This window comes from Hoplias malabaricus, chromosome 3, assembly GCF_029633855.1.
Source record: "Hoplias malabaricus isolate fHopMal1 chromosome 3, fHopMal1.hap1, whole genome shotgun sequence".
Classification (NCBI taxonomy): Eukaryota; Metazoa; Chordata; class Actinopteri; order Characiformes; family Erythrinidae; genus Hoplias; species Hoplias malabaricus.
Genome location: NC_089802.1, coordinates 10,759,233 through 10,903,411, shown reverse-complemented (window position 1 = coordinate 10,903,411; position 144,179 = coordinate 10,759,233). Strand labels below are relative to the sequence as shown.

At 38.1% G+C, this 144,179-nt stretch overlaps 1 protein-coding gene and 1 long non-coding RNA gene across 4 annotated transcripts; one reads left to right on the top strand and one right to left on the bottom strand.

Moving 5' to 3' along the window:
* Positions 1-29,215: 29,215 nt before the first annotated feature.
* On the bottom strand, positions 29,216-140,954 carry cdh12b (cadherin 12b). The gene is made up of 11 exons (XM_066662952.1): positions 140,697-140,954; positions 117,770-118,064; positions 110,998-111,117; positions 108,760-108,927; positions 104,665-104,852; positions 72,102-72,355; positions 66,413-66,549; positions 57,747-57,868; positions 37,994-38,111; positions 35,724-35,975; positions 29,216-30,602 (listed from the first exon to the last, which is right to left on the bottom strand). Exons 1-11 carry the CDS (start codon positions 140,952-140,954, stop codon positions 30,067-30,069), a joined length of 2,448 nt encoding a protein of 815 aa, XP_066519049.1. The 3' UTR covers positions 29,216-30,066.
* LOC136690894 (uncharacterized) lies at positions 40,391-102,922 on the top strand. 3 transcript variants are annotated; one of them, XR_010801803.1, is made up of 3 exons: positions 40,391-40,582; positions 55,915-56,057; positions 102,816-102,922. It is a non-coding gene; the product is annotated as an uncharacterized lncRNA (long non-coding RNA). The 3 variants fall into 3 exon arrangements; XR_010801804.1 differs by lacking the exon at positions 102,816-102,922 and adding an exon at positions 72,086-72,216; XR_010801805.1 differs by having other exon boundaries at positions 40,392-40,523.
* Positions 140,955-144,179: the final 3,225 nt, after the last annotated feature.

Sequence of the window (144,179 nt, the reverse complement as noted above, 5' to 3'; positions counted from 1 at the left end):
ATCATAAATATGAAGTGTGATTTAGTATTTCATTTAATTTCATTTCAAGGATTGTGCAGCTCTGTCTGAATATTATATACTGGGGACTATAAATATCAGTGGAAATGCAGTGAAGCAAAAAATGGATATTTGTAAACAAAAAGTCTTGCTTACTTGTTACAGCAGATATTCATATATCTCAGCAGAGTGAGTTCACATGTCAGATATAAATGTTTCCACTAAGAACAAATACAATGTCACAAATGAGTAGAAAATCTTCATGTTCCTGTGAACTTGGTTCCCATTGGTCTTGTTTCTAATACACAGGAGCGCTGGACACTAAGTTTTTTCATTTTTGAAGTATGTTAAACAAGAGCATTGGGTTGTAAGCCAGCATTTAACAAATGATAAAAACACAGTGGAGTAAAGTTGGGTGTTACTGCAGGGGTCTTTTTGCTAAACAGCTTTAATGTAGCCTACAGTGCAGCGTACATATACTTAATGTTTCATATACAGTATGTGACACGCCTGTGTAACTGTACACTAAGATGTATTATACTACTGCAAGATACAACACATTGGATTTCAGGCTTTGAGTATAAATCTTAAATTTGATAATAGTAAATGCTTCTTTTGAAGGACTCTTACCCCTGTCAAGGCTGAATATAAAGGTACTTAGCAGCTTCTCTAAATGAATGATATCACTTGCAGAAATGGATCATGTAAATTTAAACAGAGGGAAATATTAAGGAGACAGCAGTAGGATATGTCTACTCTTGGAACTGGTATAACTGCCTGTAACTGCAATCCAATAGTGTGCATGTATGATGTATAATTTGCTTGCTTTGTAAGACTGAATACATTTAAGTTTGAATATTGTTAACTTTGTAAGACTGAAAATATTTAAGTTTGAATATAATACATAATTTAATGTTAAACTTCTAATCACTATTATTTTGAAGTTGCGTGCAAACTCACGTTTTTTGCGTGAACTTGTATCGCCCACTTGCAAGCTAAAAGTGAGTATGGGTTTTCACATTAGCTCCAGTTAAAGTGTCAAGAAAGACACTAATTTGATTTCTTCATATGGAAAGAGTGTTGAGGACTAATATCAAATCCCTTCTTCATAGCATGCAGCCAACGAGGTGTTTGTTTGTTTGTTTTACTTGGGTAAATGTATTATTTAACATGCTACGCATGCTGTTGTTTTATGCTGACATTGCATATGTTGTCAGTACAGTTTTAACTTTCACTGTGGATTTGGAGAAGAAAAGCTTCAAATAAACCAGTAACAAGGAAGCCAGTAGTTTCTGCCTGTGTTTTGCAGGAATTATAAACTGTAGAATACAGTTTGTAACACTTTCTATGTATGCCTTGACTTCATATCTTAATAAACACATTTATAACATGCTTATTATTAATTATTGTTAGCAAAAATGATTTTACATAAGAGTCATACCATGACATCTCACAAATGAATAAGTTCTATTTAAACTGAAGGTGTTTTTTTATCATTTAAAATGAGTCTCAGTAGAGTGCTGTTGTGGGATACTTCTGAAATTGTTTCTTATGATTTGTTAACATGTCACAGTAATTATAAACATGGCTTTAAATTGTAATATACAATCAATATTTTAATTCCCTTTAAATGATTTGTAAAATGTTCTGAATGTGTTTTTTTATATAATCCAGCAGATCTGTATTTTTGTGTAATCAGTGCTGTTCATCAATGACATGTTGAGGAGTGCTTTGTGACATCCCCATCTCCTCTGATGATCTGGGCCTCTGCACACTCCCAGTTATAATTACTGATTTAGAAGCCATTATTCCCAGACTGATTAAGCAGAATTGTGCAGAGGCAAGAGGCATTTATTACTGGACAGCCACTCGATCCCAAAGCCCAGCCTTCATCATCAAGGCTCCACAATTACAGCTGAGATTGAGCTTCTCCACAAACAGGGTTTTGGCTCCCATGATTGCCGCTTTCTGTTTAGGGTTGTTTACAACACACTACCTAAATATTACTGTTGAGCTGATGTTATTATAATGTGTAATTAAATGTTCCAATGTGAACAGAATCCTGTTGTGGGAGGATGGCAAAAGAAAATTTTGCTGCATTTATTACTGTAATGTTAGGTTAAGTTAAGGCTGTCATAAATTAATCCACACACCCATGAAGTTTAAAATATACTGTGTATACATTTTACAAATTCTGAAAAGGATCTTGTAGTGAAATATGTAGGATTTCACACTGAAACCAGGCTGTTCTTCCACACAATAATGATGCTGCTGAAATAAGTCTCTAAAGTCGATTTATTTGAAATTTATAATTTTCATATTTTAGTGTGGATGGGCAAAATTCAGCTTGTTTAAAATTGTACTTCCATAAACGTACATCTGCATTTTATTTTCTAGCAAACAATTTGACTTTGAATACGTGTGAATTATTGAAGGCCTGCTTGTCTGTGTTAAGTTGAACAAGCTTATAATGTTTGTATCACATTGCCATCACTTTTTAAGAAGGCTCCTGTTTTTCACTTTTTTATTTTGCACTGTATGCATGTTCTCAATGTTTTCCTTGAAGATTTTAACATTAGTTTTTAATGCGCTCCACCTGCAGATCTGCAACAATAGTGGAGCTTGATTTTTCTCTTATCTCTTAAAGATGAAAGTTTGAAGTACTCTTTATCTGATGGTGACAGTGTTTGTGCTGTATCAGGCCTTGCATGGTTTCACATCTCCTGAATGGTGTTTTTGACTTGGAATTAAATAAATTAAAGAGAGTGGAGTAGTCTCAGAGTTGCAACTTTATTTTGATTTGGTTGCAGTTAAATTAGACAAAACCCCCAGTTATTAAAATAATGATACATGAAGCAGATTAGCTGTATAATGCACCAGTCTCTGGATCCTGCTGCATTGCACTTTATGATGTATTGTGTGACCTTGTGAGGCATAGAGCCAAGTATACAAGTTCTCTCCAATATTTCATCACCAAACTGACGAAATAATAGAAACAGTCTGCAGCTATATATAACAAGCAGCGGGTCTGCTCTCAGAGAAATTGTCCTATCTGGAATGTCATTCTTTGGAAATCATTCTTTAGTAAAAGTGGGTGTTCTGTGTTGTTGAACAGCTGGGAGAGCTGGTATTTTGGGGTATGTTTTTTTTTTTTTTTTGGTTTCTCAAAAGGGTTTTAAAACTACTTTGAAAATAGGTTCCTGTTTTATTGTTATTTTTTTCTTATTAGGGTATCCATTAGTGCTTAGAGTTATTTAGGCTGTGTATACTCTGTTATTTCTCATGTTGATGGATAATTAAGGATGCTTGAATGTTTGGTCTCCACGTCCTCTTATATTTATAATCTTACATGATCATAAGAGTTCCCACAAGGCCTTGATGTGTTCAAAAATGTAAAAATAAATAATAAGAAAACATGGGCAGCTTACACTACATTGCCAATAATTGAGCACTTGAAATGTTTTGGGTTGTTTTTTTTGTTTTTTTTTTGGGAGGGGGCTATAAATCCCTCTTACGCCTGAATTAACACTGTTTGATGCCTTGTGTTTGAAATAAAGCAATCACTAAAGCATTTTGTCTTTTAGACTGTATTTTTCCAATTAAACATAAGCTCACAAAGACAAACTGTTTATCTTCAATGCTAAGACTGTACACTGGTACAAAAATGCAAATGGCGAGTATGTGGATGTTCTTTGCAAGTGTTCAATTCTTCAGAAAACAGAAGTTTTTTTTTTTTTTTTGGTATTTGTCTCAATTTTCTGTGAGAATAGTTATATAGTTATAATTCTGAAAGGATTGAGCTCCTTCACTCCAGAGAACACAATTCCACTGCTCCACTACCCAATCCACCAATGAGATTTACAACCCTCTAGCCCATGCTTTGCATTAAGAATGGCTAGGCTTCAGATTGCTAAAGAGTGTGAATTTCCTTTTTGGAATTTTTGTGGAGTGTGCATCATTGAGTTCACAGTGGAGACCATTTATTTATTTATTTTTGGTATTTTGTGTTTCCAAAAAAAAAAAAAGTTCAAATGTTTATTAGAATGTGCTCTTTCTCACTGACGATTTTCCCAAAATGGGAATTCATTCATTCTCTGTAACCAATTCAGGGTCACGGTGGGTCCAGAGCCTACCTGGAAACATTGGGTGCAAGGCAGGGAATACACCCTGGAGGGGGCGCCACACACACACTTTTTGGAGTCACCAACCCACCTACCAAAGTGTGTTTTTGGACCGTGGGTGGAAACCGGAGCACCCGGAGGAAACCCATGCGGACACGGAGAGAACACACCAACTCCTCACAGACAGTCACCCGGAGCGGGAATCGAACCCACAACCTCCAGGTCCCTGGAGCTGTGTGACTGCGACACTACCTGCTGCGCCACCGTGCCCCCCCAAAATGGTCATGTTTAACTATGTTTCTGATGGTAATCAGACCTATTCTAGTAAACAGTAAATAATGAAAACCAGTCACTAAGAGCTTGGATCGTTTTATTGTGTTTCTAACACAACACATTGCTAATGAGGTTTTGGTAATGGGCTGTTCTTTCCCACAGGTGTTTTAATGGTTGTTGCTTTGGACAAATTAATGACGTAGCCTTAGGCCTCTCACTATTAATGGGCTTTTATTCGTTTTAAAAGAGCTGAACAGTTGCATTTGGAGCATTATGTTTAGGTGTGTTGTGTACTATTTAGAGCTGGCTCTGCATAATAAAACCTTCAGTGGCTGCAAAGGTGTTGGATAACAAGGGCAGAACTATATCTGATTCTATTTCACTATCTTAGGATCACTGTCACTATCATAATTCATAGGAATTTAGTCAAGTAAGGACTCTTTTTATTATTATTGATGGATAGGTGGATGCAGAAGAAAAGCTTGTCAGAAAAGCTATAGTTGCACAAAACTGCCCAATGTGCCAACTGTAACCATTCGCAACTTTTCGGTTCAGTTGGCTTGTGTGAACTCCTGCAAATGTGCAATGAATTTGTGTAATTGTGTGACAGGTAACAGAGATTGTGAAAAGCTATTTCTAAAGAGCATTCAGTCAGAACATAGCCAAAAAAATAAAAATAAAAATAAACAGTAGTAAAGCAGAAAATTGCTTTGAAACATTCACTGTTGGATGTTTATTTATTGATGACAAATGCCACTCCAACTCATCCATAGGTTTACTGGATGGCACATCATCACTTCACAAAATTAGGTTCCACTGCTCTTCAGTCCAGTGATGGGTGGCAATATACTGCCCACTCTGGGTATGGTGAACTCAGACTTGTGTGAATACTGTACATCACATTTTACTCTATGCTTTACCATGGAGATTATAGGCAAGTCAAGGCAAGTTTATTTATAGAGCAGCTTTCATACCAGGGCAATTCAAAGTGCTTTACAGAGTCAAAAGAAACAGCAAGAAACTGTTAAAACAGGTGTTTCAGAATAAAACCGTTACAGAATAAAAAGTGAAGAGTTCTTTAAACTGAGCTATAAGTCTGCTAAAACAAGAATGTTTTCAGTCTTGATTTGAAAGTGTCTAAATTTGGGGCTCTTCTAATGTTTTAAGTCAGCTGGTTCCATTTAAGAGCAACACAGTAGCTAAACGCTGCTTCTCCATGTTTAGTTTTCACCGGAGGCAGGACTAATTGACAAGTTCCTAAAGATCTGAGAGCTCTGCTTGGCTCATATCTCTTAGATCGAAACTTAGCTCAGACCTCTAGTCTCGTCAATTATGGTGAGTTAAAAAAAAAAAGAAAAAAAAAAAACACAGCAGGATCACATGATCTATTCTGACACCTGATATCTAACCTCCACTCTGGTGACCACTGGGGGTTCCTTGACCTGGTGGAAATTTTTGGAATTTTTGAAAAAATTGGAATGGATAAAATGTCTAGAAACAAGTTCTTAAATTGAAACTTAGCTCAGACCTCTAGTCTCCTCATTCATGGTGAGGAAAGAAAAAAAAAAAAGAAAAAACCTCAGCAGGATCACATGACCCATTCAGACACAACCAAACATCTACAATCCACTCTGGTGGCCACTAGGGTCCCCCGACCTAGTCTGATTTATTAGACAGGGCCTAATAAATCTGAATATCATCTGCATAGCTATGGGACAGTCCATAGTCTTGTAGAATCTGGCTAAAAGGAAGCACGTATAAATTAAATAGAAGTGGACTAAGAATATGGGAAATGGGACAACACATACACTGGCACATTCTCAGAAATATTATTTTCTATTTCTTCAAAGTAGTTTCTGTCTTCCAGGTATGAAACGAAACACTTTAGAACGGGTCCTGAGAGTCCAACCCAGTTTGCGGGTCTATCTATAAGAATTTTATGGCCAATGGTATTTTAGTGTTAAAAAAGATTGCAAAATTATTTCATCTCTCAGTTGTGTGGGTGAGTTTGTAAGTCTGTTGACCACGGCAAAGAGAATTTTGCTCTTGTTAACATTATTGTTGATGATGCTAGAGAAATAGGATTCTTGTGTTTTGCATATTATTGTGTTGTATTCATGTAGCCTATTTTTGAAGATTTCTTTGTGAATAAAAAAGGCTGTTTTTACGCCATCTGCATTCTGCCTTGCAACATTCCCTCTTTTGGATTTGAACAACAGAAGCATTTCTCCATGGTGATTTCTTTTTGCAAGACATAGCCTTCACTTTAACTGGCACAATGTCGTCCATAACACTGATGATTTCTGAGTTAAAACTATCTAGAGCATCAAGTCGGATTGTTCACATGGTTCAGTGCATATTTTGCTCATGAAAAGTGTAGCGGTGCAGTCTTTTAGAATCCTTTTCTTGACACAAACCCATCTGCCCTGATGTCTAATGAGGCCCACATATCAAAGCAGTGTTGCCAACTTGACAACTTTTCAGACCCCTTAAGTGAGTTCTTTTAAAAACAGCGACAAATCTAGCGACTTTTTTTACAAACCCTAACTACTCTGTCCAAGTCCAAGATAATCACAAAATCTGCCTGTGAGAGAGACTCAGTTCTCACACTCCCTCACCATCTCCTAAATTTCCACTGTGCAGTGCACACAGCAGCTCACATGAGAATGAGCTGTGCATGTGTAGACTGTTACCAGCAAACAGTCACTGATCTGCTGAATCTTTTTCCCATTTAGTTTGTTCCCATTTCTAAACTTCAGAACTGAGATCAGACGATTTATGAACACAAGTCTGTACGCTGTACTTCATTTAAACACATAACACACTCAACCTTAAAATTAAGATGTTTAATGGAGTCCCTGAAATTTTTCATTGCAAATTAATCAAATTACCATGTTTGACTCAAACCATAAATAAACTCTTTCAAATGGCCTAGTGGTGTATTAGCTGTTTTATTAAATAAGGTACATTTTGTTTATGCTGAAATGCCTTAAATCTCATAAAGTCTCATCTCTCTGTCTTTCTCACACACATACTTGCTCCTGCTTCTCTCCAGTATAAATTCAGTGTGTTTTTGCTCCTCTTCTCACTTCTATTTCTTAGATGTTTAAAGAAGGTATTCTTTGAAAATATGTACATAATTTGTATGAGTTATCCTGTACAGCTGGGGTGCCCTATCATATAAGTAATGTGCTGTTGTAGCTGCTCATTTCTCTAACTAATCAAGCTAGAACACACCTGATTTCACTCATTTAATCTGTTGGTTTCAGCTAATGACTGCAGGGAAAAAATTCTATACTCTTAGGTTTCAGCAAATTGTCAAACAAGTGATCTGATATGTTATGACGCTTTGAGATAACTATATCCAGAGGGTGACCATGAGAGTGTGCACTCCTTGTAACATGCTGTAAAAAGACCAAAAGAGTCCAATATGGCATGTAGTTTCTTGGCAAGACTGTCCTTGGGATTGTCAGTATGTTAAAGTCACCAGCAAAAACTAAATGGTCAATATCAGTAGAAATGAATGACAGCATCTCTGTAAACTGATAAATAAAATCAACGTTGTACTTCAGAGGCCTGTAGACAGTTACTTGTAATATCAGTGGTGTCCCTTTCAGAACTGCACAGAGATAATGTGAAGTCATCAAATGGTAAGTGCTTGCAGTGAAAAGAACCACAGCAATAGCAGCTAGACCTAAACCTTTTCTACTGGCATGAGATATATTTAAAAAAAATATTAAAGTTTGGAAGCACCGACTCCATTAAGACAGTTGCAGCACTATATGCATTTAGCCAAGTTTCAGTTAAAAGTATAAAATCCAGCCCTTGTGCTGTAATAAAATCATTATATGAATGGGATTTGTTTGTGAGAGATCTGATATTGAGAAGAGCTAACTTAGTAACTTGTGCACTTTGCCACTGAATCTCTGTCTTGCATTTTATATGATGTAGATTGGCTACATTCACAGTATCTGACTTGAACTCCCTGTTCTTTCCCTTTCTGACAAGTACTGGAATGGGAGAGATTACAGGCACCCAGGGTCTGAGCTTGTTTTGAAAACATGTACTGCTGTCATCAGCACTGCAGCAGCCAGGACTCGAAAAACCTCTACCTTATCAGCTGATGGAGCTGTGTGGCGCTCCTGCTGGCGATGGGGTCGTGAGCGAAGCTGCCTGTCCGGTGGTCAAGTAGCTTGACTCTTTCTTTGAGAAGGTCTAGGTTGTGATGGAGTGTGATTTTTCTTTTTTAAATCTGTTTGAGCTGAAGTCCGTAAGACCGATATTCTGGTCTGGTTCTGTGCTGTGGTCCCTGAGCAGCAGTTAAGTTTAGCAGTTAAATTACCTGGACCGGCTGTGGTATCAGGAGCAGAATACACGACTATAGAGCTATACACAGCATAGCATTTGCGTCTAGCTTATCTAGCTGTACTCACGGCAGTGTTGTCATCCATACAATCTTTTGGTCTGGTTCTGTGTGTCTCCACTGTCCTCTGCTTTGTTAAGTCTTCCGCCCACTGTCTGCTGCCTATACTCCCACACACACTGATACTCCCCACACAGTGCCTTGCACAGCACCGAAATGCCAGTCCTTAAACTCTGATCGCAGTCTCCAAAAATCCCTTTCCAAAGCTGTCATTTCCTGTAGATGTCCGTAACAATTCTGACAGCACATGTTTTGAAAAAGAATTGGGCATTTTAAAAGATTCTTCTGCTATAGTCTGTTGGAACTGTTACCTAGTATCACACTACTTTAAAGTAAAAAATGTTCAGTCGTGGCTTCGTAGTGACTTTTGTAAGACTGCCTACCGGGCTGGCCTAGTAGAGGCATTTTCACTTACTGACTGACTGACAGACTGATTGACTGACTCCTAATGCTGAAACACACATGTGATTAGGAACTGTTATTTCAGCCGTATTTCACACAGAGAACTTAAGGTGGAGCTGCAACATTGTCTGTTGTTAGTTCAGCCATATTTCACATTCCAGTTCGTGAACTAAATTTGGAACCGTTTGGTTTGTTTCTACTGATATAAACTGGCTCGTAAACCAGAAAAATTTGTTCCCAGCTGGAACCAAAAGCAGTAGGTTCTTGAGCGTGAACTGTGGCTGAATAGGGACAGGAAATAAGACAGGAACATGCTCTGTTTCTGTGTGTTCCTGGGGCTGTGTTTGGAGCGACACCATGCGTGCTTGCCAGAGCCTCGGCTCAGCATTGGTTGGGTACGTTTCTCCACTGTTCACAATCTCAGCAGGACAGCTCAGAACTCGGCAACTTTACACACATATTATATCTCACAGAGAGGAGGACTGTTGAATTTGAATTATTTCATGTGTGTGTGTCTTTGCCTGAAATATTGTAAAGGGAGGTGGAGTTAGTGTGTTTATAAAACTCCATATAGCTGCACACAGTCTCCTTAAACTTCACGTGCTTTAACCTGTTACACTGAATAAATAAGTAATTGCCATTCTTAAAATCAACAAAAAATGGTTGGCCTTCTTTGTTCTTTGGTGGTAGATCATCTAGTATTTATTTTTAAATAAAATAAACAAGAAAATCACTGATGCCAGTGTTATATATTATGAACAAAACATTGTTCTCCCTTTTTCATTTCTGCATTTATTACCTGACCTCCATATTTTCTGTACAACACAATCACATAATAAAATCCACATATAAACTAAGACATTGATATGAAGCACCAAAGCTTCTCCAGACCTTCCAATGACAAGTTTTTTCTGTTTTAGAAATGCTAGAAACACCTCTGTGACAATGGCTATATGGCTAATTGCTGTCCGGCAAAACTTGGCTTGCCTAGTTTCTCTTTGCATTTGTGTATATATAAAAAGCTCATATACTCTGTCAAAACCAGAAGCTTTTGAAAATAAAGTAAATAAAAAAAGCTAGCAGCAAAGCGCTTGAACAGCAAGGAAGCAAGAGGCAAGGGGATACAAACCTGTTTAATTTTCCTTCCATTGTACACATATATATATATATATATATATATATCAATGCATTCATATAATTTAATAATATATAATATAACAATTATATAAAAAAATAAAATCATTTTTATTCATTTTAATCTGCAGATATTTGAGGAGTCCTTTGTTTATGCTGTGTTTTGTCTCTGGGAAATTGTGCAGACAAAGTTTGCTTTGTTTATGTATATATGTGGTCTTATTTCTTGAAGTGAGCAATATTAATGATGCACATCTGCAGTGATGTAACTAGGCTGTTGCACTGGAGCTTTATGTCCCTTTTGAAAAGACAGACACAGAGAGAGAGACAATCACCTCTCCCTGCTGTTTCTCCTTGTCTCTGAGATTCAAATTTGAGTTAAAAATTCACCTGAGTTACTTTGAACACTTTGACACTGTTCCAGGGGGATTCTTGTGGGATCACAAATGTAACTGTGGCATGATCTCAAAGGCATCTGTACTAGAGAGGATGAATTTGACTGCTGTTTAATGTCTACCCCTGTGGAGCTGCACAAGTGCTATTTTCAGCTGCCATTGGATCTGTTCCAACATGAGGAATAGAGAAGGGAAGTACTTTTCATTTTTTTTCTGAAATTTAAGTTTTACCTGTTCTAGATGTGCTCAATAGATGTGTACATTGGAAATCCTTCAAGTTTAATCTGGAACATTTACCGTAGTTACTGCTTCTTATCAATATAATGTATCTCGGTAGAGCATTTTGCAATTCTGGTTTTCAGTGCATATTTAAAAGGTGCTACTTAAAATAAAGCACCTGCATGAATTTCCCAACACTTATTCTGAAGTGAGTGTTATTAATAGATCATTTGAATAATTTTGCTGCAGTGTGTGATCTTCTGGGTAGGCTTTAGACTAAACGTTATAACAACTGATGTTGGATGAATAGTGTTGGATCACAGACATCACTCTGACTCATCTCAGATGTTCTGGATGGTGCTCTGCCCCTTTAGAGAATGGTGTTAAATGGCTCCATGATCCAGTACTGGGGAGCAATGGAGAATGTTCATTGTTTGAGCATGGTGAACATCTTTGAGCATGGTGAACTTACACTCATGTGCAGTTGCTCCGTCTCATGTTATTTTATGTTCTCCTATAAAAAGTATAAAAGCTGTTTGCGATTTTTCTCCACAAAGGGTGCAACTTAAATAAGCAAAATTCAATAACAAATGGAGTGTCTACAAACATTTAAACATGTATGATAAATACAAAAATTACAGAATGTGAAAGCACCTGTCATTTCCTTGCCTTTGGCTTGTGGTAACAGACAGCACCGTTTCTGACACAATTAATAGAGTCAATAGTGCTCTGAGCTGGATCAGAGATTCAACCTCCACCACCACACACACATGAGCACAGGAGCACCCAGTGCTCCTAAAATAAATAAATAAATAAATAAATAAAATTAAGCAATGGGCAGCACGGTGGCGCCGCAGGTAGTGTCGCAATCACACAGCTCCAGGGACTTCGATTCCTGCTCCGGGTGACTGTGAGGAGTGTGGTGTGTTCTCCCCGTGTCCGCGTGGGTTTCCTCCGGGTGTTCCGGTTTCCTCCCACAGTCCAAAAACACACGTTGGTAGGTGGATTGGCGACTCACAAAGTGTCCGTGTGTGTGAGTGAATTTGTGTGTGTGTCTGTGTTGCCCTGTGAAGGACTGGCGCCTCCTCCAGGGTGTATTCCCGCCTTGCGCCCAATGATTCCAGGTAGGCTCTGGACCCCCGCGACCCTGAATTGGATAAGGGTTACAGATAATGAATGAATGAATAAAATTAAGCAATTACTAGATATTCAACTACAGCTATGAATGGAAAAAAAATTGAAATTGTTTTCCTGATGTGACTTTCCCTGACAGAGGAAGAGGTATCCTGAGCACACACATCAAGCAGTGAACAGTTCAGTGCTGCTTTTTCTCTGCAATAAAGTTTTAAAAAGTTATAAAGCTTAATTTAGCCTCAGTGACTCAAGAACCTCTTCTCAGTAAAGGACAGGTGGAAGAGTGGAGCACTGAAGGAATACACAGACACTGAATTTCCGTATGGTATGATATGGTGGTCTTTCATGTTTTTATGTGAGTTGATGAAAGACATAGTCCAGTAATAATGTATGCTGCTGTTGCCTTGTACAAGCTCAGCTCATGCACAGAATGTACATAATCTTTCCGATCGGATAACTGTGTGTGTATTGGGATACAGGTCTTTACATGGCTGTTATATTTATATTTAAGGGATTATTTAAAGGATTACCCACCCTGTTCCACTGGATAGAAAATGTAATCGGAATGCTACAGATGGGACATAATGCGTGCTCATCTGCTCATGCTTCAGATCTCTGACGTGCTTCAAGTATTTGTTCATCGGTATATGATGACTAAAACTATGTTCAGGAGGATGTCTAGGGAGCTGATGTTGATTTAAGTTTAAAAGAACATGTGCTGTAAAGGCAGTTATAAATATGGGCAGTTATAGATTATGAACACTGATGTTATTGTTATAATTTGTGACATATACATAGAATTAAAGACAAGTTTCTAAACATATTCACACCTAATCTGTTTAACCTAATTTAGCTGTGACTATTTTCTTGCTGGGCCAGATGTGGAGCTGCAGATGTGGAGCCATAGAGCAGAGGGAAGGGAGTAGACAGACTGTATGAGTGAAAGCCTGGTTTGGGAAGGTGTGTATGTATGCATATGTGTGTGTGTGTGTGTCTGTTTGTGTGTGTATCTGTGTGTGGTTGTCCCTTTGTGTGTGTGTTGGTAGGTTTGGTCACGGCTGAGCTCGCTGATCTCCATATCTGCCCTGCGCAGCCCAGCCTCAGGAGTCACCTTTCCCTCTCTGCCGCTGCCCTCTGCCGCATCTAGGACTTTATCCGATATTGTCCATTCATTCCAGCACTGCCAACAACACCAGTTTACTGACAAAAGCTGTAGATGTACATTTATGTTGAATGGACTTATTTTATATAATAAATTAAGCACATTTTTTAGCTCCTTGCAGAATTGTGCAAGTCTTCCTCCTGCAAGACCCTGTGCGATTATATTTACAGCAATGGACAGTTGATGTGATCCAAATTCAGTATAATTTTACAGATGTAAAATGCAATGAACCCTAGTCTGTATGGAAAGCAGTGCTGTTATTGGCTATGCTATGCTAATTCTGTCAATGAAATAATAAAAGCACAGGGTAATGGGCTGTTTAATGGAATGATTCACAGACAGAATGGCTACACACACACACGAACACACACACACACACTTTGTTGACTTTTTCCAGCATATACTCCAGAGTATAGTATAAATATAAAAAAATGAAAAATAAGAAAAGAAAGAACACTATATTTTGATAATTGTTGTGTCAGGCATAATATCACCTGATTCCTCCTGGCTCTTCTTGTATGGAACCAGAGAAATACATGCACCTGAGAGGATGGCACTCTAAAATAAAACTTCTTTAATATGAATCTCTTTACCCTGAGTTGGAACATTTGAATTATGCATGAGATCTATTGACTGCACCTTAAGGGGAGGAGGGGAGAAAAAAAACTGCAGAGACAAGCCACATTTGAATTGAAACACCAAGAGGAGCCAAACCATTATTGAAGCTTTAGATAAGAGGTGGCGCAAGGCCCTTAAGCCAATTTGGAAGCACTGACAGAATGCCCCCTGTTGAAAAAGGCTTCCTTGCATGAGTTAGCAGGTGTTTGACAACAGAGTGTTGCTTTATTGCCCCCCCCCCTCACTCTCTCTCGCTCTGTGTGTGGTCGGTGTTCATGTGTTTGCAATGTGGATTCCATTCTTAAAAGATGACTTTGCTGCTGTTTGGTCTGACTTTAAAAATGTCTCCACAAACCAGAGCATGAGTTTTCCAAAGCTGTGCTTTTATGGATCTCTGTATACCATGATGGGGCTGTGTTTAATGGCATACGGGGGCAGGGCTCTACAGCTCACTGAACTGCCAAACGAACAAGGTGAAACAGATTCAGGTTAAGAAAGCAGAACACTGTTTCCTGTAGACTTCTATTTCCATGACCCACTGGGTGTCAAATGTACTAGCAGTAGAAACTAAGGGTGTCCCACGTACAAGTACACAGTTCCAGGGGGCACAGATAATGGGCAGAGTCTTGATAGGTAGTCTAGTGATTTGTTTCAGAAGTTGTACTTTAAAAGTGTGTTAAAAAATAATAAAATAAAGCAGTACCAAATACACAGTCATGTCAGAAAATTATGATCTACTCCTTTGTAGTTCTGCAATTGTTTGTTCCCTTTCTCCCTGTTTTGAATGGTCAGACCTCCACAGAGCAGGTATGATTGGTATGGTGGTGTGGTGGCACGGTGGTGCAGCAGGTAGTGTCGCAGTCACACAGCTCCAGGGACTTGGAGGTTGTGGGGTTAATTCCTGCTTTGGGTGACTGTCTGTGAGGAGTGGATGTGTTCTCCCTGTGTCTGCTTGGGTTTTCTCCAGGTGCTCTGGTTTCCTCCCAAAGTCCAAAAACACACGTTGGGTGTGTAGGTACATTGGCGACTCAAAAGTGTGTGTGTTTGTGGCCCTGTGAAGGACTGGCGCCCCCTCCAGTGTGTATTCCCGCCTTGCGCCCAATGACTCCAGGTAGGTTCTGGACCCACCACGACCCTGAACTGGATAAGCGGTTACAGAGAATGAATGAATGGTGGTGTGTTGTGTTGGAACGAGTGGATCAAACACAGCAGTGCTGCTGGATTTTTTTCACACCCTTTTGGGTCACTGCTGCACTGCTAATATTCCATCAGCCAAACATATCTAGCCAACAGTGTCCCATTGGCAGTGTCCTGTGTCCACTGACGAAGGACTAGAGCACAACTAGCACAAAATGTGCAGCAACAGAAGAGCTACTGTCCATGATTTTCCATCTACAATATGGACCAATGGTGTAGGTGTGTCTAACAATGTGGGCAGATGGAGTGTTTAAAAACTTGTGAACCACTCTTACCAGTAAAACACAAGCTAACACACCAACGCAAAGTCATAGCCATTGTAGGAAAATAATTATGCTCCACGTTGCCGCGGCATAAATACTACATAGCGGAGTCAATGATAATTAATTATTTTTTTTATTAATAATTAATTATTCAATTCATTTTGTTAAGCTCCATGTTTGGGAACCATTAAATAATATGTAGTATCTTTACCTGTCCAATTTTAGCTTTCATGTTAGATGACTTTACATATTATATAGCAGAATTAGCTAAAATAGCTAGAAATAGCTAGAATTAATTATTATTAATGATTTATGCTCTTCTTGGCTCCGAAATTGAATCTGAACTAAAAGTAATAATTCCATACAAGAAAGGTGCACACACAAACAAATAACAAGAACTGGTTTTATCACACAACTGGTTTATTAATAATAATATCAAATAATGAATATTGATTATACATTCATATAATGAAATTGATTACAGCAGTACATGAGGGAGCAGGGAGATTAATATATGAGGGAATTTCTCTATGATAATTACCCTAACGTCTAAAAAGCTATAGCTTATTCCAGCAAAAGTTCAGCACCAACCACCTGAGTTATGAAAGAAATGAAACCATGTGGCCTTATGTATCCCTGGAGATGCACTGGAGATAGTTGGGAGTATGTCACTGACACGCAGTGCTTTCTGGCACAAGGCTTTTAGGTGTGGGGCTTTCTGGAGCACTGCAGATGCAGGCCCGTAGCACTGCAGCCACTGGTGTATAGTCCTTTTAACTATAGTCGGAGCAGGTGGCATTCTGAAGGTCTCTGTGGTAATTCTCCATCATCGCTGATCTGCCTCCTGGTGAGAGACACGTCCATGCCGGTCTCTCCTGGGACTTTGCTCAGAAGGTCATTCTGAGGGTGCATGTGGCCTCCTCCGTCGCTGATCATGAAGCTCTTGTCATCACTTTGAGGGTCAGAGGTCTCCTTCATCCTCTGGGTGGCATGGAATTTTGCTGGAATAAACTACAGTCCTTTTAACTATAGATTTTTACTAGAGATAAAACTAAAATAAAACTTCTGGTTGGCAGTTCTGGGTTTGTTCTATCTGGACCCTGCTTGAGGAGCCCAAGACTGTTTAAGAGATAGCCATAAGAGAGTCTGACGCCTGAGAGATGCCTGAAGAGAGCTGGAAAACTCTAGAGACAGCCAGGGCTCTCCATTAACTGACTACCCTAGCTGAGAGGCATTGTCCGCTGGAAGCAGGAGAGAGAAGTTCTTCCTACATTTTCTTTCTGTTCTTCTCCTGTTCTGTCCTGAGAGTGTGAGTTAGAGTGCATTAGAGAGCGTTCTCCCTTGTTCTTCTAAAAAACCAGAGTCATTTCGCGCCACAGTTTTTTTAACCAGAATTTAGAAAACCTGCCTTGAATACCTGATTGGTCCTCAGGGACTGAGGATTGGAGCATCTCTTGCTCCTGATTGGCTGTTTCCTGTACCTTGGTAGTGACATCACATAAAATTTATGACACTTAACAAGACAAAGACTTGAAGATGGTCCCTGTTGAATGAATATCCCAGAATTCTGAATCGTACTTTTACAATATAAAAGATTATATTTTAACACAAAGTAAAATCATTCAGACAAACCATGTTTTACATAATTCTTAACCAAATAACAAACAGAGAATATGGCTACCTTGGTTCCTATGTATGTTCATATAAAAAGGTGATTAAAAACATATGTAAATTAATTCCACCCATTTTGATTGTCCAGATGCAATTAATTTCACACAGTTGTACCCGTATACAACTTGTTCACCAGATAAACTAAGGAATTAAGGAATGTGTGTTTCTTTGGTTTTAACAGTCTTTCAAATGTGTAAGAAGACATGGAATAAAGGTGGGTCTGTGTGTCTCTCTGTATTCTGCATTTGTGGAGAGTTGTAAGACCCTCCAAGACCCAGTGTCATAAACTGTCCTGGAAAGGGCCTGTAGTGTCAGTTTTATGACCCTCTGACACAGACCTTCAGGTACCAATTTGGGGCCAGTGCTTGCTGGAAGGGTTATCTCAAATTCCCATCTAGGCTGGCAAGGAGATGTCTCTGGTCAACTGAAAGTCAGAGTATTAAAGCCAAATCCCAAAAAGTCAAATTTCTTATTAGAAATTAATAAAACAATCATCTCCACTACACCATTGCAGCGCTGAGAATGATCCACCACCCAAGTCATACCTTCTCTATGCTCCACACCAGTGGAGAATGGGCTGAAAGAGGGCAAAGTATACACAGCAACAGATGGACTAACTAATGTAATAGTAGAACTACAAGGCTCTCCTATATGTTCAGTGGAGCAGAGGGAATGGACCTTCACCTTTACCTTCACCTTTTCTCTCTTCCTCTCTCCTGCCCCTCCCTTCCTTTTCCTCACTTTGTTCCTTTCCCATCTCCCTTCCATCTTTCCTTCCATCAGTATTTCTCCCTCTCTCTATCTTCCTCCACAGCTTTTATTTAAAAAGAAAAAAATAAATAAAACTGTGGGGTTATGCATGGAGACTGTCAGCAAATTATCATCTCTCTTTCTGTCTTCCAGTTAATAAGTGTTTCACCCAATCTTCACATGGCATTCCTGGCATCAGACTCGCATGTGCATGCCAGCCAGGCACTTGTAGTTGAAGAAAAGTGTTAATGCTGTCTTATATATAAGTAAGTGATCTGGATTTGAATGTGATCCAAAAATGTCCTGAAAACTTGAGCATGGTTTTCTCAAAAACAAGGATTGATGACAGCTGACATTAAACCTGTTTACAGAACTGTTCTCAGTGAGGCTGAAGGGAACCAGATGTCAGTAGCATTTAATATTTGTCAAAGCATCCTCACAGAAAGGTATTAGATGAAATCCACTCCCCGGTGATAGAGACGTTCTTTCATGAAAGCTTTGTCATAAAGGTTTTAGCCCTACATATCTTGTACAATATACATGTATTATAAACCCTGAAACTAAAATGGCCACACTGGGACAATTGCATATCTCTGCAGTCTCTAGGATCAATACCAAGCATGAAGACCCCCAGTATAACGGCCCCAGCATTGAGATATAAAGAAGTGCTGTGTTTTCTGAAGTGGTTGAGATTCATCATGTACTTTTGGATGAGTTACTGTGTTTGTTTGTGTGTGTGTCTGTATTTGTTTATTATTGATTTCATTCATTCATTCATTCATTCATTCATTCATTCAGGAATACACCCTGGAGAGCGCACAAGTCCTTCACAGGGCAACACACACACATTCACTCACACACTCACACCTACGGACACTTTTGAGTCACCAATCCACCTACTAACGTGTGTTTTTGGACTGTGGGAGGAAACCAGAGCACCCGGAGGAAACCCTGCTGCGCCACTGTGCCGCCCTATTTAATGATTTATGTATTTTTATACTTAATTTGCTGGAAATTTTTTAATGATGGATTTATTCTAAATTATGAAGACACATTGAAGTAAGAATTTAATTAATAAAATAACTTTATTTTATTTTTTATTTTTTTATTTATTCATCTTGAATAATTCCACTACACATAGATTTTTTGAAGTGCACACTGGATAGTGACAGCAAATGTTTGCAGTTGTAGTGGACCTTGATGCAGCATTTCTGAAAACACTGACAATGACGCACACCAGACGAGTCAAAATAAAGAGGAGTACAGATGAGAGTGCGGCGAAATGGTGTTATGGAAACTGTGTGCCTAAGTTGATGTAGAAGCAGTTTCCACATTCAAACCACTGGACTGTCTGTAGTTTATCTTTAGTTTGTGATCTTTCATGACCTCTAATGCTGAACTTTCATATTCTGGGGCTTTAGGAGTTTTAAATGTGGGAAATTTGTCGGCACGGCATTAGGTTTTAGCCTATACTTAAAACCAACAGCATCAATCCAGTCTGTCAGCAGTTGTGGTCTACTGAAATAATTAAATGAAGTGACAAATGCAAAGCCGCAAGGATTTTAGCAGCTGTGTTCTCCCACATGTGAATTCTCAAAATGTTCACTTGTTCAATGTAGCCTTTCCTGTGCCCTTCCACTGGAAATGACTTACAAATGCAACACAATTTCTTCTTTCACACATGAACTCCATATTTGCTTTGAGAACTCATATCAATTGTATGTATTATGCCACTCCCACGTATTTGAAATTTCATCGAATGTAATTGTTGGCAAAATAATTGGACAGCTCGAGCAGTCCACTTACAGTAGGTCAACTGTAGAACGCTTCTTTTCTGACAGAAAATGTTACACCTAAAATGTTCCCAGATTGTATTTTTATATAGAATCTGACAGACATGAGGTAGGGTGTTGGACTTAGAGGTGGTCAGACCTGTTGCACTGGGAGAAACTGAGGATTTAAAGACTAGGATGATATTCATAGTCAAAGGTGACATGATGCGACAAGCAGTAAATTTGATCAACTGTGTAGGGTTCCAGAGAGAGACTAAAAACTGAGAAATGGTGGCAGTCTTTGAGGTCTTCCTTCATCTCCCCCTCCTTCCTGATTCACGAACTGTGACTCAATTGATGACATTTAAACACGCCCCTATCCACAATGTCATGCTGTCAGCACTGCAAATCAATGCTGCCACTTCCTATAGAATCAAACCATTTCCTCTAGCGCTGGTGATGCATGCTAATGCTCACTCTCAACACAGTCTTGGCACTGTCAAGATGAATACAGGCCTGCCATCTCTAAAAGACAGAGCAAGTGAGGAGAAGAATGGAACAGAATCAAGAAGATGGAGTGAAGAGACCAAGTTAGGGGAAGGAATAACTGGGGCAACTTGAACAACTGTTTGGAGAAAATTGAGATTTCCTACCACTGTTTTATTCAAAATACTGGAGTGGACTGTAAGCTATCATAGGCCTGGGGCTATGGAGAGCTATATGAGAGGGGATGGGAGTGTGGGAGATGTGGCTTTTAAACAGAGTGGAATAGTGCACTGTTGCCAGGGTAGAAGTTCAGATAAAGAGCAGGAGATTGCCATCATTCTGAAACTCACCGGGCCATTCCTCAGTCCTAAGTTTTGTTCAAGACGCAACCAATTGCCAACTGCATTCTTCAGTGATAAAACACCTCCATGCATTTTTAGATTAAAATATTGTTGGGAGGAATCAAAGGCCTTTAGTTTATAAGAATCCAGATACTGATGGTTGCATTTTTAAATGTTTTGATGCGTGAATCTTCATTCTGGCCTGGCTTGTTTGTCTAAAGTCTATAATTTTTCCACATTCTTTTTTAACTTTGCTTTGAATACCATCAATATCCAGAATGAATTCTCTCTGTATCTTTCAGGGTTTTCTTTATCAACAGCTGTTCTGTCCTAAGCTTGGATTCCTCAACCCAGATTTCTTGATGACTTTACAAGATAGTGGAAATATGTTTCCCTTTGGGGTTGTAAACAGATCAACTGATACATGGGGGCTGGGGCATTAGCAGTAGGAATTTTGGACCCCTTTGACATCGGACTCATGGACGACTTTCCCTTAGCTGAACCTGGCTGAAAACTTTTTTGAAAGGGTTGATCTGAAAGCTGGACAAATTCATTGCTAATAGACTCCCCAGAGAAGATGGTAAAATTATGTACATGTTTAAGCTCATCTTTTTCCTTTTTACTATCCAGTTGTTATTATGAATTGTAACATTAATTCAAACATTACCATAAGCTAGTTCTTGTGTTTAATTCAGCCTCTGTTTGTTTATATAAGGTTATATAAATGATGATATTTTTCATTATTTTGAGTCAGTAATTATAAGTCGTGGCGTTGAAGTGTCAGTGCAAAATGTAATAGAGAATATACTGTTAATGTGACTGAAAGTAAGATGGCAAACAAACCATGAATCTGTTTGTAGTTAAACTCATTTCACAACCTGCATTTAATTTAATCCAAAACACACGTTGGTAGGTGGATTGGCTATTCTAAGGTGTCCATATGTGTGAGTGTGTATTGCCCTGTAAAGGACTGACGCCCCCTCCAGGGTGTGTTCCTTCCTTGTGCCCAGTGATTCTGGGTAGGCATCTGACCCACCGCCACCCTGAATTGGATAAGCAGTTATAGACAATGAATGAATGAATGAATGACCTTAAACACTTAATCACTATCAGTGGTGTTGCGGTCTGGATCTGGGGTTGTCACTCAATTGTTCTTCAGCAGTTTTTAATAATAGATGCATTCTATGTCTGTTTATTTGTCTCACTAATGTCTAAGTGAGGGCTTTAAACATTTTGATCCCTTATGTGTTTTCCTTTGACTCTTCCCTTATTATGTTACATGTAATATACTTACAAATATCTCTTGAGCAGGTTTTTCACTGTAAATTACATAAAAGAGTAGTGGTCTTTGATTTTTCACTGCACTGTGTTTTGCCTGAATGTTACATTCACTTGTTGACTGAGTGTGGGTCCTTGTTCATGGCTGAATAAGGCCCAGCTCCAATGTGAAAGCTGCCTCAGAAAGATCCAAGACGACAATCACAATGTCCAGGAAGCAGCTGCAGACAGTAATTACTATCATCAAACTGTCATGCTGTCATCCTTTTCAATTTACTGTAAGAGTCACATAAGAGACTGTCAGTGTGTAATGAGAGTGGAGGGCTGGGACAGTGCTGCCCGTTGAGGTGTACTGCAGGGGTTCTGTTTACAGTGTATGAGGAGTATAACTTATAGAAAGAATCAGGATGAGCTATAGAGGCTTATATTTAGCAGAGCAGACAGGAAATTACAAATGATAAAACATGTCACCATTAACTGCAGTGTACACACTATTGCTGGTTTAACCCTTCACAATTATCCTGATTGGTGTTGTTTGTAAACCAAAGGCGTTGTTCTATATAAGGCTTCATTCTGTGGACTAATTAGTGTCTAACAGTGATGTGAGGAAAAGAAAATTACTAATGATCATGAGCTGGAGTGTGTGAGCGTACAATTAAGTGCCATCACAGTGCAGTTTGGTACTAACCTGTGTTATTATGAGAAACACAATGCTAAGCTGGAGGGTCTGCTCTTTGTCCCGTCATCACTGTAATTATAATCAAAGAGTTATTGTATGACATGATTGGAAAATCACCGGTTAGAGCAGATTTTCCTAATGATTTAAGCCAGTGCAGGTGTCCTCTTTATCCTAGTGCATTACATAGTCAGAGTGAAAGCACTTCTAACTTTTTCTTTCTTCATCACTGCATGTTGTTTAGGGGCTTGCTGTTATAGTCTTTTGTACAGACTGCTTTGCTGACTCTGCTTTTCAGGCCTTCCAGCTGATCGATAGCATGCACCCATTTTCTGGAGGGGAAAAAAATGTGTTACAAATTATTTTGTTCAAATGAATTATCTGTAAACAGTATATTCAATGATTAACCAGAGCCAAAATATATCATATTGTAGTCTTCTGAAAATGTAAAATGGGGTTTTCTCAAGAACCTGTACTACACACACCTTGGGAAAATGGGGACTGGGGCAGACAGGGGGTTTGGGAATGTGTGGATGTGACATGTCAACTGTATGGAACAATGGCATTGCAGCCTGAATAGCTGTGAACAACATTTATGTGAATAATTCTTTCCATATCCTTAAAAGCTGCATGTGAAAGGCACACATTAATAAAGGGAGTACAAACGACTACCCAAGCAATAAAGTCAATATGAAGAAATGCTCCGCAGCATTGTAAGCATATTAATGTCTGCCGTGGTTATTCACTGTTCCCACAGGTGCAAAACGTTCAACCGTGAATCATTTATTTGCGCTGCGCTTTAGATTGAAAGACCACGTGGTTGTAAGTGGAAATAAATTTCCCTTGGTTACCTTTTAGTATTAACATGCCCTACTCCCTCTCAGGTATTTTTTTCCCTCCTTGCCTCTTCACGAGATTAAATAGAAGAGGAACATTTTGTTGAAATATAACTTGAATGCAAAGTAATTGAGTGGAAGCTAATAAAAGACTGGTTTCTTTCATAAGAAAAAAATAAATAAATAAAAATCATCAAATTCTTGAGAAAATGATTATCCATGGCAAGTTTGATTGTGTTAAACTCATCATTACAGACATTGACAAGTAAATTTGGAGTAATACCTTTTTTCACCTTTTTCAATTCAGAGCATATTAATTGACTGTTAAGATGTGACAGTCATTAAGCTGCTACAGAGCGTGATTATGCAGACTTGCCAGCAAACACTGACTGTTATTTGAAATATGATGTGAAATTATGCCCTGTTGAGTAATCTCCTTCTGGAATGCAGTGCCTACATAATATTACTTATGCATGCCTAATCAAGCTTTAATGTAGGCTATGCTTATTTAAACCTGTATGAGCTATTTAACATAGTGACGCTTTCACACCAAAGTCAATGTTTTTTGGAACAGGAAGAGGAAGGTGAATTGCACCTTCCTCTTCCTGTTTGTAAATAGAGCCCCTTGGTAATTAAAAGTGAATGAGTGATTCTGTGAGTCATACATAAGCGATCACTGGATTAGGAACACCTACCTTGCATCCACACTCTGTACATTTTTACAGCTCCACTGACCATACAGGAGCATGTTTTAGTTCTACAATTACAGACTGCAGTCCCTCTGTTTCTCTGCATACTTTCTTATCCTCATTTTACCCTGCTCTTCAATGGTCAGGATCCCCACAGGACCACCACAGAGCAGGTAAGGTTTGGGTGCTGGATCATTCTCAGTGCTGCAGTAACACTGATGTTGGTGTGTTAGTGTGTGGTGTGATGATACACATGGATCAGAAAAAGTAGTGCAAATGGCGTTGTTTAACTCCTCTGTCATTGTTTGACCCTGTCCTGTGAGCAGCATTCAGTGACCACTGATGAAGGACAACTGGTTGACAAACACAAAATGCACACTAACAGAGGAGCTACTGTCTGAATTTACATCTACAAGATGGACGAACAAGGTAGATGTGCCAGCAGCCAAAGCACCTGAACACCAGAATATGCAAATGCACTGAAGAGAAGCAGGCTTGGGCCTGGCCAGTACATGGATTGGAGACCATTAAGGACAGCTTGGGGGCTGCTGGAAGCAGTGTTGGTGGGGCCAAACCGGGGAACTGTCCCTGTGGTCTGTGTGGATCCCAATGCCTGAGAGCAGTGATGGGGATGCTGTACTGAACAAATGGAGGTCATAAAAGATCACTGGGCATTTCCTCAATAAGAGTAGGGTTTTACCTCAATATTTAAGCTAAATCCACCACTGTAGTGGCTTAATCAGTCCTCCTCATCTCCTCTCTACCTAGGAGCTGATATGTGGTGACAAAACTGGTGTGGATTGGCTTACGTCGCATTATTCTGGTGGATCCTGCACATTGGTGGATGTTGAGGTGACTTCTTAATACATCAAAAAAAAAGGTGATGTATAGATGTATCTATAGGCATTCAAATATAAAATGAGCATATGTCATCTGCGCTTTGTGCCAATATAGAGATGCAGCTGCCATCCAAACCCCAACCCCTTGACATGCACTTGTTCTTTTGATTATTCTTCTGAAGACAGACAAATCTGGAGAGGATCTTGGATGATATTTTAGAGTACTGGTTATTTCCAGTGTGGAGAGAGGTTCTGAGCTGGACAGCCAGAACGGAACCTGGATTCACAAATAACCTTGTTTTCAATCCTTGGGTCAATTTGATTTTTTTTTTTGATCATGTGTCATCAAGCCTCTGCCATAGACATACTTGTCATGTAATTTGTGTTTTCATGTTCTTACTTGGTGTTCCAGTCAGGATGACATACCCCAACCCAATCCAATGTATCTCAATTTTTTGTTGATTTTTTAGTTGACTGCATTTGAATACAGCATCTGTCCTGCACGCTATGTTAAATTTCATGATGAAAGGACCATTAGAAATGTTCTATTAATTGGAATAAAATCTTTTTCTTTTTACACTGACGTCCACTGAAAGTTTAGAAGGTTTTTTTTATTTTCATTTTTTCCTTCTCCTGTAAAGTTACTAGAGAATTTCTGGAGATAAAAGAAGAAGAAACAATTTTATTGTTTAGGATTTTGTTAAGGATTCCCTTTGGGAAATTGCTCCTCTGCATTTGACCCATCCATGGCAGTGAACACACTAACACTAGTGAGCAATTCCTCACACACACTAGGGGCAGTGAAGACACAACCACCTCGGCCCCCCAGGGAGCAGTTTGTAGGTTAGGTGCCTTGCTAAAAAGCACTACATATTGCTTTTGGGTTGCTGGTCCTGGGAATTAAACCAGGGACCCTTCGGCCTCAAGAGCGCTTCTTTACAGGGGCTCTAACCTTAGGCTGCCCCCTAAGGCATAGATATACGATTACAGATTGTGTGCCAACAACAGGCCCAAACATGCATAGAATGAATGGAAAGAAGATACTGTCTGTTATGATGAGAAAAACAAAATGCTTCAAGGATTTTTATATGACAGGTACTTTCATGTGGGTAAATAAGGTCAGTAATGTAGTCGCATGTAATATCTCTCTGAGAGGAATCATGGTAGTCATTTATATAAGCAGTGTAAATAAATTTTCTTAGACTGAGCAGTAGAATTGAATTTGAACAGTTCGCATGCATTATGAGAGGATGAGAAGTGGGCTATCGAGTGGGCTAGTGACAAGGGCATAACCCCTTTTGTAGATGTCACTGCTGGTCAAATACATGAATAGTAATTGATGCATTATGTGACATGGGGTGACTGAAAAATACACTCAAGCACTGGCCTCTTTTGGCATTCGCAAAGCAAAAGAAAATATAATGGCATGTAATGGCATTTTGTTTTGATGATTTAGTGCATGTGAAGTGTGGAATGGTAGAGTGAATAAGGATGGCATAATTGAGTGACATTTAATAGAAGGAGCATTACTGGGAATGTGGATTTCAAGCAAAGAATCTGTCAGAACCTATACTGTTTAATGCTAGTTGAAAAAGAAAGTTGAGCATATTCATTGTTAATAAAAAAGAAAGCATTCTGTGTGTTTCTTTCAGTCACCGTGTAGATGTTTGAAGGGTAATCAATTGAAGTGGACTGAGACTATTGAAAAGGAAGATTCACAAACAAACAAACAGCCACTTAATCAGTGATATGAATTTTTATGTCTTTCTCTCTGGAGGATTGCTGATTTGTTTGGAAAAATAGTAGATTGTCAGATACACTGTGGTTCTCTTTTATGAGAATCAGTTCTCAATCAACACACCATTGCAGTATTATTACATACACTACATCTACTTTAAAATAAATTCCCCACACCCAGAGACTTAATAGGGTAGACTGTACCTTGGTAAAGTCCAGCTTGGAGGTGGGAAAAAGTCCAGGATGCCACTAATTAACATTTGTAGACATACGTTTGTCTCACATTTCATAAGTACAAGGTTCAATTTTCTTATTTTATGGTTTCCCAATGTTCTACTCCAGAAAGCTTTTCTGCAGAAAAGAGAAAATGAAAATATATAAATTACGAAATAAGAAATATTACTGCATCAAGATGAATTGATAAATGAATTGGGAAATGCCTAGAGAGACCTACCACTAATTGCTGATTAGCCTGCATTGTAAAACTGTAATTGTAAATGTTCCATTTACTCATTCATTCATTCCTATAGTGTGTAACAGAATGTGGAACGCAGTGACATGAACAAATGTACACAAATACATACATCAATATTTTTTGTTTACTTTTCAGCCAGCCTCCCACTTAAAGCTTCAAAAACATTTATTGGTTTTTGATGAGATGCGACAGATGCGAAAGGAAGGATTATGAAGCATGACGAGGAATGGGAGGAGGTGGAGAGTTGGATAAATCAGCACATTTGAGTTGAAAGAGAATAATTGGCAGTAAATGTACCTTAGATGTGATGAAATGAAAAACAAATTCTTATTTTAATTCTGAGTTGAGTCCATGAAGCGAATACACACACACAGACACACACACAGCAAGTCAGTCACTGTAAAGGCGTGATAGGCCTGCTGCATGACCCAGATACACAAGGACCCAAATCCCCTGGAGTATGGCAGAGAAAGTGGGAGAGAGGAGAAAGGAGGTGAGCGAATGAATAGTGGTGATAGACTGCAGAGGACAGAGAGCAAGAATGAGCTTGAGACACTGAGGTATGTGCTAGAAGGGAAAATAAATAAGTGAGAAATGGAGACAGATAGGGAGAACACTGTAAGGGCTTCCTCCTAATAGAGATACTGGTTATAAAGTCTCTGGACTGAAAGTTTCCTTTCATCACAGCTTTGAAAATATAGATCTAAATTGACATTTGACCCAAACCCAAAACACACACACACATCCTATAGTGCTCACAAATACACATGGCCGTAGTTTATAGAGAAATATTTGTAGTAAAGTAACTATTTAAATAATTAGCAAAACAAGTCCTTAGACATTACTCCGATAAATTTTCCTTTTCTGCTCTGTTGTTGATACAATCTGTGGATTGTTACATTAGCATCCAAAAAAAACTTAGTTTTGATTCATTCCACAGAGCTTGCTGTGGAATAATGACTGCCTGAGCTTAAGATTTGCAGCGTGCTGTCATCCCCACAGAGAGAACCATTGAACACATTAGTAATGACAGCCTCATTTTCACATTCATGAAATGCCCCAGATTTTGCTTGAGGAGACAGTGTAATAACAAATCAACAGGTCTATGACTATGGGGTCTTTACACCTTAATGCTAATGCTGGATATAAGCTCAGAGAGTTCTAACAATAACCAAGAACTGGTTGTTTCATTGATAAATATTGTAATAAAAAGTTTCTTTCATATTGTTGAATACTGTTTACTATCACTAATTAAACTCATTAGGTTTAATAGTCTGTATAATGCTAAAAGTACATGCTTAGAGGTTTTGTCAAGGGCTCTTCCAGGTTTCAATGTTCTATATCACCACTTACGACCCATTTTTATTTAAGGCTCCAATGGTCTTTGGGGAATATGGCCAATAATATTTTATAGGCCTAGTTGATTGTCAGTTTTCAACTGTGAATTATTAAAAATATCTTTAAGTATTTCTAAACAACAGGAACCCAGAGTTTTAAATACTAATTAGATTGTTTATAATACTGAATATTATTGACAGTTTGGCTCCTATACAATTTTTAAAGCTTTTTAAAGTCACAAATCCTTATTATCACTATATAGAGAACACCTAAAAGGCTAACATGAACCCATTCTCTGTTACAATTCTTCAGTGTCACTAATTTCATAGTGGAATTAAAGCTTAAAATGGTGGCACTTCTGGATCCTATGGCTGGATCATAGCTAGAAATCCTGCACTGGTACTTTTCTGTGTTATTTAATACACTTCAAGTAAATCACTGACTCGTGCTTGAAACCCTTTCCAAAAATGAGCGCTAAAGCAGTAAAGAGTGCTAGCATTCTTTTGTTGAGGCTGTGGGATTACAGTGAACACACACAAGCTCTCATTCTCTTCAGTACCAACCAACATCAAACGATTTACTTGAAAATTGCAGGCAAGCTCAGTTGCACTGAGCCTTTTCAGGTGAAACCCAAACCTCAGATTAGCAAACAAAGGTCAAAGTGCAGTGCAGAACCACAGCCAGGCTTCGCAGCAGGATTTGGATATCAAGACCAGTCCTGGCACCTGAAAGCTGAGGTTAAAACTCAAAAAAGACCTTATCCTATTACAGCTTTACCCTTATGGAAGCCTAAGTCCTTAGAATTCTTAGTAGAGGCTTGGTAGATATGCGAGTTCATTCAGCAAAGTAAAGGAGTGGCTCCCTCTGTGAGCTAGTTTAACCTGAAGGTATAGGAAGTTCATGAAATTTTAATTTTAGATCCAACTTAATGAAATATGCTGTTTTTTTTTTCTTCCCAAGCGGTGTTTATTTAAGAAAACTGTGTGTATTACATGACTCAACTGTAGTAGCTTGTGTTCAGCCCTAAACAGATGTTTTACAAGATTCTTTTTTACAGTTTGTACAATTTCCTCACAACACATTAGTGTCCATGACAGTGTGAGGAGTGATTAATTACAAAAACCCCCAAGTGTCTTTAAAAAATAAAAAAATCCGTATTTACTTTAAGTTTGAGATAAATAGATAAATACATCAACAAATCCTAAAAACTGGCCTGCTAGCCTCACAAATAAATAAATAGAATCATAAATAACATTCAAAATATCTTTGGCCAAACTTGGGCCATGTGTATATCTTTCCCCCATGGGCCCCTTGATGAAGCTGGTCATCCCCCCAGCCCCCAGCAAAGTCACAGATGCGTCTCCATGTCATTAGTTCACCACTTACTTTGTGTGTGGGGGGATGGGGGGAGGTGGGGGTTGGGTGGTTGAGAGTAGGAAAAAAAAAACAGTAAAATAATAATAAACAAACCCAAATTCCATTGAGGCACTTTTTTAAGGATGTCAAATAAAAAGCTTGCATTTCCCTAATTTCTATTCAGCTTTGTCTTTTCTCAAGTAATGAAAAGAAAAGCAGAATAAATAAGAAAAAAATAGACAGCTGAAAGGTCTTTTTTTTTTTTTTTTTTTTTGCCAACAAACTTCCGAGGTCCTTGTGGACAGGCAATGGAGGCAAACAATAGCACACGGAACCAATCTGAGAGTAACAAAATCCTTAAATAGCTAAAAAGAACAACAGCAATTTTTAAAAAAAGAGAGAATCTGCTAAGAAAGTGAAGTAAACAAATAAACATATTCTAAGTCCACATTAGTTTTCAAGCTTGCGGACGAGGCTGAAAACATCAATGTTTGTTCTCTGTGGTGGTGGCGGTGCTCGTTGTGGAGGTGATATCAGTCTGGCTTTCAGAACGCTCCCCAAATATCCCCGCCAGGGTTTTGAAACGGGGTCCCCACTCATTTAGGTAGTCGTAATCCTCTTCCGTTTCTCCTTTGAGAGATTCTATGGAGCTGAGGCTCTCGGCCACAGAGCCCTCTCCTTCGTAAGCGTAAGTGGCCAGAGAGTCGTAGGGAGGGGCTGAGGTGTCTCCATCATGTTCATGCAGCCTCTGGCTGATGAAGTTCTGGATGTCTGAATTGTCCTGTGAGGCTGTGGGGGGCCGAGGGGCTCGTCCAGCCTCGGGCTTAACGTCACGTCTCAGCAGGTTCTCCTTGATGACTTTAGGGTTTCTCAGAGTGCCCATGTCGAAGGCATGCGTGTCCTCCTCGCCACCGCCTTCATCGTCATAGTGAATAACATTGTCCCGTATGTCCTCCTTAGATGTCATCAGCGTCTCCTTCTTCTTCTGCCTCCTCACGCCCACATACAGCACCACGATCACTGCAGGGAGACAGAAACATGAGGAAAAAAAACAAGATACATCAAAGCCCTGTTAGATGGAAGCTGGAAAATTTTAGGAACAAGGACGCCATCAATCAATGGCCTGGAAAATATGACAGAAAATACAGCCCTTTATTCATATTCTGCTGATTCTCTAAGTGAAAATAAGACTTTCTCTGCAGGGAAGAAAACTACAGCATCTTTCAACACATTTCACGCCACATCCACCCACTAGCTAAGTTTCCCACAGTCACAATTTCAGGAAGATTAGCTTCCTCCAAGACATGTGAAGCCAGCCACCTCTACTTTTTGAATCGCCACTAACAGTGCCATTGAACAGCTCAACATTTTGGGCTCCTGGAGGTTCCATTCAGTGACCAAGCAGCAACTGTGCATTAATGTGTCAGATTTGTTTCCTTTAGAGGATGTATGCTTATTTTCACTTAAAATCAGTAAACCATCTGATCACAAAAAAAATCTAAATAGCATCTCATTTGAGATGCACATCCATACTTCTGTCTCTGAAGTTAAGGAAAGTCCCGCTTTGTTCTTCTGTGTTTTCAGTCATTTTCAAACAATTTCAAGCTGCATATTTGGCAGCAGCTGCAATCACAAGGAGGCTGCTCAAGATGTGGAGTCTTCAGCCCTGATGACAGACTGCTTCAGAGCAGGGCAGCTCCGTTTCTTTTTTAGACTGATTTTTTGACTGGCCTACCAGGAAAGACACGGTGCCCTGTGGCTACAGTCCAGCAAATATAGATGAGAGTTTTGTGTAGGCTGGGCACTACTCAGTACGTGGGCAGCCAGCCGCTTTCCTCCAACATGAGGGAGAACAGAGACTCTAGAGGTGCAGTGCGTCTGTTTGGGACGAAGGGAAATGTTCATAATTACGTAAGTCAAGACTGGTAGGGTATGACACTTAGAGGAGAGTGCAGGAGACAAAAGAAGGCAGTGGGAAAAGATAAATAAAGAACCAGGGTCCTGCATTGAAGCCTGTGGAGCACAGCTGTGAAACAAGAGTGCCCTCAAGTGTTGGACATGTATATTGCAATAAGTGAACATATAAGAATTTGGGGCTGGGGGGGGGGGATTGCCTCTATGTAGTGTGTGTGGCCCATGGCATGCAACTGATGATGCATTTTCCTTGGTCAGGCTGAGCTTTCACCATGCCTGTCATGGCTGCTTCTGCTGGAACTAGGTCAGCCTGACAAAAAGAGCACCTATAATGGATGAATGCCCCACCCCCCTCTTTCTGTCTCTCCACGTTCCTGCTCCATTCCTCCATATCCATGTAACCATGCAGTCAGTGATTCTGACTGGCACCTCTCGCAAGGACATGGTTCGACAGGAAGAGTCTAAAGTGCCAGTTTTTCTCGCAGGCACAGAAACAGTGAGAGATGCCAGCCTTTAAACATCTGTGGTGGCAGGTTCTTAGGCACAGACCTGTCATGGGTGTAGAAGCTGAGAATGATAGCGATTTGCACTCTAATCTATTTGAATTTTGATTTAGTGCAAGGGCCCCATGCACATTCATATCAGTATTTTTGTTACACTCATACACTCCTACGTCAATGTGAATCAGAAATCTTATTACATGCCTTTTGTAACATGACGTGGAACATGGTATCTGGGAGGGCGTCTGAGCTAGCCAAGTGTTTGGCGCACAGTGATGTAGCCAAAAGTCAGACATTTTGAATGCTGGTAAAAGTCCGTTTCGAAGGAAAAAATGTAAAAGGAATATTTCTGTCCTGTAAATGAAATGACCTATAGCAAACATTTATATATTTCACTGATTCAATATCTCCCCATAAACAACATGCATCACATTATGCAGTTATGAGGAGTGACGAGCTACGAAAAATAAAAAAGACTGATGTTGTATGTAAACATTATTACGTTTTATGAATTTCAAAGCACACTATTCACTCACCAATCCAAGGCAAATAAGCTGCAAAACCAACCCAATTTGAATTTCATGTCTTGATGTCTGTCTTGAAAAATCATCTACACACATCAACCTATTAATCTGGCAGCAGTTTCATCCATATTCACACAGCTGTTATAAGATATTTCCACCAGGACTTAATTCTCAGTAAGGCACAGAGCATCTAATAGAAAAGAGGTCATTTACATACATGAGTTTAAGCTGGAAACATCAGGAATAATTATTCTCTCTAATGAAACATGCAATCGATTAATAATACACACAGAAAAGCATCCCATTGATCACAATAACTATAAATATCTCTGGCTCTAGAAAAGGAGATGCTTAACACACAATTCTGTTATTCAGACACTATGGGGAATTCTTGAAGGATGGTGGGTCAGGCTGAGATTTACATAAAAAAAGTGTCAGGGTTTTGAATCTGATGCAGGGAACTGCAGGAAGCCAGTGAAGATAAAGCTGAAGAGGTGTTACATGGCTGAAAATTCATGCTGCCACATTCTGGAATCTGTTGCAACGCCTTGATGGGCCACATAGGAAGATCAACCAAAAGGGAGCTGCTGTAGTCAAGTCTTGAAATGACAAGAGGCAGAGCAATAAAAAATGACTAGAGAACAAAAAATCTAATTCTCCTTGTTGAGGTCAATGTCATCACAATGTCATCAATGGTCATCCACAACTAAGGCTTCATGTTTCTGCAGATGGAGTGATCAGAGATCTCGAAGGAGATGGCAAGATCATGGTGAAGAGCTGTAGTACAGCTGTATTTTAAATACAGCTTACAAAAGTAACATCAGGTTGTGCGGTATAAATGGTGTGCTGGAAGGGAGCTGGCAGTAAAACCCTTTTGCTCCCACAAAATAATTTGTCTCCTTTTTACCTTGAGAACACTGAGGGTACAGCGGGAGGCTGAAACTCCGTTCAGTCTGGTGCCTGTCCCTTTCTGTGTGAGCCTCTTTGCTTTGTTCTTGGCTGAAAGTGTGCAGACAGCTATTACAGCCCCCAAGGCTTCAAGATAAAATGCTGAGACGACTGAAGGAATGGGTTTAACTTTTGATGGGGACAGTGGTAAGGTCATGATAGATGAAAGCTCACTTTTCAAAAGCAGAGAATGACTGCAGGAAAAACAAAAACAAAAGTAAATAAAAGTGTTGAGCTCATCAACCCTTGGAGAGCGCTCTGTCACACACTGAGTCTTTGGCGACGGGTTTGTGGGAAGCTACAGGGTGAAGCCAGACGATCTGTGTTTGTTGACATTAGAACTCTGCGGGAACCCAGAAGCACTGAACGTGATGTTTTGACATCAGGGGCGATGGAAAAACCACACATTTTAAATTCAGCTCCATCTAAATGCTCTGATTTTTCTTCTGTAACTTGGCTGTTATGTGTTCTGAGTTATTAATCAGCCTGAGGGACGCAGATGTGCATCCCCCTGTACTCTGAGAAATTTACATTCAAGTAAAAACTGAATCATTACTTATTATACACTGTATTAGGCACTGGGTCTTTGGTTCACATGAGGCCATTCAATATAAACAACTCATTATTGAGCATGACTCTATTTATATTTCTCTGCAGTTGAATTGCAGTACAAACAAAAAAATGAATTTGAAATAGTTGAAATCTAATCAAATTGAAATCTCATAACAAAAACATTTTAAAACAAAAACACCACGTTCGACAACAAAATAATAAAAAACGAGCCAGTGATATGAGTTCAAACCTATGATTTGTAGGTTATAGGTGAGAACTGGAAATTATAATATTTGGGAAACGTATTTTGGTTTACCACATTTTTATGAAGCCTTAAAAATATAAGTTAAGAAATTTAAATTATTTCTTTATGTGCACATTTAGTAGTGACATTGTAGAAAATGTCAGCAGCAAACATCTTATTCAGAAGTAAATTAAAGATTGGGAGGGTGTTGACATTTATTGGGGAAAAATATTCTGCAATAAATTAACTTAGCTCTTAAGAGATGTTTTTTTTTTTTTCTTCTTCTTCCTTTGTTCTTCATTAATTCCACTCAACACTGAAGTAATTTGGTTACCATTTTACTAGACTTTAGCTTAGCATTCAGAACCACTTGGACATGAACTTTTCTTTGGCTCAGTCAGGAACAGATAAGTGCTTAGGACATCCTTTTTTCTTTAGATGGTTCACACTTAACGACCAGCAGAAAATGGCAATTATGAGGACGCAATAAAAGTTTCCTTCTCCATTTTTATTGACTTTGAATTACCACTGCAGGGAGTTAAAGTTTGTGCATCTCTGACCTTCATGGTTAAGTTATGGAGGGGAGTAATTCAGTCCATGATCAGGTTGTAATGTAATTTCAAGAGTCAATGTTTTTCATTATGAATTTGACTGGGAGTGAAGCAGCCATCAGACACTGCTATCCTCCTGATGCCAATCCACCATGGCTCATGTCCCCGTGCTTAATTAATGAGGGTTTTAAATAAACAATGTGAGGCTATACCAACAGTCTCGTCATTTCGATCTCGTCGATATTCCATCCAGGAAAATTTGGCTTGTGGTCCAAGAAGCAAAAACAAACATGTCTTACTGTATTTTTGCTCTGGATGATATACAAAGAACTGTTCTGAGTCCTGCTCTCTGTGCTATTTAGTTAGATACAAAAAAACAAACTTAAGGTCTTAAATCTTAGACTAATTATAACTAATAGGAATCATCCAGTCTTGGAATCAATATAATAGGTGAGGCCTATTTAAATAAAGAAACAAATATTCTACTAGGCCCTTTTGTATACTTCAGTGTAAAGAAATGAATGGACTAGGACTGGTGCATTTTTCCATATTACGTGCAACAGACATGCCCAGATTTACCTTTTAATGATACTATTTTATTATCATTATTTTCTACTTTTCATTTTATTGATATTTTTATGACCTAGATTACAATTCTTGCTATTTAAAAACTAATTAATTTTTATGGCTGTTAAAACATTATAGAAAAATGTACACTCACTTTTACCAGACATGAGTTTGATTCTACAAAATGTCAATAAATGTGATGAATAACCAAACTGTGTGTTTGTTGTACATCCAGGTATGGCATCATAAGAATCAACATGACTGCATTCACACAGTGCAAAATAGCATGTGATAGAAAGTGATAGTGTTTCCTGTGATGTGACTGGCAGTAATTCACTCACCGAGCAGTATGACGATGCAGAGCAGAATGGCGATAAGTGCTCCAGTGCTGAGGCCCACAGGGAGGAAGATGGCCTCAGCGCTACAGGTCAGCAGAGTCCCATCAGAATTGCAGGCACACACTCGGATGGTCAGGGTACTGGTGCTGTTTTTTACCGGCAAACCACTGTCCTCGATAACCACTGGTAGATGGTAGATCTCCTGATGGCGCCGGCGAAAACCACCACGCAGTGTCACAACACCTGCAGTGTTGTCTGTATTAAAAATAAATAAATAACAATACTGTCAATTCATTTGTATCCCACATTTCATTTAAATTATGATGATTTACAGCTATCAGGAAAGTGTTTTACTACAGACTAAGGACTAAGCACTGAGGCAAAAAAATATATATATATAAGTCATTGCAGCTAAATCCTGATCGAAAGTCCTTATGCTTGACACAAAATATAACTATTCCTGCCCTTAATATGTGCTAGTTATCATATGATGTCATACATTTGCCATTGCATTCAGGAATGTACTGTATTTTTTAGGAATATACTGTATATTGCAGTATGATCATCTAAGATGAATATATGAAGTGATATCTCTGACAGCAAATTTTACAAATCGACTTCAGGTTTTATTTTTTGTTGTTTTTTGTTTTTTGTTTTTTTGTTTTGTTTTTTAAGGGAACAAATAGTTTGTCAGTATTGTGTTCAGTCAAAAATTCTTAGAAATACACAACTGTACAGTTTTAATTATTTTATTTATGAAATGCATAATCAGATTTTTAGTGACACTCCAGTCAAAACATTTGGGAATAGACTGTTTTAGTTCTTATGAGGACTAGTGTCCTCTTACTGACCCCACAACTGCAACAGCTAAGAACATGATGAATAATTGAAATGGCCTTGGCTTCACAAATAGTTTAGAATGTAACATCTATAATGTGACATCACAATAATGTGATGACTGTCAAAGGACTGATGGTATGCAACTGTTTTAACAAGATTGCTGACTAAATTGATAGGTGCCTAACCTTAAACCTCACTGCTTGACCTGTGTCGGTGGAAGATTATTTGTTCTTTTACGTATGTCACAGGTAGAAGTTCATCTTGTTTTATTTTTTCTTACTCAGCGTTTTGTCATTGGGTCTTACACCTTTAAGCACATTTGCCCCTGTCCGTTACCCACCCGCAGGAGGTTTTCATTCACAGTGGATGAGGGCTTTGTCAGTTCCACCATGCACCAAGCCCAAATACTGTGTTGTTTACGTGCTCCTTTTTGAACTTATGCCCTTTTAAGAGCACTACATTTTGGGTATTTTGTTTTCAGTATGGCTATGTCTCTATACCTCTCTCTGGAAACATAAAAACTGACATCAAAAGTTTGCCAAAACAGGCCTTTCTCTCCTGGTCCCCCACCAACTCCCCAAACAGTCACTCAGTGCAATGCAAGAATTGTGCAATTCTCCTGCCTGTATAGTCCAGTCCAATGATGTCCTCTTTGTGGCAGTTCATAAAGAAGCAGTGGTAGCCTTCAAAGCTCCCAAAGGAAGTATGCACAACTCTAAACCCTCACTGCTTAGTAGCATTATAAAACTGGGAGTTCTAGATGTAACTGGTAATGACAAAATGGGTAAAGAAAAGCCAATATCTTAAGGAAAAAACTGCCTTGAACAAAACATTGAGCACCAGGTTGTAGAGAGGGCATCAATACTCTATGTCTACAAGTATCAAGAAAGAAAGAAGATCTAAAACAAATGGGATCCATATGTGTAGACTGATATTTAACAAGAAAGAAAAGCTAAATTATTTAATCATTTAATCAACCCCAGTTTTAACAAATCATGACTATGCACACTATTAAATCAGTTTCAAAGCTGACCAATTTTGTCCATAAAAAATAAAAAAAATAAGATTTTAACACATCTCCAATTTGGAGAGATTTTTTCTAAAATTTTAATTCTCAGCGACTCAAAATAACAATAGCTCTAGAGTCTTAGGTCAAAATATAAGTTGCCACACCATTGTGTGTCTGGGTTGTGGAGATGACTGACAGTCATGCACTTGAAATTTCTGTGATCTCAGCCAAAGCCATGTCAGATTTACATGCATTAAATTTGATGTCCTGGCAGTAGAATCACCTGCATAATTTTCACACTTAATCAATTCTCATTAATCAGGAGGGATGATGTTTTAAATACTGCAGATTACACAGAAAATTGCTGTCAGGCAAGCTGAACATTCATGAAAAACAACAGATTTGCTAGAGAATTCAGACTCACTCCCAAAGTCTTTGATGGTGAAATTCTTGTTCTTCAACCCATCCTGGGGTGATCTAAAGGAGAACTTCTGACCTGTCATGGGAAGATCCTGGTCTGTTGCACTGATGACTTGAATCACCTGTTAATGCAGCACAGTTAAACTGGATTAGAATTTTGTTGCACAGAAAGACCAGTGTGTATGCTCTCAGGTTAGTTGCAGAAAGAAATGTTTATTAGTTCCCAAATCTACAAGTACAAAACCAACACAAAATTTGGCAGTTTATATAGTCCAAATTATTACTTGCAAAATAAATTTGAATGTTTAGAGTAGGTAAATTTGTAACATTGATTTGGTTTATTTGTAACACAAAGTCTGATGGGACTGGCCTATAACTAGAATTGCTGATTGTTCCCATCTCTATAAATTCTGTTAATACATCTTCTAACACATTCAGAACATGGTGTGATAGAGCACTGTAGGGTCTTATAAGATAAGGTAACCAGACATGCCCACTTTTTGAACTTAAAAAATGCATCTGGGCTGGGATTTCTAAATCTCCAAAACTGTCCAGGATTTTGCCGTCCACAATCTTCCCCTGTCCCAATTCTTACAATAAGCCCTAATCCCTTTCTTGATGTGTTCTCTATTTTACAAAACTGAAAGTCGTCACTTGTGACCCTATAACTACACAAATACATGGACACACCTGACCGTTACTGACTTTCTGACGAGTTAATCAGGTTACATCTGCACAGTTTTTCTGTTTAACTTTAACTTTAGAAGAAAACAGGCCAACTCATTAAAGCCGGGACAGGGGAGAGACTGAATTATAGCTATCACACACAGCACGTTTTATCAGCCAGACCTGATAAAATATGAAATATAAGTATTTATACATAAACGTCTTGATCCCAGTGATGCTCTGATCAAGTCTGTATTACTTCCGGTTGATAAAATGCGGTGCTTACTTTTAGTAACGTTTAAAAAACAGTTAAAATGTAAACTTGTCAGTTTCTGTCATGTTCATGAGTTTTCTGGTGTAAACAAGTCACTTTAATACAGGGCTTCAATTTTGAAGTTGTGTATGAACGGAAAATAACAGGTTTCATCCATCCATTATCTGTAACCGCTTATCCAATTTAGGGTCGCGGGGGGTCCAGAGCCTACCTGGAATCATCGGGCGCAAGGCGGGAATGCACCCTGGAGGGGACGCCAGTCCTTCACAGGGCAACACAGACACACACACATTCACTCACACACACGGACTTTCGAGTCGCCAATCCACCTGCAACGTGTGGTTTTTTTGGACTGTGGGAGGAAACCGGAGCACCCGGAGGAAACCCACGCGGACACGGGGAGAACACACCAACTCCTCACAGACAGTCATCCGGAGCGGGAATCGAACCCACAACCTCCAGGCCCCTGGAGCTGTGTGACTGCGACACTACCTGCTGCACCACCGTGCCGCCTATTATTATTATTATTATTATTATTATTATTATTATTATTATTATTATTATTGCTTAGGGCCAAATGTTGAATGGAAAGGAATCTGTCCAAAATGGCATTTGTTATTTCTCTTGTTAAAGAGTATCTGTTTATGAATTAAACTTCAGCAGAATAGCTGCATGGTTGTGCATTTGTGCTGCCAACCTGCCCAATGTGTCCTTTTCATTCATTCATTCATTATCTGTAACCCTTATCCAGTTCAGGGTCGCGGTGGGTCCAGAGCCTACCTGGAATCATTGGGCGCAAGGTGGGAATACACCCTGGAGGGAGCGCCAGTCCTTCACAGAGCAACACACACATTCACTCACACACTCACACCTACGGACACTTTTGAGTCACCAATCCACCTACTAACATTTGTTTTGGACTGTGGGAGAACACACCAACAGACCCCCGGAGCGGGACTCAAACCCACAACCTCCAGGTCCCTGGAGCTGTGTGCCGCAGTGTGTCCTCTTTTTGAAAACTCAAATATGGTCACCCTATTTAAGACAAACTGCACAATTTTAAGAAGATCCACTAAAGTGTGTTAGAGTTATTCTGTATTTTCTGAATGTAGTGGCCAAAATGTTTAAAATTGTGTGTGTCACAGAGCATAAAAATTGTATTTGTTTGTCTGTGAATAAAAAAAAGTACCCTTTTCTAAAATGTTTTGGCCCGGGTGGCGTTCCATCGACACTTTAGTCTTAAACACTCGTTTACTGCGCATCTGGAGCTCATTTATTGAGTCTCTCTCTCTCTCTCACTCTCTCTCTCTCTCTCTCTCTCTCTCTCTCAGCGAGTGTGTACTCTTGGTACATCGCATTTCTTTGTCTTCGTCTGATTCCTTACGATTGACATCTTTTAAACCAATAGCAACAGCTAACAAAACGAATGAGACACGCTTTCCACTTCGGACACAACCCACAGCGCTCATTGGTCCATCTGGAATCTAAGCAGGAACACGTTACGCTTGGAATTCATCATTGTTACATCACTGGACTTAGCGCCGGAATGTTGCGTTACAATTACGCAAGAAATAAAGGCATGTGCCGTGCCGTGGTGAGCGATTTACCAGTGCTTTAGGAGATTTTTACCAGTGTGGCGCCTTTTATGTGACTGTAAGTGATTTTAAGACAGAATATGAGGTTTTTAAACGGTTAAAAAAGGCAGCGTCCTCCGAGCAGTGGACGGTTGAATGTTGACGACTTGTAATCGATGTGGAGGAAGTTTGATAACTTCCCAAAATTTGTAGTTGGCGTTGGTCGATAAATCATGACCAGTTTGTTTTTACCCTCACGGCCCACTTTCTCAGCTCCACTGACCCTGTAGGAGCCCCTTGCCGCTGTTCTATAATTTCAGGCTATAGTCCATTTCTTGCTCTGCATATTTTGTTTGCTCCCTTTCACCCTGTTGTTCAGTGGTCGAGACCTCCACAGAGAGGGTATGATTCGGGTTGTGGATCATTCACAGAGCTGTAGTGACACTGATGGGAAGAAAAAGAAGAAACACCTTTTATCTTTTATTGATCGCCTTTGGGAAATTGCTTCTCTGCATTTGACCCATCCATAGTAGTAAACACACAAATCTTCACATGCACTAGGGGCAGTGAACACACACACACACACACAACCAGAGCAGGGGGCTGCCAACCACCTCGATGCCCGGGGAGCAGTTTTGGAGCTAGGTGGCTTGCTCAAGGGCACTTCAGCCGTGCATGAATTTCCCCTTGGCGGTCCTGGGAATTGAACGGGCGACGTTCTGGCTTCAAGCTCATCCCAGTTCTTGTGTTGTGTTTGTGTGTGTCGTGCTGATACGAATGCATCAGACACAGCAGTGCTGCTGCCGTTTTTAAACCCCTTAGTGTCACTGATGGACTGAACTGAAGTCAAGCCAGCCTCCACTTGGAAAAGCTTGGTCAAGCCAGCCCCCACTTAGATTTGGTGGAACGTCGTATTCTGAACATTACGGTAATAGCGTGCAGAGGAACAAATTTCTAAATAAAAGCCAAAAGTCAATGACAGGAAATGTATGTAATAATAAATAATTTTCTAAACAAATAATAAATGGATAAACAACAAATATTTGCTATTTTGTGGAAATGATGAAGATTTTAGGACATGACTCTCAAGTCACTCTGATGTGCCATTTATAAAAAAGGCCCTTTGTGTAGTCCTATGTCTGTAAATTTATTTCCAAATTTAAATAATTATTAAAAAGAAACCTTTAGTTTGCACAGAACAATTTCACTTCATAATCATAGTACCACACCTGATTATGTCACTCACTTCATATGAAGTCATTCTGATGTGTCATTTCAAAATAAAAGCCCATTGAATTGTCCAATTTCTGTACATTTATTTCCAAATTTAAATAATTATTAAAAGGAAACCTTTAGTTTGCACAGAACAATTTCACTTCATAATCATAGTACCACACCTGATTATGTCACTCACTTCATATGAAGTCATTCTGATGTGTCATTTCAAAATAAAAGCTCTTTGAATTGTCCCATTTCTGTAAATTTAATTCCAAAATTTAGATCATTATTAAAAAGAAACCTTTAGTTTGCACAGAACAACTTCACTTCATAATCATAGTACCACACCTGATTATGTCACTCACTTCATATGAAGTCATTCTGATGTGTCATTTCAAAATAAAAGCCCATTGAATTGTCCCATATCTGTAAATTTAATTCCACATTTAAATAATTATTAAAAGGAAACCTTTAGTTTGCACAGAACAATTTCACTTCATAATCATAGTACCACACCTGATTATGTCACTCACTTCATATGAAGTCATTCTGATGTGTCATTTCAAAATAAAAGCTCTTTGAATTGTCCCATTTCTGTAAATTTAATTCCAAAATTTAGATCATTATTAAAAAGAAACCTTTAGATTGCACAGAACAATTTCACTTCATAGTCATAGTACAACACCTGATTATGTCACTCATGTAATATGAAGTCATTCTGATGTGTCATTTCAAAATAAAGGCCCTTTGAATTGTCCCATTTCTGTAAATTTATTTCCAAATTTAAATAATTATTAAAAAGAAACCTTTAGTTTGCACAGAACAATTTCACTTCATAGTCATAGTACAACACCTGATTATGTCACTCATGTAATATGAAGTCATTCTGGTGTGTCATTTCAAAATAAAGGCCCTTTGAATTGTCCCATTTCTGTAAATTAATTTCCAAATTTAAATAATTATTAAAAAGAAACCTTTAGTTTGCACAGAACAATTTCACTTCATAATCATAGTACCACACCTGATTATATCACTCACTTCATATGAAGTCATTCTGATGTGTCATTTCAAAATAAAAGCTCTTTGAATTGTCCCATTTCTGTAAATTTAATTCCAAAATTTAGATCATTATTAAAAAGAAACCTTTAGATTGCACAGAACAATTTCACTTCATAATCATAGTACCACACCTGATTATGTCACTCATTAAATATAAAGTCATTCTGATGTGTCATTTCAAAATAAAAGCTCTTTGAATTGTCCCATTTCTGTAAATTTAATTTCAAATGTAAATAATTATTAAAAAGAAACCTTTAGTTTGCACAGAACAACTTCACTTCATAATCATAGTACCACACCTGATTATGTCACTCACTTCATATGAAGTCATTCTGATGTGTCATTTCAAAATAAAGGCCCTTTGAATTGTCCCATTTCTGTAAATTTATTTCCAAATTTATATCATTATTAAATGTGAACCATTAGTTTGCACAGAACAATTTCACTTCATAATCATAGTACCACACCTGATTATGTCACTCATGTAATATGAAGTCATTCTGATGTGTCATTTCAAAATAAAGGCCCTTTGAATTGTCCCATTTCTGTAAATTAATTTCCAAATTTAAATAATTATTAAAAAGAAACCTTTAGTTTGCACAGAACAATTTCACTTCATAATCATAGTACCACACCTGATTATGTCACTCATGTAATATAAAGTCATTCTGATGTGTCATTTCAAAATAAAAGCTCTTTGAATTGTCCCATTTCTGTAAATTTAATTCCAAAATTTAGATCATTATTAAAAAGAAACCTTTAGATTGCACAGAACAATTTCACTTCATAATCATAGTACCACACCTGATTATGTCACTCATTAAATATAAAGTCATTCTGATGTGTCATTTCAAAATAAAAGCTCTTTGAATTGTCCCATTTCTGTAAATTTAATTTCAAATGTAAATAATTATTAAAAAGAAACCTTTAGTTTGCACAGAACAACTTCACTTCATAATCATAGTACCACACCTGATTATGTCACTCACTTCATATGAAGTCATTCTGATGTGTCATTTCAAAATAAAGGCCCTTTGAATTGTCCCATTTCTGTAAATTTATTTCCAAATTTATATCATTATTAAATGTGAACCATTAGTTTGCACAGAACAATTTCACTTCATAATCATAGTACCACACCTGATTATGTCACTCATGTAATATGAAGTCATTCTGATGTGTCATTTCAAAATAAAGGCCCTTTGAATTGTCCCATTTCTGTAAATTAATTTCCAAATTTAAATAATTATTAAAAAGAAACCTTTAGTTTGCACAGAACAATTTCACTTCATAATCATAGTACCACACCTGATTATGTCACTCATGTAATATGAAGTCATTCTGATGTGTCATTTCAAAATAAAGGCCCTTTGAATTGTCCCATTTCTGTAAATTTATTTCCAAATTTAAATAATTATTAAAAGGAAACCTTTAGTTTGCACAGAACAATTTCACTTCATAATCATAGTACCACACCTGATTATGTCACTCATGTAATATGAAGTCATTCTGATGTGTCATTTCAAAATAAAGGCCATTTGAATTGTCCCATTTCTGTAAATTTATTTCCAAATTTAAATAATTATTAAAAGGAAACCTTTAGTTTGCACAGATTAATTTCACTTCATAATCATAGTACCACACCTGATTATGTCACTCATTAAATATCAAGTCATTCTGATGTGTCATTTTAAAATAAAAGCTCTTTGAATTGTCCCATTTCTGTAAATTTATTTCCAAATTTAAATAATTATTAAAAGGAAACCTTTAGTTTGCACAGAACAATTTCACTTCATAATCATAGTACCACACCTGATTATATCACTCACTTCATATGAAGTCATTCTGATGTGTCATTTCAAAATAAAAGCTCTTTGAATTGTCCCATTTCTGTAAATTTAATTCCAAAATTTAGATCATTATTAAAAAGAAACCTTTAGATTGCACAGAACAATTTCACTTCATAATCATAGTACCACACCTGATTATGTCACTCATTAAATATAAAGTCATTCTGATGTGTCATTTCAAAATAAAAGCTCTTTGAATTGTCCCATTTCTGTAAATTTAATTTCAAATGTAAATAATTATTAAAAAGAAACCTTTAGTTTGCACAGAACAACTTCACTTCATAATCATAGTACCACACCTGAGTATGTCACTCACTTCATATGAAGTCATTCTGATGTGTCATTTCAAAATAAAAGCCCATTGAATTGTCCCATATCTGTAAATTTAATTCCACATTTAAATAATTATTAAAAGGAAACCTTTAGTTTGCACAGAACAATTTCACTTCATAATCATAGTACAACACCTGATTATGTCACTCATGTAATATGAAGTCATTCTGATGTGTCATTTCAAAATAAAGGCCCTTTGAATTGTCCCATTTCTGTAAATTTATTTCCAAATTTAAATAATTATTAAAAGGAAACCTTTAGTTTGCACAGAACAATTTCACTTCATAATCATAGTACCACACCTGATTATGTCACTCACTTCATATGAAGTCATTCTGATGTGTCATTTCAAAATAAAGGCCATTTGAATTGTCCCATTTCTGTAAATTTAATTCCAAATTTATATCATTATTAAATGTGAACCATTAGTTTGCACAGAACAATTTCACTTCATAATCATAGTACCACACCTGATTATGTCACTCACTGAATATGAAGTCATTCTGGTGTGCCATTTTAAAAAAGAACTATTGTAAATGATCACATTTCAGCTATATTCACTCCGGATGTTGGAATTGTTATTAAAAGGAATCCTCCAGTTTGCACACACCACTTTCACTTTATAATGAAAGTACACCCCTAAATATATGTCTCTCACTTAATATCAAGTCATTCTTGTGTGCCATTTCAGATTAGGACCACTGTAATCAATCAGATTTAAATTATATTCACTGTAGATGTTGAGATTGTTAATAAAAGGAATCCTCCAGTTTGTAAACACTACTTTCACTTCATAATGATAGTACAGCACATGCAAGCATCAATCATTTAATGTCATACTATTGTAGTGTGTCTAATTTGTTCATCCACTCATTACATCCAGATCACATTACTGATATAATGCACGACGCGGTTCCTCAGCGCCTTCAAGAGTAGTCGACTCATGTACCGAGTGATTACTCCAGTGTGAATCGAAGGAACTGGCGTTAGAAGCGTGCTGGAGTCACTCCCTCGCTGGTGGATTACCCCTTCAGGTCCGGGGAATTTTTTTTGGGGGGGGGGGTTAAGGGTGGGGGCTGTTAGCCTCCGACTTCAGGACAAGGGAAGTGAGGCTAACAGGGGCGCACCTCTGGGGGATCCATGGTTAAAGAAATCCCTCAAGAGTTCGCCCATCAGACCCCCTAAACCCTTAACAGTTCCAGTACAGGACGTCGTCGCAGGGCCCTCTGCTCCCAAGGATGTCGCTGCACTCCCTCCTGATCTCCAGGAGAAGCTTGCAAGCCTCTTGGCACGTCTGGAGGTCTCCGTGAAGGCGGCACCCGCCGCTCCTGTCTCCGTGAAGGCGGCACCAGCCGCTCCTGTCTCCGTGAAGGTGGCACCAGCCGCTCCTGGACCCGTGACTGTGGCTCCGGCCGCTTCTGCACCCGTGACTGTGGCTCTGGTCGCTTCAGGTCGTGTCCCCATAACTGTGCCCAGGCTGGTTCCTCAGACTTCCCCTCAGACATTTGCCAGTCCTGGGCATCCCACAGTTGTTTTGATTCCCATGTCTGTTCCTGTCCTGGTTCCTGTCTTAGTCCTCGTCCCTGTACCTGTGTCTGCCTTTGTCTCTGTTCCCGTCCCTGTCACTGTGTTCGTGTCAGTCCCGGTAAACGTCCTGGTCCCTGTTCCCCTGCCAAGTCTTATCCAGTCCCCTGTTAATCCAGTCCAGTCCACATTTCAGTCTTATGTCTTATCACCTGTCTCTTCACCTGTCTTGTCTTCAGTCCAGTCTCCATTTCAACCCTCTGTCCTGTCTCAAGTCCAGTCTCCTGTCCATTCCCAACACCCAGTCCCGTCACCTGTCCTGCCTCATGTCCAGTCCCCGTATACATCCAGTGTTCAATCAAATGTCCTGTCCCCTGTTCAGTCACTTGTCTTGTCTCCCTTCCAGTCCCATTACCCAGTTCTGCCACATGTTCTGTCTCCATTCCAGTCCCCTGTCCTGTCACCTGCCCATGTCCAGTCTTCTGTCCCTAAACCTGTTCAGTCACCTGCTTCTGTCTCCAGTTCCTAGTCTCGTCCAATCCCCGTTCCCATCCATTGTACTATCCAATGTCAAGCACCCTGTCCAGTTTCCTGCTCCGGTCCAGTCTCATGTGTCCTGTCTAGTCCTTTCCAGTCTCAAGTCCTGTCTCCTTTTCCCTTTTTTCAGTCACCCGTTCAGTCCCGTCTGCTCTCCAGTTTTGTCTCCAGTCCGTCCCCCTCTTCATTCCAGTATTTCATCACCCGTCTCTAGTTCTGTCTTGTCCCGTTTCTGTCCTCTGTCTTGTCCCAAGTCTCTTCTCCTGTAGCCTCCCTTTGTCAGCCTCCTGTCCTGTCCTGTGTCCAGTCTCCTATATCCGGTCCGGTCATGTCCCCAGCTCCTGTGTCTGTTCTGTTGTGTCTGTTGTCCTTGTCTCCGCCCATGTCCCGACTTTGTTCCGCCTCCTTGTCCGCTGTCCTCGTTATCTGTCTCAGGTGTGTCTCGTTTGTATGTAGTATTTAAGTTCCCTTGTGTCACTTCCTGTTATCGGTCATTTGTTTTGCTCTTTCCCAGTCAGGTCATGTCGTTTCGTTTTGTGTTGTTAACTTCCTAGTCAAGACGTTTCGTTTAGTTTCCCAGTCATGTTGTTTCTTCCTTTTTCATAGTCATATGGTGTTGTTTCTCTCCCACTTCAAGTCAGGTTGTTTTTGTTTCCTAGTCGTTTCATTTTGATTCCAAAGTCATGTCGGTTTGTGTAATTCTCATTTGTAGTCATGTCATTTTGTTTTTCTCCCCAAGCCTTGTCATTTCTTTCCTCTAAGTATCGTTGTTTCGCCTCCAGTGTATCTGTGTCTTGTTTCTTAGTTTGGTCTGTCTCTGTTGTTTTCCTCAATTCATTTCATATGTCTAGTTGTTTCCGTAGTTGCCAGTCTTTGTTTTGTTGTATCTTTTGTTTCATTAAAATTACTGTGTTTTAGCAAGTGCGTCCGCCTCCGTCAGTCTGCCCCGCTAATCGTGACGCCATAGGAGAAGTACTATTGGTTCCATGAAGAACCATCTTTCGGAATATTTTAAATGTGTAAAAAAGCCACAGTCACGGGTGGAGAAGCGGCCGGAGCCACAGTCACGGGTGCAGAAGCGGCCGGAGCCACAGTCACGGGTCCAGGAGCGGCTGGTGCCACCTTCACGGAGACAGGAGCGGCTGGTGCCGCCTTCACGGAGACAGGAGCGGCTGGTGCCGCCTTCACGGAGACAGGAGCGGCGGGTGCCGCCTTCACGGAGACCTCCAGACGTGCCAAGAGGCTTGCAAGCTTCTCCTGGAGATCAGGAGGGAGTGCAGCGACATCCTTGGGAGCAGAGGGCCCTGCGACGACGTCCTGTACTGGAACTGTTAAGGGTTTAGGGGGTCTGATGGGCGAACTCTTGAGGGATTTCTTTAACCATGGATCCCCCAGAGGTGCGCCCCTGTTAGCCTCACTTCCCTTGTCCTGAAGTCGGAGGCTAACAGCCCCCACCCTTAACCCCCCCCCCCCCAAAAAAATTCCCCGGACCTGAAGGGGTAATCCACCAGCGAGGGAGTGACTCCAGCACGCTTCTAACGCCAGTTCCTTCGATTCACACTGGAGTAATCACTCGGTACATGAGTCGACTACTCTTGAAGGCGCTGAGGAACCGCGTCGTGCATTATATCAGTAATGTGATCTGGATGTAATGAGTGGATGAACAAATTAGACACACTACAATAGTATGACATTAAATGATTGATGCTTGCATGTGCTGTACTATCATTATGAAGTGAAAGTAGTGTTTACAAACTGGAGGATTCCTTTTATTAACAATCTCAACATCTACAGTGAATATAATTTAAATCTGATTGATTACAGTGGTCCTAATCTGAAATGGCACACAAGAATGACTTGATATTAAGTGAGAGACATATATTTAGGGGTGTACTTTCATTATAAAGTGAAAGTGGTGTGTGCAAACTGGAGGATTCCTTTTAATAACAATTCCAACATCCGGAGTGAATATAGCTGAAATGTGATCATTTACAATAGTTCTTTTTTAAAATGGCACACCAGAATGACTTCATATTCAGTGAGTGACATAATCAGGTGTGGTACTATGATTATGAAGTGAAATTGTTCTGTGCAAACTAATGGTTCACATTTAATAATGATATAAATTTGGAATTAAATTTACAGAAATGGGACAATTCAAATGGCCTTTATTTTGAAATGACACATCAGAATGACTTCATATGAAGTGAGTGACATAATCAGGTGTGGTACTATGATTATGAAGTGAAATTGTTCTGTGCAAACTAAAGGTTTCCTTTTAATAATTATTTAAATTTGGAAATAAATTTACAGAAATGGGACAATTCAAAGGGCCTTTATTTTGAAATGACACATCAGAATGACTTCATATTACATGAGTGACATAATCAGGTGTTGTACTATGATTATGAAGTGAAATTGTTCTGTGCAAACTAAAGGTTTCCTTTTAATAATTATTTAAATGTGGAATTAAATTTACAGATATGGGACAATTCAATGGGCTTTTATTTTGAAATGACACATCAGAATGACTTCATATGAAGTGAGTGACATACTCAGGTGTGGTACTATGATTATGAAGTGAAGTTGTTCTGTGCAAACTAAAGGTTTCTTTTTAATAATTATTTACATTTGAAATTAAATTTACAGAAATGGGACAATTCAAAGAGCTTTTATTTTGAAATGACACATCAGAATGACTTTATATTTAATGAGTGACATAATCAGGTGTGGTACTATGATTATGAAGTGAAATTGTTCTGTGCAATCTAAAGGTTTCTTTTTAATAATGATCTAAATTTTGGAATTAAATTTACAGAAATGGGACAATTCAAAGAGCTTTTATTTTGAAATGACACATCAGAATGACTTCATATGAAGTGAGTGATATAATCAGGTGTGGTACTATGATTATGAAGTGAAATTGTTCTGTGCAAACTAAAGGTTTCCTTTTAATAATTATTTAAATTTGGAAATAAATTTACAGAAATGGGACAATTCAAAGAGCTTTTATTTTAAAATGACACATCAGAATGACTTGATATTTAATGAGTGACATAATCAGGTGTGGTACTATGATTATGAAGTGAAATTAATCTGTGCAAACTAAAGGTTTCCTTTTAATAATTATTTAAATTTGGAAATAAATTTACAGAAATGGGACAATTCAAATGGCCTTTATTTTGAAATGACACATCAGAATGACTTCATATTACATGAGTGACATAATCAGGTGTGGTACTATGATTATGAAGTGAAATTGTTCTGTGCAAACTAAAGGTTTCCTTTTAATAATTATTTAAATTTGGAAATAAATTTACAGAAATGGGACAATTCAAAGGGCCTTTATTTTGAAATGACACATCAGAATGACTTCATATTACATGAGTGACATAATCAGGTGTGGTACTATGATTATGAAGTGAAATTGTTCTGTGCAAACTAAAGGTTTCTTTTTAATAATTATTTAAATTTGGAAATTAATTTACAGAAATGGGACAATTCAAAGGGCCTTTATTTTGAAATGACACATCAGAATGACTTCATATTACATGAGTGACATAATCAGGTGTGGTACTATGATTATGAAGTGAAATTGTTCTGTGCAAACTAATGGTTCACATTTAATAATGATATAAATTTGGAAATAAATTTACAGAAATGGGACAATTCAAAGGGCCTTTATTTTGAAATGACACATCAGAATGACTTCATATGAAGTGAGTGACATAATCAGGTGTGGTACTATGATTATGAAGTGAAATTGTTCTGTGCAAACTAAAGGTTTCCTTTTAATAATTATTTAAATTTGGAAATAAATTTACAGAAATGGGACAATTCAAAGAGCTTTTATTTTAAAATGACACATCAGAATGACTTGATATTTAATGAGTGACATAATCAGGTGTGGTACTATGATTATGAAGTGAAATTAATCTGTGCAAACTAAAGGTTTCCTTTTAATAATTATTTAAATTTGGAAATAAATTTACAGAAATGGGACAATTCAAATGGCCTTTATTTTGAAATGACACATCAGAATGACTTCATATTACATGAGTGACATAATCAGGTGTGGTACTATGATTATGAAGTGAAATTGTTCTGTGCAAACTAAAGGTTTCCTTTTAATAATTATTTAAATTTGGAAATAAATTTACAGAAATGGGACAATTCAAAGGGCCTTTATTTTGAAATGACACATCAGAATGACTTCATATTACATGAGTGACATAATCAGGTGTGGTACTATGATTATGAAGTGAAATTGTTCTGTGCAAACTAAAGGTTTCTTTTTAATAATTATTTAAATTTGGAAATTAATTTACAGAAATGGGACAATTCAAAGGGCCTTTATTTTGAAATGACACATCAGAATGACTTCATATTACATGAGTGACATAATCAGGTGTGGTACTATGATTATGAAGTGAAATTGTTCTGTGCAAACTAATGGTTCACATTTAATAATGATATAAATTTGGAAATAAATTTACAGAAATGGGACAATTCAAAGGGCCTTTATTTTGAAATGACACATCAGAATGACTTCATATGAAGTGAGTGACATAATCAGGTGTGGTACTATGATTATGAAGTGAAGTTGTTCTGTGCAAACTAAAGGTTTCTTTTTAATAATTATTTACATTTGAAATTAAATTTACAGAAATGGGACAATTCAAAGAGCTTTTATTTTGAAATGACACATCAGAATGACTTTATATTTAATGAGTGACATAATCAGGTGTGGTACTATGATTATGAAGTGAAATTGTTCTGTGCAATCTAAAGGTTTCTTTTTAATAATGATCTAAATTTTGGAATTAAATTTACAGAAATGGGACAATTCAAGGAGCTTTTATTTTGAAATGACACATCAGAATGACTTCATATGAAGTGAGTGATATAATCAGGTGTGGTACTATGATTATGAAGTGAAATTGTTCTGTGCAAACTAAAGGTTTCTTTTTAATAATTATTTAAATTTGGAAATTAATTTACAGAAATGGGACAATTCAAAGGGCCTTTATTTTGAAATGACACACCAGAATGACTTCATATTACATGAGTGACATAATCAGGTGTTGTACTATGACTATGAAGTGAAATTGTTCTGTGCAAACTAAAGGTTTCTTTTTAATAATTATTTAAATTTGGAAATAAATTTACAGAAATGGGACAATTCAAAGGGCCTTTATTTTGAAATGACACATCAGAATGACTTCATATTACATGAGTGACATAATCAGGTGTTGTACTATGACTATGAAGTGAAATTGTTCTGTGCAATCTAAAGGTTTCTTTTTAATAATGATCTAAATTTTGGAATTAAATTTACAGAAATGGGACAATTCAAAGAGCTTTTATTTTGAAATGACACATCAGAATGACTTCATATGAAGTGAGTGACATAATCAGGTGTGGTACTATGATTATGAAGTGAAATTGTTCTGTGCAAACTAAAGGTTTCCTTTTAATAATTATTTAAATGTGGAATTAAATTTACAGATATGGGACAATTCAATGGGCTTTTATTTTGAAATGACACATCAGAATGACTTCATATGAAGTGAGTGACATAATCAGGTGTGGTACTATGATTATGAAGTGAAGTTGTTCTGTGCAAACTAAAGGTTTCTTTTTAATAATGATCTAAATTTTGGAATTAAATTTACAGAAATGGGACAATTCAAAGAGCTTTTATTTTGAAATGACACATCAGAATGACTTCATATGAAGTGAGTGACATAATCAGGTGTGGTACTATGATTATGAAGTGAAATTGTTCTGTGCAAACTAAAGGTTTCCTTTTAATAATTATTTAAATTTGGAAATAAATGTACAGAAATTGGACAATTCAATGGGCTTTTATTTTGAAATGACACATCAGAATGACTTCATATGAAGTGAGTGACATAATCAGGTGTGGTACTATGATTATGAAGTGAAATTGTTCTGTGCAAACTAAAGGTTTCTTTTTAATAATTATTTAAATTTGGAAATAAATTTACAGAAATGGGACAATTCAAAGGGCCTTTATTTTGAAATGACACATCAGAATGACTTGATATTCAGTGAGTGACATAATCAGATGTGGTACTATGATTATGAAGTGAAATTGTTCTGTGCAAACTAAAGGTTTCCTTTTAATAATTATTTAAATTTGGAAATTAATTTACAGAAATGGGACAATTCAAAGGGCCTTTATTTTGAAATGACACATCAAAATGACTTTATATTAATTGAGTGACATAATCAGGTGTTGTACTATGATTATGAAGTGAAATTGTTCTGTGCAAACTAAAGGTTTCTTTTTAATAATTATTTAAATTTGGAAATAAATTTACAGACATAGGACTACACAAAGGGCCTTTTTTATAAATGGCACATCAGAGTGACTTGAGAGTCATGTCCTAAAATCTTCATCATTTCCACAAAATAGCAAATATTTGTTGTTTATCCATTTATTATTTGTTTAGAAAATTATTTATTATTACATACATTTCCTGTCATTGACTTTTGGCTTTTATTTAGAAATTTGTTCCTCTGCACGCTATTACCGTAATGTTCAGAATACGACGTTCCACCAAATCTAAGTGGGGGCTGGCTTGACCAAGCTTTTCCAAGTGGAGGCTGGCTTGACTTCAGTTGGACTGAGCATAGTCCACCAGCCACAAAACATCCTGCTGAAGGACTAGAGTAAGACTAGTCCCAGCCACAGATGTTCCACCCACAGGTTGATGGAGAGTCTGATATTTTTTAAGCTGACCTAACTGTAAGGATTCTGTCAGTTGCATTCTGAATGGCTGTCTGCCTCTTTCTTTGTGTCATAGCAAACTTGTGATTAGGTTTTTATGTGTCAGTCAAATTCTTTTTCCTACTGTCGTAGGCAGTTCTTGGCCACGTTAGGTGGTGAAAGGTACAAGACTCTTCCTAGGTGGAGTGGACAGCGGGTGCACGCAGTGTTTTAAAACTCAAGCTGCTTTCGTACTAGTGTAACACACACTGAAAACTGAAGAACAGTGTGAAAAGTAGTAAGCAAAGTTTGCAGTGCAAGAGCTAGACTACACTCTGTAATTGTAGAGTGCTTCAGTCTGTTCATTGGAGCTGAGAGGTTGGACGGTGAGTGTAGAAACAAGGAGGTTGGCATAAGGTTATGGTGAATAGGTGTATATTTAAACTGTTAAAAACCTAAGCTGTAAATAAAGGGTGACATCATCTCATGATTGTTTTGGCCATGTGGCTAAACTCAAACAAGTAGATACTCAAATCTAAATCATACATAAATCTGAAACAGTGTTGAAGACATGAATATATAAGAGGACAGCAGGTTCCCATTTAACCAATTGGTTGTTTTCAGATTTCAGGGGCAGCCGTGGCCTGGTGATTAGGGAACTGGGCGTGTAACAAGAAAGTTGTCGGTTTGATCCCCAGAGCCGGCAGGTCATGACTGATGTACCCTTGAGCAAGGCACCTAACCCCCAACTGCTCCCTGTGGCTAGGGCTGCCCACTGCTCTGGGCATGTGTGCTCACTGCCCCTAGAGTTTGCTAGCGTGTGTGTATGGATTGTGTTAAATGCACAGAACAAATTCCCCTGTGTGCAAGCACAGTTATGGTGTTAAAATAGGTTCTAAATTTCTGAGAACCAAAAAACAGAATCCATACCTAATAAATGTAATTGAGAAAACTGTCATTAATATTCAGAGTTATAAAAACAGGTTTTTAAACCGAACATTTCTGTATTTAATCGTCTATTTTGAGGTTAATATTCTTGAAGAATACCGCCTTTTCTCAGTTGCTTTTCTCTCGCTTTCGCCTCCAGAAGTTTCTTGCTTTTGACGGGGTTGGGATCTAGACAAGCATTGGCTGCTTAAGTTAAGCCCCGCCCACCCAACTGATTGGAAAAAGAACGACCGGCAAACACTGGTAAACCATATGAAATATTTATTATATAAAGGCTTAGAGTCATTTTGCAGTCAGGGTTAGGGTGTGCAGAATCTGCAGGCTGGGCGGGGCTCAACTTTAGCAGCCAATGACTGTCTAGATCCCGAAAACCTTCAAAAGCGAGAAAAGAAGCGCAACCGAGAAAAGGCGAAATGCAAACGAAAACGGATTTTATTAAAGAATATTAAACTTAAAATGAACTATTATACACAGAAATATTCTGTTTACAAACCTGTTTTTATAACTCTCAATATTAATGACTGTTTTCTCAATTACAAATTGACATTTATTGGTTATGGATTCTGTTTTTTGGTTCTCAAAACTTTAGAACCTATTTTGATGCTATACACGGTGGCCAATAAAGTGATTCTAATTTCAGTTCAGTTGTTTGAATGAGAAAAATGCTATGTTCTGTTGTGGGGCGGCACGGTGGTGCAGCAGGTACGGTTGCAATCACACAGCTCTAGGGATGTGGAAGTTGTGGGTGACTGTCTGTGAGGAGTTTGTTGTGTTCTCTGGATGCTCAGTTTTCCTCCAAAAAACACAGGTCGGTAGTTGATTGGTGACTCAAAAGTGTCCATAGGTGTGAATGTGTGTGTCGCGCTGTGAAGGACTGTCCAGGTTGTGTTCCTGTCTTGTGCCCAATGATTCCGGGTCGGCTCTGGACCCACCACAACCCTGAACTCCTGAACTGGACAAGTGGTTACAGACAGTGAATTAATGTTCTGTTGTGTTTCTCCATACTGCCTCAGTAAATTAGCCACTGCTAGATATGACCTGTTAATGAAGGGCTTAATGTATAGCTGGCCTTTAGCATTAGTCTGTGTTAAAAAAAAAACAAACACCCCTGTTGTCAGTTTTAAAACTATAATTAGTCTGATTCCATGTTCCATTCTATGCGTGCCATGGTTCTGTTCAGCTCCTTTAATTTCTGTATGGTTTCAGATGGGATCCCCTGTGGCTTGTCTGCGATCATGATCCGCCCCATGCTGGAATAACACCCGTCTCAGCTCTTCCTCAGCTTTGCCTTGCCTCATATCACCCTTCTGTTACCACCACCTGCCACAGGGCTGCTGTGAGCACTACAGGTATGAGTGTGTAGAACAAGGCTAATTCTCTCATACACACCTGACCATCACATCACACACATCTCTCTGGATTCATGCTGCTCCACCACATGAACGCCACAACGCTTGAAATAATCTCTGAGCATTATATAATTGTCAAAAATCCACAAATCCAAACACCAAACAGCCGTAGCTAATCCCTTGTTGAAAGCATGTCAGAAGCACAAAAACCCAAACCGAGTGCAGCCGCAGATAATCCTCCATTCAAACAGCAGACTAGGAAGACAATAAGATCAGGTGCTCATTGTCTGATTAGTTACCATTCTGCATTCTCTCTCTCTCTCTCTCACACACACACACACACACACACACACACACACACACACACACTCATTAAGCTTTTTTCATCATTTCAGAGTCTGATATAACGACTTCAACCAAGAAATATACAAAAAGAAAAACTGATGCCTAAAGAATTTTTTCCAGATCCCAAAAAAACCCCAAAGTGAATTGGTTCTTAGAATGAATACAAATTTATTTAATCATATTTGCAAATTTTTTATACAATGTTTAAACAATGGTAGAACAGTATTGTGCCCATCTCAGGTTAGTTTTTGCTTCTATTTCTAAGGAAACTAAGAAGTGGCTGAAGTAGTATTAAAATAGTTAATATTGTTGGTGAAAATGCATAGTAATTAATGATATATGAAAATATACTGAAAAATATATGAAAATTCATCAGTGATTGTGTGTGAACATACATCAAGACAAAGGTGCTATTTTTACAGTTAAATATGCTATAGTTTTAGTTAATATAGAGTGACCAGACATCCTCTTTTACCCGGACATGTCCTCTTTTTTAGACTTAAAGAAATGTCTGGGCGGAATTTCACAAACGTCCGGGATTTTGTTTTTCTAGAACTTACATAGAACTTCGAGATGTGTTTTGTTCACAAAGTAGTCCCGCCCTCCGTGGTGAAGTAGCCTAAAATCTTCTGATTGGATGATCTGACTGTAGAGCTACCGTTATTGGTCGATAACCTTCTCTGTAAACATTTAATTGGTCAGTCTGCACGTCAGTAGTCCTTGTTACCCGTGTCCTCTTTTTCACCATCTCAGATCTGGTCACCCTAGTTAATATTACATATATAAGTGAAAATGACGTTTATGGTTTGAAGTAGATACAATTATTTTTGTGATAATGGTTTTGCTTAATGGAGCTATCCTCTACATTTTATTTTTAAGTTTTTTAAATAAGTTTTGACATTTCTTGAGAATAAATAAAATGTCTGAGTGCAGCAGATTCAGACCGGTTGAGATGTTAAATCCAATAGATCCAATCTTCTCTTTATGTTTTTTATTTATTTATTGGTAAACTAGGTTTATAACACACACACACACACACACACACACACAGCCACATGGCCACAGCTGCCCTGGTGGTTTAATGAATGTGGTGTTCTGTGCAGGATTACACATCATCTTAAAAGGCTTATAAGTTTAGAATTGGATTTTGACATGCAAACGTGCATTCTCTCTTTATTTCTCTCTCTCTCTCAAAATTACTTATTCTCTGTCTCTCGCCCTCTCCTCCCCCTCGTCTCCACACAAACACTCCCTCTCATTCTCACAAGCTTTCTCTCTCTATACCGCATCCCCCTTTGTTTGTTAGTTAAAGAAATCGTGACCCACATGCTGATTTTCTCTCACCTGTCCCGTTTTGGCACTTTCACACACAAAGGTCTCATAGGGTATTGCAAGCTCTGGTGGAAACTCGTTTACATCCAGGACGTGAACTTTGACGGACACTCGGCTGGTCAGCTCTGGGTTATCTGCAAACAGGAAGAAAGTACATGGTTAACTCTGTTCAAAACAAATAAATAAATAGAGCATTTTAATCAATCTTGCACAAAATTTATCGGCAGATTGGCTTCTAAACAGTACTGTCAGAGACCTCCCTTCTTTTGTTTAATATCCAGCATAACTGCCGGCTCAAAGGAAATTAAAAAGTGGAAAAATGATCCAAAACAGGATATAAAAAAAAAACAAACAAACAAGTCTCAATAAATGTGGGTCTCAGAGGGGTGGAGTAGTCGTTTATGGATTTATGGGCCTGAAATGGTCTGGTCAGTTGTAATAAAGCATAAACATGTTAAATACTGATAAAATAAGTGTCTTTTTTAAATGAAACAAGGGTCTTTGGTCTTTGTCTTTTGCACCATATTCTGTCTTTGAGCATACGGTTTTACTTTAATTAAATGTATACTTTATGTAATTGTATAGGGTCTAAACATGCACTTGTCCATGGTTGACTCAGGAGCCAGAAAGACATGGCAGCTCAGCCCCTAGCTTATCTTTGGAGTGACACTTTGCAGTGCTTTATTTCATGTGTAGTTTTGGAGGCGTGCATGGATGTTATCCGCAGTGTAATACTGGCACCATGTGGCCACATTCAGAAAAACCCTGTTACAGTTCACCAGTATGTCAAGCCTTGTTACACCTAAATCTAACCCAACAGCAAAAGGGTAAAAGCAATCAGCATCAGATCTGAATATTCAGTGTCTTTCCTTGTATCATTGTGTGCACTCACTTTGATAGTGTCAGTGGTTGATAAATCTAGGTAAGAACACAGATTTATGGCAGATATTTTAATCTCGAATGTAAATAATGGGCTTGGCAGCACATGTATTAATAAGCCTCGACATTATGATTCATGATTGCATTTAACTGATTAAATATGATATTTGAATGACGGTAGACTGTGCTCTTTTGTTCCTTGAATGGGCTTGGGTGACTGACCCTTACAGACATGCCATAATTTCTGCTGTCACGGTGTGCCGTCACATGACTAGAATGAAATGAGATTTATATTTGAATATCATTTTACCTGAAATGGAGAGGGAAATGCCACCCTGGTGCTATATTATGACAGCTGGGCTTAGATTGACCCCACCAGCCATGCAACATGAGTGTTTGGTTACATTTTGCAGAGATGTGGTATGAATTCTGACTGTGCACAGTGCAGGGGGGCATCAATGAGGAATGGACTTATGGATTTGGTGTGTGATATGAGCTTGTGGGTGGCAAAAAAGAATGGCTTAGAGGGGAAAGAGATCTATGCTTATCCCCTGCTGTGGTCCCATATAAAGCCAGGACCTTTGGGTGACCTTGATGATAAAAAGCAATCTTCCTGGAAAGGTATAGTTGCGTATGTGTTTACGTGAGAGTGTGTGTGTGGTCTAGACGTTGTGTTGTCATAACTTGGTATTCACATCTCCCTGAAAGCAAATGGGCGACAGGATTGGAGGAGACATGGCAGAAACTACGATGCTAGAGCATGTGTTCAAAATACACAGCATATATTCTGGTATTTAGGTTTTATTATCTTCTTCTCCTCTCTTTCCTCTTTTCCTCGTCAGCTGAACCATGCGTCAGCATCTCAGTAAACATCATATAGCTGGTTCTGACATCTGCTGAGCATAATATTACTGGCCATAGAAATAAAAACGTAAACACGCGTCTATAAAATAGTAACTATAAAGAAAGCAGTGCCAGACATCTTACAATTTACAGTAAATTAAGTTTCCACCTGCCAGTTGTTTGTGCATGGCTGAAGGTTAACTTGCTTGTTGGTTAGTTGTCTTTTTTTTCACTATCTGAATTACCACAAAGTTATTTGTAAATCAAGTTTATTTTTTAGCATTTTCAGTCTGTATTTACTTTCATACAGTTAGCCCACGTCTGAATTTAGAGTCAGTTCCATTAACTGCAAAAATAAGTCAATATTACCCACATACAGACCAGGAATTGGAGCAATATCCTTAACTGAGTTCATGCTTCAAAGTCCCTTTGTGGTCCACACAACTCCAAAATGGTGTTTTCCTGCCATGAGCAGAGAGAGCGCGTCTACCACACTGGATTGAGACGGGTTGTTTTTTGAAAATGTATTTTATTTATTTATTTTTTAAACAATCCATTTACAGACACTGGGCTTTGTAAACTCAAACATGTGAACATTGATTTGCATTTAAATGGTCAGTCCAAAAGTCTGCCTAGGAGCACTGCCATTGGCTCACAAACCTCTGAATTCTGTTTTCATTGTATCACCACCAAACCTTACTGCAATATTTAGGGCATGCTTCATGTAAACTACATGTAAATCAGGCCCATTGAGCTGGTGTCTGTGTTAACACATTGATTTGAGCACCGTTGATGAATGCATATCACAGTTGATTTCCATGTTGTATGTGCATTTCATAAATCAGACGGTAAGTTGCTTGGACTTTGTTCATTGCAGTTAAATCTGAATTTGTTTTCATTCAATTTTCAAGAATGAAGGCTGTAGATTTCATGCAGTCTGTCACTGGTCATACTCTTCCTCTTTTACTTTCAACTGTTCAAATCAGAACTTTATTTTACCAGTGACTAGATTCTTCTTGATATACATTTTTATAAAATCAAAATTTCTTTCTCTCTTTCCTGCTTTAATACTGCTGTGAAATGGTAAAATATGATTCACACATTTAATGTTTTTCTAGTCCTCAAGGCTTTGACTGAGAGGTCCTTTCCTCTAACAGAAGTTCAAAGGCAAATGCTTTTATTCTCCTGCCCAGTATTTTTTATTCTATTTTTTTTTTCCTTTTTCCCTTTATTTTAACTTTCGTATAACACATACATCATAGCCTGGGCAAATCTGATCTCTTTGTAGATAATCTATTAATTATTTATTCATTCATTATCTTTAACCGCTTATCCAGGGTCGAGGTGGGTCTGGAGCCTACCCGGAATCATTGGGCAGAAGGCGGGAACACACCCTGGAGGGGGCGTCAGTCCTTCACAGGGCAACACAGTCACACATTCACTCACACTTACAGACACTTTTTGAGTCGCCAATCCACCTACCAACGTGTGTTTTTGGACAATGGAAGGAAACCGGAGCACCCGGAGGAAACCCACACAGACACGGGGAGAACACACCAAACTCCTCACAGACAGTCACCCGGAGCAGGGCTTGAACATTGAGCTGTTCCCTCTGTTAATAGTGACTCTCATTCTGCTAACAGCCAGTCGTAAAGCTTCTCATTTGCATACTTAATTTGATAATGTTCGGCATGTTTCCACCAACATAAATTGGATTGGATCCAAAGTTGTTGATTCCTTGGTCCAAACTGTGACATCGTCTGTAGGTTTGTCGCGCTTCAGAAAGTCTAGAAAGAGCTCAGAACCTCACATACAGCATTATTAAGCAGTGGAACTGGACAGGGGTTCACAGCATATTACATAGATAAATAGTAACAGGAACAGGCTTTGTGTGTGTGTGTGTGTATGTGGGACTGTGTTTAGCACGCTACAATGTCCATTAGCTACCTTTCTCAAGCCCCTCAGGACAGCTGAGAACTCAGCAATCTACACGCGTAGACATATATTACATTGATCTATACCCACTGTAATCAAAGAATAAACAATGACTCTGTCATGACTGTTTATCTACTGCTCTGGGCGCTGGCACTGTATTCAGCCATGACAATGCTGGAACTGAGCAAGCCTGAAATGCACTCTACTGATGACGTGTCTAGGTACTGTTTAAACTGGTGAAAATGCAGGCCAGTTCACAGAAGAGCACCAAGGTTTCAAGAATCAGATACAGAACTGTTTAATTCCTTTGGTGAAAAAGCAGCACATTTTGCCTGGGAGTAGGGACATTTAAATTCTTGTTGGAAAAAAAGGGGTAGAGAGTTAGGGCTATAAAGCTCTTGAAACTGAGATTTTTCAGGGTCGCCCTTGAAACTGAGAGTTATGAATGTCTTATGAATCGCCAGCAAGATGGCCATGCAAGCAGAGCCATGAAACGTAGATTTCATTTGTGTCATCAGAAATGTTAGCAAATTCTCCAATGCAAACTATGATAGCCATCGTATTAATTTAGTTTAATGTAGTTTTAATGTATTATGACCCATTTCTTCATACAATCCATAGCCTAAATCATCGCTAATATTATGCTGATGTCTGTTAGTAATTTGTAACTACCCAGTTCCACTTTAAATGGTGAAGCAATTACATTCTAGCACCTAGGGCATTGCAACCCTATTGCAGAATAAGAAACAGCCTTATGTCAAAGGAGTTAGCTTTAGACAGTAACATATGATTGTCAGGTGCTTCCGAAGGCATGATTCCCTAAATTTAACTAAAGCCCAGCAGCACTCCTGGTAGAATTCTAATGGTATGGTATTGAAACATAGTTTATTTGTGTTTTTTTGACACATCAGGCTCCTGAAATGTTGTCCTTTCGTAAGTGAACATTTTAACCACTGCTCCTTGTAACGCCTAGAGGCAATATGATAAGGGATAGTGGTAAAACTAAATAATGGTATTCACCCTTATTTTTCTTGAAACCTTGAAGCACTATGAATGCAGTTTGAAGGTTATTTGTATTGTATTTTGAACCCAGAGTCGTCATGTTTTTTTAAATATTTTTTTTTATTTTCTGCAAATCATTTGACCAAATTGGTTGGTGGTATGCAGCCTTGACTAACTCCATAGCCCGTGTGGATCTAGTCTGTTCATCCATTTTCATGACTGTGAATAATAAGATTCTCAATTGTACTCATTGTATAATTCTGCATGATGGACAGTTGAAGGCTTTCTGTATTCAGTGGACTCTTTCAATTATCCATTGAACATCAACAATGGTCTCTTGCTCCTCTGGTTGTTTTCATTCTCACTTGTCTGTGACTTTGAGTTCCTGTAATTAGTCAACTATTGTTACTGTTATTCTTAAAGGTTTTAAACAAACAAACTGTAATAAATGCAGTTATGTGCACAATGCACACATTTTGAGGCAATTTATTATAAATCATTTGCTTTGCAATAAATATGAATAAAGATCTTATTTTACACAGGCTGTATTCTGAAGTTTAACCAAATGTTTTATGAAGCTTTTGTGTTTCCATTCATTATATTTTTTTTTTACACAATGAAAATAAATGATGCCGTTTCCCAAAAGAGTAGTGCTTTTTTATTATTATTATTATTATATTTATTATATATTTTTTTTCTTTTCTCTTCCCTTTCCCAACCTAAGAACACTATCAGTAATAAATACAATGCTAATAAATACCTTGTAAAATATATAAACAATAATAATGCTAATAAACAAATAAGTAAAAAGATACATAAAAAATAAGACTAAATAGTTAATATTGCCATTTGGCACATTAAGGCCTCCAATTTGGCCTTTTAAATATTAGCATTTACAAATGAAAAAACACTAGCATTGGTGGTTTAGGTACCACCTGTGTGCTGTGATAAGCCCTTTGGCTGAAATTACCGCAGCACCTCCAGACCAAGCTGGAATACGGCTATGGAATCTGGCGAGAGGCTGAATGTCAGCGTTTGGAGAACAGTATTTTGCCAGCAGTCTGAAAACCAGACAAGTGCTGTCAAGAGAAAAGGTTATTGTTGCAGTTTGTCACCAGTTTGTCAGACATTTTTTGACAGATCATTATTCTCTAATGCCTCTCATTTTTTCTCCTTTAGGGTAGAAGTGAAGTAAAGAAATTGATAAATATGTTTGGATAAAGAAAAAGTGATTATGGACTGACAAATGTGCCAGACACTTACATTTTATGTGTAATATAAACATAAGTCCATGACCGACGTGACACTGATCTCAAATGTGAAACTACTAATTTACTACTGAAAGTTCGGGACATGTCATGTGTCACTAAGCACAGCACTGTAACTTGTGTGATCGATCAGATATGGATTTATCTCTCCTTGGGGGGAAAAATATGACTGTAAGCCATTAATATTTATTTACAATATATTTATCAATTATCTCCTTATAACAGCATATTTCATAGGTCAGTCTGGATATAAGTTTAAATTTAATATAACCTATTACATTGTACATCCCATTTTTGAGATGGAGTTGGACTATTTTTATCCACTAGATGGTGCAAGAGCCTGAGAGGAAAAATCCACATCTGTACTGCATTGCACTCCATAAGTAAAATAATGGAAGTAAGAGAATGCAGTTCATTACAGGCCAAGAAGCAACTTTCAGTGTCTATTGACCACAAGACATAGGAAGAGATGAAGCCTTTTCTCCTGTTTTATTTCCCCCCTCCCACCGTGGTAACAATCTGCTGCTAAAGAGAGATGGACAAAACAAGAAAAAAGGAACAAATTAATAAAAACCTACTGACTATCCTTTAATTAGCAGCATGTGGCTGAATGCCCACACGTTTGCTGCACTAACATAAACAAGGTCTGAGAAGCTCAGTTCTCATTAACTGCAACAAGTATAGTATTTTATGAAGCAGTGCTGACTCATCTGCTCATATGCTACCCTCAGCATTATTATTCCAGATTTCATATCCTGTAATCTTGCAACATCTGGAGCTGCACCTGGCCTGGACTTTTTAAAAATAACGGGAAGGGTGTGTGTGTCTGAGTGTGTCTATGAAAGTTTTTTTCTTCAGGTGAAGAGATATATTCTTATGTAAAAGCTTCAAGGACTTTCACCCATCTGGGTTTCTGGGAAGAGTATGAAACTCTTCTCTGCGCAACAACACATGCAGAAGTGTGCTAGGTAACAACACTGTCGCACTGTATTTTGAAGACAACAATGAGTGGGAAACTAATTTGGACTGCTTAAAAATCTCAGTGTATGGCAAGCTTAAATGTTAGTCTATTGCAGTCTAATGTCATTTGTATGAGGTGGCTTAGGCTTTGTGACAGTTGTGGGCATTTTAGCTATTCATCAGGGTAGGGCAATGCTGTCTTAACAGAGCTAAATAGTGTTGGGAAAATAGGACTAAACAAATGTTTCCACTGACAAAAATGGGATAACTAACCTGGTCTCACAAGCCAAGCTTCTGCCTCATATCTCAGAGATGAAGGCTTTCCGTTGCTTAATATGGTCAGAGAGGAAAGGGGCCATTTGTCAGACATACAGTACGACCAATCACAAGATATTACTTTGTGTAGCATCAGACCTTTTTCATAGAACTACAAAACTAAACAAGAAAACCATATATGTGCAATATATCATGGCATCAATACAGTTATTCAGACTCTTTCGGTAAAAATGAGATTTTATTGTGAAAACCTTCTGTCTTCTGTTGAATTTTGGCCAACATTTTAATGTGACCTCACTAATCACTATTGACTATGGTGTTGGCATAGTGACAGTTGCGTGATGGGTCTACTTTAATTCTTTTGACACATTTAATACATTTATTTATTTATTTATTTTATCTCTTCTACGTGATTTTACGTATTAGTATCATTAATAGTGACTCAGACTGGGCTTATGATGTTCAAACTGTGTGTGGTATTTCTCATAATTCAACCCCAGAGTGAGATGACAAATCTTATCCCAGCTGATATTTTGTTTGTTTGTTTTAAATATATCTGTATAATATATTTCTACAAATTCAAGTTTGACTATGAGAAAGGAGAACCTGCTTGTTCCCTAGTTTGACTCAGTCAGCACTATTTTATGATGGGCTGGTAAAAAAAAATGTAATATGGCCTGCTAGATACTGATAGTAAAAAATTACATATTAATATATGGGAGCTTCCAACATTGACTCGACAACTCCCTGTGCAGCAGAGAAGCAAAGTTTTACAGGCCTGTCTCGTGCAGTCTCCCGTCAGCCCAGCGAATTAGCAAATCGCGATTAGCATATCAGCACCACAACCTTGAAAGACCGTTAGTAATGCTTGTTACCATGGTGATAAGAGCTCAACTTTTAATGACCTCTTTTCCCCGTTCTGTCCTAATGAATGTAGAGTGTTGCGTTTGTAATTTTGATTGAGCACCACAGAGACTCAAAGATAATGACTTCTGTGACTTATTAGAGGAGATGACTTGATGTCAGTGAATCTGCACCCATATTTTTGGCGGGCATGCAGTCCGTGTCTTCTTGACATAAACAGTTACTTAGTTGACGTTTTAAGTTTGTAGTTGATGGCACCCTAAACCAGCAGCACAATTTCTAACGACATAACGAGGTGTTAAAATTGTTTTGTCATTAATATTTGATGGCCATCTGGAAATACCAAAAAGATAGTTACTTGTTTAACTAATTAAATTGGAAAACAGAAACTCTTGATCAACAACAGCGATCAAGACAACAGATGAAGGAAACGAGCAGCTGAAGTCGGTTGTTAATTTTAGGAGGTCAAAGTGACAAGAAAGATGCGGAACCCATGAAGCACATTCAGGGGAGTCGTGACATTTTATGGCTAACCGTAAATGACGTTGAGATCAAACAGATTTACTGTCATCTGTAGTGAAAGTGCAGTAAATCACAAAGCTAACATTTCCTTTCAATAAAAATAAGGACACAGAGTTGAGGTGTACTTACTAACTTTGGTCGCCACAACTGTAATGTTGTGTTGGGCTATACTTTCCCTGTCCAACAACTCGCTGATGGAGATGGTTCCTGTCACAGGGTCGATGTCAAAGAAGCTATCCAGGTCACTTTTCCAGTCAATGGAATACCTGGAAGAGGGACAGAGTAAGCTGTTATTGATAGTTATATTAAAGTCAGTGTCTAATTAAAGAATTTCCTACAGCTTTTTTCGTTCTGCACACATCTTAATTCACATAGTCTATAATTCCTTTTATTTAATTAAAATATTGACTGAAAACTTGAATATGAAATTTATGTAAATATATTGCATAATTACAGTCATGTATGGCTTCCATCGGACAATCAGTTGATCAGATACTTGCAAAACAGTGATTGTGGGCTTGACTAAAAGAAGAAATCTTTGGCTCACAGCTTGAGTAAATCAGGGCCAATCACTGTGATGTGGAAGTTACTGTGTTGTCTGCTGGTCCACTGATTTCCTACTGCTGCACTATCAGGCTGTCACCTTTTGTTCACGGTTCTCATCACCACTCCTCCCAGCCTATTTTTGGTACTACTCTTGTTAGCACAGGTTCAAACCAATGCACTAAATGGTTTCTTATTTTGAAATTCAACTTAATGCATGCATACTAGTACGGTAAGTGTAAATGTAACAATGTCAGGGCTGAGCTTCTGTTTAGTTTTCCTGTTAGATGTAAATCAACTCATGGAATTGGCCGTTAACTCGCTTACTCCCTCACAAATTCACATTTTATGCTCACACAAGATGGAGCATTTAGAATATCCCTAAAGCACAAATGGGCAAAAGAGAGATGGAAAAGTGCTTTTTGAAAGAAAAAAAAGAAAAACAGTGGCATTTCAGCTGATTCATGCACAACTAGGGACACTTTACAGCTGCCATCCACCTACCAACGTGTGTTTTTGGACTGTGGGAGGAAACTGGAGCACCCGGAGGAAACCCACGCAGACACAGAGAGAACCACATTCATCCCCTCTAGCACTCCACCCTTATTTAGCCTGATAAACAAGTCCTGAATGAAGCCTAAAAGAGCTGAACATCCTTGCAACCAGCTACTTTCAATAAACTGTGGCGAAGCCCTGGTTTTAATGTTGAATGTAGTTTGTAAAATCATGTCTTCCTTAAATGCTCACACACTTATGATGTGAAAATTGAATTCTTTGAAGTTACTATTCAATATGTGGAAAGAAAAAAATCGTTCAACTTCACAAAGATAACAACAGTATAGTTAACAATAAGAAAATAGTTAAAACAAAGAGTGGGTGGAGCCTGAGGATTTCAAAACTACAGCTGTGTATTTTTGTCAGATTTGGAATGGCAAAACTTTTTGCTTATACTTAATTATGAGACATTTTCTAGATTTTCAGAGCTGTCACTCTTGCTGTAAACTCATCATATTTCCAGACAGGTTTACTCTGAAACTCAGGAGCAGAAGCAGCATCAGCACCAGAGCTAACACACTGTTCCTTTTTTCATAAGCAAGAAAATATTGTTTTTTTTTTTTTTTTGTAGTTTAATTTCTCCCAATAGCATGGGTGACAAAAGACTGCCATGAAAAATATCATCTGAAATGCTCCAAAAGAAATGAGCAATGACTTATTTGGCATTCTCCTGCAAAGACTTCTGTACAATGAGCCTCTAATCTAATCAATTTATTTTTTTGTTTATTGGAGGATAGGACCAGACTAATAACTTAAACAAAGCAAATGTCTACAATTTAAATGATTGTTTTTTAATATTATGCATTTCTCTGGTTTGCTAATGAAAGTTTTAAGCTGATTTTCTGTTTGCGGACTTGAAGTTGTCTTATAGCTCATAAGAATTCATGCTTATGCAATAGCTTTAGGAAGCTACAGTTTTTAATAATTTCCCATCCTTTTCATCTGAGAGAAGCTATTTATCTTATGCCTGAACATCTGTCTGTTTCTCATTGATCACAATAACTCAACTTTTTCCCCTTGCTCTGCAAATTATCATGATCCTCTGGGAATGCTTTATTTCAGATTCAGTGCCTCTCCAAATCCTGGCAAAGAAAATTGTTATTTATGGATAGTTTTGAGTTTTCTTTTTATGAGCTGTGCCTCCTGAGAATAGACCTATGGCTTAAAACTCTGGCAAAATAACAAGTGCATGCATCTGATTTGGAGGAAAATGTAGCCTTAAAGATTTTTGAATGTGGCTAACAGACTGGAGGTCTTTTATTTTGCTTCCTTTTGTTGACAGTTGGAAAGAAGTACAGTGATTTCAGGCTTGTCATTAGAACAGACATGCTTGTGATTTCCATTACCAATTTTTACTGAGTATTTTCAGTGTACAAATGGCACAGTTAAATTTAACAACCAAACTAAGTACTCCTAACCTTGTGAATATCTGAAATGTCTCTTGTTAGAGAGTCATTTTTTGCTAGCTAGTGAATGAATCAGTCAGAGGTGTATAATGATCTTGTGTGTTACTGCCACATAACTTCAGGGTCCCAAGAATTGGGATTCAATTCCCATCTTGGAAGTGCTGGACCTGAATATTTGGATATTCATTAGATGGGTGGGTTTTCCGTTTTTAATTCTGATATTGATTCACATGTTAGTTTTTTTTTTTTTTTTTTTGATAAATGTGGGTATTGATTAAGTCCACTCTACCCATATTCAGGCTCAGCACTCTACCTGTATTCTGCCCCATCAGCGTAAAAGCCCAGAACGAAGCCTAAAAGCTACAATAACCTACTTACAGTGAAGTGTAGCAGAGTACCTCCACGAAACACCAGTTGATTTTGTAAAATCTGTGCCCTTAGTGGGACCATGTATGCACAAGTTAGTGAGCTGAGCCTCTTGAATTTTAAAAGACACCCTCCAAATATATGAATATTCAACAAATATTAAAGCTGAAGCTCTGAAGCCCTAAAATGCTAATCGGGGCAGCCCTACATCTTGGGTCACAGTCTGAGAGGGGTTTTCAGACTGGTTTCCTCCCACATTCCAAAAGCACACACAAGGGTAAGTCAGTTGGCTATATTATGATGTCCAATGGTGTGAGGGACTAGGTAAAGCTTTGAAAACCACAACAACGCTGTTGGTAAATTTCAGCATTGTGTAATCATTCATGTTGTTTTTATATTTTATTTTTTGACTGTACAGATCTCACAGATCAGTTTTCTTTGTTGCACATTCAGCTTTTGCTGGAGATTTTTCATCGGCCATTGGCCCAAGGAGCGTTTAAACCTCTTCAAACACTATGAGGTAATGTTATGAGCTGCTGTTATAAGTTGGATAAAAATATATGCGAAAGCTGCTGTAACTTCAAAGATTTTACACATTAGAAGTAAATTAGAAGTGAGAATAAGTTCCAGATGCACTGCATATATGAGAAAAACAAGTTTTGAGTGTTTCAAAATAATATAAAGTGTGCTAAAATAAAAATAGAAAAAAAAAAAAAAACTCTGTTTCCTGTAGACCATTTTTGAAAGCCCCTTTTCACCCTTTTAAGAGAGAGAGGAGAACTAAAGAAAAGCTTTGAAAGAGTTGGAGAAACCTGTGATCAAAGTTATCAAAAAGCACTTTAGCTGTTTGTGTCTTTGTTTGTGTGTGGTGGGCGAGTGGTCTCCAGCAATGTTTTAAAAGCTTTGTTCTCTACGCATGGGAGCTCATTTGGGACCATTGTCTTGTGAGTAACTGCATCTACCAAGAAGGATGCCAACTGTAGCATTTCTAAATAATTCATCAGGACGGAGTACGGATAAAATAAAACAAAACTACAGCATCTTGCAATGTATTTCTGAACACACATCCTCTTTGTATCCACTTTGTGCATCAATAGTAAATGAAAAATTTATATTGGGACAACAGAACTCCTGAGGTGGGTTGTTTTGGGCTGTATTGGGACAGCAGGACAATAACTGAACCACTGCCAATGTGGTCACGATTGGACAAGAACAATGTATTTAGAGATTAGTCTGTACCACCACAAGAAGACTGTAGTGTATGAAAAGATTTTTCATTTTAAACAATGCTGCTCTCCACATCTATATTTGCATTGATTGCAGTAGTTGTGTACAATTTAGGACAGAATATTTTAGCCTTTAGGCACTGAGAAATAATTACTCCTGGTTTGGTTCTGATTTTCTTTCTTTTTTTCTTTATTTACTTACTAACTAACTAACAAGAGAAGTGTAGGCATGTTTGTGATCAGAATGATTTGGATCTAGCTTCTGATACTGAGGTAGTTGAGCACCCATTGTGTGTATAGTAACAAACTGTGATTACATCGGTGTGTATAAACACAATGTGGGTTATAATATGACACCATTTAGCTCTGTCCCATATTCCTGTTCACCTATTGCTGCCTTATTCAGGGTCTAGGCCATATTTAATATGTTGTGTCTTGATTAGATGACCTGATCCCCAGGATCCAATCATTAAAATGTGCAAACAAGGCCTAGCTATAATAAGAAAATCTTGTAATTATATGTACTAGGGGTGGGTGATATGGCCCTAAAATAATATCACAATATTTCAGGGTGTTTTGGCGATAACAATATACTTGGTGACATGAACACAACACTGAAAAATACTTTTCTTTATTTCAAGAACATACAAATGCAACAAAGTAAATGCTATATTAATATTAATCATATTGAATTAAATATGTTTATATATATATATATATATATATATATATATATATATATATATATATATATATATATATATATATATATATATATATAATAGCATTAAGTTGTTTAATTTATTAAGAAGTTTTATTTTATTTCAAATGTAACGGTTTCAATTATTCAAATACAAAGACGTGACAAAAGAATCAGTAAACATTTTCTTATTTTGTAAACAACAGTAATTTACCAAGATTCTGATTTTGTATAAAATGTAGCATAAAAATCTACCACAAAAAGAAAGTGCAGAAAATGTAGTGTGCGTATAAACAGCAAAAGGAAAAAATTATACAAAAAGTATAATGATAAAATATGACCATGTTATCACAAATGATTCAGTGTGGCACAGCCCTAATGTGTACCATTTAAATAATTTAGAATTGTAATGACAGCAAACTTGAAGTGGGTTGTTTGAGATTTCTGAGTACGAGCCAGTCTCTGATTAACACAGGTTTACACTGATAGTAGGGGGAGCCCAGGAGCCAAAATACCAAACTTTACCTAGTGGTGCTTTAAAGAGCCATATTTGTAAAATGAACTGTTGATTGTGAACATTTTGTGTTCTCTAAATAGTGTGTAAAAATGTATGTAAGAACTCTTAAACTGATGTGTAAAGTTGTCACAATTATTTAAGAGGGCCCTCAGATAGAACTGAGTTTCTAGGTGGACATCACTCCATGTCCTCCATAACATTTCTTAAACCACTGTCAGTGAACACAGTTTGTTGCTGCATGCACAAGTGCAAATTAAAACTTACACATGCAAATATGAAACCACATATAATTAGGATCCAGGACCTTGGTCCCAACTTTTAGGAATATGTTGCTGGCATCAAGTTCAAAATGGGAAAATGTTTTTCAAAGAAACATAAATGCATAATATTTCACACACACTTTCATTCTTAAGTGTGTGTGTTTCTTTGTATTTCTCTATGCTCTTCCATCTTATAAACACTCACTTGTTTCTGTGTGTTGCATTTCAGAATTCAGAATACTTACCTGACTGGGCTGTTTCCTGCGTCCTGATCATAGGCAGTCACTGCTCCGATAGTCGTGCCCAGCTGTGTGTCCTCATGAATGTCCATTGTGTATGACTCTTTACTAAATACAGGAGGCTCATCCACATCCAGAATGAAAACCTTGACCGTCGCTGTGTCTTTAAATGGACCGAAACTGTGGAAACGTGGATCTAAGTGCGCATTTGATGCTTCCACTTTAAATGTGTAGGCCTTCCTTGTCTCAAAGTCCAGAGGCTGTAAGGGGAAAAATACAGAATTAAAAGATATGAACATCTGTACATTTGAAGCACATTTGAATTGCACTGCTAAATGACTGGGAGAGCACAGAAAAGCACTTGGTGTCTCATGTTAGATCAAAGCACTCTTGTATACCACAGCATAGACCCAAATGGACACATTTTGACTTTCTAAAAGCTTTGTTGATTTGACAAGCGCCTCTTTGACTCTTTCCTGAAATCTGAGGCTTATTTTGGAGCTCTCGAGATGGTTTTTGTGGGTCTTTTGTTTCTCTGTTTGTGCTTTTGACAAATGCTTTTAGACATGTCATACGAACATCACTCTCAAATGTTCTCTCTCTCTCTCTCTCTCTATCCCCCTCCCTCTCCCTCTCCCTCTCTTCACCTTCTATTACTCCTGTTCTTACAAGTGACACTTATAACATGCTAGCATTACATACTGGTCAATTACACCTTCATCCAGAGAGTAGCTAAAAACAAAGCATGTCTATTCACTATTCATGCCCTGTGTATTTGTGTGTGTTTGGTACAGCATAGATGATTTTAGTTTTGCTTCAGTACCACCCCCCACCTCCCCACTTCACCCGCCTGGCTTGTCTGAAGATGTCAAACACTGATTGCTGCTTTACCAGCTTCCCCTGTCTCTGACAACATTGAGTGAATAGAAAGATAAATGCTCTGGGTATTGTCTTTCAGAAAACATTTCAATGAGAAACAAATATGTCAATATAGATGTCAAATGAATAGTAACAATAGAACTGATTGTGGAATTTACGTGTTATCTCACAAATTAATTCCCATGCAATTCATTAGACTGATGCTCTTCATTGTTCTATTCAGAGGAATTTGGAATGAAAATATCCTATTTTGCTTGATGTTATATTTTTATCATTGTGAATTATCCCTATTCCAAATCTCACTTGCAAGATTGCAAGATTTTTTTTTTATATCCCTTTGGTTTTTCTTCTATTTGAAAACTTGTATTCTTATTTATAATAGGCTTGTTGAAAATTGTGTTTACATGACATCCCAAATACAATGCTAGGTTTCCATAGGTGGCCTGTGGTTCTGTGCCCCTATTTGTATACCCTTTGTTAAATGATGTTGCCGCTTTTTCTACAAAGAAACACAACACATCAAACAGGAGTATCGCTTCACGTGTACAATTTATATATTTTGCTCAGTTATATTTATTGTGGGGTGGTACTTTGGCACAGCAGTGTCGGTGGGTAGTGCCCTGGCAGGGACCTGGAGACTGTGGGTTCATTTCCCGCTCCTGGTGACTGTCTGTGAGGAGTTTGGTGTGTTTTTCCAGTGTCCACGTGGGTTTCTTCCCACGGTCCAAAAACAAACATTGGCAGGTGGGTTGGCTACTACAAGTGTTCATAGGTGTGAGTGTGTGTGAGTGCCTGTGTTGCCCTGTGGAGTACTGGCGCCCCCTCCAGGGTGTATTCCTGCCTTGAGCCTAGTGAATCTAGGGAGGCTCCGGACCCACTGCGACCTTGAACTGGATAAGCAGTTTCAGAGAATTAATGAATGAATTAATTAATACTTATTGTGTGAAGCAAAGGAAAAAAATCCTAACTTTCAATCTACGTAATTTTCCACAATGTAAAGTTGGTATTTTCAAATTGTCAGCATGGATATACAAACAAAATAATAGTTTGTTCTTTCACAGATACATGTTTGAAATTGAACATCTGTTGAAAATGTACATATTGTTTCAAAGAAAAATATAAAAAAATGTCATTTGACTAAATGGATATAAAAATGTATTGTTACATGTCTTTTTCACAGTTTTCTCAAGTTGCTTAAATTTCGTATTCAATTACACCAAAAATATTAATTATAGAAGTACTTGCCCTTTGTTACTAAACACTTGAGTATTTATAAATTCTGTCAAAATAAAGCATGTCCAGTTTTAGTTCTGAAACTCTTAATCTGATTTATATAAAGTCAAATGTAATGGCCCCACTTTCTGGAATGAGAAATCACTCTGCATGCAAATAAGATCCTGACCCATGAGCATCCTCAAGAGAGTGTAAGTTCTTTGACCACTAGGAGCAGAGAGAACATTTGATGTCCAAGGTCACTTGGAGAATATGGATTTTCTTGACATCAATTTCTTTGAACCCTTTTTGGCTTGTAACAGAAATCTTTGGGAAATCCCCCATCAACTCCCACACTATGTGAGGAAACAGACAGAGAGAGAGCCACAGACACACACACACACCCCATGCACATACACTGAGCTGTGCATCTTCTCTATTACTTGTTCCAAACCCTAAAGCCGTTAGTGCAGTACTGTAAGTCAAATTATTGGGAAGAGGGATTTTCTTATTTTCATCAGAAAATTAAATTTTGTGTGCGTACTTTGCCAGAGCCAATTTCATCTAAACCAGTGAGCTCACAGAGATAGTTTATAGGAGAATAAACTTACACTTTCTGGTTTCACCTGCCACATTAAGGCATGAAATACTTGGCCTGCAGCCAGTTAATTAGCTCTGAATATGGTAAATGTGCACATCAGCTTTGTCCAGTTAAAATAAGTCATTTTAAAGTACTTGCAGTTTCACTGATCATTTGTCAAAATTTCTGGTGACAGGATTTGAACTGTAGAGCTAGCAAGATGAGCCTTTATTTATGATGAGAGCAATAAATCTGGTAGACTGCTGCATTGCTGATTTACTCTTCGTTTTAGAGCAAGGATCTTAAAGCAGAGTCAATCTACACTCAAACAGTGCATCAGCAATGTATGAATTTATAATTTTAATAATGATTTTCATATAAAAATGGGACTAGATAGTAGATAAGGCCTTTAACATACTCTAGTCGTCTGTTATTCAGACAATAATCAAGTTATTGCGGATGTCAGCTTTGGTTTAAATGCACCATCCCACTTGGGAAATGTTTTACATTGTTTTAAACAGACAAGCAGCTCCTGAATCATTGGCCACAAATTGACCACTACTTTTGCCCATTACAAATTGACCTGCAGTTGCGGATGCAATGACCTCCACACAGACTGGTTAGGAGTTGTGTAAAATGGCCACTTTATGGTAAGGTTTAGAGTTTGGGTTACAGAATGTCATCAATAGCTGCCTCAGTTTAATTCATATGCAAATATTCATCTGCTACTAAGCACATGTTAATAAGTCTCTTGTAGTGTTAAAGCCTATTGTTACTGTTCCTAAATGCAGTGCTGTCACGAACACCTTCACAGAGCCTTAATATTCTAAAATAACTTAATGTTACTCACAGAAAAGAACACTATTCTTCTTAAAAGATAATCCCTTAGTTGATCAGATGTATTATATACATATATGTAGGAACACCTTCTACATTTTTCTTAAAAATCATCTTAATGCATTAGTATCACAATCATTGCATGGACGTCAGAATTTATGGTGTCCTTCACATACTTATATTTTAGTCGCTTTTATTGAAACACCTGCCAGTTGGAGCAGTCGGTGTGACTAAATTTATGCCTCAGTAACAAACCTCCTTTCTAGGACACTTAGATGTTGCTTGCTTTTTTTTTAATTTAAATGGCCATGCATAGCCGTCTGTCTGTCTGTGTTTCTTGAAATGTCAGCAGGAAATAAAAAATCCTGTCAGCTGTTATTCCACCAATGAATGATCAGGTTTCTCATTTATTATTTATGAAGGCCTGTTCCCTTTTTAATGCTTACAAACAAGTATTATTACAGTAGGGAAGACGTATGAGGCTTCACTCTTAATTCCCACTCATGGTTTGTTTGGATCATGTGTCTTTTTTTCTTTTCTTTTTTTTCATTCTCCTAATGGTCATTTGAGGTTTTTTGAACATTGCTAGGGTATGTTAACTGAAAACACCAGAGGGTTGTTTTTGGAAACAAAAAATGTCTTGTGTTTGTTACAAACAACAGCTACATGTAGATCTTAATGCAGATTTCTGAGTGGAACATACACACAAACAGTGATTAATCATAACATTATGACTTCCTTCTTGCTTCTACATTCACTGTCCATTCTCTCAGCTCCACTGACCATACAGGATCATGTAGTAGTTCTACAATTCCACCTGTTGCTCTGCATACTTTGTTTGCCCTCTTTCACCCTGGCTGAATCTGAAATGGCATAGATCCATACTAGTTTGTATGCAACACAATGTAAATGTGTCCAAATACAGAGTATGCAGCCAGTAGTATGCAAAAAGTTCCTGGATGTCGTACTAGGTTGGGAGGGATTTGCTAGTATGCACCTCCAGCACACTATCTGACCCTGACATATCCCACAATCCACTTGGACCAGAGTGCTTAGGAGTAACGGCAGACACACTGGAGCACTTATACTAATATTTGTTAGGAATAATGTATATATGATGTATAAAACATACATTTGTGGTGAGCTGAAAGCCCATCTTATGTGTTACAAACCAACAGAGATGAGCTATTGTCATCAGGCTGAACTGAGACATTTATATTTACACACACAATTCCATTAAATGTGGTTAAAATAAGCTTGAGTGAAAATGAGTGAAATGAGCTTTAGCTTCAGTAGCTCTGAAGTCTGCACCATCAAATGGAGAGTCTAAATCACTTAATGTCCTTAGTTATATTAGTGATTATTTTATTTATTTTTTCTTGAGGTAAAATATCAGCAAATAGCTCAAAAGTTCTACTACTCTGTGCCATCTGTGTGCTGAGTTGTAATTTATTTGAATAAAGTCTGGTAGACACCACAGGAAGCTGAAAAAAAAATATATTCCATTGTACAGTGCTCTTGAGGATAGGGGTGCAATGTCTCAGGTCAAATGTTGTTGGTAAGATGTTGGATGTAAGTGATGTGTATGCTACTTGCTCATATACTAAAAGTGTATGTTAGTTTAGTGGTTAAGTAGTACATGCTTATTCCATTTTAGTATGTAGTATTCAAGTATTCCATTTCAGACGCAGCCCTGTTGTTTAATGGCCAGGACCCCAGCAGACCACTACAAAGTGGGCATTATTTGGGTAGTGGATAAATCTCAGTGCTGCATTGCCACTGACGTGTTGGTGATGTGTTAGTATGTTACACTGTGTCTCTCCTTTTTTTTTTTTTTTTTTTTTTTGCTACTCCTTTTGTTTTTCTGCTTTTTTTGAAAACATTACTTCTCATTTTCACCTTGTGAAGCTTTTGTAGTAGTGTAATGATTGCATTAAAGAATGTGTGAAAATGGTGATTATCACCAAGGTGGGCTGTGCAAATGGCTGATCTTGAACATCACATCGCAAGGGCACAGCTGCAGACCTGAGAGGTGTACAAGTTCCCTTTCCTACATGCTGAGGTGGGACACTAACTGTCCTCATACTTTAATTAGGGCTGTGCTTCCTCTCCCTCCACATATGGCACACTGCTCTCACTCACATCATTTTTAATATTTATTTTTTTTAATCCAAACAAAAGCAATTATAGTTTCCTGGAACCAACAGAGAAGCAAATCAAAAACAATTTCCATTACAGCAGAGAGAGTTTGCAGATATAATAGAGCCTCTTAATGTGGAAAATGTGCAGTTTGCTTATACAGCTTATTAAATGTAAATTTCTTTTCATTTAGGATGTTTATATTCTGTGATAGCATGATTTATTTGCTGTACTTTGATGAAGTCATGATGAAGTGCAACTTGCATCCTTTAAATCCCACTCCAAAAAGTGATCTGTAGTAATTCCAATTAGACGCGCACCCCTAAAACTGAGTATTATAAGTGTTGTGTGATCTTTTACTCTTGTAACAGACTCTGTTCTTCTGAGAATGGTTGACATGCGATGTTGGAAAAGATGGTTTGATTGTCAGGTACTGATGCTGAATAATTAGTTCTGGATCACAAACACCACTCCAATTTATCCCGGAGGTACTGAATGGTGCTCAATCACTCTAATGAATGCAGTACCACTGTTTAACAGCCCAGTCATGAGGGGTTTTATTCACTTCTCTCCCACTCCTAACATTGAGCAGGGTGGTATTAGGCTAATATAAAACCACTTAGAGCAACTAATAAGTCCATTACTATAGAAATTATATAGATTGGTTTCAAAATCTGTCAGCAAAAGGTACAACAGTGAGTAGCTGAGTTCACCTACTAAGAGGGATACCATTCCTGGACTATTGTGTAGTACAATGCTGAATGAATGAATTGCGATGCAATTGAAATGGGATGTTTTACTCTAAAAAAAACTCAGATCAGATCAAGTTTGGCACTTGTTATAAGCAATAGCCTGTGTCATTTCTAGGCTAGCCTATATAGCCAAAAAAAGAAAGAAGATTCCAAATATATCCAATCTGATCATCATAAACTGATGGATCTAAAGGTTTGAACAACTAATCAGAATCATCCATAAAAATATATATATATTATTTATATTTTTTATTAAGACATTCTTGAAGCACAGAGTTAGTTTTCAAGGTTCACCAGCTTCAGCTTGTAAAGCACTTTGGTCCATAACAGATTTTCTTCTCTGAATTAAATATGTACACTATATGACTGAAAAAGGTATGTAGGGTAGAAACAGCTACATATAACACTTGTAAAATATGAAGATATATGCAAATTGTCTTGATTATCATAGTGGTTTATGCCTTGTTTTCTGTAGATTATTTGCATATCCTGTGTGGGATATGCAAGTTACAGATAATGAATGAATGAATTAATTAATTAATGTACTGATTGTTAAAGAACTTTTGAAGAGCAAGAGTGTGTTTACATTCAACCTAATACTTGGGTTAAATTGTTATCTGCTTCTGAGTGAGAGTTTTATGACCAACCAGACATTTAATGTTTTGCTTAACTTTGATTTTTGTGAGCACTGATGCCTGCTACATGCTCCAAAAAAATTGGGACAGGAGCATATTTACCACTGTGTTACATCAGCTTTCCTTTTCATCAACACTTAATCATTTGGGCACTGAAAGCACCAGCTGATCCAGTTTGGAAAAGGAACATTTTTTGCAGGGATTATTTGCTGGCACATATCTCGTTTACCAAAATATTTTTAAGGCATGTCACAAAGTTTTTTTTTTTTTTTTAGGAACATTTAAATGGCCTCAATTTCAGAATAAGTCTATATTTAAAATATACAAATAAATAAATAAACATTGATGTTTAATAACTTAGCTATGACGTTTGTTAATTTAAACATGAAAAAGGTCATTTATTCATTATTTCATCTTCATGTAATCTCTTCATCCGGATCTGGGTTGTAGTGAGTCTGGAGCCAACCTGGAATCATTGTGCATAAGGAAGGAACATGCGGGGAATGACACAGGGAGAACACAACACACTAGTTTAGAGGTGGGGTTTAAACTAAATTAGGTTGCACTAAATTTTGTATGTAATCTTCTAGTCTATTTTCTCTCTTTTAAGCCAATTTTTTTACAGCATTTTATCAGTCTGTTATGGAAATCTGCTTCATATGAAGTATAATAAACACATATTCTCAGGATAGGTGTTTTGGGGTTAAAAGCTAAAATGGAGAAACAGCCATGTACCGGTTGTGGTGGGGGTTCTTCCATTTTGCTTCTGTCAACTATCCCCAGTAGACATGAATGGTGATTAAATGTCAGAGGAATCTGTTGGATTATTGAGGGTTGGGAGGGTTAGCCAAGGAAGAATGTCAAGAGCGTCATTGCCCTTTTAGCATGTGCTACTGCCCACATCACACCAATATCCTCAGTTAATTACTTTGCTGAGAAAAAGGGATGGAGGGAGAGAAAAAGAATGATAGGGGTTATGTTGGGTGTTGAAATTGACTTATGAGCTAATGAGGGAGAGGACTTAAACATCTCTGTACAATGAATATTTAGATGCCAATATACATATACAGATAATATAAAGAACAGTAGTATCATATTATGTGCAATATTCTTTACTGCTCTATGTTACTATGATGTTCCCTCATCAATATTAATACAAGAATTTAGAGTTCATTATTATAATCCATAAAAAAAAATCTCTACTTTTTTTTTTTGTTTGTTTGTCTTATTTTTATTTTAGAAACTACCACTATTTTTCTGCAGCCATAATCCTATAAATTCCCACACTTGCAGCATCGCCCACAGCTGGATATAATAACGTGCAGTGAACTTTTTTTCACACTACATGATTGTTTCATAATGAATTGTTTCAAACTTTATTTGGCTTCCACAAACTGATAATGAAGAGAAAGATATCAGATATAAATGGAGCTGGTGAGAACATACTTTGTGGTGCCCTAAATAAAGTTTGATGGGGCATTTATATATATATATATATATATTTATTTATTTATTTATTTTCATGTGAAGGAGTGTCTGCCAACACAAGGTTCAGATAATATTGTTATTATAAGGGTGCATATTCTTGCTGTCATGTAAAAACCGCATGCATGTGATCTGAAAGCTGAGAGGTTTTGTTCTACCAATATACATTTTCATCAGCAAGATTTTTTTTTATTTGTTTGACATCTCTACGAGCCTCTTAAACATTAACATACTGCTCAATACTTGACTTTTTAATCTCTTTGCGTTATTTCAAAGCTTAGAATCTTGTTTCCATTCATGTATGTAGACCTGCAACAGAATGGATGCCCTACCAGATGTGGAACATCTACCTGACTTAGGAGTTCCTTTGAAGTGCACATACAGTATATTTGAATTCACCTGCAGCATGGACATCAAAGCCCTTGAGAATGGTGTCAGTAGTTCAGGCAAGAGTGTGTCTGAAAGCAAGAGGAAAGATACCCACTCTTTTGTGTGAGTGTGTGTAGGTACGTGAGACCTTAAACGTCACCAAAGCGACACACTTTAAATTCAACACTTCACACTAGCAACTTTTTGATATGATAATGTGCTCCATCCTTGCACTGGTTCGGATGCAAGCAGAAAAACGGGAAAGCTCTCAGCCTCATCTCATCAACAGTGAACTTAAGGCCTGAAAGCACTCTTTGTCACTGTCTAATCAAAAACATGTATCTTCTAAATAGCAGCTTTACATGAAACGGAAAACTTTTCAATGGAAGTCAGTGTCAAAAACAGTTTTTCAAACAGATCACTTTGTCATCCTAGGCCTAAACACTGATTTAGCCTTCATAATATCCCCATAGTTATATACAGATTAGACCACAATTTATACTGACTAAAGTCACATTTTTTACAGCAGGCCCAGTGTGTTTATCACATAGAGAATAAACATTCATTCATGTTTAGTTTAATGCATACTAATAAAAATGTATTTTTGGAACAAATAAATGGAAGTCAACATATTATGTGCAAATTACTTTTCAATGCATTGACTCATTCATTTGCATATCAGGACTGCATAACAACCCACAAACCATGAAATAAGACAACCCAGTAATTTTTTTTGGGCTGCCTAAGTCAGAAACCAGGCCGTTCTAATGTTGCTTAATTCTTAATAATTATTGGAGTCTGAATATCTCCAGTCACAGCACCAGAGTTGATTGTGATTGTGTGCAAAGGCTGAATTAAACAGACACAGGAAGTGCAAATGAATAAGACAATTGGTTGAAAGCAAGTAAAGAAAAAAGAGCACAAAGGCTAGAAACCAGATCTCTGCTTCACCTGTGCTTTCAGGGTTGAGGTTAGTGGTTAATTTTATTTTCGGGCTGTTTTGATAGCTGCAGAGTGGTGCTTGATGCATGTGTTATGGGCAAAACATATTTCAACTGTAAACTTGTAGAAAAGAGATTTTACCTTTAAATTAAACATGTTAATTTCCCTCACTAATATTACACAGTCTATTCTTGTATAACCCACTCCTGGTTAAATCTGTTTAAATTAGTTTTTATACTATTCAGTGATCCTAGACTTTAATTTTATAAGATCAAATCCTTGGTGCATATAGTGTCTACGCTCTTGCTTCCATTCTTTGTGAGAATTTGTGAAGTGTACACACAAGTGTTTCCATGCCTTAGAAATTCGGTTTCAGATGTTGGTTGCATTTCAATGATGTTGAGATCTAACAGCTACTTTTCTTTTCAGACAACAAGCACTGAGTTTTCTTATTTGTTTTCTTAGAAGCTAGAGTGGATTTTGAGCCCTCAAAGAAGATAGTTTTGAAGTCAGGTTTATTTGATTTGGGTTTTTCCTAGGTCTATCAGGTGTTACAGGGTTGTAAGGAATACTGCTTTGTGTATTAATATAGTTTAAACTCATTTTGAAAACTGTGGTATGTTCTCATCTCTTAAGCAAAAATGATCATCTTGAACTTTATGGTCATTGCTATACACTCATTTGATAGTCACCGATGTGCATATGTAGCCGCTTTGTCATCTTTATTCAAATACGTTAGTTAGCATTGCTGGCCTTGATCAGCCACACAACAGAGGAGACAGCAAGTGCTCATAAGTACATGACTTTACTTTTCTTATGAGTCCACTTTTTCTTTTAATACAAAGACATTTTTATGGAAAATAAATTTTATGATCCATGCAACAGTGCAGAATTTGGTCTATTAGCATTCAGCATGTGTGGTTCCAAGCCTGCAGCCTACAGAGAATTTTATTCTGTGATAAACAGGGTTGCTGCTATGTGTTGTCATGTTATGTTCATCTGCTGAACTCTGTGAAGAACTGCTTTTGTCATCTAATTGCAGAAGTCTGCCTATTAGCCTTTCTCCTGCATCCCTTCAGCTTCATTTGGCTGTTTTCTTAAGAAGGCTGTTGGCACTGTGGTGACCCGTCTGCTTCTCCCTCGGAGCTTTCCTCTTTTGAAAGCCCAAACAGGATGATGCATTTTTAATAACCTCTGGATTTGTTTGTGTTGAGCGAGCTATTACAATACCTCAGCTGCACTTCTATTTTCCTGCCATCTTTCTCCCTTTCCCTTGATAGAAAGAATAGGAAAAGGGTATTAAAAAAACAAGCATGAGGATGCACTAAGTTGGCAGAACTGGTGCTCGCTTGTGTATCGCACTGAACTGAGGTATAATCTGAAATAACTGCTGGAAGGATTAAAGGCATGGCGTCTGAACAGCCGCGCTGAATGTTTCATTAGAAGCTGAGGCACGAGTCTTATGTGGCCTCTTTAGTTTTGGGATTGTTAAGTGTCACTTATCAGAATTTAACACAGTGCTACGCTAAGTATCCCCAGAGCTATTCCTCCTCAGTGAACACATCAAAACAATGCATGCCAGTAAACAAGAAACCGTGATGCCAAAATGTAATAGAATTGCAAATGAACAAATGCTAAAATAGAGTATGGAAATGTCAGTCCAACTTTCCGCCTGAGGCTGCTGCTCTTAGCTGTTAGAGATACACATGTTCTTGTCTCTGTCCCGGTCTCTGGGGATGTGGTTTGTTCTTACTAGAAGGGAAGTGTTGCGGTGGCATACACATCAGTAGAAACGCATAGCTAAATTAACTTTTACAAGGCTCCACTTGACCCTGTCCTGTCCAGAGTAGTCTAGCCTGACCTCAGCAGGAGTCATGTAAAATGCCGTGTTTCCTGTATTGCAGTCATTTGGGAGTTTTCATGATTGTTAATGAGACCACAAAAAAAATCCCAGCTAGATGATAAGACTGGCCCAAGCCCCCAAACCCAATTTAAAGTTGAAGTGTTATACCTCTTTCCCACAAGCAAACACAGTTCCTTGGGGTCTAAATAAAATGTCTCTGATATGCTCTTGTCAAAATACCACAAGGATCAAGCACCACAGAATGCTTTTACACCTGTTGCTTTAAATCGTAATGAGCTACACAGTTTTACCTCAGCTCAGCAAGCAGCAGTGAGAAAAGAATACAGAAGCTAGTTTTGCTTACTTCTCTTTTTTTCTCTGGTCTCTTATAACTCTTATAACTTGAATGTGAATCCTGCCCTAAGATTGGTGATGCTCAGATGAGAAGGTGAATTCTGATCATTGTGATGATTTCCTAATGGGGAGCAAAATGTGAATGGCCTGTTTATCTCACGTATTGATGTATTCAGTTCACTGAAAACTGACAGGTTTGTCTGGTTTCACAGCATATGTATCAGGAGAATCCAGGTACCCAAATCATTGTGCACATAAAAGTGTTTTTTTTTTATTATTATTTGTTCAAAATGTTACTTCTAAATCACTTAGTATTAAGTACACAGTCTCAAACATTATTTATATTTTCATGTAAAAATTAGCCATGCCGATTCCCATGATCTATTTATTCATTAATTTATTGTCTGAAACCGCTTATCCAGTTCAGGGTCGTGATGGGTTCCAGATTATCACTGGGTGAAAGGCGGGAACCCACCCTGGATGGGGCACACACTCACTCATTCACTCATGCACCCTCACCTATGGAAACTTAAGAGACTTTGGTAGGAAACCCAACAAACTCACCCAGAGCTGGGGTCAACCCTAGAGCTGTGTGACAGCAACACCTATGCTGCTTATATATTTATTCTTTTTTTTTTTTTTAATTTAATGACATTAACTCCATAATGATTGCACTACATTGTGTGCTTTTCTAGGTTATGAGCACACTGTTACTGCTAAGTAAGAAAATAGCCATCCAGTCATATTTTACTTGGAGCTACTTGACCTGTGTCCTAAAAGTAGCACATTCAACATGCTTTGTTGAAACACTGGCATTGCAGATATTACAAGTGGTTGGTGGGCTGTTTTCATTTTCCACTTTAACATTTTTCCGCACTGCAGACGTTGATGCCAGTTTGTAACCCTTGGACCCCTGTGTTATAATAACACATTTTATGGAAAAACTGGTGGAAAGGATTTCTGAATAGCGTCCTCACACACCAGGGCTATCTTTCCATGCTTTTTTTTCTTCTTTTTTTCCTCTTTTTTCAGCACTTAACAGGATGAAAAACCTCTTACATTTCACTTTATCAGTGTTATCACTGTGGACCCATTAGCAATAACACAGCAGCATATCCTCATTTTTTTTCAAATTTCTGCAGGATATACATTGCAACATACTGCAGTGAGAGGAGTGGATCGTTAAGTAACCCCTTAAAGACCCACAAAATAGGTCCATGCCAAAATATTAATGAAATATGAGCAACATTTTCCGCTCTGGGGCTCTGAAAACAGGGTTAGCTTTTGAAAACGCGTTTTACAGTTGCATGGTGTGGATAATGTCCAACTTTGTCACCTCTTTGATACTGGCATAAATGAAAACATCCTGTTTAATATGTATTGGTTGGGTCTGGTGTCACATATTTGGACTGGTTTGGAACACCTCTCTACTAGATGATCATATGCATTTGACCTCTCAGTCTGGTGCAGCTAGTGTGAGGTAAAGGTGAAACTAGAGTGTAAATTGTTTTGGAGCTCAGTGTGGCCATTTGCCTGACATTGTGCCATTTTCCTGAAATTGAAGTCAACTGGTCTCGGAATTGGAGAAACAAACAAGTGAACCTGTCAACTAATGATAGATGACTACATTTCAGTGACTACTGTAAACAGAATCCAAATCACTTTAGTTTGCCAAGTATGTTAAACATAAAATGAATTTGTTTAAGTGGATGCACAGGTTTATGACATGTAAAATACTATGATATACTAGACAAGTGCCTGGCGTTAATGTTAAGACATTAACCTGGCGGCATGGTGGCGCAGCAGGTAGTGTCGCAGTCACACAGCTCTAGGGGCCTGGAGGTTGTGGGTTCGATTCCCGCTCCGGGACTGTCTGTGAGGAGTTGGTGTGTCCTCCCTGTGTCCGTGTGGGTTTCCTCCCACAGTCCAAAAACACACGTTGGTAGGTGGATTGGCGACTCAAAGGTGTCCGTAGGTGTGAGTGAATGTGTGTGTTGCCCTGTGAAGGACTGGCGCCCCCTCCAGGGTGTATTCCCGCCTTGCGCCCAATGATTCCAGGTAGGCTCTGGACCCACCGCGACCCTGAACTGGATAAGTAGTTGCAGATAATGAATGAATGAATGAAAGACATTAACCTAATGACAGGACAGAAATGCAATCAATATACTAAAGGTAAAAATGATAAACCTAAAATAGCCATCCCAGCGTGTTGAACTTATGGGCACAGTCTCAGGAAACATAATAATATTTACAGTGATTTATAGTTTTTCTTATATATTAATACATTAGAGGTTTGAGAGCTCATGAGGGTTTGTTTTAAGTGTAGTGTTTCCACTGTGGTTAATTAATGCCATATTTCTTTGGCATGAGTTGTTGTACTGGCCTTTATGGCCCCGAGTCTTGTATGAAAAAGAAGTAGCAGTAAGAGGTGATGCCAAGTGTGAGAGCTGACAGACTTAAACTTGCCAGCACACTTTGTGTCCTTACTATTGTACATATTCTTGAAGCATTTGCAGTCTATTTCTGAAACTCTTCTCCACTCTCTGGACTATGTGCTGGAGTTTTGCTCACTCTTGTGAGGTGGGAGGTACAAAGCAGACAAAGGGCCTGTGGATAGTAGAATGTCTTGATCTGCAGCAGTTCATCTCCGACGTCCGGTCTCTGGTTATGCTCTTGCATAAGAAGTTGAGTGATTCCACTGTGGAAACTACTGGGATAATGATACACAGCGGGTGTTGGGTCTGAAGTCAACAACCATCTCCACAGTCTTTAGTGCATTCAGAAACTAGTGATAATGACACCAGGACTCAAGCTGTTCAGTTTCCTTTCTGTAAACAGACTCATCACCAACAGCTGTAAGAGCGATCATCTGAACCTTCAGGATCTTACAGTTGACTCTCTGGAGATTAGGTCACGCAACCTGGTGGTACTCCAGTGCAGTCCAGACATGTTGTGACATGTTTCCTTAACTTGTTCTTGTGACTTCTGAAAGTTCAGGATCCACTGGCAGGTGCAATTTGGCACTTACAGCTGGGAGAATTTCACCTACAGGATTGCTGGACCTACCCTATTATAGACCTAACTTAAGTCAATAAACAGCACTCTGGCATTGGTCCCTGGCCTGTCTAGATGCTGTATTATGCAGGGCTAATTCACAGCATCTTAAACAGATCTGTGTGCTATGTATGTAAACTATGGAGATCCAGCAAAGGGTCTGTGATAGTTCTCAGCTGGGCTAGAACAAGGTATTCCTCCCAATTAAGGATGCAAATATTGTCTTGAACTCTTGAATAACATTAACATGAGATCTCTTATTGCCTTAATCCATTAACTACCTCATGTTCTAAAATGGCTTCACTAATTTTTGGAGCAGGCAACACTTTTCTGCTTATTAACTTGATCAGCAAAATTTGATAATATCAGCCCACAACACGTTTTAAATAGAATGCTGATTTGGCTTTGCAGTTTCCTAGGAGCTGTCAAAAATGAGAAACCTAACTTTTTTCGAAACACAGTCATAAGATTGCTGTGTGCCATTTACACTACTTTGCTCATGAGAGCCACTTGTGCGCTGCTGTCAAGAAACTGGTTTTAAGCATTATTTGGAATATATAGGAACATTGCATCCATTCTGCACTGTCTATTGGAACTAGATATGTCAAAAAATAAGGTGAGAATAGGGAACTTCTGACCAGGGTTACTTAAGCATAACTGAATTGTGCACTTTGCATTGAGTAAAAGCAGCCAATGGTGTGCACAGCAGGGTTCACAAGGCAGAGAGAAAGTCTGAAATCCTAGATCAGTAGAGCATGCGGTCGACTTCTCTCCCTGTTGACAGACTGACTATAATACATGGGTAATTTATGCTGTCGTCAGGTTATCAGATGCTGTGAAGTGTGTAGGGCTTCCTTTATAAAAATGAAAGAATTCAAATATGCTTTTGTACAGTTTGCCTTTGTAGGTTTTTACCTAATGGTTCAATTAGATTTTATTTTGTTCAGTATGCTTTTCACAGAAATATAACCTTGAACATTTTGAACTTTAAATGGTGTTTCCTGGCTTTTTTCTCCAACGGTAACATTGAGCAAATTATGAGTATTACTAGTATTTATACTGAAGGTCAAACAAACTCTTGTAATGATCAAATAATTGTACACACTTTCTATTCCTTTAGTTCAACAGAGTAAACCTAAATATACAAAAAATATATACCTTTACATCAAATAAAAATGGCAAATGTTCAGCAACATACAGTGGTAATTTGTTGAAAATTGGAAAATAATTAATTTGACATACATTGTACGTGTATATAGTGTGCATATGAGTTAATTATATTGCAAATGGAACACAGTTCTATGTCCACTTGCACTATGAAAAGCATAACCTACTAAGAAGCTTCACTGTAAATAACAAAGTAAATAAAGAATTGTTCCTGTGCTGAGTTTAGTTTATCTGATTGGGTTAGAGCATTTTTGATTTACCTTGTCTTATCCAAGTGCTTCTGCTTGAGGTGGTGAAACGGGTTGTTTCCCATCCTGTTGTTATAAGCTTTTATTTCTTACATAATAGCGTGTTATGTTCTACATTTGATATTTTGTAACAAATCCCCTTCTACATGACTGCAGTCACACAGTAGTCTATTTATTTATTTATTTTATTTTTTTAGGGAACAAATTCCTCCAGCTCAGAATGACTTTCCACTGTACTTGTCACTGGGCCTAAATGACTCATATAAAGAAAGTATGCCAGATTATGGGCATCTGTATGATTTCATTATGTAAACAACTCAGACTACTACTTTTATCACTATATTATTAGGTTTTTCATGGTTTTTAAAAATTGTGATGATATGATTGCGAATGATACAGTATGGCATGATACAGTTTCATACTCACTTTCTTCCAAGGATTTGCTACAGTGGTGTCAGAAGTGGGATGTGGCTGAAGATATAGACATACTTGCCCCACAAAATGTATAAAATTGATATAAATCTAACTAGGGAATATATATATATATATATATATATATATATATATATATATATATATATATATATATATATATATATATCAGATGTAAAATCTAACTAGGAAAAATAAGAGTACTGCAGTGTCATGCTGCCAGATGGAGCTATTCGGCCATGTGCTGGGTGGCTAGCTGTGCACAGGAAGACAGCTTAAGTAGCGCTCACACTGTAGACTATGGAGAGCGATGGTGGGTGGTGGAACAAACTGAAGGCAACAATGGCTGGGTGGCATTCAGGTTTTAGCGGAACAATGGTTCTTGATGCGATTATTTCCATTAGGTAGTGATTAGTATCTGAACTTAAAATGATGGTGCAGCATGTTTGGCTCCACTCCAAAGACCAGCTGCCCTCCAGTGCTACATGTAGTTGATGTCATTAAGGACCAGAGGTGAGGCAAATTGGTTGGAGCTTAGTATGAAAATGAAGTCATTACAGCCTGAATGTGGTTTGAGTGGGTGGAGTGAGTTTTTGTGGTTGTACTCACATCCCAATATATTGGGTATAATTTTATCAAGAGTTCTAAGCAGCATTCCACCTCCGAAACTAAAGAACCAGCATCTGGATGTGAAAGATGTCTTGGGTAATGAAATGCATGTGGGGTAATGGGGAAATTCATCAATCCATCTCTTTATACAGATTTAGCCTCTTGGCAGAAGAGTTAAATATGTTATTATACAGGCACAATTGTACTCGCACACTATACACACATGGGTTTCAGTTCCTCCCACAAGTTTTCATCACTTTGAGGTCAGAAATATCTCTCTCTTCATAAACTCCATGCCGACATCCCAGAGCACACAGCCACACACCCCCCACTGCTTCTTTGACATATTCAGAGTGGAATATCAGAGAGCTCTGTCTCACACGTCTTCTCTCATTGTCTTGCATAAAGATTAGACTGTATCCCCCATGCACATATGCTTGCTTTTATGAGCACAAATAACCTGCTTCCTCTCCACCTTCAGCTCTCAAACTGCCATGCTGTTCTTTCACTCCTTTTCATTAGAATTACATTAAATACACAAACACACTGCACGTTTATGTAATAACAGTTTCTTTGATTATTATTTTTTTTTATTTAGATCTGAGAAAGTTGGAACTGTAACTTCAGGTAAAATATTGATGCCTATAGGCATTATTTACTCCTGATCTGTCAGCACTGTACACATGTACAATACAGGAGAGGACATTAAGATTCTGAGGGAACAATGCAACCAAAATAATCCATGATTCAAACCACATTATCTTCTTTTTTGCAAATTTCACTTTGAGGCATGACGCAGGTTTCTTTCAGCGCTTGTGGCCTTTATGATGTCTTTCACTCATTACCTTTTTATGTGCCAAAGGCGGTTACTCATCAAGACAGCCAGTGCTGTTAGCAGTTAACATGCTCTCCAAAGATTTACAGTTCAAACAGCAAATTAATGACATTTTTAATAGAGAGACAGAATGGCTCACTGTGGTCCTGACATTGCTAAAAAAAAAAAAAAGGAGGGGGCTCAATTGATGGCCATTAGTTCGAGAGGGCTATTTGCCCACCACTGACTTTGAAAAGTCAAATTAGCAGAGTTTGAGAGGGTTTTAAAGGTTAGAGGAGGCGTAATAGTCTATGCTGACTGGGTTTAGTGTGCCATCCTTCAGTCTCCTCCTGTGAGCTCAATTCTAAATGGCTTTGTTTAGGCTGATTGGAATTAACTATTTATTTATTTATTAATTTATTTATAATGCTCTTGACATTAATGAACTAAACAGTGGTACTGCTAACATTCACTCACTTGCACACAGCACAACTGGAGACAGGCATCTCTTGCAGCTTAATCATTTCTCTTATTTACCAGTGGGGATAAGGTGGATTTTATTTTTGATGACTAATCATTGGGTGACCCATTTAAAGCAAATTTGGGAATTCTGTAGCTTCTGTCCATAATGCATTACTGCACTAGTTAATGTGCAATGCATATCTCCCTTTGGATTTATAACAAATGGCCACTTTTGTTCCACATCATGTAGACCTGTAGTTCCTGCATGTTACACCACTATGAGCTGTTTTCAAATGGGGTTTGTGGCTGAGAGTCAGTGAGGCTTATGCCACACATGATGCTATTAAACAGAGCTATTCCCCACAGCTTAGTGCCTTTCAATTACACCTATCAGGCATGTTTACGTGCTCACTCAGGAACAATACCCACGTTGCTAGTATCACAGGCCAACCCCAATCAGCTGGAGTAGAGAGCTAAACAGTTTGCTGCCAACAGCTTTCAGTATCAACAGGGCCATTTGAGATACATCAAAATAGGATTTGGCCCAAAAATGAAAGTACAAGGGATGATTTTAGTCTCATTGTTGTCTGAAAAGGACAGCTTTGTAAAGCTTAAACAACACTACATTCTCTTATTCTCTGATGTTGATTCCTGGCTTGAATGAATGGCTACACTGTCCGCAAAGTCAACTTTGTCTGTTGCTTCAAAACATCAAGCACTATGTGTAAGGAGAACATTCAAACAAAACCTGTCCCAATGTGAACACTGCATACTGAACAAAAATGTATGTAGGTTAACTGTATCTGTTTAGCTTTTTTAATAGAGAACTGTAGTTCATTTGTCTCTGTAGATTAATTCAGGACTTAACACTAAGTAGGGTATGTCAGGAATAAGAAAGTAATGAAAGCATCAAACAAATCCATTTAGAGCTCAGGTTTAACCACTAGTTTTACACTTCACAGTTTTCAGCAGAAATGCCTGTGATATCAAAATATCAAATACTGTTCAGTAAACTTTATTAGAGATTTTAGATAGATTGTAACAGTCACTGTTTCGATAAAATAAAGTTATTTTGCCCCGATCAGAGTGTCTGCTGATGCTGTGCCCTGATCTACAAACCGGATTCCAAAAAAGTTGGGACACTAAACAAATCGTGAATAAAAACTGAATGCAATGATGCCAACATCTAATATTATATTCAGAATAGAACACAAATCACAGATCAAAAGTTTAAACTGAGAGAATGTATCATTTTAAGGGAAAAATATGTTCTTTCAAAATTTCATGGCGTCAACAAATTGGGACAAGGCCATTTTTTACCACTGTGTGGCATCCCCCCTTCTTCTTACAACACTCAACAGACGTCTGGGGACAGAGGAGACCAGTTTCTCAAGTTTATAAATAGGAATGCTCTCCCATTCATGTCTAATACAGGACTCTAACTGTTCAATCGTCTTGGGCCTTCTGTGTCGCACCTTCCTCTTTATGATGCATTAAATGTTCTCTATAGGTGAAAGATCTGGACTGAGGCTGGCCATTTCAGTACCCGGATCCTTCTCCTACTTAGCCATGATGTTGTGATTGCTGCAGAATGTGGTCTGGCATTATCTTGTTGAAAAATCCAGGGTCTTCCCTGAAAGAGATGACATCTAGATGGGAGCATATGTTGTTCTAAAACCTGAACATAGTTCTCTGCATTAATGGTGCCTTTCCAGACATGCAAGCTGCCCATGCCACAAGCACTCATGCAACCCCATACCATCAGTGGGGCTGATGCAGGCTTCTAAACAGAGCGTTGATAACAACTTGGGTTAATTTTGTCCTCTCTGGTCCTAATGACATGGCATCCCAGTGTTCCATAAAGAACTTCAAATCGTGACTCATCTGACCACAGAACAGTCTTCCATTTTGCCACACTCCATTTTAAAAGACCCCTGGCCCAGTGCAAACGTCTGAGCTTGTGGAGCTTGCTTAGAAATGGCTTCCTCTTTGCACTGTAGAGTTTCAGCTGGCAACGGCGGATGGCACGGTGGATTGTGTTCACTGACAATGCTTTCTGGAAGTATTCCTGAACCCATTCTGTTATTTCCTTGACAGTGGCATTCCTGTTTGAGGTGCAGTGACGTTTCAGGGCCCGGAGATTACGAGCATCCAGTAGAGTTTTACCGCCTTGACCCTTACGCACAGCAATTGTTCCAGATTCTCTGAATCATTTGATGATGTTATGCACGGTTGATGTTGATAACTGAAAAGTCTTTGCTATTTTACGCTGGGTAACACCATTCTGGTATTGCTGCACTATCTTTCTGTGCAACAATGGTGGAATTGGTGATCCTCTTACCATCTTGGCTTCAGAGAGACACTGACACTCTGAGAAGCTCTTTTTATACCCAATCATGTTGTCAATTGATCTAATTAGTGTTAATTGGTCTTCCAGCCATTCGTTATATGCTCAATTTCCTTTTTCCAGCCACTTACTTGTCTCAACTTTTTTGGGATTTGTTGACACTGTGAAATTGTGAATCAACATATTTTTCCTTTAAAATGTTAAATTTAGTCAGATTAAACTTTTGATCTGTCATATATGTTCTATTCTGAATAAAATATTAGATGTTGGCACCTCCACATCATTGCATTCAGTTTTTATTCACAATTTGTTTAGTGTCCCAACTTTTTTGGAATCCGGTTTGTACTTACATTTCCCTAGATAGTACTGTTACACAGTGTACATTGTAGTTATTAAAATCAGCCCAGTGTTTCTGCTTGACACTGAATATCTCACAATAAAAAGAACTTGCCTGCATCCAAGCATTCTTTACAAAGAGGTCATATAAATAAGTTAATATAATTTTTAATCTAATATTGTTTTTGTGCTAAATGATGGACAACTAACTCTGGCTGCTTATTGGCTTAATAAAAGTGTTTCAAACAAATTAAAGTCTTAACAGCCTCACTTCAAAAATATGGGATAAAAGACGTCCTTTATGAGTCTAAAACACAACGTGGCATTTAGTGTCCAAATACAGGACGGTTGGCGACTTTAATCACGTGCCTTCATGCTCCGGCTCTGAATCAAGTCAAGGGAATGCTCATTTTTTCGGAACAGTCAGAAAGAAGTGTGTCTGCTATAGTAGAGTCAGATCACAACATCATTTACACAGTGTGCTACAGGAAGAGGAGGGCATGTGAACTTACTGTCTAGAGGAAATGGGAGATTGGACTTAAGATCAAGCTCAATAAAGCAGATAGAGATCAGTAAAATAATGCTGTGATCGGCCCGATACCAATCTTTGAGATCGGACCCGCACATCCAGAGTTATTGTAGCAGTAACAAAATAATTCTGAAAGCAAGTGATTTGTCCTAAAAACATTTTCTCTCTCTCTCTCCTTCAAATACTTCAAATACTCTTTATATCACAACAGCAATGAGTAAAATAATGGCTCTGATAGATACCACAGAGGCATTCAGACCAAGTGAACATCTCTGTAGCTCAGGGGTGTTTTCTTACATGTGAATGAGACCTGAGGTGAGTGGTTATAGGTGAGACAACATCTCACTCCGTGGGACTTATCAAATCAAAAAGACAAGCTTTTGGAGGTGTGCTGAACGTTTTCACCTCCTTCAGCTTTAACACCATCCGACCAAGCAGTGCCTAAGTGAGTTTATGTAATACATTCATTCATTCATTCATTATCTGTAACCGCTTATCCAATTCAGGGTCGTGGTGGGTCCAGAGCCTACCTGGAATCATTGGGCGCAAGGCGGGAATACACCCTGGAGGGGGCACCAGTCCTTCACAGGGCAACACACACACATTCACTCACACACTCACACCTATGGACACTTTTGAGTCACCAATCCACCTACCAACGTGTGTTTTTTGGACTGTGGGGGGAAACCGGAGCACCCGGAGGAAACCCACGCGGACACGGGGAGAACACACCAACTCCTCACAGACAGTCACCCGGAGCGGGAATCGAACCCACAACCTCCAGGCTCCTGGTGCTGCTGCACCACCGTGCCGCCCTTATGTAATACAGTAGAAAATTAAACTTGAAAGCAATGAGACAATTGGGCCAATGGGCCAGTTGGGAAGACCACCATGCTCATGTCTAATGTGAGTTTGAGACCCATGCTTCATACAATGTGGATGTTCTTCACATGAAAATGACTGCTCTGCTATCTACTGAAGCATTATGAAAATAAAAACTGGTTCTTCCATGGTCTGTTTCCAAAGACCCCTTTTCTGGCACTGCTATTTTTAAGCAGCAAGAGAATACAACCCTAATTTAACAAAGTACTGAAGCTTGATTAAGAGGACCTCACTGTGGGGCTTGTGAATGTTAAGTTCACAGCCCTAACAATGGAAACCAAGGGCCGAGGTTAGAAATCCTGGCCCCCTGAGAAAAGCTTATACTTTACACCAAAGAAGCACATAATAATTTTAATTAAAAATGGCATCTATAATCCCTGGCATGTTTCTGGACCCTGTTAAGCTTTGCACTCCCTGAATCATTCAGAGCTGCCCCTCGACTTATGCTGCTCTGATGTAAACATTGCTACTGACAGCCTGCCACAAGAAAGCACAAAGGCAAAAAGCTATTTCAGAGCAGCTTCTCTGCTACTGAGAATTTAAATAGAGATTGTAGGCAGAAAGGCATATAATATGTTTTTTTTTCCTAATTTGCACTTGTACAGTTTTAGCTTTTATTCATTGTGTGGACAAAATGATCTTGGGTAGTTTGATGTGAGCTGGATCATTTCATTGGTGTTGTCTTCTTTAAATACAGGGTCAGTAGAGGTGCAGTGTGTGTATCTCTCTCTCTCATGTTCACTCTCCCTCAGCTGATCAGTCTGAACCCTTTCCCCTCACTGATCCGCTTAACACTATCCTATCCCAGTCAATCCTCCGGTGTAGGACCACTGGACCATACTGATCACTCAATACCGATGCTCAACAGCTGGAGTATTTTTAGCTCTTTGTGGCTGTGTATTCTTTCTGGGATGGATAGCAATTACAGTGTGCACTTGTGACTGAGTAGAGGCTGCGATTGCCAGTTGACCTTATTGTCCTCTGCCCACAAATGCATTCTTTCAGGGCAACTCTTGGCAAGCTCACAGGACAAAACTACCCCTGATTTGTCTTAAGAATAGCCAGCTGTTCCATCAAATAAAATCAAGCCTATAAAATGTCACAATGAATGATACATATTTAACAAAGTATTAAACTCTGTAACATTCACACACTTCTGACACTTGTTTTTCCCAGTATTATACCTTGTGTAGGCAGAAAACCCTCAAGAACTAAATTGCCATTGGCAGACATCAAGCTTTTTTTCACAAATGTAGTGTGTTGCATCAATTTCATTCTTTGTTTTTGCAGGTCCCACCCCTCAGTCAAAAACAGTCTAAATTTTGTTTATTTCAGTTTTTTATTCTGTGTAACACGGCTGTATAAATATACATGGATCAAAACCAAGGTGGTCTGACACTGTATAAATATACAGAATAATGAATGTATTGCACTATATAATAATGCACTATATTTAGGACCAAAATTTTGTTGTGCATTATAGTTTCTCATTAGGCTGAAATATTTTTTTTATATAAATCTTTTTGTGAAAGGGCTGCTAGCCTCAACAGTTGCTATGAAAAATGTATGACCACGGATAGGCTTCAACCTTTTAATGGAAATGAGGTTTGATTTTATTGCTGGCTGACTGATAGTTTATTCTTAATGAGGCTTGCTGTTCATCTCTCTCTCTCTCTCTCTCTCTCTCTCTCTCTGTGCCTGTTGTCCCTCTGCTCCTGCTGATTCAACGACAGAAGTTTTATCCTGCTCTGCCCTCTTTTCTAAATCTGTCTCTCAGGGGTCACATTATACACACATCCTACTTTTTCTCTAAATTTCAGACACACACACACACACACACACAGGACATTTGTATGACCAAATGACTTACTTTTTAAATGTCACCTCATGTTGAAATGTAACAAAACATGATCTCTGGTGTATAATTCTCTAGAGGTGGGGGTAGGACATATTTAGGAATAAAAGCCAGAGCCTGTGAATGATCCTGTTAAATATTAAATACGTACCTACTATCACTCGTATTAAAACTCTGGTTCTTTTCTGTTACCCTTTCAAAATGCCAGCTGCCCTTTTACATTGACAAAGCACTTTAGAAATAAAAGAAATATGACTTTTTTTGTTAGGTTTTCTCAGGCTTAAATTATACACAAAGGTAACCTTTACCTGAAATCAATTTTCCTTCAAACAAAACACATCAAGAAATTTAATTTGATTAAAATCATGTTTCATTACTGCCATGTGAAGGATTTGCGTAACCAATTTCTAGCATTTTTTCTAGCCGACTTGAATGTTCCAGAATTTTTGAGTAGACGTCCTTTACTTTGTTTAACTGGGATATAAATGAGGTGCCTCAGAGGCCATGTGTAGAAATTTCATGTGTATAACTGTAATACTGTATACAGCGGTATTTAAAAATGTGGACGGTATTTCAAAATGAAAGCAATATTTCAAAATTACAACGTGTGGTGTGTCAAATTGGACTTGTTTTTACGTGTTTAAATTTTACTTAAGCCTTGTCTTTCACCATAATTTTCTGGACTCCAAACTGAAAATAAAGGTGTTTTTGATGCAAATTGAATTAGAATCATCTGGAAAATAGAACCCCAACATATAACACTATGAAAGATTTGTGATGATTTTGGCTGTTTCTCTTGTGCCTTTTTCACATATGATGTTCAGATAATGTTTAGAGATGCTCTGGAACACCAGGTCCAGAAATTACCTGGAGTGTTTTTTCACACATGCAGCGCACAGAGGGAGATTTTCTGTCTCAGTCACACTCTCATGGTGGGAAATGTGCTGCTGCTTTGGCTTGGGGCAGGGATGTGCAGTGTGTGCAGGAAATATTCCTAAACATTACAGGCTCTGTTCACACATGCGCTGACTCAGACTTTACCCAGAATTTACTAGGTTCTTGCGGGATAAAGTCTGGGTAGTGTCCGGGATGAATGTTGTGAGCATTTGTGTTCACACATACAGCTCTTCTGGGTAAACTCCGGAACGTTTCAGATTTACCATGCATGTGTGAAGGGGGCTTTTGTTAGATTATCTGGATTCATGGAGTCCTTGAAATACTAGGAGTATATATATATATATATGGTACCTGACTTCTTGCCAATAGAATCATGGTTAGGTCTTCTAGCTGGTCAATCGTTCAAACATGCATTCAGATCTACACAGAAATGATTAAATAAACACAGACAAAGTTTTAGACATGGCCACCTCTGTACAAAGACCTAAAGTCCATTGAAAATTGTGAGGTCAGCTCAGTAAGATCCAGAATGAAAGGCCTAGAGTTACTTTGTATTATGTGAAGATGATTATTTCAAGTGTCAGTGTAGGAATGCTGATTTGTATGAATGAATGTAAGACAGACTAATTAGTAACAATGGTAGACATTACAACTAAAAGACTGGAATCTCCGTGTAGGGTATTTCAGCAGTGTGTGCAGGTACAGCCTTCTGTTGTGGTTCTGTTTCCTTTGTTTTTGTCCTGGGACTTCAGAGGCAAATTCCTTTGGCTGTTGTTGCTATATCATACTGAAAGGAATTTATAAGATGTTCCGTTGCCAATGGCTCGTTATTGGTCTTTTGAAGTCCAATTGCACAGCTCCTGCATCTGAGTTAAAGCCTGTTTCAGTGTAAAATCTAATGAAATACTTCCTGGCGTTATGGCGGAGTTGGCAGGTTCAGAGTGTGAAGCTTTGTGAATGTAGACTTCCTCTATACACACAGCTCTTGTTAGATCAGTCCTCCTTCAGCAGCAGTCTGCGGATTTTTTTTAAACCACTAATGTGTGTGGGAGTGGTCTCCCTTCATGAACTCACATTTGCGAAAGCTTCAACAGAAGGATTTCACAGATTTAGTGACTGTAAAAATAATATAAAAAAGGGCATCACTAATCAGGTTTACATTCCAAAGGACTAAAGGAGCATGCTGTCACTGTTATTCTATAAAATCAGTTTTCCTATTTTAAATCTTTTGTAAATGGTTTACTTGGAATACATTCTTGTTACATTAGTGTGCACGCTATTATTGTTTTAGCAAATCCCTTATTGTTTAAGTATTGTCTTTATATATATATACGGTAACAAAAACAAACCCCCCCCCCCCCCCTCTCTCTCTCTCTCTCTCTCTCTCTCTCTCTCTCTCTCTCTCTCATATATATATATATATATATATATATATATATATATATATATATATATATATATATATATATATATATATAAGGTTTGTTTGGTTACCACAGCAACAATATAGAGAGTGATCTCTCTCTGACTTGACGAAGCCCCTATATTTAATACTGATCCCAGTAATAACTGAATTATGTAGGTGATAAAGTAGCTTCATCTTGAGTGTGACTGAAAAGAATGCTTCTACTGTTCCAAAAACCATCTCTGAATTTATAGCTTAAGAAAAACATTCATAGAACAACACAAATCACATAAACACACCTACACACACACACACACAAAACATGTACACAAAACCCCAAACAAAACTTATTATATAATCCAACTTTTTCTGCACTCGTGTATAGAACATGAAGTCTAGCGTCACCAGTGTGAGCTGCCTGCTGGAGAGCAGAATTCTGAGAGAGATACAGCTCTTTCTCTGTGTCTGGATTTGTGCCTGGACGCCTATACAGCAAAATAAAGCACACTGTCCTATTGTTGGCACAATCAAGCACAGAGGAGATGCCACATATGAAAACAAACACATACACACACACAGCCCTATGTGAAGTGCAAACCCTCTTTAGCTTGCAAACATATCAGATAAATCAACATCACCAATTTACATCCTAAACTTGACCTGGCTTTTCTCCTTTTTAAACTATCAAAGTGAATGGAGTCATTGTCTAAAACACATTCTTAAATGCAGTATCAAAGCAAATGAAACCCAACTGTTTAAAAAGCCAGTATTAACAAATTACTTTTATGGCGTTTCATATATCAGCCTTTACATATTGATTTATTTGATTCATTCGTTAATTTATTGTCTGTATTCAGTTTCTCCAGTTTAAGGTTGCAGTGGGTCTGGAACAAGGCTGGCTCACACCCTGGACAGGGCACCTGTCAATCACAGGACTTGTACACTCTGTTCTTAAAACTATTATTTGTGTAAAGTCTATGAGTATCATCCTGTATGTCACTAGAGAGTTGGGGTAAGCCTTTGCTTGCTGGCTACTGTTGGGGGGATTGGGGTAGGGCAGCCGTAGCCAAATGGTTAAAGAAGCAGACTTGGGACTGGAAGGTCACCGGTTCGATCCCCACAATCAGCAGCTTTCAGCAATGGCCTCCTCCCTCAGTCCATTGCTGAGGAAGGCAAGGCATCGACTGCTCCCAGAGGCTGTGTGCGCTCACTGCCTCTAATCAACTACCGCCTGTGTTTACTGCCATGGAAGGGCTAAACATAGTAAATACATTTCATTGTATGTAATTTTAAGGTAAATATACTGCTAAGTGTATCAAGACTAAATACAATGGAAACAGTTATGCCAACTTATATTTCCTTCTACATAGTGACAAAATATCAGGATCAACGTATAATTCCAATGTGAAAAATAAACACTTCTGTATGGTGACCTGTGATTGCTGCTATACTCAAGTAATCAAAGTTGGCAAGCACATCACTGTGGAAGTTCACGAGAGCCTGCGCAGAGACAGCAGAAACTGCATTATGCTCAGCATTATTCTCTCATGTAGTTGATGAGCTGAGTAGGTTCCAGCATGAATAGAATTTGTATAGGATCTTATCCATTTAAAGTTTTCAGGCCAAATGTCCCTGAACTGAGAAACACACAGAAAGCAGAAGCATAGCCAGTCGGTGGGTGAAAGGCAGTGTATAGAAAAGAACAAACTACATAGATTTGCCCTTTTGAGCTCCATAATAAAATCAGTAATCTACGACAGACTTCAGTTTCTGTTTGTCTGGTTGAACCAATGGATGAAAGAGAAATGAAAGAAAAAAATAATAAAGTATGGAGGAAAAATAACCTTCACTTTTAGAGTGTCTAATCCTTTTAGTTGATATGCCTCAAAGGGAGAGGAAACAAACATTTCTCTGACTCGCTCAGGTTCAGGACGACAGCAAAAGTGTCATCTATCTTGCTTTCATCAGTAAAAATGAGACATTTTTATGAGGAAGAAAAAATCCCCAAAATGTGGTCCATAACAAATGGAGGCAGTAAGAAGCAGTAGCAGAGGTTTGGAGGTTTGACACTAATGTTTCTGCCGTTTACATTTAGATGCTGTTTTTTTTCCAGACCTTGCGACTATTGTTTTATTCAGTCTTTTACTTGCTCTACTTTTGTATTTCTTCATCTGCCTTGTGGTTCTTTATAGTGATGTGTGGACAAACAGAATTTGAAATCACTGGCAAAACGTTTTATAGTTTCAATTTAATAACAGTAGACTACATGAACATTATTCTACTGAATACTGCATGTGTGTGTTTACACGGATTGCTGTTTTTGGTTTTGGTGTGTTCAGATTCTCTTGCCTTAAGTATAAATATGAGAAAAGGCATAACAAATAATGGTATATTGACTGTAGTGGAACTTTTATAACATGAACCCATTGTTTATTGTTGTATTTTTGTATCACCTGCTTCCACCAAACAATGGATGGAAATTACTCAAACCGTGGTGTCAATATGTCATTGTGTCATTGTAAATTAGTTGTTGGGGAGGAGGGTTAATTACAAAAATCTGTGTTTCAGCTCTTTAGGATCAAAAAGATAGATTTTCACAAATTATAATTTTGAGATTTCATATTTAATGTTTATATTTTTAAATTTTAATTTTTTGACTGTATGTTTTGGTCTGTATGTCAGAGCACACATCACAAATCTGAAGACTTCTAGGACTTCTAAGTTTGGATTTCTAAAAACAGCATTTGACTGTAAAACACATAACCAAACCAATGTATTAATATGAAATATTTAAGTGCATATATTTAATATTGCGTTAAATATTTAGTACATAACTAAAACTTAAAAGCAAAAAAAAAAAATAATAATAATTTATCCTTAAATTAATGCAAATATAATCTTCAAAAACATGCACAATATGTAAAATACTTTTTCATCCCTGATAGATGATAGATCCCTGATACAAACCCTTATTTATATCTGTTCAAACCTCCTTTAGTAGCAATAAATTCAGTCAAACACTGACTGTAGTTGCTGCTCAGATATTCTCAGTAGTTGGGTAGATGTCTAGACTATTTGGCTTTACAGAACTGCTCCACTTGATTAATATTTATATTCTTGTGCATTCCTTTGCTAATAACATGCAGTCCTTTTTGTTGTCTTTCTTTCTACAGTGAATGCTGCAGTCTTGTAGGCCTCCGCAGTGAATTAATCAATGAAGTATATATAAAAGGCAAGAAACAAGAGCATTGTCTTTGCATAATGAGCTGTCTCTATTAAATTGAATGAAATGGATGAGTGGGGTTTTTCTTATTGTCTGCAGTGATGGAAAACACCAGCATCAGATCCTGATGTCCTCTGCAGAGGACATTACCAAATAGGTTTCCATTTCATATTTGCAAAAGTTACAGTTCAACGTACATGTGCTAAAAGAATACTAAAGAGGCAAAACAAATGAAATATTACACACTAAAACAATGCTGAATGAGAAATCTTAAAGTATATTTTAAAAGTATATTGGAGAAGTGGGCATGTCTAATAATAATGATAATAACAATGATAAAATAATTAATTGCCACAACAAACATGACACATTACGTTCAAAAGTCAGCAAGTGGAAATATTCCCTCTCTCTTTCTCTCTCTCTGTCTATGCAGTGTTCATCACAAGTACATAGAAACACCAGCATGTGTTCGAAGCGTGCATGCTGTGGGCATTAAGAGCAAAGCGAAGGAAAACATATGGTGACAGAGGGTGGTTTCCAGCCCAGCGTGTCTCTTTAGTCATGCTAACAGAGACCAACATGTCATCTGGCTTCTCCAAGAACTGTAAATAAGAACATGATCTTCTGCTTGCGAGTCTACAGATTGCCCGCTTAAAGGATTTACTGTCTGTAGTGTGCTTATACTGATTCAGTACGAACAGATCGGCATAAATTATGGAAAGTCCGCTGCAAATTAGTCGCAAACATTAAATGTTTGCCAAATTCACAGGAAGTCAAATAGCTTTGTGTATCTTGGAATTAATAGCAGACACACTGACCAGATAGTAAATAGTGGCAAAGTTTACTCAATTATTCATATATAGAAAATTCAGCTTGTTTTATTAAGGACAGTGGCATATATAAGAGAAAACAACAGTCTTTTTTTATGCAAAACACCTACAAGTACCCCTTAGCATTAGCTTGCTTTGAAAGCCCACTATACTGCTTAAAAAAGAGCCCTGTTTCTTTGTTGGATATTGATTTCTCTCGTCCACATCTTGCTATGTCCTATAATCTCACCTTATCTCCCTTACCTCTTCTGTCTGAGTCATCTGTTTAATTTGAAGGCCTGCCCGTTATTAAATGTTCTCAGCTGTTTAATGTGCCTTCTTTTTGTTTCTTAAATATGCGATCGAATGCCAATGATTTATCCTTCCTCATCCATGTCATGCTTTCAAATGCAGCTAAAGAAAGCACACTCATTTCTGAAAATTTGAAATATTCAGCTGTTGTTCATGAAGACATTTGGTCTCCTTCAGATTTTTGTGCATTTTTATAAGCAATTACAATAGACTGTAACAGCTCTCATGAGTTTGCAGTGCTGTGGGAGTAGAGTTTATAATATAATTTGTACACTTTTTGTACACACACACACACACACACATACATATACAATTGCATTGGTTTAGCACACAGGGACCACACCCTGAACCAAGCCTGAGACATGGGAGGTGAACTATAAAAATGCTGTAGAGGAGTTCTGAGCAGCTGTGCTTGCCCACACACACGCACACACACACTCAGCAGGAGAAAGCAATGATGGAAGCGGGAGGTGATGGGGTGTCAGTTGGATGTGAAATTTTTCATCACAGGACACTGAAACAGAGGAGGATTTATAGTGTGTGGAATGTGTAGGAGGAGGAATTTCAGGTGTGGTATTTTGCTCAAACCTAAAGTATTTTCAGTCCAGCTGTGGACACAACACACACTAATACACCACCACCATCAGAATCACAGCCTACTGTTTGTAAACACACACAATATTGCACAATTTTTTCTATATTTGGGCACTAAATTTGTTCCATAATCTCCTAACATTGACATTAAGCCATGACAGTTTTCATATGGCATGGTGATGTAAATTGCAAAACGGTTTGTATATATTGGAACTTGCCTTAAGAAAACATTGTAAATAGTGTTTCTTAACTTGAGAAAACACTTTAAATCAAAAAATGAAGCAGTTGTTAAAATGCAACTTCCTAAATTGTTCTTGGCTTGAATGAGCAGTACTTTAGAAAAATGTTGGGCCTTATATGTGCACATCTTTAAAACATTGCGTTTATTAAATAATCATTCATTAAAATGTCTACCATGGAAACTTTAGGAGATCCTAAAATCACTGATTTAGTAGAGAATGTAGAAGAATAAAGAAGATAAAAATTGAATTTCAACCTCAAAAATGTTCTTCTGTTTTATGTTTTAATGAAGTGTGTGTGTGTGTGTGTGTGTTTAATTAAGCGTACCCGTCTGAGGATGAAGATGCCCTCCTGGTTGTGCTCATTTGTGGTGATGTCAAACATTCCTCTTTCATCTCCAGGGATAATGCTATATTCCACTTCAGCATTCTTGCCAATGTCCAGATCATGAGCTTTGATTCTGCCCACCGCAGAGCCCACGGGTGAAGATTCAGGCACACGCAAGTGGAAGAAACCTGAGCAACAAAACAACAGAATTTGGCTCACAAAAAGGCACAAAACATGTTGCACTGAGAAATAGCTTCATAATTTGCACCTGCACAAATGATATCACTGGTAAACGTGATATGTTTAGCATTTGTACCACACACACTTTCACACATTCACACATAAACACACTGATTAGCTGTAGTTAAAACTCAGCGGCCATGCTGGAAGAACACCTCAGCTAATTGAGAAATCATTATACGCATTAGAGCAATGCACCAAAAGAGACAAACAAGACAAAGACATCCACAAGGGACAGAGCCCAGGATATTTAGCACTCCACTCTGATGCTGTTATGGAAATATGAAACTCTTTCAGTGGGTTTCAGTGCAGAAAAAAATATCCACAGGTTTAAAACAATAAATGTGTTAAGATGAAAGACATTTAAAATGTTTTACCTCCGTAAAACAAGGTTTTGCATGGTTGTTGGAATGGGATTAGTTTCTTATGAGGAGTAATACGTACCATGTTTTCACAGAATATCTGTAATACCATTATAAACAAATGTATAGATTAACATTTCATATACAATACGTTCTGTTATGCGATTGGTTTAATATGAAACATTGCTGCCCTTACCACAATAGGCTATACCTCACCACACTGCTATGGATCAAGGCAGTTTTATATATATATAATGCACATTGTAAAACAATAGGTTCCTTCAAATGTGCTGAAAAATACAATCAAACATTCAGTGAAAATTAAGAAGAGAGAAAAAAACAGTGTGTTTGTTTCCAATTTGTATGATGTTTTTGCATATGTAAAGAGACAAGTCAAAAAACAGTGATGCATGGAAAATTTTTGTAGATACTGTTGGTGTTTCTTGTTAGAGGTAACATCAAGCTGATGATAAATGTAATGACTGGCCCTGAACATGCAAATGAGAGAAATATAGGGTGTTATGAGTGACTTTTCATTCTACATTTTTGAATGTAGAACAAGTGAATAATGTGATACAACACTAGACAACCCCAGTGACAAAACAAAGAATCACAAATCTGTAGATATTACAATATCTCAAACATCTGGGAGAATAACTACGTTTTAAAACTGGATTTAAAATGCCTAACTAGGAAAAATTCACATAGAAAAGGGTACTTTGTTGTGAGCTGCTTTTGAATTTCATTGTGGCATTGTCATGAGCAGCTGGTTGAAAAATCTGAAGAGCAGACTGATATTTAACTTGGTGGTAAACCGTCAGTTCATCCTTAAACTCTATTCTGTGTTTGACTATATAGATTATATATATATATTATTATTTTCAGATTATAAGATGTGCCAGCTATGTATGACTCTGTTTGCACCTAGTCACTTCATGTGGCTAATATCTGGATTGTATCTTGATAAGATATTTGCCACATGCATTTACACTTGTGTAGCTCTTTAGTTGGATTTGGGATGGAATATGCAAATACACTGCAAAATGTGTATCTTTTCAGCCTCTTACTAGCTATCTTAAATGAGCTCAGTGTATCATTAGCATTGTCATTTCATTTGTTTTAATGTTCAGAGTCATATATTTGAGGTAGGACATTGCCAGCTTGATTTGGGCACCAAAGAATACGAGTATGATAATGATTCTTAAGTGCCGAAAGCTGTCTGAATCTTCACTGACACGCAAATGTTCAGCTTATAAACATGACTCACTTAGTTAAATTGGACCAAATATTATAATGTGCCATGAGCTTCAAAGACAACATTAACCTATTATAAAGGCAAGTACAATTCAGACAGGATTAACATTTTAATGGCATGGATTGATTTGTTTAGTTGTAAAATTGCAAGTCACTCTGGATAAGTGTCTGTTGAATTCCGCTAACACAAATGCTACCAGGTAGATGTCCAAATATTTAATTCATTCATTTCCTTTTTCGTAATCCTCTTCCTAGCTGTTATATAAGAATGCAGTGTATTATTAGCATCCGCCATTAGTACTGACAGCCAACATACAATTTGAATCACTCATAAGTCATTTCCCCACCTGTCGTTTTACTTGTTTTTCTGTCACTTTGCCCCAGATGCCCATTTTAAACTAATCCTGAATACTAATTTGAGTGATAATTGTCTTTATAATAGAATTGTATTGTCTTTGAAGCTCGTAGACCATCATGAGAGAGAAGTACCTGCTGAAATCTGAATGAAATTAAATTTGTTAAAGCTCTTTATATGTCCTTAAGCAAGCTATATTCATTTATCTTTAATACATCTTGAGATCATAACCTCTTTATACTGAAGGGAGATGAATCAGCCCTTCAAATACTGCACACAGAATAATAAATCACACAAAGTTGAAGAAGAAAAATACCAACATTTTACTTTATCATTTTTCTTTTCCATATAAAATATTCATAGTTTCCAAGTCCTAAACGTATTAGAGGCCTTGTGATTTGTAAATAAGTAGATTTATTTTATATTAAATTGCTATAAATATCATATTACAATATTAATATTTCCAGAATTATTTACCATTATTTATGTCTTTTACTTATTTTATCAAGTTGTATTTAATCAAGTGAAATATTGTTGGATTTTTCTTCACTGAGTTGTTCCCTAAACGTCTGCTGCTCTTTATCCAGAATATACCACCTCACGTGTGAAACATTGTGGAACGATTATGTATAGCTTCTCATAGAACTGCTTTATTTATAATCCAATAAAGTGAGCTGAGGCAACATAACTGCTCAGATCAAACCAAATGCATCTGATGTTGCTTGGCATTTTGCCCTTGCAAAAGTGCAATGACCAGAAACATCCTTCTCAAGTAACTATTTTTCAAATTTACAAAGTTGAAAGTTGATATGCCAAGTCAGTCACCCAACCTGAACTGCACTGAGCATGCATTTCACTCACTGAAAACAGGTCTGAAGGCAAAAAGCTTTTGAAATCAACAGGAACTGTTAATGGCTGCCTAAAAAGCACAGCAGAGTATCAGTAGGTAGGATGCCTACAGTCTGGGCACATGTCGAGGTTTCATCCATTGCAAAAGATCTACAAACAAGGACACTTTAATGGTTAATTTACCTCGTTATATAAAGTCATTATGAATAAAAATAAATATCGTGGACCATTTTTTTACACAAAAAATATAGTAACAGGTAACAATTTAACAATGTTTATTTGTGATTCAGTGTGCTGAAGTACAGAAGAAAAACAAAGGGATCATAGATAAGTTATGACTTGCTCTGCTTTTATCTGTGTGTTATGTGAGACGCTACAGAAAATAACTTTAACCCTGCATTTCAAGATAAAACAGAGTTTTGGCTTTAGGCATTTTATAATAAAGGAACATTTATATAATCTACTTTGATCTTTTTTATACATCTATTTTTAGCATAGGAATTAAACATCTTATGCACTTAATGCATGAAATAATTCTCAGTGTATATGCCTAGGTCTCAGATCTGTCACTCCAAAATCAGTTGACCAGTAGACATTAAGTTCAGTGTCATCTTCTAAAACCCACCCAACCATCACAATATGCTAAAATGTATTAGATTTACACAGGTTTAAACAGCAATCATCAGGATAGCAATAAGCCTATAGGTTTTGGAATTAGTTTGGGATTACGAATTGTAACTGAGTTTCTGACCGATGAATTTGATATCTCTTTCTGGAAAGCAAGCTGTGTAGATATCAAATATATATGGTATTAAAACCTAGATAATGGATTATCTCTGAGGATATAACCTTAATAAAAAATGAGTGGCAAGAAGAGATTGCAGTTTATCTCAGACACACACACAAACACACATACACATATACAACGCTTATATATACCTCTCAGTCAAATCCCCATTTAATGTAAAATGTCTTTTCTGTATCGGTATGATAAACCTGAGGTCTGTTGCTGAGTGAAGAACACACAAAGCTTACTTTTGGAAAACCTGGGTGGGTTGTCATTGACATCGCTCAGGGAGATGTTGATGATGGTGGTCCCAGCCAGACCTCCCAATTGGCCCCCCATGTCTTTGGCCTGGATGAGAACCTCATAGAGGTCCTTCACCTCCCGATCCATGTTGGGTAGAGCAGTTCTAATAACACCTTTGAGAGAGAGAAATAGAAAAAAGCAGTGACTCACTGTGGAAACACAACTGAGGGAATCCGATTAGAGTGCAGGGAAAAAGGGTGACAAAAGGTTAAAGTGTGCAGCAATAGCATAGGGAAATCCAGTGTGGAATAGGAAGAAAAAGGAGCTTAAATGGATATACAGGAAAATAAAGCAAGTGGAACTTTTATCCTTTTTTTTCATCTCCACCCCCCTTCCAGCCCAGTACCCCATCTAACTGGAGTATTTTAATGTTGAGCAAGGGTCCATACCAAACCTGTGGAGGCATGTGCACACCAGTTGTTCCCCCCTGACAATTTCATGCTTCTATATTATAGTGACAGGAAAAACGATGACTTACAGCAGGTTCAGTTCCACAATCCGATATATTCAAATATTAAGGGATCACAAAGAGGCTAAGAATAAGACACTGGAAAAAGATGTGTGTTCCAAATTCCAACAAACCAAGAGCTTTTTAAGCACTGCATTTAATCATTATTTCCGGTGACACTTGGTAAATGCTCTCACACAAGAGTAGACTTCTGTGAGATAGAACTTTTGATGTGATCCTTTGAGCTTTTCCTTTGTCTGTAAAATAAAGGTTGTTCCACCAGGACTTTATTCTCTGTGGTCTGAACGAGCTGAGACTGTGTAGTTTGCCGCTCGTCAACCACCCTTTTCAATACAAAAAAGCTCATCTAATGCTTTTCCCAATGCCATAGGAAGCTTTTACAGATCAAGCTAGCACCTCATAGGTCAGATTAGATACAGTGGTGGGTGGTTAAAAGGGTCACGGAGGTGTTTCAGCAACACTGGCAGCAGGTAATATGGGGAAAGGATGTCACGTTTGATCTCTGGGGTCTGTGTGCCTGGGAGCACCATCAAAGGCTTCTGTTTTTGACTCTCTTCTCATCAGTTTTAGGAGAGCTCTGAAACATACAGCTCTGTGAAATGCATAGTGATTGAGAGCTCTGTTTTTATCTTCCTCTCTTTCCTTTTCTGTCATTCTCTCCCTGTCTCTTTCTTTCAATTATTCTCTCTCTCTCTTTTGTTTCTGTACAACATTTTTCCTCTTTCTTCTGCCTCAGCCCTTTTCTGTCCTTCTAACTGGAATGTATCCTCTCTCTCTCTCTCTCTCTCTCTCTCTCTCTCTCTCTCTCTCTCTCTCTCTCTGTCTGTCTCTCTCTTTATGCACAGAGTTGAACAGTTTTGTTACGGCATGCCGTGATAAACAGTCTGTGATTTTTTTCCTCAGTGTCCCCAGATTTTAGGATGCACCAAAGGTTTAAGAAACTGTATCAGTGAAAGTTTTTTATATTATTATTTAATCCCCCCGCCCCCTCCTTGACACACCTGGTCTTGCTACTCGCTTGCCTTTTTTTTTTAGCAGGAGAGAAAAAAGTGATGTTTGATCAATGAGTGTAGATCTGCTTACCACTCTAAATCTAAATCATGTCTGGAGGCCTTTTCTGAAGCAGTTTTCTTTTATTGCACTTTATTGAATCCAAGTTGGACCATTTAAAGATGCCCTCGCTTTCTGTCAACATCTCTTGAACATTTCCTTCAGATGCACCTTTACAAAACAGCATGCATTTGCTGTTTTTATTTGATGATAGTAGTGTTTCCTTGGTGGAAGAAGCAGACCTGTTTTGCTATGGTGTGTACAAAGCAGTGTGAAATGTAGCACCAGCTTCCGTGATCCTTTTTTTTTTTTTTTTGGGGGGGGGGGGTGTCTTATGGAGGTGACAGGATGTCCATTGCTCTCCCACTCTTCAGAATGAGTTAGAGGTTAGAATTGCCTTGTGATACAAATCTGTTGCCCTGACTGCCTACAGTGTAATCAAATCAAGCACTCTTTCTCCATTTGTTTAATGGGGTCAATACTTTGTAATTAAATTGAAAACTGTGCATTGACTTATGTTTGACAGAAACAAATTGCCCCACCTTTATTTTTGGGGAATTACACTTTGGTAACAAGGTTAATAAACATTTTAGATCTAATAAATTTGTGTTTAGTTATGTTGGCCTTAATTTTCAGAGACACAGCGACGTGTAACCAGGTTTACCTGTCTTGGGGTCCACAGAGAAGTATGGCTGGCCTCTCAAGATGCTGTACACCACTCTTGCACTGTTCCCATAAGTGGGGTCATCTGCATCTGTCGCTGTTACTTGGGTCACATATGTACCTGCAAGAAGACATGGAGGAGAATTGGTAAAAATTTGCACTGAGAACCAATAGATATACCAGTTATCCATTAACATCGAGCAGCTTTAGTACTGTAAAATTATTAAACCCAAAGCAAAGCAAAGCAAACACAACAAATACAGGTAATATTCTGATTAAATACAACACAAATGAGAATAGAGAAAAAACAGAATCTAGCAAACATGGCTAAAATCCAGAGCTTCTGCTCCTCACAAGTCATTCTTGGGCTCTCGCACTGAACTGAGCTGAAAACATGACAGTAGGTGATGAACAGGATGTTGTGAACAGGGCTTTTTAGACAGGGGGAGAATTCTGCTGTGTTGTATGGTCCAAATACTACAATAATAAAAGTATATCAAAGACATAAAACGTAAAGCACCAAAAACTATGTTTAATTGTGAAGAGGGGGAAATTATTAGTTCATTCATTCATTCATTGTCTGTAAACACTTATCCAGTTCAGGGTCGTGGTGGGTCAAGGGCCTACCCAGAATCACTGGGTGCAAGGCAGGGACACACCCTGAAGGTGGAAAATATATCCCCTTTAAACATTTATTTGTTTCTTAATATTCTCAAAACATTATTTGAAATAAAATTAAGCATATTTTAAACCATTAATATATTTAATAGTTAGATCATTTTAAGCGTAGATGTAAGAGGTCTTCAGTGTTTGTTGACTCAGCTTGGTGTTTCTCATCAGTGGTGATAAATGATTTTCTTTAAATCACGTAAATATAAAATTACATAAATATATATAGTATTTAAAAACAAAGAAACAGAAAAAAAACATCAGATTAAAGTTTTACATAGGGGCTCTGCAGTGCTAATAAAGTCCATGTATTATGTGCATTACTAAGAGCTAAAGATCCAACAATCTGTGTAACATGTTATAAAAACAAGAAGCTAATGCAGAGGAATGGTCCTCCAGCCTTGTGAAGACACATACACACACACACACACAGTCATTATTTCATCTTGAAAACAATACCCTCACTCCCTCCCCTTTAATTAGCTTGGGCCATAATGCTATTGCTGTAATCCATAGCCCTGTGGCAAAATTGAGATTACTTTAGGAGCCTTTACGAGTAATTTGTCCTGCTCTACTCTTAGGTGAAACCTTCCCCAGTGATATCCTTTTTGATTGCTATGGTGAACGTCAATGCTTTTTATTATTATTATTATTATTATTACTATTATTATTATTATTGTTTTTTTTTTTTGTTTTTTTTTTTGTGAAGGAGATTCTCACTTTTTTTGTCTGTCTCCTGCAAAACAACAAAGAAAAAAATCTGGGCAGGAGTTTTGGGACGCTTTAACTTAATCTGCCTATTGTCTGTAACTTGCTTTTATTAGCACAGCACCCTGCTGCTAGCAGATGGTTAACAATGGCATTAAAATGTTGGCTGAGCAAGATCAAGGCTTTAATCCAACAAACAAAGCTTAGCCATGTTTGATAGTGTACCATCTCTGTGGGGAGTCTGGAGGAAGGCTGTGCTCTTGCAGAGGTTATAGAGCAGAACTAACTCTCGAACTGTGTCCTTAAATCAGTGTTGTATTTGACTGTAACTGTGCACTTCTGTGCACATGCATTGTGCAGTCAATTCTTTGTTCAAATGTTCTATAGATTTTCATTCCCTCCAATACTGACTATATGGAATATCAAAAAGAGTACATGATCACGCTCTCTGGGTGGTAGGATGATGATATCTCTCCTCCATTATTCAGCACAATGTTTTCACATAAACTCCAGAGTATCAAGTCCGGAGATGTCCCCGAGTGGTCGTTGCACACATGTAGCTTACAGCAGGAGGTTTTCTGTGTCAGTATATGTTCAGGCAGCTGAAAATGTTCTACAGGTTTAGGATAGAAGATACTCCTGAACATTAGCAGCTCAATTCACACATGTGCTCACGCTGATTTTATGCAGAGTTTCAGCTAGGGCACTAACAGGACAAAGTTCATGTAAAGTGTGGGACAAATGTTACGGGTGTTTGCATTCACACACACAGTTCCTCCGGAACATTTCTGGGTGACGATGCATGTGTGAAAGTGGCTTTAGTGTCCTTCTTCCAGTGTGTTGAACTGCTCAGAGATGTTATAATGGCTGCGTTTGAATGTTTCAAGTGTGATTGCAAGACATGTAGTGGTTTGAATTGGCATTGACTAGAACTATGTGATTAAAAAAAAAATAATCCCAATGGGCACATAATTAGATCAGAAAAGTTATTTTTTTTGTCTTTTTAAGTAATACATTCTTAATATGAATGCATTTTCTTTGACTTACACTTTAAAAGTCTCTAGCACAGCGTTGTTGAGTTATAAGCCAGTCACCATGTTGTTATTAACCTTTACATGTGTTAATGTGCAAATGTGTATAATTTCTGTTTAAATAACTGAAATCAAGGCCACTATACTGAGGTATTGGGAGCATAAAAACACAAGCCTGAGTAATTGTTCCAATTTCAAACAGCTCTTTTTCCCAAAGGATGGCCTTTCACTTCCCTTCAGCCAACTGATGTAATTAGCTTTGATTTTCATGCCTCTTCAGCGCACACACATTCGTGTCTGTCAATTTGCCATTGAGCTCTTTCATCACCCACGTAGAGAAATAATCTATAATCATACATTCAAAGAGCCACATTCTCCTCGCGAGGCCACATACTTCCCGGAGACCTGAGGAATCAACGGGAATCAAGAGGGCTAATGAAGAGCAGTGAGAATGCTCTTCTTATCTGTGGACGTGGTTGTGGAATTTGGTTACACTGCTGCATTTTTCATAGCAATGGGCTTAGACAGTAGACACGGTTTTAAAAACTCGTGCATAGAGAATTGTACAGAAAGACTGCCGAGAATGAAGTGTGTATAAACTGTCCCGTTCTCACCAGGCTGTCGGCAATGGGGAGTGGCTTTCCTTTGTCTGACTGTTGAAGGGGGTTTCATTTCATTTTTGTTGCCATTCAGATCAAGAGAAAGGCAATCTCCGAGTGAATTACCTTGATCTGTCATCCTCAGGGGGGGAAAGCATGAAAAGTGGTTGAGAGCAGTGCAGGGCACACTGGGTATTATGTTCAAACAGCAACACAGGGATGTGCTTGAGTTGTTGCTTCTATTTTTTTCCCCTCTCGTCTGTTTCTCATTCGTGTTGTTGCCATTGGCGATGTAAAACTGAATGTTCTCTTTTTATTTATTTGAATATTTTTGGCATTTGCTCTATGAGGAACCTGCTTTGATCAGAAGAAAGACAAAAAATGAACCGTATGCTATGACAAATCGGTTACCTGCACTCTTAACAGATGAAAGGTGGGATTCCGAAGCAACAAGATACATATACTGTATCCTTAGTTCATTATTTTCTTTGAATGTTCTGTTACGTAATTGCTTTTGCTTTTAAGTCTGGTCTAATTAAAATTTGCACATGAATTCCATCTCTCATTTTTACACTCGCAGCTACAGACATGTTCCAAAGTGCATGGTAGGATTTCTTTCCATGCTTCTTTCTCTCTTTGATAGTTTCCGCAACACGCTCTCGTACTTTAACTCTCGGATGGCAGGCTACCTGGTGGCTTTAATTAAAGCTGGATTGAAGATGGCTATCTGCCAGTGACACCAGAGCGTGCATTTACGAGTGATAATGCTCCATGGTGCCAGTCACTGTAACCAAGGGCAGCTAAGAAGAATAGTCCTAAACTTAATTACAGTCCATTAAAGTCTGCTCAACAGTGTAACTGCTAGAATAGTGCAAACACTAAATCAGAGTGCAGAATAAAGAGAGCGAACAAAATGAGGACTGCTGGTGGTTTACAGCCTTTGTTACATTTTATGGTGTTTTTATAATTGAAGGAATTGGTTTAATACAGTTCTTTACCTACAGTCATTGCATGCTGAGTGTCTACTAGCAATTTTTAACTGCAGTACTCAACACACAGTGTGGGGGACCACTGGTTTGCTTAAGCTACCTACAAATCCTGCCCCTAGACCCAGAAGAACTAAATCTCGAGATTTTCCTGGCAAAAAAAACCCTGCACCTGCAGGAATAGGACAATATTACACTGAAATGAAGGCACTCCTTTATTTTATTTATTTATTTTTTTTATATAAGAATTATTTTATTAGGTAATTGTATGGTTAAAAAAAGTATAATGGATTTATAATGTAGTAGTGTAAAATACTAACCTCCAGGCAACTAGAGTTTGGGAATTTGGGCTAGAACCTCATGCTATGCCAATAAGAGCCATTGAGCAAGATTCCTAATGCTACAACATTCTTAAAACTTTGTGTAGCATGATTTAAAATAGTACGTGAATATGATTGTCTGGCAAATGACATAATTTCCAAAATTGCAAACACTTAAACTGTGAGCTTGTAGGGAATTTTTTATTTTTTGGCAAAAAACATTTACACTCTTTCATCCAGTAATGTTGTGACTGCTGTCAACACTGAGCAATCAAGAAGCAACTGAAAAATATAAATGAGAATATTAATTATAACAGCTCACTTTATTAAAAGTCTGTTACAAAACGTATCAACATAGTGCAAACGGAGTTGCAGCTGTCAAAAAACCGAGTTTGTTTGTCTGATCTTTAATTCGACGAGACATGGCTGCTAATGCGATTTTTTTCCCCCTCCCGCCACTTCCCTTTTCCTGATATCTGATGCAATGGCATGACAGTGTTCTAAAATGTACATGGTAAGAAGAGATTGTCACAAGGGAACCACTGGCCTGCTTGCACTACCACAAATCCAAACCCAGCCCTCAGAACCCAGAGAAACTATGAAATTCAAGACAACCCTGGAGGAGCAAGGCGACTTTGACTTTAGGTGAGTAATGCCTCACATTCTGTGGAATCTGAAAGTTACACCTCATAAAACAGCCATCAGCTCATCAGAAGAGGATTGTAATCTGGTCTGGACTGCATCACTAACCCATGCTGTACTGACTGAACAAAATCAGTCCATGTGCCACCTAAAGTGATTTGATGGTTGTCTCTTGATTTTGAAAGTTAGGGTTCTGCAGGGTGCAAGGTGCTCCCACCCTGCTATGTTCCTTAGTGTGTTAGGGGGTAAATTTTGTTTAACTTGCCAGGGGTGTTTTGAGTTTCCTCTAGGTCCAGGGGGCTGGATTTACAGTAGCACAAACAGATCAGTGAATCTCATCTGATACACATGACTTTATGTCTGTCACCAAAAATGGCATAAAATGTCCTGCCCCCAAACCCCATTTTCACCATCACAGTTCAACAGCTGGGTCTCTAGAACAATATCATCTGTGCTAGGGATGTCCTTTTCCTTTTTACTATAATACAACAAACACATTTAAAGGTTCAGTTATGTTAAAATGTGGGAACACCTTTGACCAGTAGTAAATGGATTTTTACTGTCCCTAGGGGGCTGTTACTTTGGTAACTCAATCATCCGTCACTGGGTAGAGGTCTTTGTAGGCTCTGGCACAACTGACACCATATTTGCAAAAAAATATATAGCCTGTGTGTATCATAAGATTGAGATAATAGTGCCATACATTCCCTTAAAGTTACTCCAGAGACATGTGAATAGTTCATATTATTTGTGATGTTTCTAAATGGGTGCACACTTCTCTAGACAAATCACCTAACCTAACATTGAGGTTTTTTTTTTTATGGTTTCTATAAAATAGCATCACATTAGATTTGTATTCCAATGCTAATTAAATTCAGTTGAGTTATACAACAAATTACACTTGATCTAATCGGTATTTCTCTTCAGAGTTTTCCCTACCATTATTTAGGTGCACTGAGTCACAACCATTCAATTTTTTATGAATTTTTTAATGAAGTAAATGTATTGTATTAATGAAAATGTGTAGAGAATGTCAGACTTTTTGAAATAACACTGTTTAATGATACTTCTCTTCCTGATGCCACTGTGGCTGTAAGATTTACCATCCAATCATAAATTAAGTGGAAACTGCTCCTCAGCCAAACACAAATGTGTTATTGATTAAAAGTTTAGAATCTGCACTTTTGGCAGAATTCTTCTTTTCTGAGAGCTATGAGTGAGATCATATGTACTGAATTAAACCATGCTTTTGTTATAGTTTACAATAAATGTTAATCTTAATGCTTAGCCATTGTGTATTTTCTAATGTTGGCTCAATATGCCACTTAAGGACCTTGGACAGTGCACAGGCTGGGCGTTGGAAAATAGTGCACATTAATAAACAGGTACAGTTATGCTATTACCTTGGACAGTAAATTCATTCAATCATTTGATATTTTGTAAGGCCTCAAAATTGTGTACGCTTTCAGAAACAGCACAAATGTAATGAACCTTGGCTTTTACTTTTAGTTGCCAGAAGTCTTTGAATGAACTTTCAGATGGATCATAACTTTGCTGTGGCAATGCTTAGCTGAATATGTGACCGAACCACACAAGTTTGATTAGTAATGGGTTAAGGTCATGTATTGGGGACAAACAAAAAAAAAGCAGATGTGGGCAATGCTATTGAGATTGTTTTTATAATTATAACTTCTACAGTTAAATGGGGAATGACATAAATGTGCTTCCAAGACCCTTGGACGACTACATGAATATGAGAACTGAATATGAGAATATGAATATGAGTAAGAATAAAACATGTCTCTATAATATACTTACCAACTGGTGACATCTCAGGGACACTAGCAGTGTAAGGACCCTCCAGAAACTTTGGCTCGTTGTCGTTGATGTCTTGCACTTTGATGACGAACTCAGACTCTGGCTCTAGTGGCCTGTTGGTGTCAATGTCCACGGCCTGAGCTCGGAGTGTGTAGTAAGGCTTCTCCTCTCTGTCTAGGCTGCGTAAGGCATGGATGTCCCCAGTGGTCTGGTCAATGGTGAAGATGGTCCCAGCCCCCTCGCCTGACAGAGTGTATTTCACTGCACTGTCGCCTTTATCCAGATCTGTGTGCAGCTGAAATGACAGAGGAATGCCAGACATTGAGCTGCAGTGAAAAAAGAAAAAAAAAAAAACAGCCACAGAGAAAATCCTTGAATACTAATTACAATAACGAAATGTCATCCTTCATTCAGTAAACTGAAGATAATTGAACAGTGTCTAAACAGGCAAATGAGCTGATGTAATATTCAGGCAGGTGTTTCCGTAGGTGTACCCCCACTAATTTGCTTTGCCATATGAAATCAGAGAGATCTTCCATCTACCAGATATGGATGTTCAGCTCTAGAAAGAGTGGGGGAAATAGAAAATAAAACATTTATAGGACATATTTTTAAACTTCAGGGTCTTCACACCTGCTTGTATTAATTTTAGAGTGAGGTCTGTTTTAAAAAAAAAAAAACATCTGTTGAAAGGTGCAGCAACCCTGTGTTCACACCTGCAGTGATGCAACACAACTAAGCGGACGGATGTCACACATTTTCATTTAGAGCTGGAGACTGTGACACTCCACGATGAGCAAACATTAACTTAATGCAAATTAGGAGTCAAGCAATGTAGCAGTTAGCACATGGAGCAGAGAAGGGTGGTACATGGCACTTGGCATCAGTGAAATCATGGCAACTAGAGTTCAGCTCAAGTTTAGAAATGCTCAGAGGTGTTGAAAGATACAGACAACCAGAAGTGAAAAGCAGCTGCGGTTGTGTGAAAGCACAGTAGTGCTTTACCCTACCTCATCATTCATGAAGCCACATGACTTCAGTGTAAACTTTTTATAACAACTGACGTAAACCTACATTAACATTTTATAAAGGCTTTCAAGAAGCATTAGCCATTAAAGCTGCTTTATTTAGTTTCACAGTGGAAAGTTATGAGAGCTGCCACATTAAGCCTTTGAGTATGTTAATGTAGGTTTGTCATCGGTCAAGAAAGATTCATGGAGTTATGTTGCCTTATGAATGAGGACCTGCCGAAAGGCTCTCAAGCTTCTTTAGACTCTTTGGGTTGATACCATACATGGTTTGTATTAAAGAACCCTTTTTGACACCTTTACATTTGTGAGTGCAATGATACGGAAGCATACAGTACTCATTGTGAGGCAATGAATTATTCATCTTTGAGCGCCTGAGCTAATTTCTGTTTGACACAGTTATGACCGTATGAACTGAAGATTGCAGGCAGATGTAGACTGGATAAAAAAAAAAAAAGATTGCAGTGCAAGCCGTTTCTTCATTCTGTGAACCTTAAACACATTTGCTGTGTTTCTGTGTTGGCTGGGTGGTGGGTTAACCTGACCTCATTCTGTCTGCACTCTAAATTTTTGGGCTGAATCCTTTTTTCCCCCCAACTAAGATGACACCATTTATATATTAATTTATTTGAGCCTAGAGGCTAAACGTTCACCAGAGCCATGTCACTCATGATACCGCTTCCAACACCTCCAATAACATATTTCAGACCATAAAAAACTTAATAGGAAAAGAGCATGACTCAGACCTAAGTTAAAAATAAAATCAGTGCATGTCTGCTCACTGATCTCAGTGTTTCAATGGCCATTGGACTGTCAGGCTCAAACCACAAGGTTCAATGAAGTGTAAATTGTGTGCTGGCACCTAAAGGTTGTTTTGCTGCTTGTTGAGAAGAAGTAAATTATTTATAGCAGGCTGTTGTTTAGGTCGTTACATTAGAGAGGTTTTACCACAAAGATGTATCTTAAAGGTTAGAGATGTTGATTGGGTTGATGGTCTGATCCCCTTAACACGTCAGATTAATCGCAGTGGTGGGGTCGGGGGGTCGAAAGAATAGCACTGTCTCCTCCCTCAACATTGAAGGATGGCTGCCTTCCATTCCATGTATATGTGTGTGTGTGTGTGTGTGTTCACTGCCATGGATGTGCTAAAATGGTTGTAAATTTGAATCATATTGATATCAACATTTTGTTCATATGCTGGTGGGCATTCAGGTGTGTGTGTGTGTGTGGGTGTGTGTGTGTGTGGGGAATTATCCCCTAATTATCTGCACTTTGTATCTGAACAATTAAAGATGGGAGTTTAGAGAAAAGAGATGTTGCAAAGAGAAGAAACAGCACATTTGCTCATTAACTGCTGCTGGGGAAAGTTGAGTGATACTAATTAAAAATTCCATTAGGCTAACAATAGTAATCAATGACATAAAGGGATTCATTAATGGGGGAGTAGCACTAGAGTGCTCTTTCTAATGCGCTGCTTCATCCTCTGGGTCCTGTAGTGCACAGAGGGAGAAAGAGCACATCGGCAAGCACGGGCACATGCAGGGAGGCTTTTCTTAACAAAGAAGTGAAGAAAAATATCCCAGAAATGAAAGGAATGCATTAGGAACAGGCAGCCTGCCCAAATGCTTTGTACACTTTCTTCGGTGGAAAGTTTCTTCACAGTGTTTGCGTGCAAGCGGCGACACAACAGAAGGTCGTCAGAGAATATCCGACAGGCGTAAAGCAGGAGAAGTGGGAAATAATCAAGGCATTATCATGCAAATATCATTCGGCAGTGCATGGGAGCTGATTACACAAAATGCATATATAGGTATCGGGTGAGGGAAAGCAAAACAGAAAACTGGAGCAATAACTTTATCCCACCACCAAAAAGTAGCTAACAATTTTATGAGAGAGATTTATTTACACGTTTAAGCTCCATAGAGTGGGTCCCTGATATGCGGGTGACAATTTTCTACAGAAATGTAATACTGAATCTCTGAAATACTCTGACAACTAGGTCCCAGTTTTATGGCTTTTTCATAAAATGATGAAGAAAGATTGAAGAAAATGACTGTTCCTTTTAATCTAGACACAACATTGGCAGCTAGGCCAAACTGTCTGTGTCTTAGTTTAATTTACAAACAAATTTTCTCACATACGCACACACATTTCTGCCCCTGGAGCACTAAGATAATAAGCAGACACGTTTACAGCTCAACTGGTTAGGAAATTGTTGTATAATTTGAATCCGATCAAACTGTTTTCCCTCTGGAGAATGGCTGTTTGCTTGGGTGCAATGTGTGGAAGCCAACAGGTGTTGGGAGTATGGCCATTAAATATGTTCTCCTCTGCTAACAATCGCAACAATTAACAGGCAGCTTTGTAGGCTGTGGATGCTGTGGGGCCATAATAAGATACAGCAAATAATAAGAGTCAGAATATCATTAGCTTTCTGTCACAGAGTGCCACATTCAGCAGCTCCACTTTGCCGCAGTCTTTTTTTTTTTTTTTACTGGCTTTTTACTGCTGTCCATCAGCCCACACATGCTTTTCTAGCAGTGCAGTCGTTTTCAGTAGAAAGATGGCATGGGAAACTCACAGTCCCTGTAGTGGGGGTGTGTTATTGCCAGTGTTGAGGTTGTAGCACAATTTACTTTGGCATGAGTCTTTATCCATATGTTTTGGATTAGCATAATTTAGATCCTTTGACAAATCACTTGTCGAGTTTACTGCACTGTTTCTTGTGCTCTAACTGCTCTGTTCATATTCCCCCATAGTCTCACAGTCATCTGTCACAAGAAGTAGACTCCATCACAGTTGATATACAAGGACATGTATAGTTAATATAGAGATACATTTCATATTTAAATGCATTGTGAGAAATTAATATTGTCAGTGTAATAGTATAGATACATAACTTTAATTGTATAATTACTTACTGTGTATAGTGTTATCTGTGGAGCCCAGGAGGGGCAGTGGGTAAAAATAAAATGAATTTGAGTGAATGATTAAAAATTCAGTTTCATTACAGTTTCTTTAATTTCATGGAAAATTTATGATTTTTGCTTATAATTTTTTCTCTGAAGTCACATTAAATAAAATGAACTTAAATAGTCCATAAAAGGTAATAATATCAGTTCTTTCTTTATCATAATATGTACATATGACTTATGAAGTGAGTGTACTGCAGCTGTTTTTACATCTGGACAATGAGTTTGAACACAAGCCACCCCCCAAAAAAAAAAAAAAAGTATATAATTCCTGTATAGGTTGGTTAGGCTCTGTGCATCAGCCTTCCTGCGGGCAGAGATTTTAAGTGTTATAAGTTTAATCCTATATAAATAAATAAATATATGTACAGAACATAACTGAAACAAACTTTATATAAACAAAAAAATATGTATATTTAAATGCATAAATAAATAAAGAATAATACATTTAGAAACAAAAGTAATCAAAGTTAAAATAAGAATAAGCTGTAAAATGATTCAGGCTGAGAGCTTCTTTTTCTTCTTAACCATTTTCTTTTTTTAAGATACATACTTCCCCTTCACTTCTTCAGTTGCTGTGTCATATAGTGTGCATCTCACTTTCGAGGAATTCATTTTTTGGCATGCTTTTATATTTTCTTCAGTAAGACAGAATTTGGGTTCAAGTGTGTGTGTGTGTATGTGTGTGTGTACTGCTGTGTAGGTTTGTGTTTATGTTTATGCTTGGCCTCACACAAACTCTTCCTAACAGATGGAGCCAGTTTGTGGTGGATGAACAGCTGGGCAAATCAAAGCCAATTTAGTATCTTTACGCCTTACTTACTCTCAGTGCCCCATGACAAGCATCCAGACTCTAACAAGTCAAATCAGTCTCATTCAACAGTGAAAGAATCCTACAACACAACTACCACTAGAATATTTCAGAGCCATATATTTTTTTGATGTATTAATTTTCTTGAACCATTTTTTTGAAGTTCAAAATAAAAAAGTAATCCCAATTATTTTAACCAGCTTAACTATTTATACATGAACAAGTTTGATGGGACAGAGCAGATTTACCTGGTTTACATCAACTTTTCTTACACATTTTAAAGTTTGCAGTAACTGAGAACACAAGTTAAGTTTTGCAAGTGTCGATTGTCTGTAACCACTGATCCAGTTCAGGGTCGCGGTGGGTCTGGAGCCTAACCAGAATCATTGGGTGCAAGACAGGAACATGCCCTGGACCACACCCAATCCACCTACCAACATGTGTTTTTGGACAGTGGGAGGAAACTGAAGCATCCGGAGGATGCTAAAGACTACCACAGTCATTGTCATTGTCTAATTCTCCTCTTCATGATGCACCATATATTTTCAATATATGACAAATATGGATGGCAGGTAGACCATCCAAACACATGTTGCCTGTGTCTCTGATGCCATGCTAATTTAGTATGTGCAGTTTTATCTGGTATTGTCTTTCTGAAATAACCATGGATTTTCCAGTAACTTCTGTAATTTTTCAGTTTGATTGTAGCATTTATTCATTCATTATCTGTAACCCTTATCCAGTTCAGTGTCTCGGTGGGTCCAGAGCCTACCTGGAATCATTGGGCGCAAGGCGGGAATACACCCTGGAGGGGGCGCCAGTCCTTCACAGGGCAACAAACACACATTCACTCACACCTACAGTTGCCAATCCACCTACCATGTGTTTTCGAACCGGGGGAGGAAACCAGAGTATCCGGAGTCAACAGGTGCCTGGAGCTGTGTGACTGTGACACTACCTGCTGTGCCACCGTGCGGCCATGATTGTACCATGTCACTGTAAATTTTCAATATATGCCAACACATCTGTGGTACCATCTTCTGCATGTAATGTGATATGCATGTAATATGATGGACGACTTTCTTCTTCCATAATAGAGTTTCAGGTTGAATTATTTGATGGACTGTGTTGAGAGCAATGATTTTTCAAAGTACTCCCAATCCCATAAAGTGGTGGTTTAATTCCACTCTACACAGACTGAAATTTCTCCAGATTACCTGCATCTGTTTCACAATCTTAAGTACTGTAGATGGTGAAAGACATTGCATTGAGAAATGTTCTTTTTGAAGTAATTGAGAATTATCTTACTTAGTTTGGCAGAAAGTCATTAGCTATGACTAAGCTTTGATTGCAAGGTCTGAGGCATTTGACATGTTCGTGTGTATATGTCTTGTTCCATTAACAGGTGATAATGTGTGTGTTCATGAAACAAAACAAATGATCTGACAGTGGGATGAAGTGTTTATTAATATATTGTATTGCGTTTTGGATAATTCCTATGGGCATTTATTCATAGCATTATTTTACAAAACAGCTGCTGTATTCAACTTGTGACCTTTTTTTTCGCGCCCAGTGACAATCTGGTATCCAATTTTTACTTATTTTAATAATTGAATCTCATAATTAAACTTTTAAAGTTGTCGTATTAGAACTTTGTGGCATTTAGGTTAAATTGTTTTGATACTCTTTGTGTGGGCTACACTCACACTCTCTCTTTAAATACATGCTTAGTAACATTTGTAACATTTGCTTTTGGATATGTCATTAAACGTTTCACTGTTTGAAGGCTCAGAGGAGTGTTATACACATTTATTGATTCTAGTTGTCAATCCATTAGTTCAACAGATTCAACAAGACAACAACCTAATCATTTCCATGAAGCAGTTTATCACAAATATTGATAAACATATGCAAGTGCAAAATGCTATCAATTAACTGGTGGCTAATATTCATATTGTAAAGCCACAGTATCTGGCAGGAGATAAATGAACCTTGTATACTGATGCTGAAGCTATTTCACCTTCACTATCTATCACAGTTTGTGTTAATGAAAGATGAAAAGTAAGGAAAGAAAGATCAATGAACAGATTCTTAGCCATAATCAGAATCACAACTTTAGCCATAATAATATCCACCTTGCTCTCAGCCCCTGCCACTCTGTTGGAAAAGGCCAGTAAGTGATACTGATTGAAGCATTAGCACGTCTATAATATGATTCAGGAGGATTTCAAGCAGAAATCCCATTATTAAAGTGGATTTGACTGAAAATATGGGGGGGGGGGACGATATATTGGCATTTGGGATAAATGACGTCGTTATCCTTAGTTTTTTTTATATACTCTTTTCAATGTTGCCCACACACTCCATCATCAACATACATTACCATTGTAAATGTCTTCAGTTCCCTAAACGTATTATAATGGGCCACTGGATTATTGGCAAGTCAGATGCATAATTAGAGGCAAAGTAATCCTTACAAATGACTCCACATCTGCAGCCCTACAATTAGTTTGGCATCGTATCTAAACCAACAGTGAAAATACCAACGTGTGAGGCCTCTTGCTTTGCTTAGCTGTGGCATTAGATGAAGAGGGCAGGCAGTAATAGTAACATATACTCAAGAACAAGTACTTTGCAAAACATCTATGTATCTGTACTTTTCTGAGTATTTTCACACTGTGATATTCTACTTGGGTATATTTATAAGTACGATTCTACTGTTATTTAATTATGTTGTAGCTACTTGTATTTAGGTGACTATTTCCATTCAAAATTTAGATTATTATCATTTCTACTCTCCACATGTGATGAGAGAAGAACAAATTCTGTTCTCTGCAGGATAGGGTGCTGCAGAAGGGACAATGAACAATAGGATGAGACAACAGATGGACACCTAAATTCTAAACAAACACTAAGCCAAAACTCTCCTAAAGTAACAAATACACACAGGAATGTAGGGAGTATGACAAGTCCCAGACTAGCTGCAGGTCTGCATCAGTAAGGACGGTTCTGCATATCATTACACCGATAACTCTTCATCCTTTAACAGCATATATACATACCGGTAAACCTCTTAAAGTGTGTGTGAACGTATACTTATCCTTCATTTACACCTTTTGAAATACACCTACTCTACTCAATCACTTTGCATATACCATAGGTTAACACTGCCGTTTCAATATTTTTTCATGTGGAATGACACTGTTCATATTATAAATTATTCTGATAAGTTGTTGAGTTTAGTCACATCCAGACTTTAAAGCTATAAGCATTTTATTTGATGGACGCGGTCTAAAAATAATATTCAATTTGTAAGAACAATACAGAAACAATAATAACAGCTAATTAGCTTTGATGTGTTATGTTCTTGTTCTTCCAAGACATGGACATTCACATGCCATCATGATGCATTGTGGGATTAATCTGCCATACTGTGTGGAACAGATGTTTATTTTAATGTAGTGTTTATATCAAACAGATATAATCCCAGAGCTTTGTTGCTTACAGAGTGTACCAAAGGTTTTCTTTATTTAAGGGGTAAACGCACCTCTTTATAAATAATATATATATATATATATTATATATATATATATATATATAATTTACAAACCAACCAAAAGCTCTTGTAAGAGTCAAAATCTGAAAGTTTTTAATTTGTACTGGGATAATAATGCCTTGATTCAAGCCAAGATTTTCTCTGCCTCAGGATGAATCTTTTCTTACTGTGATTCTCTCTGTAACTGTTAGTGACCCTACTTATTTATGTAGGGAACAAAGATATAGATTTCTGGAAAATGTCGAAAATTAAGTCTATATCAGTACAACATTTTGTTATTTTACTTATGTCGTCATGTTTGCTAGAAAACAATGAGTCAACATTTTCATACACGGTCATCTAAGATGGCCATACTGTTTTATTGTTCTGTAACCATTTCGAAATGTTAAGCCACACTAACAGTTATTTATACATCTGTAAAAGATGTAACATGCACAAGACATTTTTGAGCCTCAAAACTGGAGAAAGTTATTAAGATAATACAGCCTAAACCCTCTAATTGCAGAGCTTTCACCCAACTGCAAGGTATTGCGCCTTTTTTCCCCATAAGGCCTGGGGACAATATTCAAATCAGGATGCTCGTTATGGAATGCCTTGTTATTCATTCAGCCCTTATACCGCAGAATAAACCCCGAGCAATCACTACAGAGATCACTGTTCTGTAAATTAAAATATAACCTTGTGCTTCTGAGACACTTACTTTTGACACAAAAAAGTTTTGCTGCACTTTGCTGTGCTCTGTTATATATTGGAAAATCAAGCCATGTGAAGGCAGTACATGGCTAAATCCTCAAACTGAGCATTACCTACAGTCACACAATGGTGTAACAGTTTACTGTGTAGTGTCTGGTATTCTGTAGAACAACAGTGTATTTCCTCAGTTTGGCAGGATTCACAATTTTATATTATTTTCATATATTCACTTAGTTTTCTAATTCAATACCCAGTATGCTTTATACTGCAACAATGCCAGATTCTTGTGGGGGCTGGGGGCCTCACAGGGGACATATCAGCATGCACTGCAGCAGCCGGTTTGCTATTTGTGGGTTATTTTAGGGATTTGTGTTTTTGTTTGTGGTTGTTTACTTTGGTGAATGCCTTTTTTCATGTTTTGGGGTGTTGTGGCTGGTTTTTGAGCCTGGTGTGTGTCAACGGACGTGAGCAAAGTAGTATCCACCATCATCAACTTATACACTGGTTGATAAAGCTCTGCCTGTAAGTGTCACACACCAAGCAAGAATGATGATTTTACTTGTGCACATTTCGGCAATTCTGCCCTTTTTAGGATACTAAATAAAGGTTTGCTTTTTTCTGTGTTTCAATACCTATCTCTGGATTCGCCGAAATACAAAGGTCATACAGCATTTGGGAATCCCTGTGGTGTCACCCGAACCTGATATCTAGCCTAGCTGCTGGTCTAAAGGCCAGTATCATCTTCAAGATGTGTCATCAGAAGTTTTTCTAGTCTGCATCTAGAAAATCCTCCTCTAAGGACTATTGCAACTTTGTTGTAAGTGGAAAGTAAACATGTTTACAACAGATAGAGTGATGATTATATTTTCCTTCATGTTCAGAGTTTTCTCCGGAAGCAAAATACCACTAAACATGTTGCCGGGAAACATTAGCTAGGAACTTGTAACTTTGCCTAAACAATACCTAAACAATATTTTTTTTCTCAAAAGACACTGCTGTGTGACTTCACAATCCTGAGGCTTATTGTTTTAATTACAATTTTTTAACATAGCTCTGAAGCTGAGAAGGCAGGAAGGCACGCAAATGAAAAAAAAAAACAACTGGCGCCCAGTTAGAGAAATTCAGACCCATTAGTGTTGAGGAAATGCCTCATTGACTTGTTTGTGTCGATTTAGCACCGGCGTCAACAGTAATGGTGCTTGTGCTCCTAGTGTTAGGTCAGGCTTCTTATTACTATCCATATCTAAGGGTCATTACACATAGCAAACAAAATACTCATAAAACACTATTAAACAAAAGCTCAAGCTGGCCTTTAGCATTGCCTGGGAACAGCCTGCGGTTGGCTATGGCAGTCAGAGGCTCAATGCTTTAGACATGCTTCTTAAGCACAGAGAGTGGATAATTGCGGTGTGCTTTGCAGGGTCTATGGGCATGGTAACCTTGATTACTGTATAGGTCAGTGGAGAGATTCTCTCTGTGGCCATTTGAGGCCAATTAGCATGGAGTGGAGGCTGTGATTGTATTACGCAAGTTAATGGCTCTTTTGGCTTGTAGGTCATGTGTTTATAGAGTGTGTCATGCATTTACCTTTGGCTCCCCATTTAAACCCCACACAGCCAAAGACAAAGTGGAACATTTTAAATACTGACCACACACGGAAGAGAAGGAGGGCTGCTTATTAAGGTGGCTGCGTAATGTGATACTATAATAAAAAGCCTAGTGGTTTTAACCACGTTTGACTTGTTTTTTGTTTGGTTTGTTTCGAGTCAACCATCACTTGAACTTCAAATGCACACAATTTTCTCTTCAGATATTTCTTAAAGTTGTGATTTCTGAATGTACCATGAGCCATAGCTTCTGGATGTTCAGTGAGAATGCATTTCTGACTGCAGTTGCACATGATTTAGTTCAGACAATTTGTTGTTTTTACCACATTTATAGTAATTCTGTATTCTGTGGCCCATAGACGTACAGTAAAATGACTGTGAGATTTAAAGGACACTACAAATGTGTTAAGATGATGAACGGTATTCTTATTACAAAAGGACTCTAAAGTAAGCATTAAATATTTGCAACAAAATGAAACAAGGGAAACATTTTAATTCCTTTCTCTTAAATTCATTTTCAAAGCTTTTAAACTGTTTTAGGTAGTGATTCCCACAAAAGCCACATACATTTTGTTTTCAGAAAAACTGTAAAATATTCAATTGTGATGAATTAACTTTAAAAGTGTAGTTAATTTCTTTCTTAGCTCAAACATCAAATTACCAAAGGTTTTAAAAAAACCTTTAATTTATTGGCCTCTGCTACTTTACAATGCATCTGATTGGACACTAACTCTAAATCATGCACACACAGAACAGCATGACATGAAATGGGATCACTCTGGACCATGAAGTTGCCATATCTAATGCCAAATGTCAACTAGAGAGGGATAAACCCAACCAGTGCTGCGGTAAATAAGAGTGAAACAACTTGTTCTCTGTAGAAATGGGGCTCCATCCGATAAGTCGGTATGATTTCCAGAAATAACCAGTCAACATCTGTACCTGACTTCATACTTGATACTGGGCTTTCATAAGCAGATGTTTAGAAATAATTATTCAACAGTAGGTGGCACGGTGGTGCAGCAGGTAGTGTCGCAGTCACACAGCTCCAGGGGCCTGGAGGTTGTGGGTTTGATTCCCGCTCCAGGTGACTGTCTGTGAGGAGTTGGTGTGTTCTCCCTGTGTCCGCGTGGGTTTCCTCCGGGTGCTCCGGTTTCCTCCCACAGTCCAAAAACACACATTGGTAGGTGGATTGGCAACTCAAAAGTGTCCGTGAATGTGTGTGTGTCTGTGTTGCCCTGTGAAGGACCGGCACTCCCTCTGGGGTGTATTCCTGCCTTGCGCCCAATGATTCCGGGTAGGCTCTGGACCCACCGTGACCCTGAATTGGATAAGCGGTTACAGATAATGAATGAATGAATGAATGAATAATCAACAGTATCACTACAGTAAGCATTTTTCAGTTAATGCTTTTATGTAGCGCATGTTGTAGATCTTTCACTTCTCCCCTTGTTCTCACAGCTCCTGAGGCAAACTGCAGCCTACAGATCATCAGCAACTAGGCCTCTCCCTGAACTACTACAAATACCTGCTCCAACTAAGAGAAAGTGTTTAACTTTGGAGACCCAAGTTTTCTGATGTTATTTGCTCTGCAGTTGCTGCTGTTATGGAATGACTGGTCATCATACTTTCACCTCACTTGATCTTTGTTTAAAAGGTTGCTGAGAGGACTCACTGAGCTAATGGCAGGCATCGGGGGTGTGTGTGTGGGTGCACGCAAGCTTAAATTAGAGCCTTAGAGGGCAATGAGTCTGGGAGAGGGAATGGAGCGTAGAGGTGTCATCAATAAGAGAGCGAGAGAGAGAAAGAGAGAAAGGAGGCACGGCCAACTGTCAACCCGGCCATGCTCATGTAAGCAGGCTGCTGCGGCAAGGATGACTGCCCTTTCCAACAAAAGTGTCTTATTGACTTGTATTCAAATGAGTGACCTTTCTGATATGAGCTATTTTTATGCATAAATCAAAGACAAGATACAGAGAGCGGGACACCGAGAGACCGAGAGTGTGATGGTATTCACCAAAGTACATTGTGGCATCATTTAGACCGAGGCATCTATTTTCTAATAGTATCGTTTTATATCATATATCATGGACACCGTTTGCTTTTATTTCATAAGCTCAGGAGGGGTATCTTTCTCTGTGCATTATTGGATTGGCTCTATAAATAGCTCCTGCTAAATGCCCTCAGACGATGCAGGTACTTCTCTCAGGGCACCAGAATTTTTTTTTCATTTATTTAGGCCTTTAAGGCCAGGGTTCTAAGGCTATGTGTCACTAAAGCACAAACCACAGAGCAACTGGGCTGTCTTTGTGAGTACAGCATAATCCCTGTGTGTCTCTCCCTCATGTGAATCCGCTGAAACCTGTGAGAATGCACAATCCCTCTGATAAAAGTTGGATCTGATCCAGTTCAAGGTTTGTTTCTGTATGCTCCTTCTACTTTGAACATGAGCATTGCTAGCATATAACCACACACACAAACACACACCAAGCAGTGCTGCTGATATGTGGCATATAACAGAATCTATGAGTGGTGGCAATGGAGTGGCGTGATTTTGCCCAGAACGAAACTTGACTTTTTAGAAAGTCAGGGTGTCTTTGTTCTTGTTCCAGGTTCGCTCCGATATCACTCCATGGCATTGGAGTCTGATTTCACACAATGTTTACTACAGCTTGGAAATCCTGCCCATTCATAACTGCATGTGTGTTTGATTTAAATATTTTGGGAGTTTTCTGTTGTTGACTCTGGTTGCACTGATACATTCCACTATAGATTTACACTGAATGATCACTGGATTAGGAACACTTACCTACACTCATTGCCCATTTTATCAGCTCCAGTGACCACACAGGAGCACTTTCTATTTCTATAATTACAAATTGTAATCCACTTGGTTCTCTGCATAGATTCTTATCCTCATTGGATCCTGCTCTTCCACCACAGAGCAGGTATCATTTGGTTGTGGGATTATTCTGAGTGCTGCAGTGACATGGCTACAGCTGGATGTTTTTAAACCCCTCAGTGACAATGTTGGACTGACAAAAGTCCAAACAACCAGAAGCATCCAGCCAACAGTGTCCTGTGTCCTCTGATAAAGGACTAGAGAACAGCTAACACAAACTGTGCCACAAAAGATGAGCTACTGTCTTTGACTTCACATCTATAAGGTGGACCGGTGAGGTAGGTGTGTCTAACAGGCCAGTGCAATGCACTCTAACACAGCACCACAATATCTGTGTCACTGTAGTGCTGAGAATGATCTAGTATACAAATCATACCTGCTGTGTGGTGGTCTTGTGGGGGTCCTGACCAGTGAGGAAAAAGGTGAAAAGGGAATGATAAAGTATGCAGCAGAAGATGGTAGTAGGGTTGTTAGACCTGCCCACTGTGGACTTTCTCCTCGTAGTGTTGAACTTGATTGCCTCAGTCTTGGAACCTTTTTTGCCACAGTGGGTCAGTTGATTAGCTGTGACCAAGTGACATTCTCACAACAGTAGTTGGGTTGACTTTGCCTGAGACAAGGACATTGTGGTGATCCAGTTAAGGATGAACATTTGTTCTCGTTTTTGTTGCTTCTAGACTAGGGTTTTATCGTTGGCAAAGAAAAACGTTTTACGCAAATCAGTGAGTAATGTTATGTAAGGTGAATGTGAAGTTTTATTTGTTTTCAAGGCTCTATGTTGTGGCACCTAGCTGTTATAACAGACCTGCTTTGCCTTCAGTTTTCTCTCAATCGTTGCATTCTTCAATCCAGTTGAATTTAGCCATTCCATGTTCCTAGTTTAAGTTCAAGTGTGATCAGGCATTTTCTATCACTGCACCTAAACACTAAACAGCCATTTTCCTAATGGTTTCTCCAACGTTAAACATTTTTTTCAGACACTTTAAATGCCCTGGCATTTAAATCCCTTTAGAAGCTACTTATATTGTTTTACTTTCTTGATTCTTTGTTTAATTCTGATGACTCTGTTGCTTCTATTTAAAACAGCATTCTAAATAATGGAAATACTTAATGGTTTTTTTTTTATTATTATTAATATTTTATCTGTTATGCTGTAAACATTACCAGACACTTGCTATGTTTTAAGTTTACTACTGATGTTAGTCTTGTCTTGTACTTTCTGCCCTGGTTTCTGGTGGTGATGAATTTAGAAAAACCTCTTTGTCAAAAGCCATCTTAAAGACTTTGTCTCTATCTCAGCAGCTTAGTCATGTACAAGATTGCTTTCCATCTCTGTCTCTGGAGACACAAAAATATGACTTTATATTCATTAAGCAGAAGCCATTTCCTGTTCTAAATCAATTTAATTCAGTTCAATTTTTCAGATGAAAATATTGAAATATTGCTCCTGGTTTCATTTCAAATAATAGGCTGTCCAAACTCTTGGAAGACTTTTTCTCTGGCTTACTATGGTCATTACTGTGGCATCAGGAGCGACTGGCTTGTGGATGCTGATCACAGAGGGAGGTTTAATGGTCACTGAGTGACCACATTGGAAGGCATTGAACAAGAACACAGAGCTTGATTTATATTCGGAACCAAGCACCTGCTTTTTCTTTCCCTTTTTTTTAACATTTCCTTTTTTTTAAAACATTTCACAGCTACAGAGATGTTACTTTCTAAAACTGTGAGCAGCTGTGACTTGTGCAGCATACTCTTGGAAAAAAAGCTTGATACATTTAATAGTGTATGTCATGAACATATCATCGCTGTCCAATTAAAAACATGAATCTGCCAAAATAGTAATTTTACAGAGGAATGGAAAAAAAAACTTCAGTGTGTTCAGTGATGATTGCATATGCTGTGTACAGAGTTGTATGTTTTCATAGATCACAGTGGGCATGACCAAAAGCAGGTCTTGATTTCACCAAATTTGCTGGGTAATATTTAATGTTAGTATAGTAAATGTTCAATATTACACATGGAAATAATACGTAGCTAGCTGGCAGTTGTGCTAGAGTCTCTTAAAACCAGGAGACACACTGCTAAACAAAGTTTAACAAAATTACACTTGTTTGTAACTATGTGGTGTTTAGTAGACGCCCCTTGCAAAAGTGTTTTGTTCTCTACTCAAATAATGCCTCCTTACTTTTATCAGGTATAAAATGATAGCTTGGAATCATTGGTGAGCCCTGTCCATTTAAGAGTTAAATCACAACTCAGTGAGAGACAGTAACAAACTGTTTAATTGCTGGAGTGTGGTTTGTTGTGTTATTCACACTGGCTCAAAGGAGCTTTTATTTCTCTGTAATAAATGCTAAATTGCTGATGTGTTGTAAACTCCCTCCAGTGGTGTCTGGGGGTTCAAGTGTTCCCTTGTTCACAGCTCATGCATATGAAAGAAAGAAAAAAATCACAGATTCTGCTGGCATATATGGTGTTGTAATCAATAAAGTTTTATTTTTTTGCTAGCTATGCATATCTGATTCACTGTTAAGACTCAGTGTATAAATAATACATAATAAATAAAGCAAGCTTTAAGATTATTATGGATTTATAATGGCTTATTTTGGCTTCAATCTGTTGATTGGCATTTATACAAATGCATTTTACTGTACTAATCACCGTCACATTTATTTCTTGTGACCTCAGTGCTACCTAACCATCCATTCTGACTGAAGATGGCACTGAGCATTTAGGGCCTGGTAACAAGCCTGTAATGAGCCTGTTAAGTTTTGAACTTTCTGGGTTGATAACTTTAGAATGACAATTCTGGTCTTCTTTGATATGCTACATGACCACCTTCCCATTCAAAAATCCTTGCATTGATCCAATATGGCTGCTTCCAGGATGCCAGCCATGTTTCGAACAAAACGATAGGCCCCTTCACCCATTACTTGCTGGGGTATTCAGATATGTCATTATCCCTTTCGTTTGTGCTGTGACTTTTGACTTGACTGTGAAATGAAGAACATTTACCTATTAATTTTCTTCATTTAACTTCTTCACTTATTTTAAACTAACATTGCCTAAATGCATCAACAATATGTAAAAGCTGAAGAAATTGAACTTCAAGATATAGAAAAACGTATATCAGAGAGTACAAATGTACCATCCCCTGTGCTCCTTATTCCCGACTAAGAAGGCTAAGACAAGGCTAAATAAATGCAAAGCGCAGTTCTTTTCTTTCCACTTTTTCTTTGTTTATTCCTTTGACACCCTGGCAGGGGAAAAAAATGCCAAGCGAGCAATTTTCCTCCCTCGCTCTGTGTGTCACAGAGAAGTAAACAAACGTTGCCAAAGTTTGCATTCATTAATCCAAAATAGACAAGAGAACAAACCACCGTACTGTCATCTGTGCATTTTCCCGTGACAAAACTTCAGCACTCGTTCATTAGGAACCTACAGAACTACAGAGGTAGATGTGTAAGTGCCACACTATCTATTTTTTCTCAATAATATTTAGAATTATAGATTGAGACATTGTACTATAGCTGTAAAAATGAGCATGCAAAGCAGGTAGTGCTCAAGAAAGTGAAGTGATTGTGTTGCATGTCTGCCTTCGTATGTGTTTTTGCCTTGAGCTGCACATTGTTCTATTATTCTACTCACTTTTCTATTCCCTGGGCTTATCTGAGAGCAAGCTCTGCTCAGTATATAATTTTTTTTCTGAGTAAATCCCCATTGGGGTGTGAGGAAGAGGAGACACAGAGAGAGAGAGAGAGAGACAGAGAGAGAGATTGATTCTCATATTGAGGTCAAGATCCTTTAAGGGTTAGGTTAAGCACAATTTAATGCAAAAAATAAAAAACACCCAGGACAGTCGTTAACATGAAAGTACATGTTGTTTGTCCATTGCGTTCCACTGTCAACTCTCTCTGTATTTGATTTACAAGACATCTACTAACCTGTAAACATGCTAACCTCCCAGTTTTGCCATGTCAGAATTCAGGTGAAGCTGATGACTAGTATACACTCCTATAATACAATAGGTTAAAAATATAGCAGTGATCCGACTGATCTGCTAATCAATCGGAAGGCAAAACTTGTGCTCCATTACACAACTCCCAGCTGTCAACTCCATAATCTGCACACTGCCCTGGAATCTACAGGCTGTAGCCAAATAGCACAGACTTGGACTGACTGAGAATTAAGGCTAAAATTGGTGTAAAAATCATGACTAAACAGAAAAGTATCTTGATTATTTTATATGATTCACATAACAAATAATTAAGTTTCTAAATGCATATAGGTTTACACACATCCTTGCTGAAACAATATTCCTCTATAAGGAATGGTGGCTGCTAGTATTCAGTCATTTTGATGCTGAATAATAATGGAATTTGATACCAGTTATTATTTTGAATAATGTACAAGATAAGTGTTTTCTCTGTTAGCTTTGAGCTTGTCAGTGCCAGACTGAGACCGTTGTTAAGTATACAGTACTTGGTGGTGTTGCTGCCTTCATGGTTTTATCTCCACAACATTACAGTTGATTGCCATTATGGAACGGGACAGGTTGCCTCTCATTCCATGATACAGAAAAATGCACGCCAGCTAAGGGCTTTTTGTTGGCCCTCATGTTCAGCCTGTCTGTGCCATTGTGTGGTGAAATATGGTAAAATATATGCTGAGAAGATAAGCTACAGGACTCACATGCGAAAACATAGGACCTTGTTAGACATCTCTGTTCAAGGTTCACAAGTCACTATGTGGGAATTCATCACTGACTGCCAATGAGATTTGGGGGTTGCAGCCATAGGTTACAATGTCCAGTGCTGAACATAGGCCAGTGGGGTATAAAACCCTCACACTGGAGTTCTCTGTAGTGTTTGGGCAACATTCCATAACTTTGAGATGTGTTGGAGTGGTGTTTGTTATAATCCAGTCTATTAACCTGACTTCAATAAATATGTGTGGTAAAATACAATCAAGACCTAATGAGAATGGTCCACTATCTAATGTAAAGCTTTCCTACAGGAGGAGAAGACATTATTGCAGAAAGCGAGGAACACATTCACTGGGAAAGGTGGTCATACTGTGCAAGATCATTGGGTTAGTCATTTTTCCCACCAGTATTCGTGACAGTCTGTGGATCTTGATGATGGCACATGTCAGTGCAGGTAATTGGAAGCCAGCCGTGTAAATGGCATGCTTGCTTGTTGATTAATATTCGTACTGAGTGCAGGAAATAGATATGCAAGACGAGTGAGTATTATTTAAAGGTGTATAATTTATGACTATAAAATGTACATCTATTCATCATGATTACTGGCTTGACTGGAGTTATGTTTTGAAGTATTTATCACCCCTTGGGCACTGCTTGAAGAGGTTACCCCATTAAAGCTGAACTGATCAAAATGGAATAATTAGCCAAGCAATTGTGCATAAATAAACCTGTAATTAGCTCTAAATAACTGAATCTTACAAATTCATTTGTGTCACCACATTTTACTAAAGGAAGACATAGACTTGACGTTTTAAGGATGCAATAATAGCTAAGTTTGACACATCAGTAATTGCTGTCTTCATTAAGGTCATTTTTTTTTTTCAGAAACAATTCACAAAGCACATTTGCGTTTTTTCTGAAAGTCCACTCTAAAATCCTATGATGGTATTCTGTAGAAATCCCTGATTGTGGCTTTAAATGCAAACAAATGCAGAAGAAAAATGACATCATTTGCCCTGTTGGCAGTGTCATTATTGGAAAAAATGGCCAGCCTCCCCCATTTGTGTTTCTTAGTGAGAGTGGATAGCATTGTTCCTATTAATGTATGATGAATTAGTCATAAATATGTAGAGTATGCTTTGCCCCCTCCCTCTCCCATCCCACTGTGCTGAGCTGTTATATTCAAGAGATACACATCACAGATAATGTTTGCCTAGGCAACTGTGCCATGGAAACCACGGTAGCTCATGTGACTGCTCAGATATACATTCGAAAGCCCTAAATCCTCTTCTCCCCAGTGTTTACGTCCTCATATTGGCAGTTATGTCCACCATTCTTCATGTGCCTTAAGATTGTCTTAAGCAGAGCTGTGAGATTTCATCTCCTTATGTCTTTCATATGGCCCAGAATCACTCAATTATTTTGAAGCACAAGCTCAGGCTTAGGATTAAGTGACTTAGTGGGGGAAAAAAAACAGCAGACAGTTTCCCCTTCTCCTGCTTCCTCCCAGTTCCAGAGTTGGTCACAAACAGTGGCACGTGTTCAGGCTGATTGCTGTGGCACAGGGGCAGATAAGCCAGGGGAACTATTATCCCCGGGTAAGCCACTGGACTTCAAATTACAGCCTCAGTAGCCTTAAACCTCCTTAGACTTTATTCTCCTCCTTAAGCAAGGCTCAAGCAAGGGCTCCTATCATGCAAAACCAAATTTTTCTTGACTCCTTAGAAATAGAAAATTGACGTAGTATGTAAACATTACACAAAAATGTCGGTCAATGCAGTTAACTTATTAGAACATAGACCTTTGTTATTTTGGAATATAATTTATATGTGGTATATATTTTATGTTGGTATTTAGGGGTGGGGGGGGGGGGGGTCTTATTGATCATAGCTGCTCTCCACGGAAAGTCTTTTAACTTTAATGTAGGGAATCAATAATGTGTAAAATGACTATGTTTAAGTGTGTGTATGTGTATCAATTAAAGTCTGTTAAGGTCTGTGTAATTCTAATGGCTGAAGAAATATGATTAACATATAAATGTATATTATATGTACACACACACACACAAGAAAAGTAGATAAAATATCAGATATGGGCCCTTTAAGTATTTGTGTTCTGTGCTGGAAGGAGAATATGTGGAGTGCTCGTACGGTAACTATGCTCAGCGTGCAGCAGATGGAGGAGAAGAGATGAAATGTGGAGAGGGAGCGAGAGAAGGAGCTGATGTATTAGTGGTTAGTCAGACTGCCGGGACGACAGCGTCTCTCTGTCTTTCATTAATGTCAACACTTTTAGCATAACCGCACACCGAGGTTACGTTAGGTCATGGTGCTTCAGATGCATTCCTGCAAGGACATATTTCAGCTCTGCAGCAGCAAGCTCAGGGAAATATCCCCATGATAATGCAAGGTTGATATGAAAGCTTTGGCAGGAAGCCAGCACATCTATTGATTTTAGCCTTTATGCTTGTAGACTATTAATACCATAAAACACTCATAAAAATGTAGTTTCATAAAAAAAAAAAAAGGCCTTGCTTTAAAACAAATATCGCTTAGTGATGTATTTGTGTTATAGCTTTATGATTAAGGCGGCAGATACTATCTCTCTCTTTTTTTTCCTAGTGCCTGTGTTTCTGTTGCTCTTCATCACTCTACAGTCTGGCTTCCTTCTTTCTTCTCTCATGCTACATCTTTACTAACATGGTCATTTTTTGTGCTTGTGAGGACACAGGTAGTAAGCCTTTCCAAGCTGCTCCTAACTTAACAGACCACATTCTACCCCAAAAGGTTATGCAGGTTTGGAATGGGTATGCTCCAATCTACTTGATTTTTCTGCTTTATCAGATTTAAATACTTTATGTATACCTTGTATATATTCCGGTTATATATATATATATATATATATATAGTGTGTCAATGCTAGATTTCAATGCTTAATGATTGTCCATCACTTTTATATTAGCTTATTTATCATTTGTTCACTCATTTATTCATTAATTTAAATCATATTCTTCTTCCTATCATTGAGCTCTCATACTGAAAGAAGACTTTGATTAATGGGAAAGTTTCAATAGGTTATTCACTTCATTTTTGTGAGGAGCCGTAATTATAAATATTCTGACACCATGAACACCACAGTCAGTTTTATATTGTGTATCTAATGAATCATCCCAAAAACTCCAAACATTTCAAACAATAGAGCTGATAGATAGACAGGGCAGGTGGAGGGAGGGAGGCAATGAGGGAGGAGGGAAAAGCTGTAACACTCAGTTTTCTAAGACAGTTTAGACAGATTTCAAAGTGCTCACCAACAGTATGAACACAGTACTTTCTGTTTTGTGGTTTGTATAAGAATATGCACACAAATATAACCAATATTTCTCTGCTCTGGAGACGGATGTCCCTCTTTCAACATCAATAAGCTGCAGCAGGCTAAGCCATTTCCTTTTCTTATTCTCTGTGGTAATAATTTTCTGTTTGGGTCTTTATTTGGAATCAATTCTTTTATTAGGTCATTCAGCACTGAGCATTGCTTCTATCAAAACATTTTTCAAGTCTGTCCTTCAAAGTTTTGCCTATATACTCTCTCTCAGATCCTATGTAATCCTCCTGCACAAAGACCTCTCGTGTAATTAACTGATGAGTCGAATTAGGTCAGTTTGAGCTGGAAAATCACCAAACTGTGCCTGAACCTAGCCCATCAGACCCGTAGATCCTTACTCTACCTCTGTTTACTCAGAAATACAATCTTTTAATCTGCTTAATCCAGGTCTTACATTGTCGGTTAGACCCCACAAAATCTTCTAGGAACAAAGAACTGTTTCCACACCCATTCCATTTTTGGTAATTAACCGATGAGTTGAATCAGGTGTATTTGATCCATATGTTATTTGGTACTTCACAACAGGGGTGGGTGATATGGCCCTAAAATAATATCACAATATTTTGGTGATAATAATATTATTGACGATAAAAAACAAAACACTTAAAAATACTTTTCAGAAACACACCATTGCAACAAAATAAATGTTATATTGATATTAATGATATTCTATGATTTGTCTAAAAAGATAATGTAGCATTTACTATTTAGCGTGTGCATATAAACAGCTATCAATTATATAAATTATGCAAAAAGTAACCTTAGAACTTTACAGTAAATAACAAAAATACAGAATATTTGTTGTGCTGAGTCAGTGTAGTTTATCTGCTTGGCATAGAGCTCATTGGCTGCTGAACTCTTCTAACAGCAGTTTTGATTTTCCACATCCTCAACCAGGTGCTTGAGGTGGTGAAACACAGTTGTGTTTGCTCCTTCTGTTGTCATCGTCTTCTTTCATTTCTTACATAATACCATGGATTATTGTACATCTCATATTTTGTAACCTCCGCACGACTGAAGTCAGCCCCCTTTTTTTTAAGCAAATTCCTTCGCATCAGAGACACTTTCCACCATATTTCACTGTGCCTAAATGATTCATGTAAATAATGTATGCTATATTATGGGTAACTGCATGATGTCATTATGTAAACAAGTTTTTATTATCATAATATTGGCTTTTTTATTGGTTTTAAAAATGATGACGAATGATACAATATGGCACAGCCCTACTTCGGAAATGCCATTTTAATTTGGTAAAATCCGCCTTACCTTGCCTACATACTGTGGCTCAGATCCCATGTACTCCTCCAGCACAAAGAACTGGTTCCACACCCATCCTCTCTTCACTCTCTGGAAGCCTCCAGAGGCTGCGCTGCGGCCTGCAGTGAACATGCCGGCAGCGCTGCGGGGCCTGTCCAGCCCCGGCCTGCTGTGGGGATGAGCTAGAGGCAGTGTGTGGAGGGGAGCTGGAAAGCTCTGCACGAACAGGAAGCACAGGAACAGCAGCACACAGTTCCCCTTCAGCATTGGGCGGTCTGGGACGGCACTGTTTCAAAGTCAAACTCAAAGTCCCAAGAAGAGCAGAAGACCAGAGTCAGAGCCAGGGCACAAGGGGATGAGACTGGACAGTCAGGTCGAGGAGAGGGAGTGGAAGAGGAGAGGGTGTGGAAGAGGAGAGGGTGAAGGAGGCACCAGGGAAGGGGCCACTCGAGACCTGGTGCTCCTCAACTCCTCTTACTGAGCGGATATGAACCAGTCAGCCAGGTAGTGAAATCATCACCTGAAATTAAGCAGAAGGGCATACATTTATATACACGTCCATGTTATACACAGATATGTAAATAAACCAGGAGAAAATGGCAGTAACATACAACGACATGCTTTGATAGAAACTGAACCGAGGTACATTCCTCACTGTAGTTTTACAAATAATCCTTTTCTTTGGGTGACTGGAACAAGATACACTAAACATGTCCTAAAAATTAACGAATAAATATGTAAATATATTGGTTACTAATTGAAAACATTCAGGAAATGTTTACAGCATGTGAATTTTTTTTTTTTTTTTTTTGATTATCAGAAGAAGATTGTTTATTTCTGTGGAGTAGCAAGTACCGCTGTACTTTTTATGCAGTATTCAAAGCCTTTTTGCAGTGCAGTTTACAGCTGACAGTCTAATGGCATACATGCATAAAACCTTTACTTAATGTTTCTGTTGAGAATCATGTTGAGCTATATATATAGTTTTGCCTTGTTATCTTTTCATACCACTGTAACAGTAAGTCCTCTGAAAGGGTCTGTCCTTTCTTGAAATTATTTTAAATGGCTCCTCGAGTGGCAGGCAAGGGATAGTTACAGCATTGGTGTCATTCACAGTCAGAAAGCACTTCTCAGAATGCTTATATTCAACCACATGTTTGCAGCACAAAAGCCGTATAAAGAGAATACTACTTTGTCAGCCTTCGTGACCTGATATAAGTTCAAGAGCTGTGCATACTAATTTAATAGCTATATGCTAATGGAAATGGCGAATTTCAACATTTGCCATTCACATTCTGTCAGTGCCAAGGCACTCGGCAGCACTTTTGACACAATGATAAAGATCATGCCATGTCAGATGTTCCTAATGATCACATAAGCTCTGGAATAACCTCTCCCCTTTTGCTAGATGATAGCACCTCCATTAAAATCAGATGCAGTTTTAGTCACCAGCTGTCATTGACTCCAGTTTGCAGCTAAAGGATTGATCCATCCGGCCTCTAATCCAGCTATTCAATAGCTTAGCATCACTGGCCGTGAAATATTTCTCAGAGATGTGGTAGGTCCCTCAGTGCCAATGAGGAGATTTAATCAGACGGGCCCTATTTCCTATAGACCCCAACCCCTTGAAATAATGAATATTAATCATCACTTGTCAGAGTACCATCACGTCGATTACATGTTTTTGGTTCATTAAAATGAAAACAACATATAGTGTCCAGGCCTTGTCAAACTGGATGCAGTGACTGTAATTCAGAGCGATATACAGTTACATGTGCCCAAAAGCAATGGAGAACAAAAACTGAGTATAACACATGGACATCATCAAAACACAGATGACTAATGTGTTTGTGCTGTCGCTACAAATAATAAACCAATTATTAATAATTACATAAATATGATTATTGTTATTATTCAAATAAATTCTAAATCTGTATTTCAGTATTAATTCATATTTTAAAGAATAAAGCTTGGATCATGGTGTGTAACCATTTTAACAGTGTCTGCATCTGTCTTTACTGATCACGTGTCATGACCCTATTAAAATCCAAATGTGTTTATTTAAAAAAATAATGATGCCCCATCCTTGCAGACAACAGCAGTAACGCCTCGACACATTGAATATCTGTAAAATATGATTAAATAGTGGCAAAATATTGTGCATTGCAATATTTTTATCCCCAAACATGAAACGTTTTATTTCTAGTTTGTTGCTGGTTAGTCATTTGACCTAATTTACACAACAATTTATTTCCAAATAATTGGAGCCAGACCAAATATTCCTGAGGCCTTTGATGCAGTATTGTAGCGAGTCGACTGTAGATCACACAAGTCTGTGATCAGCACCGTATCACTTCCCCAAATCCGATTAGTGAGTCTCTGTGCAGTTCTGAGCATTTTCAGCCTCTGAAAGGTGCTGTTCTCACACCTCCATCCTTGTCCAGATGCCAACCCAATATTTCTCTGATATGCTTCAGTGCTCCCCACTCCTCCCACGCGGTTCATTGGCTGCAGGATTGATCGTTGGCGCAAGGTGTCCGGGTCAATGTGCTTATCAGGTGGCCTGCACTGAAAAAAAACCCACCTGCTAAAGCACAGCCCTGGCTCTGGCACTGTTTGAGTGCAATGAGAGCAAATACTATGAAGGTTTTGCCAGCAGACTCTGATGGAGCACAATAGCTGGAGACGCTGGCACCTGATGAGTGGCCTGAGGAGGCCCAGATGCAGCAGCTCTCCAAAATATGCCAACCTCTACAGCCCTGCCCAGAGAGAGGCATATGTAAGTTCAGTTGACTCCCGATACCTGGAGGTATCAGCTGAGAGCCAAAACATATCAAAGCTCCCAGAGTGCTGAACGAGAGGGGAAAGATCTGAAGCTTAATTTGTGCTGCCTAAGAAATCAGGGCGAGTAAATTAAAAAAAACAAAACAAAGCAAAAAAAAAAAAATAATAATAATAATAATAATATCTTGGATTGGAGTATTGGAGGATGTTATAAACCTCATACTGTAGGCTGCAGGGTTTTTTTTTTTCTTTTTAAATTAAATAAGTTTTCCATCTAAGATAAGCTTATGTGTTTGTTTATGCCCCATGTAATGGAATATGACAAAAGATCTATTTACTGCCATAACCACAGGGGAGTCAGAGCTCCCAGAACTGGATAATAATAATAGAGCAGTGAAACCAATGCCTGCATTTATTCAAAGAATAAAAGACAAAAGCCTGATTTCACCGAGCAGCTTTATCAAAACAGAAAGCGAGATCAGCAGTAACAATGTTTCTCTCCCAGAATCCCATTCAATTGTTATTCTCAGTTTTCAATATATCTTGTCAAGATAATGGAGAATGAAGCTGTTGCTGCTCATTGTGGTTCGATTTGCTCACAGTGAGCCAAATATATATCCAGTTATATCTAAACGTAAAAATTGACAAACGTAACCCCCAACTCTGACCATAATGGTATATTCCATTGAATTGAGAAGATGGAAGTAA

Excerpts from the sequence above, each read along its gene's own strand:
- cdh12b (XM_066662952.1), bottom strand. The coding sequence starts at position 140,954 with ATGCTGAAGGGGAACTGTGTGCTGCTGTTCCTGTGCTTCCTGTTCGTG. Across the intron at positions 118,065-140,696 it reads AGCCACAGTATGTAGGCAAG|CTGCACACAGATCTGGATAA; the intron begins GTAAGGCGGATT and ends CTGTCATTTCAG. Across the intron at positions 35,976-37,993 it reads CACCATCAAAGACTTTGGGA|ACAACACTGCAGGTGTTGTG; the intron begins GTGAGTCTGAAT and ends TTTTTAATACAG.